The sequence below is a fragment of the Fundulus heteroclitus genome, chromosome 14 (assembly GCF_011125445.2).
Source record: "Fundulus heteroclitus isolate FHET01 chromosome 14, MU-UCD_Fhet_4.1, whole genome shotgun sequence".
In the NCBI taxonomy this organism is placed as follows: domain Eukaryota; kingdom Metazoa; phylum Chordata; class Actinopteri; order Cyprinodontiformes; family Fundulidae; genus Fundulus; species Fundulus heteroclitus.
The window spans coordinates 2,552,985-2,697,163 of record NC_046374.1 but is presented as its reverse complement, the minus strand read 5'-3'; the positions used below and the strand labels follow the sequence as shown (position 1 = coordinate 2,697,163).

The window sequence follows — 144,179 nt, the reverse complement described above, 5'->3', positions numbered from 1 at the left end:
AAGAACACAGCAGCAGCTGTATGTAGTTTAGCATTAAGTTTTTTGTAGTAGAGATTATGCAGAATGTTAAACCAGTCCTGCATATGAATATCCCAGCTCCTTTGCCTCGTAGAGTCCCACCTAACAATGCATATTATGACGTTGCATAACTGCTATGCATTCACGTATTCCAGCGATTAAATCTGTAAATCTTTTATTTAGTCTCGCAGGACATATTTTTGACATTATTTAGATATTTTGCAAAATCCATTAAAAAGCTCTATTGCAAAGTTCTTTAATTTAAAATTTTCCATACAGTAGACAAGTAGTTTATGTCATGTTGAAGAAAACTTGAATATTTATACATATCAGATTTGAAAATGTTCATATGCATAGTATTCCAGTTACACCTAAATGCTTGTTATGGGAAATAGTGATAACTGATCCCTCAGTTACTTATTAAATTAAAGGAAATGATGATTCCATCAAGTTCCAGCATTTTATTGAAGACCAGAGCAGAGATAAAGTAATCACACCCTTGGCTAACCCGCAGCCTGCCCCCTTCTGCTCCCGGCCCTGGTCTCCTCGCACATTGGATTACTTCTTTATATTTTGTTTTTCAATTATACACTGTTTAAAGTTATTTAATGTTTAATACATAACTCTCTGTCTGTTAGGTTTTGTCCGGGGGATATCAGCTCTTAAGCTGATATCAGGACAATTGTTGAAAGGGATAATTCGAGCACTATCCATCTTTTAACAGCAAATTCTGCACACACATAAAGAATAAAGGAGTGACAACTTCTCTTCAAGTTCAAGAATTTAATAACAGATATAAAATGAACATCCAGAGAACATAACTATTTAATGCTGTTTATCTGAATTAACACTATATTTCAATCACCAAATCTTCTCTACTAGGCTAGTGAAACTTAACTAAACTACTAAGCAAAATGTAAATAAAAATAAGCTAAGCTAAGGAACTATTTACATGCAAAAGCACACAAAAGACAAAACAAAGTCGTTGATCATAACCAGAATAATTTTGTGAATCCTGGTTCACTGCAGATCTGATTTAAAGAACATGGAATGGAGTTAAATTAGGGTAACTAATTTTTAACAACATTTGGCACGTGTTTCAACCCATTCACAATGCAAATCTCAAAACATTATTTGAGGAAGTAACATTTTAAAGAATGATTTGCTCAGTAAAATAATTTCCTTTAGGAGCGCTTGATTTTTATCATGCGATTATACTTCCGGGAGCTAGGGGTCGCTAGAGCGATCAGACGCTAAACTCAGTTACTTCTAAAGTTAAACAAAATGCCTTTAAATCAACATTAATATTCCATATTAATAACACTCATAGCGCTATCAAAAGATGCCAGAGCAAAACGAACAAGCCTTATGCTTTAAACGGGCTTTTGTTGAATAACCGGAATTGGAAGTTACCAGGCTAATAGCATTTTGGCTAGTGTTGCGCCGATACCATTTTTTGGCCCCGATACTGATACCCGATACCTGGCTGTGCAGTATCGGCCGATACCGATACCATACCGATGCCGATACCATCTGTTTAAAATTGATGTGTGTATGTGTATATATGAAGAACTGCATACTACATGGATGTAAAATAATTGCCATCATGGCTTTGTCAAACTACTGCTTACCTTTGTGAAGCAGGAAAAAAAGACTAATACACAACTAAATCCAGTAGAACTTTTTATTGCCTACCTGGAACGGGTGACAATAGTTTAATAAACTTTTGGCCAAAAAAGTGCAACATGAAATTTAAATAATAACATGTATAATAGTAGTGCAACAGTAACAAAGTTAAAATTATATTAATAATAGAATAAACTCTTAAAAGCCCTGAATTTTGGCTCCCAAATGCCAAAATAGTTGCAACTTTCATAAAATTGTAACATTTATAATACTAGTGCAACAGTAAGAACATATAATTATATTAAAATAAGAAATAATATACATATGAGGTATATTTGAGAGATAGCTGCATTAAGGAGCATCTGAGGTAAGAACAAATAGGATTAATCAGAACTGACATAAGAAATAAATAAAAGACCATTTTAAGTGCTAGTTTGCTCACAACAAGTTCCAATTGCAAAATCCACATTGAACAAACTAAAACAAGCAACGGAAAAAAAATATTTTCACATTAGTGACAGATCTGTCACACAACACCTTGCAGTGTTTACTCAGTCCTCTTGAGGATTCAAGTCCTTGGGGTTCAAGCTCAGGTACATTGGCAGATTTTTCTTGAGGAAGATCAGCGTTTCTACATGATCTCCTGACAGCCTATTCCTCTTCTCATCAAGTATGTCTGAGGCTGCGCTGAAAAGCCTCTCACTATCTACGCTGGTGGAGGGAGCGGAGAGAAACTTTGCAGCTGTAGTAGCCAGGGAGGGGAACCGTTCTTTATTCTTTCCCCAGTACTCGAATGGGCTCTCTGTGCGGTGGATTGTTTTCTCAGCCAGATATGTCTCTATCTGTACCTGTGTAGCTGTGCTGCTGGCCCCACCTTGTTCAGCAGCATGCTCTTGCAGGAATTCCTCATACAGCCCCTTAAAGCAGCTGCTTGCGTTGGGCTCTGCTGTCATCCGTGGGGTCTTACTGGCTGGGTCTGCTGCCTCAGTGGTGGTTGTCTGCAGTGATGACTCCTCATTTTTCTCCACCTCTTGGGTCAGTGCACTTCTTGCAAGCTTACTACTCTCTGCACTTGTGAAGTATCTGCAGTAACAAAGTAAACAGAATGGTATATTATAGCTGTTAGCTCATATATGCTGTTATTTAGCACTGCATTTAATTACACACTAACACAAGATGTTTAAACTAACATACCTGTCTTTGTAACGTGGGTCTAATATGGTTGCAACAGAGTACAAGGGCTCCGCCTCAACGGTCTGGAATCTGGTGCCCATAGCTGCTAGAAGTGTCGCCTTCATTGTCTTTATCCCGCTGTCCTCTGTGGTCTGTTTGGCCAACAGACGCTTCAGGACGACCACTGAGGGGATGACCTCTGAGGTGGTGGAGGTGGCGACGCTGATCTGTTTTGTGATCTCTTCAAATGGAGCCAGAATAGCGTTGATTTTCTCCAGCAAGGTCCAATAACTTGCTGTCAGTGTTGCTGGGAGCTGGTGGTCTGCAGCATAGAGTGAGATGGCACTCTTTTGCTCCAGCAGGCTCGCAGTCATATAAAAGGTGCTGTTCCAGCGGGTGGGAACATCTTGGATCAGACGTTTGACTGGGATTCCCAGTCCCGTCTGAACAGTTTCAAGTCTTGATGTGGCCAATGGGGAATGTTTAAAGTGCCCAATTATTTTTCTCCCACTGGCCAGCGCATCGCTCACATTTTTCTGGGACAGCAGTCCATCGTGCACCACGAGTTGAATCATGTGTGAGAAACATCCCAGGCTGGAGACTCCCAGGTCCCTCATTGCCTTCTTCATATTGCTTGCATTGTCCCGAAGCACGGCATGGACCTTTTAATAATAATAATAATAATAAGAAGAAGAATATTATTAATAATAATGTAATTATAGTAAAAATTAACCACAACATCCTGTCTTTGTATCAGCCTCCCTATCTCTGTGCACCAGCAGCAACATCACTCAACTCCATCGTCATAGCAACACACAAATACAAGTTGCGCATTAGTCTCTCCCTCTCTCTCTCTCTCTCTCTCACACACACACACACACACACACACACACACACACACACACACACACACACACACACACACACACACACACCTTTACTTCTACGGCTCAAATTATTGCCGCAAATTACTACAGCATTTCTTTCAAAGTCTAGACTAGAAAACATATGTTACCTTTGACTTTGGGATGCTCCAGTTGAGCAGCATGCTCTCTATTGCTCCTGCAATTGCTTCGCCCGTGTGTGATCCCTTGAATTCATTGGCATGAAGAATGACGCTTTCCGGTGTGAATGTTTCCACGTCTACCCAGTGGGCTGTCAAGCTAAGCAGGGAAAGTGGGGAGACTTGGCTGGTCCAGAGGTCGGTTGAAAAGCTTATGGCCCCTGCCTCCTCTAGCTTTCCTAAAACATACTCCGTCACTTTATTTTTTAGCGCAGGGATAGTCGTCCCTGTGACGTATTTGCGACTTGGGACTTTAAACTTAGGTACTGCGTGAGCCATAAAAAGCCGGCAGCCCACGCTTTCAACGAAGGAGAGGGGCAAGTTACAGAGAACAGTCATCTGGGTTATTTTCTCGGACATCTGTCTTGCTGCTTCACTCTTCTCGTCCCACTGCTCTTTCCCGCGAAGTGAACTGACCAGGGTTTGTTGCTGCGGTCCTTCCCGGGTTCTCTTGGCAGTCCCGAACTCTTTGTGTTCGTTCACATGTTTCGACTTCAAATGTTTGATCAGGTTCGATGTATTGAAACTGCCCTGTTTAACTCCACCTCTCGAAACTTTCAGTTCGCAGATCTTGCATTTCGCCAATGTACTTGACGGCGTTTCTATCACGAAGTACTTCCAGACCGCAGACATTTTCTTCTTTCTTTCTTCTTCTGGTTTGTTTTCCCACCGCATGAAAAAGCTGCCCCGGCATTGGTTAAGAGCCGCTATTGGCCCGCTCTCATTGGTCTGGAGCAGGCCAATAGCGATAGTTAATACTAGTGAGTATCGGGGCAGAGAAGGCTGCGTCGGGAGAGAGAAGGCTGCGTTCAAGTGACATACAAACATTAAAAAGCTTCAGCTTTTATTTTACCCATAATGAGATAGCCAGATAACATAAACATTAATATCCCATCAATGTATGAAACCCTTGTGGAGATAACCTTTGTTATAACCTTAAAAAGACACTCGAATTACATTGGCAATGACATGGTACTGAATGCTAGCAATGAGCTACATCCGTTAGCCCTTGGTTTTTAAGAAGCACCATGTGGACGCATTACACAAATTTCCAAATGGCCGTGTAACCTTTCCCTGCCTCAATCCTGCCAGACCTGTCGGTGTCTCTTGCAAGTTCGGTCCACTTTGTCCATCCAAGGAATGAGAACATTGTAAACAGGGAAACCGTTGGTCCTTTCAGCAGCAGACATGAAGCTCTGCAGCTACGAGCTAACCAACAATGTGGTTGGGGCAGCAGAGAGCTCCGACATCCTGCAGGCAGCCTCTAGGCTCTCAGCTTGTCTGGTGAGAGAAGGCGATCGATCCGCATTATCTCGAGTCTGCTTTCCTGCAACAGCTGACAAAAATAAACAAAGCTGTTTCGGCATTCTGTACTTCGTGGCTGGTTTGCGCAGAAATCAGAGTGAAACTTTACATCAATGTGGTCGATGAATCGCCGGATTCAGTCGGGTCCTCTGCTCCACAGAGGATGAGAATTTCCCCTTTTTCGCTCCATTGAAGCGAGGGCAGATGAGTTTCACAGAACGCCCGTTCTGTGCAGCTTGTGGGCTTTTGGTGGCCTTGAGGCCCACATGGTGCTAGTCTGGTTACCCCCCTCCACCCCCCCACCCTCAGTCCTACAGTTCAACTGAAAGGAAATTTTAATGCTATGGCATTTACATACATTTTGGACAATGTTGCTCCTGACTCCATAGCAACACTGGGATAAAGCACCATTAGGAAGAATTTGAGCATTTTGTAACCCAGGCTTTCTCGTCCAACATCAGCGTCAGATCTCACAGATTCTCTCCTGTCAGAAAGATCAACAATTCTCATAAACACACTTTTAAAGCTTGTTGAACACCTTCCCGAAAGAGTTCCGTCTGCTAAATGTGGGGTGGTGCTTTTTTCAAACTTTGTAATAAATATGGGTCTTCATTAGGTTTAGGTGTGTGTAAATGGAAGTGGCTCAGTTCTTTTGATATTATAGTTCATACCTGTATCATGCAGGTGCAACCTTAAAATTCTATTAAACACTTGCATATTGATCTTGTCTCTACAGGTCTTCAACTCTGTCCAAGAAGCTATGAAGTACAACAGATGCACTGAAAATAACCTGGAGAGTGGCCTAAATTGGAGTAGGTTTGGACAAAAGGAGAATTGTAAAAATTTAATTCAGTTTAATTTTCACTCATGGTTATTGTATTTCTAACTGCAAATGTGTGATAAAATAAAGCAAAGAAATCTGCTTAACTGCACCAAAGTTTCTAGAATTCAGTACTCTTTATTAATTTCTTCATTTATTTTTCTCCAGGCTCCATAACAAAGAGGATAGTTCTGCTTGGTAAAACCGGATCTGGGAAAAGCAACCTAGCTAACACCATTCTGGGGGAGGATGTCTTTACCGTATATCATTCTCCGAACTCAGGAACATATTCATGTCATTCAGAGACAAGAACAGTCAATAGGAGACGCCTAACTTTGATCGACACACCCGGTTTCTTCGACACCGAGAGGACTGAAGAGGATTTGAAGCCTGAAGTAATGCGTTGCCTCACAGAGTGTGCTCCTGGACCACACGTCTTTCTCATTGTGCTTAAAGTGGACAAATTCACAAAGCACGAGCAAAAAGTCGTCACCAAAATCCGCGAGCATTTCTCTGACGATGCTTTAAAATACGCTGTAATCGTCTTCACTCACGGTGGCCAGCTCCCAGAAGGGATGAAAATCGAAGAATTTGTCCATCAGAACAAGAATCTGAGCAATCTGGTGAAGATGTGTGGAAGTCGGTGCCATGTCTTTGATAATAAACACTGGAACGGAGAAGAGCAAGATGTTTACAGGAGCAACCAGTTCCAGTTGGAGGCATTCCTTCAAACAATAGACAAGATGATTGAGGAAAAACATGGATCCTACTACACCAACGATGTTCTGCAGCATGTCGAAGAAAAGATCCAGGAGCAAGAAAAGCAGATTAGAGAGGTCTCAGAATATTTACCCCCACAGGAGATCAGAAAACAGGCTAAAAGCTTTGTGTCAGATGAATTTATGATCCAGCTAGCAGGTACTGCCACCGGCATTGTGTTGGGGGCCTTTTTTGGAGTGGCAGCGTTAGTGGAAGATGTTTTGAAAGTTGTAAAGAATCCAACCGACATCATAAAACACGTGAAAACCCTAACATCAAAGGCACCCGGAGTGGCTGCAGCAGCTGCAGCAGGAACTGAGGTGGCAGCTGTGGCCGTTGGGGTGGCAGCAGGTGTTACCACACTAACTGCGGCTACTGTGGGAGGAATACGTGGCGGAATCATTGGACGTGAAGCATCGAAAGAAGCAAAAACACCAATGGAGGCAATGCAGAAAACCGTTGAAGCCATCAAGGGAGAAAGAAATACATTTAAGATGCTTCAACAATAGGTTTTTCCGTTGGGAGTTAAACATTTTTTTCGAGTTTTGATGAATATTCTTAACTTTTCAAAGTTATTTTAAATGTCTTTTTTTGCACTTGGTCTTTTGAGTAGAAGCATTCCAGCCCCTTTAATGGTGGATGTCACAGCGCCAACATGCTTCTGACAGATCTCCAGAAATGATGTTGGTTCGATGCAGAACGCAAAAGGAATGTTTTGTCTGTTCTTTATTTTATCCTGTGGAATCAATGCCTTTAGAGATAAAGCTATATATTTTAGAGCAAAGAAAAACACTACAATGATTGGTATGTTGCTGCTAATGTTTTTTTGTCAAAGTAGTTTACTTATTTCTTGAAAGGAACTGTTCTTAAACTCCACTTGAAAGCTATGAGCAGTAAGAGGATCCTCCCTTCTTTTTCACTTTTTTAAAATTTTGCTTTTGTAAAGGTACCTAATGGAACAATTGTAATGCACATAATTCCACAAATATACACTGATGAGGCATATCATTATGACCATGGTGTGCCATATGTGGCTGTGCAGCACCATTTGTGACAAAATTATTAACTCTAAATTCTGACAGCATCTCCTCTTAACAAGCCTGCACTTCTTCAGCAACCTGAGCAACAGTTGCTGGTCTTTTATACTGGACAATTCTTACCATTTTTCCCCATTGTGCATCAGTAAAACTGTTCATGACCCCTTCATCAGTTCACCACTGTCCTTCCTTTGGGCCACTTTTGATAACAATGACCACTGCAGACTGGGAACTGCTGGTCTGGAGATGATCTGACCCAGTCATCTAGACATCCCATTATTTTGGTCTTTGTCAAGCTCATTCAGTACTCAACACTTGGCCATTTTCTTGTGTTTCTAATAGGGCTGTCAGTTTTAACACGTTAACTTAGTTGGACCATAACAGCGACAATTTTTTTGTTGCGTGTCAATCGCGCAAAAAACACATACACCGTTCCCTAATGTACACCCCCCCCCCCCCCCCCCCATAGCGCTCTACGGACTGTTTTTTTTTTTATTTACCCTCGGTGCTTTCCTTAGTTCCAAGAATGCTAGAGATTGCATCAAAATAGACCTGCGCTTACTGTTGCCAAGTCCGCTTATCGTTTTTCTAAAGTCGCTTGTAAATTTCATGAGTTGCAGGTTGTGTCTCTTTTGGGCTTGTTTCTGATAGTGAAATCGCTTATTTGGGCTCTAAAATAAGTGACAATAAACAGGAGACCTGCTTGCACTACAGACACTTTAAGTATAACCAGCTGAAATATCCCTCCGCCATAGGAACCGAGGGAGTAAAGGCAGAGGGAGCAGCTCTGCCCGTATTTTCTGCATTTTACGGCTGCAATAACCGGTGATAACTGCTGAAAGTAGATTATACGGTGCAGATCACCATTTTGAGCAGACATTGGTTCTGAAGATGAGTTTTTACACGCTGATAACATTGCAGAAACCCAACCCATAAATCATACTTTAATGCTTATTAATTAGTTGTCTCTGTATTTGACAAACTAAGGTTGAGTCACATTGCCAAATGAAGTACCCTGGAGTTACAGTGAGTGACAGCACATAAAGCTGTGCTAAACATTTCTCTTTCAAGGGTATTAAGCTCCTGCCCCCGTTGCAAGCAAAGTGTAAGACTGGAATGACCTGGAAATTTAAAACCTTTTTCCAGGCTTTAAAAATAACTGTGTATAAACATGGCTATAAGCAGCATGCAAAAATATACAGATAATTTATTGTTGTTGGTGCGAAAGCTCAGGATTAGATGTATGAGAGAGAGTAAAGAAACTAATTAATTTATATTATTAATTTTATATGCGTAATACCATGTCTATCTTTGTTTAAGAGTAGGAAAAATATTTTGACGTAAAAACAGGTATTTATTTACACATATGTTTACACAATGTGTAAACATCAGGGCGTTATGATTAGTGATTTAGCCATTATAGGCCAGAGTTTAACATTTTATGGCACTAAGATGTTTTCATTCCGAAAAATATGCATGAAAAATAAAAAATCTTTTTTGTACAAGCATGTTTTTTATTAGTGTCATTTATTGCAATATTGCATATTAAGATGCCCAAATAGGTTTTTACACTTTCAGAAATAAAAGGATAAAATATGCCATTAATTTGCAATTACTCTTGAGTAAACTATAAACATTATGCAATTAATTGCGATTACATTTTTTTGTCGTTTGACAATCTTAGTTTCTAACATATCAACTTTGAGGCTACAACCCACACTCATCCACGGACAGGTTTGGCAAAGGTGGTGGTCATACTTTTATGCCCGATCAGTTTGTTCTCATGTTGGGATTAAACATGCACTGATGCTTGTCTAAGTTGTTGGTAACTGATACTTATTTAAGTGTTATATTAGTTATTGTTTTTTTTTTTTTTTTTTTTGGTTGTTTTTATTTCATGCTCTTTCAGTGATGTACTTGATTTAACAGATATGTTTACAGATTTTAAAGATCTTTATGTTTTAAGACTTATGGGCTCTATTATTTAAACTATTTCAACTTGATTTATTTGAGCTCACGTTGATTGACACAATCACATCATGGCTTTACAAATGAAACTTTATTCATCAAAATTAAAACTTTGTGTTATAACGATATTGGAAAAATGATAACTACTGAAATAAACACTGAATGTATGTGTCTTGAAAGGGAGCAGTTAATGTCTTGGTTTCATGTTAACTGTAATAACAAGCATTGCAGAGGACATCCTGTGCATAGTAATCATATTTTATGTGCTGTATATACTGTAGGAATCATCCGTATAATCAAAATTTGGTCTTAACTCTACACAATATATATACTGTCTTTGACTTGGTAAGCCCAAAATTATTCATATAGGATACAGATTTAGATTGTTATTTAGCAAAGGTTTTCTCCCTCCACAAACTTTAGAAAGTTGTCTTTTTGTTTGGGGGAAAGTGTATTTTTCTTAAAGGAACAATAAGTAATAAGGACACCTAGTGGCTAAAATAGGAACAAGAGATACACAATGCGTTTTACGGTTCTGTTGTTGCTGTGAAATTCCACTGACTTTTTTTTCTTGCACAGGATAGATATTTGATGTATTCTGTTCTGTTACTGGGCTTCTCTTACAGGCATCCATATTTGCAGACAGCAGCTCTCCAACATAAAATAACAAATGCTGCTCTCTGTTTAGGGAAATGGGAACTTTTATATGATTGGCTGAGGAACCAAGAAGTATGTACAGGCTACACACTGAGCCGAAGTAGTTCCACACCGTACCTCTAGGTTTGAAAGGAGAAAAACCTGACTAAGACATTGTTGATGGAGAGGACTGATGGGGAATGTTACTTCCATCCCAGGTGACAGATGAGAATGATTTAGATGATTTTACAGTAAATATCTTATTGCTCCTTTAAAAAGGAAAAACAGTAGATGAGATATTTGCTTCAGTGCAATGGCTCCTCTTCAAATGTAGTAAAGCTGTTGCACAGATAATGTCATGGCTGGAAACCAAGATACTGAAGGTGATACAAGTATGTCACCCTAAAAACACAATCATTATGTTGTAGCCTGGGAGTGGTAGCATATTGCTGGGGCTTTCTGTTGCAGGAAGAACTTTATTGAAATTCCTATTATGATTGATTGGGCTAAATACAGAAATGTTAGACATCTGAGGCTGGGTCATACCATCAGAGTGATCCTCGAAATGGCCCGGAACCCAAACCAGCAGGTAATTGGTGGCTCCATTCTTTTGTTGAAATTAGTACATCAAGCCAATAACTAATTATCCGTTAATCCTAAAATTATGTGGCACCCGTCCTCTTGGATACAATGTTTGTTTTTGTTTTTTTTACCTCTATATAGGAGACAAACTTGTCCTTATCATTGCTGGAAAATAAACCAATGGTAAGAGAACTAGTTCGACACCAGAGACTTTAATTTTCATCCTCGTTTAAGGTCTTCATCTTGGTGTGATCTCCAGAAATGTCTTACTCAGCCTGTTAAACACTGCTTCCAATCCAAGCAGTCATAGAGCAGCATTGGATGAATGCCTGAACTGGTTTGATGCTCATAAGTTGTACATTAGTATAAAAAAGACGATGGAGATGCTGGTGGACCCCAGGGCACTTGGAGTCCACAGCCCTGTGGTCATACATGGACAGAACATTCAACAGGTGAGCTCATTTAAACACCTGGGGCTTCATAACATTATTGGCTGGCACACACATGTCAGGTAAAATAATGGGAATGGCTCCTGCTTCTGTCTCCACAAGAACCTTTTGAGCAGTCCATCCTCAGACAGGCAGAAATTTTTATCTGAGTCCTCTCAGGTGCTACTGAACTCTGGAAGAATGTACAGGATCCCCTGATGCAAATAGCTTTGAATTGGAAGATTAAGGAGGCGTGCAAGAACATGTAGGTGTGTACACCATGGTCTCATGTAATCTGGGAGGGCAGTGGTGCACGGAATTATTTTATTATTATATGTTGAGTGGTGCTTGTTTTAATGTGACCTTTTTGTTCAGCTGAGATGTGGTATGATGCAGCTGATCCTTGTATCCAAGTTAAGTTTCTCCCAAAGGAGAATAATAAAGATACTCTGACTTTAAATGGAGGAAACATATTGTGTAAATTTGAAATCACAGAAAGAAATCCTCTAGGAGTTTTGTAATTGTATTCAGCGTGACAAATCCAAAAAGAAAGTTATATTCTATGACGAACACAACTGAAAGACCAGAAACACCCTGTTTGCAGAAAACATCATCTATGAGCTTGGCAAAGACTAACTTTCTCTCCCCAATGCTGTTTTCTCTTCTGAGTTGTGGTTCTGCCAATCCAGTTTTAGAAGACATAGCTGATACAGAGCTTCTTGAAAAAGTCAAAAAGGTAAGTTAAATTTAAGTTTTCACTGACTTAAAATTAAACTGGAATTAAAACTTGACAAAGTATAAACATTTTTTGCTTTGATCTGTAACAACCAGAGTCAGTGGCTGTTTTCTCCAAAAGAAGATCCTGCTACAATCTTATTTATAATTTATTAATATTTTTAGATAGAAAGTAATTTATATACTTATCTGTAATGTATATCCCCAAAAAGAGCATATAGGGGATCTTGGTGTGATACAAATACAGTTGAAACCTGATGTTTACATACACCAAATACAAAGACACATTTTTTTTAACTATCTGAGGTTAAATCTGACCGAACTTCTCTTTTACACTGCACTTAGAATTACCAAAACTATTTCTGTTTACTAAAGCCAGATCACTTCATGAAAATATTTTTGTATATATATTATTAGAAAATATTTTGAAGTTTAAATGTGGTCAGCATCAGGAATAATTGTCTCTTAAACTGTGTGACTTGGGTCAAACATTCTGGGTTGCCTTTCACAAGCTTCTCACAACAACAGACAGAATTGGTGGAACTCAGTCAGGTTCGCTGGGTGCCTCACTCACACTCCCCTTTTCAGATCTTTCCTAATCTTTTCCATAGGATTGAGATCAGGGTTTTGAAATGGCTTTACCAAAACAATGAATTTGTTGTTCTTAAGGGACTTTGGAATAACTCTGGCTGTTTGCTTAGGGTCATTGTCCATTTGGAAGACGAATTTACACTAAAACCTTTAACTTTCTGGCTGATGTCTTTAGATGTTCTTTTGTAAGAAGAGGAGGGGCCTTCCAAGCTCCAGAAGATGTTGCCCTTCGCAACAGGAGCATCTGTGGTGCCACCTACTGGCTTCTCTCCAACTCCTTCTGTCCAGTTCATTCAAAAAGATGATGATGACTTTTCTTCACCATTTCCAATGGCAAATACATGTGATAACTCATATTAACTTCTGGTACATCAGATAAAAACCTGAAAATTGTGTTTTACATCTAACATGTTACAACCATATTGTTCTACACCAGCTGTTTAGTGTAATGTTTGTCAAAACAACTGTTAAAATAATCAGGCCAATCTGATTTGTCTAATGCAAGACATGCAGTTTTTTTTATTTTGTTTCTTGGTCTTATTCATCAAAAAAAAATTCTGATGATGCATTCTTTAAAATAATGCTTTCAGCAAAATTTGATCATAAACCTCATTTATTTGTACTTTTATACAATGTCTTTTATAAAATGTTCTACAGGGAAAAAAACAACTCGCTGCATAAAGTGAACAAGGGAAGAGAAAATATCTATTCCATGGTTTTCATTGTTTTCAAGGGGATTCACATGTTGAACAATGTATCAATATCTGGAACAATAACATTGTTATTTGTTCTCAGGTAATGGCCTGTGTTGGTCAATGTCATAATGGTCATCGTTAAAAACGTCATAACAGGTTGGATTCCAATGTTACTTATGACACCTATATGCCAGAGCTGAAATGGTGTCTGACCACCTTGTGTAGAGGCCGTCATTGTTCCACTGATTAATACATTCTGAAATTGCATGTTCAATTCTTGGTAAATAAACATAATGCAGGCAAAAATGATGATGTTCATTTAATGAACCTAATATACATTGTTCCCTCATAAAATCAAAAATATTTATAAAGTGACTAGAAAAAACTCTACTGAGTTCAGCCCATGAAGCCCATCTCAATTCTGTAAATTTTCCATACCAGGGTCACATCTGACTCTCAAAGGTATTCCAAAGTTCTCAACTCCTTCCAAGAATAAAGACAGGACACTTGAAGTTCTATTATTTGTTAATCAGCGTACATATATCATAGTCCTACTGAAGCCACCCACGCAGCCATGAAGAACCATCCACCACCTAACCAGCTTGTGGTTTCCATCAAAATGCCTGTTGAAAGATTAAAATAATTTGAATAACACATGTACATTTATCATTTGGATACTAAATAAACAGACATACAGATATCAAAATTATTTACATTTATCATAATTGATTGGGGCCATGAACACTGTATATCCTCCTGATTATTGCATGACGTTGCCTCAATGATCTGCCAATGGGATCCAATTGATGCAGTCTCTGTCTGACTCGCCAACGTTGTACTCTTATGCCTCGTGATCTGAGGCTTCCAAGTACATATGTTTCACCGGCATTTGGAGTAGTCTGGAATATATTAGTGACAATTGGATCAAGGTCTTGATTCAACAGAAAGGTTTCTTCTGCAGAGTCTATTCTAAGACTTTGTCTGTCTGTATAGAGTTCTTCAGCTGATTCCAAAGCATGATGAAATCCTTTGCCAAGTCATCCCAATGGATACACAATGAGAGTCTGTCTAGCTCCTATGTTGTATCTGGGGCGTCATCAGTGGCCTGTGGAGGTTGTTGAAACTGTTGGTGGATTGACTTGATTGTAGTCTGGTATCATATTCACTTGGCAGATTTTGACACCATGTAAACAGTAACTGAAGTGTGTTGATGATGTCTCTATTATTAGGATCATATCTAGACATGGCAGCAATGAATGATGACAATGAACGTGTATGATCCTCAAGCTGTCTATATAGTCTTTCCTGGGAGAAAATGAAGGCGTTCTCTCCCTGAAAAGACTCAATGCAAAGCGGGACACTCCTAAAAAAAAATTGCGACATCTTCTTCATTGCTCGCAGTATTAAAAACGAACAGTTGAATCTGTAAAGCAACAAGGATCAGATGAAAGTGCATTCAAGTGTACTCAAGATAACATTAAGAACCATAAAACATCCTGTGATTCCATGCCTGGCCTCTGCTTGAACAGATCTACTGTTTTCAAATGAATCTGCAAAAAAACCCATCCCAAATGCAAGCCACTATTTAATGACAAGATAACTCTTTGGGTTTTAAAAAACATCTTAACACAAAAATTATTATATATTTCCATGACAATATGAAAGGTAAAGCTTTTCAGCCTGCGAATTGAGACGCAGCGACAGTGTGAGTTAACAACAGAGACAGAGCGAGCAGGAAAGAAAGAAATATAGAAAATGAAGCAGACTAGACTTTGGGGATTTTTTGGAAAGAAGTCAGTGGGTAAGTGAATAATAAATTTTTTATATCCTTAAAGTCTGAAGATCATCATCATCATTCACTGTAGGCCTATTTGTTTAACTAGCTAGTTATCAGAGGTGGGGACTCGAGTCACATGACTTAGACTCGAGTCAGACTCGAGTCGTTAAAATCACGACTTGAGACTTGACTTGAAAAAATGCTCAAAGACTCGGACTTGACTTGGACTTTCATGCCATTGACTTCGGACTTGACTCGACTTGAAGCTGTTTACTTGAAAAGACTTGATATTTTTTACTCAAAGTCTTAAAATTTAAAACACATTATTTATAAAGTGGCGTCATTAATTAATTTCACTCATTCCGTATCAATATTCACAGACCGTCACTATGTTTTTCCTCTCTCCTTATGTATGTATGTGTACGTAGCTGCAGCACAACCAATCAAATTAACAGGATTTGGACATTAAAAAAAACGCGGCGAAGCTACAGAGCTCAGGGAACGAAATAACCGCTCGAATATGCTTCCGCGAGTAATTTCTTTTGGCTACGTAGGTTATGAACTTTCAAATAAAAAACGAACTGCAACTTGTAAAACATGCAAGAAAAGAATATCGGATGGAGATGCCACGACGTCCAACTTTGTCCGGCATTTGAAGCTTCACAAAGAGCGGTAGGTGGCACTTTTCTTTTGCTGTAAGATAGTTGACTTTAGCTAACTTCGTGTTAGCATGTGTACTCCCGGTTAAATTGGTGATGATTTACCCTAAATCCGGTCCTTCAAATGCCTCCACAAATAATGTGCACCGTATTAGCTCAGTAAGCCGGTGGATAGTGAGCGGGGCTCCGGAACAGAAAGCCGGCTGCGCCACCGAGAGGCTGCGGCTGCGTACAGCTCTGTACCAACTCGCGGACTTTTTCACAAAAAATGCCGGCAAACTCGCTGGAAACCACTCATCTACCGAGTCGTATAGTGCATGACCGCCAACGTCTGCTGGAATTACGGTCATGCAGTGTTTTTTGGACTTGTAACCACTTCTACGCTCGACTGTTTACGCTGCTTTGGAGCGCTCCGCTCTCAAGACCCAGAGGCCGAGGAGGCCGCGGCCACTTCCGGCAACTCGCGCCGGAGTAGAGTGAAGAGGAAGCGGCTGAGCCGGCCAAGGAAGTGCGGCTGCCGTGGAGGGCTAGCAGCTAAGCTAAAGGCTAACCCATTTAGATCGCCGCTTCCATCCATCTTGCTCTCCAACGTCCGCTCACTGGACAACAAAACGGACCATCTACAACTCGAGCTCTCTGCAAAGAGGGAGTTTAGAGACTGCTGCGCTCTGACCCATCATGATGATGAGCCGGGTCTAGTATCATCTAAGGATGGTTAGTGTATTTGAAGACATCTACGTTGGGAAATTATATTGACAATATATTGTTTACTGCAGTCAGTGCATTAAGTCAACTGTTTTTGACTTAATGCACTGACCGGCGTGACTGTCACATGTCGTACAGACCCATTTCCAAGTGGTATAGCTTTGCTGGGGGAAAAAAAGACCAAATTGTCCCAAATAAATTTTGTGTTTAGAATATCTGTCCCATATTTACGGAGGACTGAAACTAACATACGTAGAAATAAAAGCAGAAAAATAAATGCACCAGACCTTCCTGAGTTTACTTGTGATAACTTCATTTATACTTATTTCATTTTTTTAAAACTATGTTGTAGTGTTGATGTTTATTTATGAAAAGAAGGAGTAAACTGAAGTCAAATGTAATTCATGAATGGCTGTAATTTATTTTCTGACATCTGTTTACTTCTGACAGATTTGAAGAATACCAGATGAATAAGAGGATCACAAATGAACCTCAACAGCCTTCCATATCACAATTTCTGGACACTCGTGCTGGGCAGTACAGTATGAATCATCCACAGCAGAAAGCCATTACAAATGCCTTACTACGTGACTTAATCAAGTGAGAATGCTATACAGCATTCTCACTTATTGTTTTCCTGTTTTTCTGTATTTTTATTATTATTATTATTCCGTACGTTTTTCGACTTCTAACTAGTTCCGCATTTTTCAACCGATTTCAACCATTCTGGTATCAAAACGTTCAGCTCCTTCAGGACATTACTGCTAAGACTTTTTGTAATTATAACTTTTATAATATTTAAAATATTTAACTTTTTGTGCGTTTTTGCTCTCATTGAAATTGAATGGAGAATCCTTCAAATTCTTCAAATATTTCAGCTTTTTGACAGCTTACTGCTTCAGCCTACTTTCAGCTAGAAACGTCATTCAACTTTTGAAATGTAGTGATATCTTTTGGCTATTATGGTATGTTTCAGCTTTTTCATATCTTGCACCATTTTCGTATAGTACGTCTTTAAAATAATTTTGGTTTTTCAAGAAATTCAGCAAATAACATGCGTTGCTATGGTCGTCAAGGAGACTCGTTTAGAGTGCGCACTCTAGAAATTCAACAAATTCTTCTTCTCCGAACAACTTCTTCTCACTCGCTCAATTTTCAACCTATCCACATACATTATACATCAAAACGTAGGAATTTTTGTCTGGATTCGGAAAATCTAACCATCATTGGTGTGGGATTTATAGATTTTTCGCAAATCACCTCAGAGCGACACTAACCCGAAACCTTCCCCATTCATTTCCTATGGAGCGGTTTTCAAAAATGACACCTGGAAATCCAAAACATCACATGTATTTACATCGTCACTACTCCTAAACCGTTTCATGTACAGGCACGAGACTTTCACACATTCATGTCCAGACCCTTCTGGCGCTCACAAAAGAGAAATTTTGTCGATAAATGTTACGGTTTTGCCGCAGGAACAATTTGTTCGGGAGTAGCGTTTTGGGAAAATGCTAAAACAGGATCAGACTTCAATCTCCCCAAATGAGGCACTTTTCTACATCGTCGCTACTCCTAAACCGTTTTATGTACAGGCATGAGACTTTCACACATGAATGTCCCGACCCTTCTGGCACTCATAAAAAAAGAATTTTGTTGATAGCTGTTACGGTTTTGCCACAGGAACAATTTGTTCGGGAGTAGCGAATGTGCAAAATTCTTAAAACGCTTTGGAGCTTCATTCTTCCACATCATCCACTTTTTACATCGTCGCTGTGCCTACACCGATTTTTGTACAAACCTAAAAATGAACTCCATAGTCCTCAAACGCCTGCTGATACTCAGAGTGAAAGAATTATTTTGATATCTCGTATACTTTTTCAGCTAGAGCGATTTGTTCGGGACCGTTTGTAGAGGATTTCTCAAATTTCATAAAAATCCTCTTTATATCATAATTTTTTACGCCTAAATTAAAATATTTCTAGCAAAAACCGATAGTTTTTCTTGTTCTCCTATCCGTTACGAACTAAACGCTGAAAAAATTATGTCTCTACCATTTACAGAACAGGAGATATGGAGCGTTGTTTGAGGCAAAGTTCTCCATTCTATTTCAATGAGGCAGAGTCTGACAAAGTCTCTGCACTTCGGGAGACTGGCCGCTGCAGCTGTGTCAGTGAGTTTCCATGACGACGGAACTCTGAGGGCCAGAGGGAGAATCTCCATTGAGATACAATGGCAACTTTCGACGCCCGCTGCAGCGGCTATGATTAATGTAGGAGCCTGAAATTCGCACAGTCACTTCCTCTTAACATTTTAAAATTTTCAAGTGACTTTCAGCCATGTGTCAGTTTTCTGTCCCATTTTGGATGTCACATGCTTTCCTATTGGGCCTTTGCTTCCAACAGGACCTGGCATGATGCCCAGACACGACCCAATTGGCCAATACAGCACCAGCCACATGTGGGAAATGGCGCTACTGACCATTTTGGTCAAATGTTGAGTTCTTGGCCCAGATGTGGTGAGGCTGAGTTGCTAAAGGAGGCCAATCGGACCCATGAACTTTGGTCACGTTTGGTGACATTAAGTATTGGCACCCCTTTTTGAGGCACTTCCCAGTACAGGATTTGGACCAAACTGACAGAGTACAATCACCCGGTGATACTGAACACAACCATGCTAGCGGCTAACGGTTAGCATGTTGCTAACCAGAAGTAGCTTTAGAAAGGTCCTACCAACTACTGCTTAGCCGGGGTTGTTCTGCCTTTACAGACAAATAGAGGGCTACAGCTGTGAGGGAGTCTCCATGACAACCCTTTTAGCCAGAGGCTTCTAGGAGGTCCATTGACTTCACATGGCACCTTTCGAAGGGCACTGTGGGTGCTGTGAAGACCGTAGGAAGCTGAAATTCGCAGTGTTACTCCCCGTTAGTATTTTAGACGGTACCACGAGGCAGGCGCCTTGTTAAATTTCTTCTGAATTTTTTTAGTTGTTCTTAATCTTCAAATTCTTCAATTTTTTTAATTTTTCAAATTTTTCAAATTCCTTCAAATTTGTTCAAATTCTCCAAATTTCTTCAAAATTTTTAAATTCTTCAAGTTTGTCAAATTATTCAAATTATTCAAATTCTTCAAATTTTTTGAAAATGTTCAAATATTTCAAATTTCTTCAAATTCTTCAAATGTTTCAAATTCTTCAAATTTTTCAAATTCTTCAAATTTCTTCAAATTTTTTCAAACTTCAAAATCCTTCAAATTCTTCTATTTCTTTCAATTCTTCAAACTTTTTCAAATTCTTCAAATCCCTTCAAATTTTTAAATTTTTTCAAATTCTTCAAATCTGATTTCAATGTTTTCTGCATATTCTGCTCAATCATTCTGCAGATTAGCATTCTCACTGCTGTTTCGCAGGAACAGCCTTTTCTAGTTATTGGTTGTAATCTGCCCCTGTCTATTGTGGAAAACAAGAGTTTTCGACACTTTCTGACAGTAGTCGACAGCAAATACAGCCCAATATGTCGCAGAACAATGACATCAAAAATAGAAGATCTTGCTGCTGAGAAACATTTGATGTTAAAAACCCAGCTGAGCCAGACTGATCATGTTTCAGTGACAGTGGACATTTGGTCAGACCGAAAGATGAGGGGTTTCCTTGGCATCACTGTGCACTGGATACAAAAAGGAATTGAGAGGCTCGAGGTAAAATCAAAACTGTTGGCCTTTGAGCGCTTCAAAGGCTCGCACACAGGTGAAAGAATCTGTGAAAAGTTTGAAGCTGTATGCGATGAATACAACATCAAAGATAAGCTAGATTACATTATAAGTGACAATGCTGCCAATATGCGAAAAGCATTCACTGTATGCTTTCCCACTGACCAAGATGAGGAACCTGATGATAATCATCATCTTGACGACCCAGAGCTCTGGCATGACTTACCCTTGGAAGATCAGGAAACAGTCGGTGCTTCTTTGGGAAAGAAACATCGCCTGCAATGTTTTGCTCACACACTTCAGCTGGTGGTGAGAGATGGCCTGACAGAGACCAAAGTGGCATCTCCTGCCCTTTCAAAGCTATCTAAGCTCAGCTCACTACTGCACACAAGCACAACATTGAAAGATGTGTTTGAAGCTGAATTTGGTGAACGGAAAGGCATCCCTGCTTCTGTAATCACAAGATGGAATTCAACAGTGAGACAAGTGAAGGCGGTTCTTCAATGTGAACATCTAAAACTCTGTGCTATTCTTGAAAAGGCCGGGCACAAGAAGTTGTTATTCACAATATGAGAGTGGAACTTGTTGAAGGAGATTGTGGACATCTTGAAACCGTTTGAAGAAGCAACTGATTTGACACAAGGTGAGAAAATAGTCACGATCAGTGCTGTTGTTCCATCCGTGCTGTCCCTCAATCACCACCTTGAGAAACTGAAGCCGCAAGTCCGTTTCCTGAATGGTCTGGTCAGCAGTCTCCAGGCATCTTTGAACAAAAGATTTCTTGGAATTTTTATCAGTGTGCAAATGGCGAGAGCAGAAGAAGGGATCACTGCACCCTTTTCAGATCCAGTGTACCTCAAAGCAGCTGCTTTGGATCCAGCGTTTTCTCTGTTGTGGGTGGAACACCATGTGTTGGGCAGTCAGGACATGAAGACAGAAGTGACACAAAAAGTTAAAGGTAAAGACTGTATTTGGTGTTCTTTTTCTGTATTATTTATTTATTGTCTAAAATTCTAATACAGACTCTTTTGCCGCTGTTACTTGGATGTTTTCTCAGATCTGATCCTGGAAAATGCTGCAGATCCTGCAAAGTTGGAGCAACACGTGACTCCTGGTGATAAAGATCAAAAGGACTGTGAAGATGGAGGACTGTTTGCTGCTTATTGTAAGAGGCAGAAGAAGGATATGTCCAGACAAGTCCAGCACTACAGCTAAGTCATTACCTCCATATTGCTGATGGACAGAACGCCCTCTTGTTCTGGGCAATGAACATGCACACTCTTCCTTCACTGTTTAATGTGGCCACCAGAGTTTTGGCAGTGCCTGCTTGCAGTGCTCCAGTGGAGCGCGTCTTCAGCCATGGTGGCATCATTTTACGTCCTCATCGTGCACAAATGACAGACAGACTTTTGGCTAGTTTGGTCTTTTGCAAATGCAATGCAGAATAGTTAACTGAAATACAGTATCCTCAATTGCAGATTTGTTAATTGTTCAGTTGATATATTTGTTTTGTTTCTTATGTCACTCAAAACATGGACACATAAAAATACATGTTCACTCAGTGACCAGGTCAGAGAAAAGAGGAAAAAACTGCTGTTATGGTTCTTTGTATTGTGCTGTGGAAATGTCAGCATTTTTGTCTTTTTTTTATTGAATATCAAGTTTAACAGAACTGCGCAGTAAAGTGGTCCAATTTAAAAATGTTTTTTATACTTTGTGTTCAGCTACACATGTTCTATCATCTGAGATAAATACATATTATAAAGAACAAATGGTCTATTATTTGAATTTTATGTATAATTGCGAATTATATATAAAAAAATAAAATAAGAACGACTCGAAATGACTTGAAATTAAAGGTTCCTGACTTGAGACTTGACTCGACTTTACCTGTCTTTACTTGAGACTTGACTCGACTTTACCTGTCTTTACTTGAGACTTGACTCGGACTTGAGGACAGAGACTTGAGACTTACTTGAGACTTGCAACACAGTGACTTGGTCACACCTCTGCTAGTTATTATTAGCATACAGGTTAACGCTATACGTTAGCAATTATACTGGCATCTTCTAGTACAGAATCTCCTCCGGATAAAAACACAGGAGAAGAAGGAGCTGAAACAAGTGATAGAAGATTGCTCACATTCAGTCAAATATAAAATAACATGATCATCATCAAACATTAAACAGTGTGTAAATCAAAAACCCGCTAAATATTATCAAACTGTCCCGCATTTTGTGAAGCTGTGAAGAATGACACGCAAGTCATAAGCAGTGTGCCGCATTTTAATTTTGTCTGCATCATTTTATTTAATCATCCTTTAAAAACAATTCTAAAAAAAATGTAATAAGAAAACACTGAACATGCGCAGCAGTTATAATTGTTTCTAGGCTAGCTAGAGCGGGAAAACAAAAAAAAAAAACCCTCTGTGGAGAGGGTCTCTGCTGCATGAGCATAGACTGTAAAAAAAATTAGTGCATGATGACAGAGACAAGGAACCGCGCAAATGTAGACCTCATAAAAAGTGAACTCCTGGTAAAAGTAAACTACTAAAACTGTACCTGCGAGGAGTTCTACTGACATAATAATGTAATGTCTCATAATTAATGAGAAGACCCTACTCAAAGCTGCAAGATCAGACCAAAAATATAAATTCAAGATGCAAAGAATCCAGTCAGAATGCATTTAATCGTTCTAGTCTTTCCTAATGAATTGAATTTATGTGCTTTTTAGCGATTGGGTTATTATTTTCACTTAACTGTTTAGATTGAATAGACACGTGACATGCTGTTAAAATTAGTTCTATATTATTATTGACGTGGTCAGTGGTGTCATTAACATTTTTATAAAGCCGTAGTCTTTGACATGCATGTGATTTTCTCAACTTTTTTGATTAAACTGTTGCCTTTCTTTATGAAACGTACCAATATTCAAGTATTGATAAAAAATAATGCATGAAGCTAATGAAATGTCTTCACAATTAAAGTACAGTTAAAGCAATATCCACATTTGAACATAATAGTATACTGCAAGTGCAAAAATAATACATAGGTTAAATAGTGAACTATAACAAGTATAAGTTTATGTTTACTTAAAGAAAACTTGCAAGTATACTTCTTTTTCATAAGGGTAACCAGGAACATTAGTTTTATCCCACTGCACTGAATTTCCTTGTTAATCAGGTGTTGTTTTCACTAAGGATAATCAATAAGCATTAACATAAAATTTATGTGTGACTTGTTTTGTGTTATTAGATTGTAGTAAATATACACTTTGATTTGATTAAATGGTTTTGTAGAGGGTAGCAACGATGAGGTGCAGACTGGGGAGGAGCCAGTCTGCACCGCAGCACCACAGCAGCAGCAGCAATTAGTCAGTCGTTTTACTTAGGAGAAAGTTAAAAGTGAAACATTGTTGATCCCAATGCTCCTAATGAAAAGTTTTTGACAGATGTACATTGAGAATTATGTATAGTTCGATGCCATGGTGTGTCAATGAGCATAGATTAAAGTCATTCATGTATTGCTTTAACTTAGGATCTCATACATCATTTTGACTATTTATGTCAAAAAATAAAAATAATTTAGATTAAAGGGCCCCTATTATGGCATTTAAAATGTTCCTAATATTGTTTTGGGAGTCCCCAACAACAGTTTTACAGACATGCAATGACAAAAAAAAAAACTTTTGTTGTCTCATAATATGCATTTATTTTTACCTGATTTGCTCAGCGACTCCTTTACTCCCTCTCTTACTTTTGAGAGACAATGACTTTTTATACGGTGAACTTTCATATTTAAAACTTTGCAGGATATTTTGGTTCACTTAGATCTATGTTACACACTACATGAAAGGTTATTTTCAAAATTCCATAAGGGCCCTTTTTTTTTTACCTCACTTTACTTAATATAACATGACTCTTTTGTGATAACTTTATTGTAATGTACATGAAAATTCAAGAATCATGATAGATCTTAGAGCAGTCCCACTGATCTGTTCTTTCTAATACATTTTCTTCAATGGTATTGGTCTACAATTTTAAATATGTAGCACTTATGAATTAGTTGTTTGAACATATTTGTAATAAGTTATGTTCTGTATCTGTTGTTTTGCATCACAGATGATTCAGGGAGGAGAGAGGATGAGTTAGTCGAGGTCGACAGTGCTGTAGTGGAAGATTTAGGAACTGTAGAAACAGGCCCAGCCAGAGCAAAACTCAAAGAATAGTATACTGCATCAAAAGGTGTATACTGCAAAGCCACTGGAATAGTATACTGGTGTATACTGCATAGCCACTGGAATAGTATACTGCATCAAAGGTGGTGAGACGTCTCACCACCTTTGATGCAGTATACTATTTGGACTACAGAGAAGGGCCTTCCAGCCAAAATGGTTTGAGACATTTGAGTGGTTAGAGTACTCTGCTAACCGAAATGCAGCCTTCTGCTTCTCATGCAGGCTCTTTGGGAAACAAGTGTCTAGAGTTAATAAAGATATGATAACCAACTCTGTTGGATTTTCAAACTGGAAACGAGCTTTGGACAGCTTTAGAGAGCATGATACTTATTCAGGACACAAAGCTTCAATGCTTGCTTGGAAGAATTACAAAGTCAGTTTATCACAAGGCAGTGTTGTTGAGAGAATGCATGTGGCCAATGTTGACCAGATAGTTGAAAGACGAGAATACCTCCGTCGTATCACTGCTGTCATTAGCTTTTTGGGAAAGCAAGGCCTCACATTCCGTGGCCATGATGAGAAAGAGTCCTCGGACAATCAGGGAAATTTCTTAGAGATGATGAAATTTCTGGAGAAATTCGACCCCTTTCTCCAAAGCTACACACCTCCTGCGCATTCCACATATCTCTCTGCAGGCTCTCAGAATGAAATGATACAATGTTGTGCGGAGGAAGTTACTGCATCCATTATTGAAGAGATGAAGCATTCAAAAATGTATGCAGTGATGGCTGATGAGGCTCGAGATGGTCGAGATGAAACAGCTTGCTGAGTGTGTTTGTTATGTGGGATATGAGAACACTGTCAAAGAAAGCTTTCTGGAACTTAAAAGTCTGAAGTCTTTCGATGCGGGTTCCATCACAGAGGCAATTAATAGAAGTTTTAAAATCCAAAGGCCTGCAAGACCTGCGATGCGTGGCTCAGGCTTACGAAGGGGCCTCTGTCACGAGCGGTGCTGTTCGGGGTGTTCAGGCTCAATTTCGCGTGAAGCATCCAGAAGCAGTGTATGTGCACTGCTGTGCACATGAACTGAATTTGGTGCTTTGTCACACTTGTAGGGCTTTGCCAGAAGCCGTAGATTTCTTCGAAACACTGGAGAGTGTGTACTGTTTCTTCAGTGTGTCTTTAGTAAATCATCAGTCTTTCTCTGATACGCAAAAAGCCTTGGGCTTAGAGAAGAGTGAGCTTGTACAGCTCTCGAAGACGCGATGGGCATGCCAGCTCTTATCAGTCACTGCTGTGATCGCAAATTTGCCAGCATTGTTGGAGTGCCTCAGAGAAATGACCACTACTATCACAGCAATTGGACTGCATTCCAAACTTTTAAGACTTTCAAATGTCTATATGCTTGTTATGTTTAAAGCCTTGCTGTCCACTACAGAGGGACTTCACAAGTACCTTCAAAAAGAGGATATGGACTTAGCGCAAGCTACATTGTATAAAGATGCGGTCCTTGAAAACTTAGGTCCATGCGGACAGAGGAAATGACAGAGAAGTTTCATAATCAGGCCAAAGAAATTCTTGAGGCCAACCATCTGTCAGAGACCCCTACTCCAGGAGGTTCTCACAAACGCAAGCAGAGGCGATTAGATGACTATGTGGTAGAGTCCACCACTGGCACAAGGGCTTATGTGAGCGCTGGGGATCAGATAAGAAATCACATATTTTACCCATGCCTCGACAGAATGGTGAGTGAGTTGGAAGGTAGATTTTGTGGTGTTGGTGCAGAGCTAATGAAAGGCATCAAAGCTTGCCATCCAGCAGCAAATGACTTCCTGTGTGAAGAATCTCTAGAGCTGATTGCTAAACACTATAACATGAAGGTCAGTAAAGAAGAAGTTGTAGTGGCTAGACACTTCCTGATCAAAAGAAGAGATGAGGGTGTTATTTCAGATATGGCAAGTGTATACAAGCTCCTTGACCCTGACATGTTCCCAAGCCTGAGATCAGTCTTTCAAGCAGCACTAACGATTCCTGTCAGCAGCTGCAGCTGCGAAAGATCATTCAGTGCTCTGCATCGCCTACACAGGTGGTTGAGAAGAACCATGGGTCAGCAGAGGCTCAATTACCTGGCAGTGATGTCCATTGAGAGGGGAATTGTGGGTGTCACAGACCATAATAGTATGATGAACCGATTTGTAATGCTCAAACCAAGAAAATTCCCTTTAATGATACCCAGCAAGTGATGAGAGAGAGACAACAGCAAGTGGTGAGACAGAGATAACAGCAAGTGATGAGAGAGAGACAACAGCAAGTGGTGAGACAGAGATAACAGCAAGTGATGAGAGAGAGACAACAGCAAGTGGTGAGAGAGAGACAGAGATAACAGCAAGTGATGAGAGAGAGACAACAGCAAGTGGTGAGAGAGAGACAACAGAAAGTGATGAGAGAGACAGCTAATATAACAAGAAGGACACACCAGATAGACAGCAAGAGGTGAATAGTGCATGTTGACTGTGTGTGTGTGTGTATGGAGAGAGAGAGTGAGAGAGAGTGTGTGTATATGTGTTTGTGCATAATGTTAAAGATGTATTTTGACTGAAAGTAAATTGTTACTTTAATAAGAATAATAAAAAAAACATTTCGAGTGATCCTGTATTTACATAAAATGGTCTGGGCTAAGCCCCGGATGTCCTTCAAAGCTGGAAACGCCCTGCCCAGGGCTGGACTGGCTGTTGGATTTATTATAGTTATTCTACTTTTAATCTATATTCTAGTTATATTATGTTTCACTTATAATAACTAAATGACTATGCAATCTTATATTTTACTAATAACTGTCATGGTTGAGTTTTGGTTTGGCTTTGTTTTTCTGTTATTTTCATTTTTTCATCTCTTTTTCATCTCTTTCATCTCTTGACTTTATTTATTGTTAGTTTTCAGTCATCAGTTATTTTCTGTCATTTTTCACTTCACCTCCTCAGCAGTCAGTCACACCTGTTATCATTTACCAGTCAATTAGCCAGACCCTGTTTCCACCTGTGAAGTGTTCTATTTAAACCTCCCTCTGCCTTCAGTTCAGCACTGGGCTGTCATCATTCCACACCTCTCCATGCCAGTCCCCGGTTTGCCTTGGAAGCTTTGTTTTGCTCCTGTTGTTAAGGTTAGTCCTGCCAGTCACTCTAAAGACTGTTTGTTCACTGTTTGTTCCTGGAGAGGTTCTGCTCTGTGTCCTGGTGTCTCCAGAGAACTGCTAACTGGACTAGCCATCTTGGAAAGGCTCTGCTCTGTGCCCTGGTGTCTCTCAAGTTCTGCTAACCTGACTAGCCGCCCTGGTGAAGCTCAGCTCTGTGCCCTGGTGTCTCCAATGAACTGCTAACCTGAGTGCTATGAGGCCTGCTAGCCGATCAGCACCTAGCAAGTGTGGACTCTCTGTCTCCGGGCCGTCATCTCCTGCCATCATCTATATCCCTGACTTTCTGCAGTCCTGAACCTCCAGTCTTCATCACTCATCACCCAGCATACTTCTTTCAATAAAGACTCGAACTTTTAGTTCCGTGTGTGCGTCCTGAGTTCATCGGTAAACAAAACCCTGACAATAACATTCTTGACCATTTACAATATTATATTATACTTATTACTGAAGTGTTATTTCTCCTTGTATCAGAACACAAGCATGCGAGCAGTTGCAGGTTGCACCCAATTGTATCTTGCAGCTGCCTGTGGAAGATAAAGAAGTTACTCCCATAACAATGAATGCTGTTGTTGTGTATTGGTTCCCTGCGTAATGGATTTCAACTGGTTTGTTCCCCTTCCCTCAGCAGTTGAAATCCTGTGTAACTAGGGCGTTCCAATTTTCAATAAAAAGCCTGGCTAGCGGAGACTGCTTCAGAGTGGTTTGGAGGCTTGTAACTGAGCAGTCTCCGAGCACTCTCCTTGCAAGACAAATTTAACTGATTCTCTGTGTCTTCTTTGTGCAGGTTGCTGAATAAGATGTTTGGTGTTTAAACCTAACACTGGCCCTGGGTCTTTTTTAGGCAGGCCCAAATAATTTTAGAATTGCATCAAATTGTTGTGCACTTACATGCTTTAAGTTATTTATGTATCATATTACTGACCTGAACTGACTTGTTTTAACCAGAAGTGCGCCAAAGACACCTTCGTTGGGGTTAAAGTGAAACTTCCTGTTTGATCAAAAACTTTGTTTTAATGTTACTTTTGATCTACTGAGCCACTGGGACATCAAGTGAATATATAGTAACAATTATGCATTACCTACTGCAAGTGTTAGTTTGGAAAGTTTTATTTAGAAACAAATAAAAGGGGCTTAGTTATGTATTGTAATGATGAATGAAAAATAAATGTATTCATCTTTAAATAAAACAACACACAGTGTTCATGCTTATAGTGTTTATTAAGTAATTTCTTGGGCTTCAAAAGAAGTTGGTGGGGGGTGCGATCAGCAGGCAAACATTATTGTGCCATCTGCCGACAGTACCGCGGAACTATCAGAAAGCAAGATGGCAACAAATGACAGAGGTACTGTAAGGTAGACAGTCCTGCAGTGCCTCGCAGTAAAGTGACAGCTCTTCTCCAGTACGCTACTGCGCTTTATTTTTATTTAAGAAACACAATGTGTCCATATAAGCTCTGGTATGTTGTGTGTCTTTGCACATCATAACTAATCAAGGAGGGCCACCATGAGCAAAGAATTCCAGGGCTATTATTTGGTCTCAGTCCTGATCAGACACAAACAGCCAGATGGATTCCTTACTCAGGAAAAGGTGCTGCAAATGAACCTGTTCAATGCATTCTCACCACAGAGAGGCAGACAATCCTAAGTAATAAGGGTTGAAAAGTGAAGCAGACAGAACCCACCCCCCCCTAGGCACAACATCAATTTATTTCATTAACAGATTGTGCAGCATATGGACAGAAGCGTGGCTACAAAAGCACAAATATATCCTGTTTTACTATAGTTTTATAAATAAATTTAGGGATGGGTGCCCTTTTTGTCTTGAGCACCTGCGCCCAAGAATGTGTTCATATTCTGACCAGATCCTGGACCCGCTTAATCCCTCATGGGTCCCGGGGGTTGTTGGTGCCTATCTCGAGCATTCTCTGGGCGAGAGGCGGGGTTCACCCTGAACAGGTTGCAAGTCTGTCACAGAGCAACACAGAGACAGACAGGACAAACAACCATTCATTCATGCACACACTCACACTCTGAAACTATATATATATATATATATATATATATATATATATATATATATATATATATATATATATATATATGGTCTCTCTAGGACTGTATGGGATTAAGGATGACTTTTCTTTTGTCAGTGTCTGCTGTTAACGTTGTGCTGCCACCTGTACCAAAATCCAGAGGACAGTTTCTGCTTTGTAAGTAAAGTAATCGACGCTCTACCTCTTAATCATACAGTAAACTATAAATTAAAACCGGATGAATGATAACAATAAAAACCTATATTCATGTTTGTTGTTTCACAGATTCTCGTAGCCTAACACTTGATGTCAAGACTGTCGACAGTTACTTGTCCATCTCAGAAGACCAAAGGCGGTTGACACATAGCGGTTACAATTATTCTGGTTACTCAGACAGATTTCAGAGTGTGAAGCGGGTGTTGTGCAGAGAGGCTCTGTCAGAGCGATGCTACTGGGAGGTCATGTGGAAAGGTTCCTTTTGCGCAGTAGCTGTGGCGTACGAAAACAGCAAACCATTAAATGATTTAGCATTTGGAAACGATGACAAATCATGGAGCTTGGAGTGCTCCAAGAATGGCTATATTTTCCGACACCAATACAGAGAACAAAAGCTGTCAGGTCCTCAGTCTTTCCGTATCGGCGTGTACCTGGATTACAAGGCAGGCTCTCTGGCTTTTTACAGCATCTCTAAAACCATGACCCTGCTCCATAAAGAAAAGGCTACATTCTCTCAGCCACTTTATCCTGCCATGGGGTTAAAGGGGGATAATTCCACAAACAGTTATGTAGAGATAATGAAGTTGTTGTGCAATTACACACTGGTTTAAAGTTATTTAATGTTTAATAAATAACTCTTTGTGTGTTAGGTATTGTCCGGTGAATATCAGCCCAAGAGCTGATATCAGGACAATAGTTGAAAGGGATGAACTCGAGCACTGGCGATCTTTTAACAGCAAACCCTGCACACACATGGAATAAAGGAGTGACAACTTCTCTTTAAGTTCAAGAATTTATTAACAGAAATAAAGTAAACTCCCAGAGAACATCACTATAGAATGCTGTTTAGCTGAATTATTACTATATTTCAATCAACAAATCCTATCTACTAGTGAAATTTAACTAAACTACTAAGCAAAATGAAGATAAAAAGAAGCTACTATGTACTATGTACACACAAAAGAAACAAAAGACAAAATAAGTGGTTGATCATCATCAGCAGCATCATCAGAATCATTCAGTGAATCCTGATTCACTGCAGATCTCAGTTAAAGAACCAAAGCTCATCTAAAAGAATGTGAATTGAGGTTAAATTAGTTTAACTAATTCAGAACATTTGGTATGTGTTTCAACCCATTCACAATGCAAATCCTGAGTTAAAACATTATTTGATGAGATAACATTTTAAAGAATGATTTTCTCAGTAAACATCAGTAAACTTCTAGAACGCTCGATTTTATTATGCAATTATACCTCTGGGAGGCTAGGGGTCGCTGTAGCGATCGGTCACTAAAATCGGCTAATCCTCAAGTTACACAAAAACACCATTAAATCAACATTACTATTCAATATTAATGCGGTAATAACGTTCATAGCACATCGAACGATAGTGGAGCGAAACAAAACAAACGTTACGTTTGAAACGAACCGTAGTCGTATATCCGAGAAGGGCGAATGTTATCGGAAGCTAAAAGCATTAGCTTACGGACATTCGGCGGTAATTTTAAAAAGCTTCGGCTTCATTCTGGTCGTAACGAGCGGACCGGATAACACAAACATCAATATCCCATCAATGTATAAATCCCTTGTGGAGGTAACGTTTGTCTTAATTGTAAAAATACACTCGAATTACATCAGCAATGGCATGGTTCAAAGAATGCTAATGGAAGCTACCCTGTAAGCTCCACGTGAATCAAAAACACAGTGAAAACGCAATAAGTAACCTTCTGAATAACCCATTTAACTTTCCCTGTTTATTTCTCTGCCATACCTGTCGGTGCCTCTGTGTCACTTCATTCACTTTGGGCATCTAGTTGGAAGCAGTACTCCCAGGAAAAGCAGCGGGCATACGGCTCTGCAGCTAGCCAAAACGCGGCAGTTGGAGCAGGCCCCGGGTCTCCTCCAAAGTTCCCAGGCAAGAAGTGCCTCATAGTAGGGCACCCTGCTGTGAGAGACTGTCTCTGCATGGATGTTTGAAATTCCTTTGCTTACATGTTGTTCCCATTTCATGGCACAACAAAGTAGTGGTGATGAAGCATTGCCCAGCCTTCTCCAATCTCTCCCTTCTCCGCAGGTGACTGTAGTTTGGCAGGTAGGCCAGGCTTAAAAAATCATCATGTTTTAGCTGTTATTTTTATCATTCAATAGCTTACTAATAACTAGTTCATGTAAGTATTTTCCCTTACTCCTACAGGGCAGTCAAAAGTAGCCGGTCAACGGCGGCAAATCGCCGTCTATAGCAGCTCTTGCCGCTGCCTACTTTTCCCCGATTATATATCCCAAAAATCACCTTAGCATCTGTCTCCACTGAGAACAACATTAACGAGTGATTGGGTTCCTTGTTCCAACCGAGATGCTACTTTTCCGATCAAAACAGACAGCTGTTATGCAGAAAAGTGCAATAAAACAGTGAGAGCCGAAGTGAGTTTTGAAACTGCAAATCTTTGTTTTAAGCGGAAGATCAAACGTGCTTTTACACAGCACAGCGTTCATAGACCAGTGTGATGCATTCACGAGTGTCAGAAAGCTATGGTGCATTCAGGAGGATGGGACATTTCAAACTTACAAGAAAAGAGGCATAAAACGGAATAGAACTTAACTCATACAGTAATGTATTTATCCAGAAACAGTGTGGGCTTTCTTACAATACTGAATGCTCTATAATTGTATTTCTGATATTTTTTGATTATGCACATCTGTTAGCTTTTTATTCTGAAAAATCTATAATATTACATATAATATCACAGCAGCAAATTATCAGTTTTTCAGGGGATGCATTTTGTGTTCGTCTCTAGAATCCTCGCCGATGATATGATATTGTGTGTGTGTGATGAGTGCAAGTGAAATTAAACTGAGATAAGAGATTTTGAAAGAGCAATATGACTGAAATAAATTCAACATGTAAATTCAATTTCAAATTCCAACCCTGTATTTTTATCATAAAAATTTGACTTTGTTCGTGAAGAAATGTTACGATCGTTTTTTAGAACAGAATTCTGAATAATAATAATAAGATGAATAGACTTCACCTAATCTGATCTGTTTTATGTGGTGCTAGTAATTCAAATTAAACTAATTTTATGCAAATGGAGATTACCTTACCTTGTTAAAACATGATGATGACAGCATGTGAAAAAATAATGTTTTAAGAATAATAATGAAAAAAAACAAAGGTTGTTTTTGAAGAGTTGATCATTCACTTCTTTTTTTGCCTTTTATTCAATTTAATACATGCACTCTGACTCTACTTTTTAAATAATCACCTGTCTTGAAAGTTTCCAAAATACATCAGGGAGACTCTATTTTTCAAAATTCTCCCCTCCGGGGCTCGGGCACCGGCATAAGTGCACCCTCCTACCTGATAGTGTGTGGCCTGCTACTGTAAAAAAGTTTGACTGCCCTGCTCCTATATATTTTTGAATAAAGTTCGTAAGAAATTATTAAAAGCCAACCAGCCTACTTCTTCTTCTTTTTTTTATACATGGTAGAAAATCCACAGAATTAATCTTTGAGGTCCTTTTTTACTCTGACAATGTTTTTGCCATTCTTTCAAGATTTTCAGCAGTGTGGTGTTCACTGAAATTAAGTATTTTAACATTTCTTTTTCCTAACAAAGTCGATGTAAATACCTGAAAATAGGGTAGACATTCTAAGACTTTGACTTAATGGGGGATGTCAAACTGACTGAAACTCTAGGTTGACTGCAGATTGAACTTCAAATATGTAGTATACTTTACAATGCAGCTTTTTTAATCCTACATAGTGTAAATACTTTCCTGTCCACTGGAGGCTCAAAGTCAAACTATTGCCTCAAAAATTGTGTCATAATCATCTAATCAACTATATACACCAGCAGAGGTTTCCAGGACTGCTAAATGATCCCAAAGTCTGGGTCAGTTGGCTAAACTACCATGAGGAAGACTGGTAGCTAGTCGTTCAGAGTGCCTTATACAAACTTATTCATAGGAAGTTGAGTGGAAGGGAAAAGTATGGTAGGAAAAGGTGCACCGACAGCAGGAAAATCTCCAGCCTGGAGAAGATTCACGCAAAATCCATTCAGGAATTTAGGGGAGCGTCACAAAGAGTGGACTGACGCTGGAGTCAATTAATCAGGAGACACCACACACAGATGAAAAAGTTCTTCATGAGTGGAACGAAGGGCTAGAAAGATGCAGTAGAACAGAACAGATTCATGACGGAAGGAACATGTTTAAATGTTTAATCATAAAATGTTTGAAAAACAGCATGATTAGGTTCAATAGATTTGCAGGGCAAAATCTGAGGCTACTGAGATTTTTAAATCCAACAGTCAAATCTAAAATGCACAGACAAGTAGTGCAGGGCAAGTTGGGTGTAATAGTGCTCAGCTTTGTACAGCATAGTCCATAAATATTCGCAGGTATTTTCCTGAGATAAATAAATAAATCAACCGCATGCTGCCACTCCTGAAAAAGCAGAGTAAGCTTGGCACAACGTTCAACATATCATGCACACACACATTTGGCATTTCGTGTTCTCTCTGTGAGAGCAAATGCCTTTTTATTCTCACACACCTGCGTAAAAGTGGGTAGGCAATCTGGTCATGTGACATACAATAGGAAACAAAACAAATGAGAACAAACCGAAGTGTCAAGATTTTTTTCTTTTTTTCAGACGTCCCTTTAGTTTTCCATGATTTCAGGGTTAAGTTTTTTAGCAATTTATTTTAAAACACTGATTCGACTTTCACTTAGATAAGTGATTTTACTGGACCATTTGATGGACAGTATCTCATATATTTTTGATAGAGCTGGGATGAAATATTTCTGAGCTGGTATTCTTACGGGGAATTTTGGAATAAAGGCTGACACAGCAGATCGGAATATTTCAAATGATTTTATGAATAAATTGTGGCAGCTGTGACTCCTCCCTGGCACCAGCTCTTACTTCAGTGAGTCGTTCCCCTGGTTGACACTAGAGGGCGCAGCTCCGGAGTATTAATATTGGAATCGCTGCTTCTCACAAGGGACTGTAAGTCCTGACATGTCTGAGGTTTGGAGCTGAAACGACAACCATGGGGGAAAATTACCAGTACCCTGTTTTCTTCGAGTGCAACAAGCTTCTTGAGGGTCAGAAGAAGAAGAAAGTAGAGGCATATTTTTGTGTTCGCCGGCGGTCCGGTGGAGGAGACTGCGGATCGTTGAGCAAAGTTGCTGATAATGTCTACAGCATAGCCTTCAGAAATCAGAAAGGTACAGTAAGATGGGGGTAAATGATCAGCTACACTTTTATTTTGTTTTTCATGTTTGTGTTGTGAAATGGACGCGTTGTTTGAAGGAACCTAATGGGACAGAAGCGAACCTAGATTTTTAAAATGCCTTTTTAAATATGCATGACTATAAAACAAAGAAAATACGTTTCAATAGGTTTGTGTTATTACTGCTAATATTACTGACTTGCAGCCTGTTTCGTTATGCAGACTGGATTTTTTTAGGAGTAGAAACGGGAATATTCTGGGAAAAGTGAAATTTAACTATGGCTGCGTGACGTCATAAAGAACAGTTGACAGCAACTCGCTGCTAAAGTCCTCAAAAAGACACATTTCTGTATTGAATGTGCACTTTATGAGGTTTAGTAAAAACAAGTTATTGGTCGCATAACAAAAATGACTGCATAACCTGCCAGGGGCACACAAATGCTCTGGGGCAAATAATAACAACTATTTGTGTTTTGTTCAGTGTCCAGAACAGAGGTTCTGTAAAACTATAATATAGACCAGGGGTGTCAAACTGCAGATTTTCGATTAAAGGAACTACATGTTTTTTTTTCAATAATTGTTTTATCATTCTCTTCCTTTTATCTCCTCTTTCTTTCACCTTTTCTTTTTTCTTCTTGTTCTTCCTTTCCTCTCCTACTTTCCCATTGTAGTGTCTATATCATTTGAGATATTTCCCGCATGAATCATAATAAAACTATTCACATTCATAAATCAAGCGGAGCACTATGGCAAAAGCCATACTGCTCCACTTGTAAAAGTCAAATCTGATGAGCTCTTTTGGGCATTAAGACAACAATTCCTATTACCACATTGCCAGACAGGACACTGGCAAAAAATAAATAAAAAAATAAATAAAAAAAATAATGATAATGCATTTTGCCACAGGGCCGGATTAAATTGTTCGGCGGGCTGAAACCGGCCCGCGGACCGTATGGTTGACACCCCTGATATAGACATTTAGCATGAGGTAAGCATAGTTTGGTTTATATACAACTATAACCAATGGTTTTATGTAAAAGTACTGTACATAGCCTATGCATCAGCAACCTTTACAATCCAAAGAGCCAAATTTGCCCTTATTCTTGATCAATAAAATTTTTCCAGAGACATAAAACCTATATGTGACCTCTTTTTGTTTTATAAATCCCTACTATGAAAATTGTAAACTCTATAGTGTTTGAAATTTTTTTTTTTAAACTTTTAGACAATTTTCCTGAATGAAGAGTTCCAATTTGATGGAAAATGAATATAGAACGTGTAGTTTGTGTCTAATGACAAAAAGCAAAATAAAAAAAGTGAACCTAACAAATACTGTGGATCATTGGTGTCATTCTGTTGTGGAAATTCAAAATTCTATGCAGATATGGCCTACTGTGAAAAATTCCAAAATTAGCCTCTTTTTATTTATTTATTTATCTTTTTACCTTTCATATTTAAACATAATTCTCACGTCTTAAACATTGTTAGCCAAAGTTGTAAGGAGCCGTTGTGGTTTGGGGGCTGCAGGTTGCAGACCCTTGGCCTAGAGTCTACTGTACTATAATACTTTACAGTTTAAAACACTGTACAGCATTACCTGATTGTGGCCAGTTCATTTTCTATGCACAGTAAAATGCTGTGGTATGTATAACTCAAAGATATAAAAAGAAAAGGTTTGTTGACAAACTGGTTTACTATTAGCAGGGGAATCATGGTGGTAAAACTAAATAGTTTCACTTTCCAGTTGTCAGCCATAAAGGTTTGTTTGAGATTGTTTTGGGTGGAGCTGTGTAGATTAGTTGTTCCTAGAGAGTAGGTCCTAAAATATATCAGAGTTCAACCGTGAAACAACTCCAATCTTATAGAAATTCAAATGTAACTCAACACCGTTTCCCTGTTTGCATTAGATGCTTAGTTACATAAAAAGAAAAAATCTAAACCAAAGTTTACTGGTGACCTTAAATACAGATGTGGTAAAATGGACTGTTTCTATAACAGGTTTCTCATTAACAAGCCAAATGCTATTTCATCCAATATTTTACATATGTTATGACGATTTACAGTAATTAGAACCTCAGCTTTTACTCTTTTCCCTTTTCACATTTAGAATTCAAAAGTCAAAATTAAGACTCCGCCTTTTTAGTTATGCTCTCTGCCACAAAACATCCCAACTAATGAAAGAGCAGTTTCATGTTACAGATCTACAGAAAGCCAATAATACTGAGAATCTGCCTTACAAGATCTTACTGAAGCTCAATCCTAGTCTTCAGAGGTTCATGTTGATGGGTATTCATGCATTTAAAACTAGTAGTTGGGTATAGTGACCATCACCATGGCAACTCAAAACTAAGGCTGTGTTCCCGAGACAACTGCTCTAAACAAATAACCTGACAATGCAAAACCAACAAATACACCTGAAGAGGGAGTGTCGGCCTAGCAGGACATTTCTTTAAGGCTGATTAGTAGAACAAAATATAAATATTTAATTACCCTAAATGAAGAACATGTTGCATATACTAAGCTTTTTTATAAATCATATTTCTAAAGAGTCACAAAATGTTTCACATCTTTTGTGTTTTCTGAAAACGTTTTTTTTTTTTACCTTATTTCCATTTCTTTTTAATCTGGTCCTGCTGTAGATCAACAGGAAGTACTGAAGAGGGCTCAGCATAAAGTTGATCTCATCGATGGCCGCCTGGTCTTCAGCGTCAAAGGCAGCCTGTCACCTCCCAGCACTTCTCATGACACTACCCCTACAGCACCAGCAAAGGTCGGCACATTATTGGAGTATTTTGTCAAGGTTTTCTAATTAGACCCACCTATTCATTCTCAAAACCTTTTGAGTCGCTACTCAGGTTTTCCAATGATAATTAAAAGTCATAGTTTTTTCCCATTTAGATTGGTGTCGTTGATTTAGCTTGATAAGCAATAGGTCTGGTTTATGCTTGACGCATGTACCTTCTGCACAGAAATGAGATGTGCAGACACGACGTCCGCAGCATTTATGCTCCATGCAGCTTTTCTTCAGAAGTAGCCCTGTTCTTTTAGACTCTAGGGGGCAGCATTGTGCTCTTAAACCAAGCGTAATACACCCACTACGCGTAGAAGTGGAAAACACAGTCATTGCCAACAAGTAAAAGTAGAGTTGGTGTTTTTTCCTGAAGTTTCCCCAAGTCCTTTTTTAATTACTGTGCATGCGCATCCGCTCCTCAGGGGCATCGCGTGAAAAAAAAATCCCCGATCCGCTACTGCACCATCTACTGAGGCCTTCCTCTTCTCATAAACCTGTATGCAGTTCGCTTCTTGCAACCCTCAGCCATGTTGAAAGTATACAGTGAGAGCTAAAATGAATGGTTAACACCAAAGCTAATCGCTAAGCTAACCAGTTACATGAACACTAGAAGTGCCCATGTACAGCCAGCGAGTGGAAACTAACAAGGAACGAGCACGCACATTGGCATTACATGAGTGCATCAGAATGATGGGCATGTGGGACAACCATTAGATAAGGCGATACCACCGGAACTTGAGGAACAGAGGGGGTGACGGTAGAACCAAAACTCTGACCAATCCCTGCCATTTGGTGCGAATATTGACTACTTTCAGGATGGAAGGACCTGCGATAGACTGGCGACCTGTCCAGGGTGTACCCCGCCTCTCGCCCATTGACAGCTGGAAATATACACCAGCACCCCTCGCGACCCCAGCAGGGATAAGCGTAATAGAAAATGGATGGAGGATGGAAGGACCATTTTATCCAGTATAACAAAATGTGCTTCCGAACAGAATTACCAACTATAGCTTTAAGCCTCTCACTTTCTTCCAAGAGTGACAACAATTTCTCTCCTCGGCAGTCGAAGGAATGCACCTAATGGCTGCGTTCTTTGGCACGCAAGGCCTCATTCAACCGTTCCCCCTCAACAGCTGTACTGAAACTGTATTTTTAATTGCCATGAAAATTGTAGTTGAGAATAAAGATACTTTGATTGATTGATTGATAAATATCCACCAGAAGGACTGCGTTCTTGTCCATGTTTTTTCATACGGGAATGTCCACGTAGTTAGAAATTTTCCTAGGTGTGCGGAGCAGAAACTTTTGGCCGAGTGAAGGGGCGTGGTAGCTAGACTGACGTTATATAGCTGTGTGGATCCCACGGAGGCGTCAAGCCTAAACCAGGCTTTAGACATGTAGCATTTTGGATTAGTAAAGTGATACCCAGAGACTTAAATTTAAACATGATATGATAAAGATAACATAATAAAGATTATCGATTAACATTTACAGAAGAGCTGCACTAAACTGTCGATTTACCAATCGATTGGAGGATGGTGTAAAAAAACCTGACTGTCAGGTTTTGTACGGATTTTGCTGTATTTTACTGTCTGATGCAGAATGTCAACAGAGAAGTAAAGTGCTGTGAAAATGTCAAAGCAGGTAATGATAAACGAAAAGCTCAGACTTTTACGAAGCCTAGAGAAGTATATGTCGAAAACACTTGTGTAGAAAATCTGTCTGCTTAAAGGCAAAATCTGAAAGAATGATAAAGAATATGGGATTTATACACAGGGTAATATATATTTTCACTTTGTAAAGCCTGTTATTGATGTGCTTTTAACAGAGCCAACAATCCATTCCTGTCTCCTCTGCCCCGCTAAGTGGTAATGAAGTTGAAGAGCAACTGGAAGAACAGGAGATTTCTTCTCCTGTTGCAGAGGAATTGCTCACCTCTGGCTATTATTCTGCTGAGCATTACCAACAGAAGGAAAAGACTTTAGAGAAGAGATTATCTCAAGCTGAGGCTGCAGGTGAGGTTGGGTATGTTGTGCTATTATGCACTGTTTTAAGTGTTTTAATATGTATTAAATAACTCTCCGTCTGTTAGGTATTGTCCAAACAGCTGGTATTAGGACAATAGTTGAAAGGGTGATTCGAGCACTGCCGTTCTTTTAACAAACTTTGCACACATAAAGAGTAAAGGAGTGACAGCTTCTCTTCAAGTTCAAGAAATGTATTAACAGAAACAACTGAATATCCAGGAAACATCACTATAGAATGTTGTTCATATGGATCAACACTATAATTCAATCAACACGTTCTCTCTACTAGGCTAGTGAAGCTTAACTAAACTACTAAGCAAAAAGTAAAAAAAACTAAGGAACTATGTAAACACAAAAGAACAAATAAAATAGTTGAAAACCATCATCAGAATGATTCAGTGAATCCTGGTTCACTGCAGATCTAAGTTAGAGAACCAAAGTACATCTTAAAGAATGTGAAATGAGATTTTAACTAATTTAGAACATTTGATATGTGCTTCAACCCTTTCATAATGCAAATCCTGAGTTAAACAAAACATTATTCGAGAAAATAACATTTTATAGAATGATTTGCTTTGTAAAATCAGTACCTATAGGACACTTGATTTTTTTTTTATGCAATTATTCCTCTGGATAGCTAGGGGTGCTGTAGCGATTGGTCGCTTCATTGGTTAACCCCAAAGATATGCAAAACACTATTAAATTGACATTAATCTTCCTTATTGATTATGTACCAACGCTCATAGCTCTATCGATCGATGGCAGAGTGAAACGAAAACAAGCATCATGTTTAACACGAACTGTAGTTGTAAAACCTTGTGGAAATAAAGTTTGTTGAAGCTGTAAATCACACTCAAACACATCAGCAAAGCTCAATTTCCAGCATGCTAGCAGAAGCTAGCCTGTAACTGGATCAAGCATTAAAAACACAATGACAACATACTAAGTAAACCATTCTAAATGTTCCTTATTTATTACTTTGCCAAACCTCTGCCGTTGTCTTTGGTTGTGGCGACGGACGTCCAGTTGCAGTAAATTACTGTAAGATAAAGCTGGTTATCTCAGCAGCGAGCAGGCGGCTAGCTCAAAGGGAACTCCTCGTGAACCCTGGCCTGGGATGCGTTTACACGGGTTCCAATGGTCTGCACTTGGTTTGTGAAGGGGGTCGCAGCATTGGCTCTGTTTCTAGCATCGGGGACCTCCGCACAGCCTTCTTTTGAAGCATGGGTTCCATGGAGAGCGCGTAGAGCATTCCAGACCATGCACAGCCCTCCTGGGGACACACCCCTTCCTCACGGGCAGCAGCAGGTTGCTGCTCCACCGCACCCGGCGGAGCCAACTCGATTCCATTTGGGCACGATTTTATCAAGCAGATTGAGCTCCTCGTCGCACTGAAAAATAAATTTTCTCAGATGGGAGACAACATGGTCCAGTAAAGGTGATTTAAACCCCGACAGAATCTTTTTAATGGAGGAAACCACCTTTCCCCACCACCACCATGGCATTCAAGACGCCAACCTTCCACGAAGCAACATCGTACAGCCACAAACCCCACAAAAAACGGCAAAAACTAGAGAAAAAAGGCATAAACGACAATTATATACACAATATTTCCAGGGAAAAAAATAGAAAAAAGTTGGAAAAACCACTCAACAAAAAAATTCTCATGCCCGCTTTCTTCTGCTCCTTCACTCAGCACGTCAAAGGGCTGCATACCCTACAGAAATTGAAGAGCCGCTGGGAGTGGAGCCTCAGTTTAATTGGCTACATTTTCAGCAGCATAGAGGAGCTGCTGGTGGACCTCAGAAGGGCCTTGTCCATATGGAGATTGTTTCAGGGACCATTGAGAGCCAGCAGGTAAGAAATGCTGAACAGATTTCTTTACTAGACTTCAAACCGGTTTGAATAATGCAGTGTGACAGCACTGTTAGTACTCGCAAATATAATAGTTTATATTAGTAATAAGTTGGTTATCTGTGGCTTTAAACTTATCTTAGGCAGACGCAGTGGTATCTCCCATGGTCTTCCACGATCCTCTGTCCACCCGAGTTGGAACTATTATCTGTGAAGTAATAGATCCTCAGCTGACTGAGAGGGTCGTACAGGAATCAAGAGAGGAAACGATACCTGGTGATTTCGTACTCGTGAAAGACTTGATTGGAGTTCCTTTTGGTGCTGTGTTCTTCCTCAACCTTGTGCCGTGGGATGAAGAAGAGAATGGAACTGCAGTTCAGGTGAGATAATTGGGCATTTGTTATACATTAGTACATTTTAGTACATTTGATCAATCTTGTTAAACTGATGTTTTGCAGGTACTCCGCCTGGGCCTCAACAAAATCCTGACTTCCTGTGAGAGAGAAGGTTTTGAATCTGTAGCCCTACCTGCACTCGGTGCTGGTATTGCCCTTCGTTTTCCAATTGCTCTGGTAGCAAGGGTTTTACAGGAGGAGCTCTGTAAATTTGAACAGGAGAGAAGCACGAGCGCACCAGTCCAGGTTCGCATTGTTCTGCACCCCAAAGATGAGGATGCTTGTCAGGTAAAGTTTTTTTCATATTTTTTTTGTCTTTAGTGATGAGTTTAAAACAGAAATTCCAGTACAAATGGAACTATTAAGTTAATGTTGTGAGAGTAATGTTTTGGCAATTTTAAGGTGCTAGCTAGTCAGATTCTGTGAGATTCAACCATTAAGTTAAAGTACACACAAAATCCAGAGGTGTCAAGTAACTGAATATAAATACTTCATTGCCCTACTTAAGTAGAAATTTTGGTTATCTAACCTTTACTGGAGTAATTATTTTTAGCAACTGTATTATTATGATTTCTATATGTTACATTTTAAAATTAGCCTCATTGTTTCTAATTAATTCCTGCTTGTTTTTTTGTTCTGACTTGTCATTGTTTAAAAAAAAAAAAACAGCAACTATCCAGACAAATTGAGCCATCTGGAAAGATTGAATTTAATTGTGGTTGGAGGAGGTACTACACTATGTTGTTGTTTTGCCAACTGTGCCAACTGTAAAAAAACTAAAAGGTAGAAGAAGAAAATGTAGAAGAAGAACACAGCAGCAGCTGTATGTAGTTTAGCATAATTTTTTTTGTAGTAGAGATTATGCAGAATGTTAAACCAGTCCTGCATATGAATATCCCAGCTCCGTTGCACTCGTAGAGTCCCACCTAACAATGCATGTTATGAAGTTGCATAACTGCTATACATTCCACAGCTATACTCTGTGAATCTTTTTTTAGACTTGCTGCACAAATTTATGGGAGGATTTAGATATTTTGAAAAATCTTTTAAAAAACCCTATTGCAAAGTTTTTTCATTCCCATTTTTCCATAAAGTAGACAAGTAGAGTTTGTGTCATATTGAAGAAAACTTTAATATTTATTTCAGATTTGAAAATGTTCATATGCATAATATTCCAGTTACACCTAAATGCTTGTTATGGGAAATAGTGATAACTGATCCCTCAGTTACTTATTAAATTAAAGGAAACGTTGATTCCATCAAGTTCCAGCATTTTATTGAGGACCAGAGCAGAGATAAAGTAATCACACCCTTGGCTAACCCGCAGCCTGCCCCCTTCTGTTCCCGGCCCTGGTCTATGAATCTCAGCACACCCTCTCCTCACACATTGGATTATGTCTTTATATGTCTCGCTGCAGCCGGTATAGCAAACATTTACAATTCCACACAGAAAATACACAAGCACTGAGCATCGAGAGTGAAGCTGTCTCCTCCCTGAGTGCAGCTGCTCACATGTTTTGGAGGAGAGGTGAACTTAGAACCCAAGCTTTAATGTTTTCATTTACAATGCCACAATATGATTTATTAATGCGCAACACAATATATTGGGTGTGGAAGCTGCTGTTTATGGAGGACTTTGCCCAGAGCTTTCTTTAAAAGGTAATAAACAACTTCTAAGGTTGTATATAATGGTGAACTTGGTTAGCAAATTAATGAGAACATCTTAGGTATGGGATGAACAAAAATAAACAGAATGAGAATTACATGTTTCCTCCTGCTTATTAAATGTGTCAGCTACCTTCAATTTGACTTCTAAAGGAAACATTTTTGCTCACAGCCTTATGTCAGAATCGATATGAAATCACAAAAATAAACAAAGAATTGTTTATTTTTAATAAAACAATGCATATTAGATGAAAAAGACACTAGAATGATCACTAAATAAAAAAAAAACCATATACTGCAAAGGTATCTCTCAAAATCATTGAATTCAGCTATTCCAACCACAGTCTTGGCCATAGCTGTATAAAATCCAGCACCTTGACACCCAAACATTAGTGAAAGAATGGTTGACTGTGGTACAATGGCAGAAGGCCACAGTCAACTGTTTGCACAATTATAATAGCATTGAAATGACTGGCAACCACAGCAACTCACCAATAAAGTTTTGGGCCATTTTAAATTACTGGGCGAACCAAGCAGAATGTGCAAAAGTTGCCAACTTTCTAAAGAAGCAACAGCTTTGGACCTCCAAACAGCTTCATTAAAATGTTAAGTCACTAAGTGGAAGCAGAGCATGTGGGCTGTTTATTTAGGATTTGGGCTCAGCCCTATAGTTCAACTGAAAGGAAATTTTAATACTATTGCATATACATACATTTTGGACAATGTTGCTCCTAGCTCTATAGTAACACTTAGCATTTTGTAACCCAGGCTTTCTCATCCAACATCAGCGTCAGATCTCACAGATTCTCTCCTGTCAGAAAGATCAACAATTCTCATAAACACAATTTTAAAGCTTGTAGACAACCTTCCCGAAAGAGTTCGGCCTGCTAAAGGTGGAGTGGTACTTTTTGCAAACATTGTAATAAATATGTGTCTTCATTGGGTTTAGGTGTGTGTAAATGGAAGTGGCTCAAAACTTTTGACAATATAGTTCATACCTGTATCATGCAGGTGCAACCTGGAACTTGTATCAAACACTTGTATATTGATCTTGTCTCTACAGATCTTCAAGTCTGTCCAAGAAGATATGAAATACAACAGATGCACTGAAAATGACCTGGAGAGTGGCCTTAATTTGGGTGGGTTTGGACAAAAGGAGAATTGTAATTCAGTTTAGTTTTCAGTCATGGTTATTGTATTGTTTTATGTCTGTTTTATGTAATGTTGTGTAATGGTGGATTTCTAACTGCAAATGTGTGATATAATAAAGCAAAAATTCTGTTTAACTGCACGAAAGTTTCTAGAATTCAGTACTCTATTAATTTCTTCATTTATTTTTTCTCCAGGCTCCAGTACAAAGAGGATTGTTCTGCTCGGGAAAACCGGATATGGAAAAAGCAACGTAGCTAACACCATTCTGGGGGAGGACGCTTTTACTGTATATCATTCTCCGAACTCAGGAACACATTCATGTCATTCAGAGACAAGAACAGTCAATGGGAGACGCCTAACTTTGATCGACACACCCGGTTTCTTCGACACCGACAGGACTGATGAGGATTTGAAGCCTGAAGTAATGCGTTGCCTCACAGAGTGTGCTCCTGGACCACACGTCTTTCTTATTGTGCTTAAAGTGGACAAATTCACAAAGCACGAGCAACAAGTCGTCACTCAAATCCGCGAGCATTTCTCCGACGATGCTTTAAAATATGCTGTAATCGTCTTCACTCATGGTGGCCAGCTCCCAGAAGGGATGAAAATCGAAGAATTTGTCCATCAGAACAAGAATCTGAGCAATCTGGTGAAGATGTGTGGAAGTCGGTGCCATGTCTTTGATAGTAAACACTGGAATGGAGAAAAGCAAGATGTTTACAGGAGCAACCAGTTCCAGTTGGAGGCATTCCTTCAAACAATAGACAAGATGATTGAGGAAAAACATGGATCCTACTACACCAACGATGTTCTGCAGCATGTCGAAGAAAAGATCCAAGAGCAAGAAAAGCAGATTCAAGAGGTCTCAGAATATTTACCCCCACAGGAGATCAGAAAACAGGCTAAAAGCTTTGTGTCAGAGGAATTTAGGATCCAGCTAGCAGGTATTACCACTGGTGCTATGTTGGGGGCCTTTTTTGGAGTGGCAACGTTAGTGGAAGTTGTTTTGAAAGTTGTGAAGAATCCAGCCGACATCACAAAACACGTGAGAACTCTAACATCAAAGGCACCCGCAGTGGCTGCAGCAGCTGCAGCAGGAACTGAGGTGGCAGCTGTGGCTGTTGGGGTGGCAGCAGGTGTTACCACACTAACTGTGGCTACTGCGGGAGGAATACGTGGCGGAATCATTGGATGTGAAGCATCGAAAGAAGCAAAAACACCAATGGAGGCAATGCAGAAAACCGTTGAAGCCATCAAGGAAAAAAGAAATACGTTTAAAATGTTTCCACAATAATTAGTTTTTTAAACTATTTTTTTCGAGTTTTGATGAATATACTTAACTTTTCAAAGTTATTGTGAATGTCTTTTTTTGCACTTGGCCTTTTGAGCAGAAGCATTCCGGCCCCCTTTAATGGTGGATGTCACAGCGCCAACATGCTTCTGACAGATCTCCAGAAATGATGCTAGTTCGATGCAGAACGCAAAGGAATGTTTCGTCTGTTCTTTATTTTATCCTATGGAATCAATGCCTTTAGAGATAAAGCTATATATTTTAGAGCAAAGAAAAACACTACAAAAATAGCTGGTATGTTGCTGCTAATGTTTTTTTTTTCATTCTTTTTCCACTTTTTCCAAATTTTGCTTTTGTAAAGGTATCTAATGGCATAATTGTAATGCACATTAGTTCACAAATTTACTCTGATTTTGATGTGTTTCTAACATATCAACTTTGAGGCTACAACCCACCCTCATCCACAGACAGGTTTGGCAAAGGTGGTGGTCATACTTTTATGCCCGATCAGTTTGTTTCATGTTGGGATTAAACATACACTGATGCTTGTCTAAGTTGTTGGTAACTGATCCTTAAATAAGTGTTTTATTAGTTTTTTTTTGTTGTTTGTTTCATGCTCTTTCAGTGATGTACTTGATTTAACAGATAAGTGTACAGATTTTAAAGATCTTTATGTTTTAAGACCTATGGGCTTTTTTATTTAAACTATTTAAACTTGATTTTTTTAGCTCACGTATAATGACACAATTAAACAATGGCTTTACAAAAGAAACTTTATACATCCAAATTAAAACTTTGTGTCTTGAAACGTCTGTGTCTTGAAATGGAGCAGCTATACACTGAGCTTTGGTAATGTCTTGGTTAAATGTTAACTGTAATAACAAGCATTGTAGCTGTCAATCGTAGCTGTCTACTTGTTCGTCTTTTTTCTTTTTCTTATTTTGTAGCTTGACCTGCAAGAATGGGTCATATAAAGCGGATTTCACGTGTGATCAAATGAATACTGCATAAAGGAGCTGCCAAAATGATCAGATCTAAGGAGATTTTAATTCAACCAAGAACAATATTAAGATATTAACCATATTAAGAAAACGAGATATGTCGCTTTTAAAAAATAGAACAATATATGAGGAGTTTCAAAAAATCTATTTAATTTTGTTAGAATGTGATGTTTAAAAATATTTAGACTTCACAATACTGGAGGTTAAACGTTTTTATTGATTTCAAGCACTCTCCCAGTGCAGGGGATACAAATTCTGGTGGGGATAACTCGTTTGGCACAACACCAATCCAGTCAACTGAGTCTCATTTTTATCCAACCAGACATGGAAGTATACATGTATTACTTTTGTTAAAAAGAGAAAGAGAAGTGTTAACACGTTATTCTTCAGTTAGTGGGTTAAAACAGAAAAAACACACACAATTGTTCAAATAATACTGAATAAAATAAAGTAGTTTTAAGTTAATGACTGTATTATTACACTGTTACACATTAATCTATGGGTTTGCTTATCAGTGTAGATCTATAACCTCATTGGTGAATAAGGCTGCGTTTCATCAAGCCTATATGGTCCAACATTTTCCACTTAAAGCACATGGGTTCATGCTGCGTCTTTATGCATGATCCAGGCGCCAATGTTTTCCCTCTTTTCAGCTCCACGCACCCCTAGCCTGTTACAGTTTATAATCATCATCATCACCTTTTACAGTGGCAGGTTTCTCATCTCAGTTTCCATGCTGACCAGACAAATCTCCTGCATGGTGCAGGGCGCTCTGGTGCGTAATTACGCAAGCCGAAGGCTGAGTTTGAAACTCTGAGCGCGTTTTGTTTGTGGCCAAAGCGGATGAAATAATGACCTTCTGCTTCGCTTTTAGCCCACTAATAGTCCTAAATTGGGAATCCTATAGGAAATATAGCACTTTCTATGTGCTGCAATCCCAGAATTGATGAGTATAGGCGCAGCTTTTTAATGGTCTGTGTCTTACTGGTTAAGTGACAGTAGAAAAAAAATTTTTTTGGTAACGTCTGGCATTAGCATAATTTATACGTAATGATATCAGTTTGAGGCTTTAAGGTAGGCAGATTTTACCCCCATTGGTGCACTGCACGCAAGGGATAAACAGTGTGAAAAAATGCATGAATGAAGACTGTAAGGGCTCCTTTAGAAGGAAGAGGAGGAATGATGGGTCTGAGTTGAAGCCCCAGATTTTAAGTTCCTTAAAATGACCCTTAAAAGTTTGCTCCTAAATTACATGTAACATAATTGTGTGCACCTGAATTAAAGCGCAAGGCAGTGGTACACCCACCGAAGCAACACTGGTTCTGTGTTGTTAAAAACAAAATAGCATGAAACACAGCTACTAACTCTCCTATTGACTTTAACTGGCACATTTTTCTACGGGTGTGAGGACATTAGACGTAGTGATTCACGTTTTGAATGGTGACCGCTGATAAAAGCACCTGGGTCCGAGGCAGGGGAGAGGAGCAGTAAGACTGCTGAGGCACAGAAACACGGCGTATATGGTTAAAAAATGCAGAATTATTAAAAACGAAACTTATAAACCGATTAAATGGTGTTTTAGACTGCATCTGGTTAGCGGATCTCTTTTTGATCCAGAATGCAGCCATAACTGGTTCTGAATGAAGGCTTTATCTGGCAGACGCTCTCCCCCCTTGCCTCCTGTGTACGCAGTACTGGACCATACCGGCTTACTTTTTACCACTGGTCAAGACCAAAATTATTTAAAACTCTGATCACTCTTCTGGCTGCTCTGTTAACCTGAACTGCAGCAGGAATAATTACTGATGGCCATGAGCTGTGAAAGAAGCTGAAACAGCTCCGTAGAAGGCGGATTTTGACTAAGCTCTGGATGGACAGAGCTGTGAACGGATCATCCGCAGCCCAAATGAGCTTTGTTGTTTTTATGCGTGAGAGATGCCATGCCATGTTAGTGTGTGAAGTCAGTAATATGCATGTGTCACAAGGTCAATGCTGTGAAATTACACTGATTTTTACTTGCACAGGATAGGTATATGATGTATTCTATTGTGTTACTGGTATTCTCTTACAGGCTTCAATGTTTGCAGACAGCAGCTCTTTTGCCAACATAACATACCAAATGCTGCTCTCTGTTTAGGGAACCCTGGGAACGTTCATATGGCTCAGGAACCAGGAAGTATATACAGGCTACACACTGAGCCGAAATAGTTCCACACCGTACCTCTAGATTTAAAAGGAGAAAAACTTGACTAAAACATTGTTGATGGAGAGGACTGATTCTTTATGGGGAATGTCACTTCTATCCCAGGTGACAGATGAGAATGATTTTACAGTAAATATCTTATTGCTCTTTTAAAAAGGAAAAACGGTAGATGAGATATTTGCTTCAGCGCAATGGCTCCTCTTCAAATGTAGTAAAACTTGCACAGATAATGTCATGGCTGGAAAGCAAGATACCAAAGGTGATTCAAGTAAGCCACCCTAAAAACACAATCCTTATGTTGTAGCATGGGAGTGGTATCATGCTGGGGCTTTGTTTGTTGCAGGAAGAACTTTATTGAAATTCCTGTTATGATTGATTGGGCTAAATACAGAAATGTTTTACAGCTGAGGCTGGGTCATACCATCAGAGTGATCCTCGAAATGGCCCGGATAAACCCCAGATCTCCCGTGTGCATCGGTACAAGGAATCAGTGAGAGATTAGTTGAATACCATGAAAACACATCCAGATTAGCAGAGTTGCTTTACTTCAATTAAGTTTTCTCATCAATTCACACATGTTGAAAGTCCAAGTTGACACATAAAATAGTTTTTGTGCAAAACAACAGAAGATTCATTGAGTAAATCAGATTTGCAGACTTTTGAATCTGCAAATGTTTTCCAACTGGAACCCAAACCAGCAGGTAACTGGTGGCTCCTTTCTTTTCTGTTGAAATTAGTATATCAAGCCAAAAACAAATTATCCGTTAATCCTAAAATTATCTGGCACCTGTTGTAACACCAGTTCGAGACATGACAGACTGCATTTCCCATGATGCAATGTGGTCAAAATGCCCACCAACTCCCGTCATGCAACACGACTCAAAATGGCCGCCGCCCCTAATGACGGATGACAAAACACATTGCTATGATGATAAAGTATATAACGCAGCCGCACGCTGCATTCTGCCTTCTCACTTGGCGCCCGCCAGACTGGGAAGACACCACAGTTGTTTCCATGGGTTCCACCCCCTCCCCCCTTCCACGTGCCACATGCTCTATCTTCTTACTCGACCGAGGATTTTCGGAGCAAAACCATCCCTGTGTTGAACAGGAGGTCGACTTTAAAAACTACTTTTGAATTCCCTTTGGTCAAAGACTGAAAGCCGTTTATCTCCCGGTGATCGTAAAGGGACCATGTTTTTGTTTTGGCCAAACAAAGCGTCCAAAAGCCCAGAGAGACTAAGGGACTTCTCCTCCCGTTCCCCCGCTGTCTGACGCATGGCTCGCTGAGCTGAACCAGATCCACGGACTCTGAGCGCCCCCGGACCCAGGCCGGGACAACGTCAGAGTAAAGAAAGATTAACCCTTTTTTTATTTCTCTTTCACCCTTAAGGTGATCTAAGTGTGCCTGGGCAGATTTAGGATTTTAGTTTAATGCTTTTATACACCAAGATGGAGTTGTTTTAACTGCTGAATATTTTCTGTTGTATGTGCATGCATTTTGTAAGTGATTTTGGCTGTGTTGATTTGTGGTTCTTATAGTGTTTTAAAGCAGTGACGTGCGGTAGGGTTCATAGCTGGTGAGGCACTGACGTCATCAGAGTCAGATTTACAAATATATACACTCTACAGAGTAGACTCATTGCAAAGTGCTGAAGGAGACTGATTGAGCCAAATCAATTCACCAAGAGACATGGAAAAAATATTGATTCTTTGTTAAAGAATAATAATAAAACTAAATTATTTGTCGTTTGATTGGTAACAGTTTATGAGTTATGATGGATTTCTGCATTTGTAACACATTAAAAAACTATAACCTGTCATGGTTGAGTTTTGGTTTGGCTTTGTTTTTCTGTTACTTTCATTTTTTTCATCTCTTTTGGGTTAGGTTTGACTTTATTTATGGTTAGTTTTCAGTCATAAATTGAGGAATTTATGACTAATGTTATTGGTTTGCATTGTTTTATTATAGATACTGATATTGCAGAGCGCCAAAAACTAGTAGAAATAGACAATATTACGGGATCATCACAGGACGGTCCCCAAATTATTCATTATATGTAATCACATTTTCATAGTCCCACAAAATGCAGATGCCCTTGTTACACAGTAATTTAGAGCCCGAGGAATCTTTTTTCTTTGTTCATTTGGTAATGTGCAAATTCTGGTGAATAAACTTTTCAACATCAGTTGCTGGTGATTGTTTGTGGCCGGCAGAATTTGACTTCAACATTTACTAAACACAGGCGCATAACTGATTTTAGAGCTGTTTTAAAATGTACCTTTGGTGTTTTTTTTTTTTTTTTCCTTGATAGATGGAGTTACACAGCATTTTCTTTATACACTTTGGCAGAAGGTTCCTGAGTTTGACTGGGACTCTTGATATCTTCTGAAAAAAATCAGTAGGATGGATCTAACACACAGGTGTGGATCCTAAATAAATCAGTCCAATTTAGGGGAATTATTTAGAGTAGTAGTGTTTAAACAAACAAAAAAAAACGTGCCCTCTTCAATATCTCAGCTGATGAATTTCAATCTTGATACGCTCTCTCAGACAATATTTGATACACCATTTGCCTGTGACTCAATGGAAGGGTGATACACAATGCTTGAGTTTGTTAATTACTAAAAGTTGGTAAAATTACAGTTATTGGAAGACAATATAGGAAGGAGTGAGAGTAAGCAGCTGATTCCATCGAGAACTGTCTCTATTTTAATTTAAGGTGGGGGAGCTTCCTCCCCCCTGTTTTTCTTTTTCTATCTTAATTTTGTTACAGGTCTGTTCGTTCTGGAGTATGGACACGTCTGACATGAGACGCAGATCAGTGCCGATTTGGGGTTGGAAGGATGAAACTGAGCATTTACAGCCGATATGTGTGTCGTGGGGCACCCATCACATCTGGGACAGTTGCTTACGCTGGACACTGGGCCAAGGACTGTTTCACATCACCAAATCCTGGCAAGAAGTCCCAATACCACCTCACCTTCAAGAAGGTCAGTGCCCCAGAAAGGGGATAACGCTCCCATGAACAATGTTTCCTCACCCTGGAACAATGGCCAACGCCTATGAACAGCACAGATCCTAAGCTGTCAAGGAAAAATTACTGTCTGCATACACTGGAGTTGAATGTCTCATCCAGTTTCTGAGTCGTGGACCAGAACTTTGTCACTGAGGTGCATCGACAGCGAATCACTGCAACACGTGGGGGACGAAATGTGGAGTTCCATACATGGAAGCTGTGAGTGCGAAGTCTAAACTCAAATCTCTTTTCTGCCTGATCTGCTGTACATGTCAGTCCAGTCCATCTCAGGGACCACAGACTGATAACAGACTTTTTGTTAAGGTAATTCAGACTTCTATTTCTACCAATATTCTTTTAACCAAATTTAATGGAATGTGATTTCTAATATTTTTTCTGTGTCTCCAACTCTTGAGCTTCCAGGTAAATGGATTGGTGCAGGTATAACTTCTTAAGGCAGCCGATTTGGCAGATACGAACACTACAGACTGGAAGTTCTTATCAGCTTCTATGACGCAGGGGTCCTCTCACTAGCAGGCAAAGGGGTGATTTGGGTGAGACGTCTTGTTTCCTATTCATTGCAGAGATACACTTTTTAGGTTAAACGGATCTGTTAGGCTATTTCTTGATAACTCATAAGTATTGAGATTTTTCTATTGTACAATATAACTATTGCATGCTAAAACTTATCAGATTTCCACCAGACTTTGCTGTTACCAGGTGTTTTATTCAGGTAAAACCCAATATTTTATCAGTATGTAAGTACCTTGGAACGTTCAGCATTTTCATACCATCAAATTGCTGTGAGCACATTAGTTTAGAATAATCATTATTTCAATGGGTACACTGTTCTTTTTGGAGGACTTTTTGTAGATTTGTGGGATTATGAAATTGCATTAAGTTTTGATCTGAATTCAGGATATAGGGCAGTGTTTTTCATACTTCAATTCAGATAATTATTTGCAGTTAATTGATTCCCTGTGGTGACTAATACTATTCTTTGTTAATGTTTTGTAACAAAATTAATTTTGTTCCAAGCAGAGGGATATGACATAAACATTTATATGATAACACTATATCGTAAAGTTATATAGATCTTAAACTTTAAATCAACCCTTGGCACAAGTAGTTTGAATGAAGGATTCTTGTGCAGGACCCCACGGAGGTATGTAACTGTGTTGTAAATCAGATAACGGTTGTTTAAACAAAAAGAAACCCCCCACAAAAGACCTTACCCATGGCTCTCTGGAATGTTTGTTAAGTGACTCCCAAAACAGAACTGTAAATTACATTTAATTAGCGGAGTGTCAGACACCACGTATCGGCTACAGATAGATTATATGAGGGGGTTCTTGGATAAAGGCTTAAAACAGTTTAAGCAGGACAAAAAAGTGAATGTTAAATTAAACAGAAAATCTACATAACTACAAAAAACTGGATAAAACAGAGATAAACAGAGGGTAACTTATTGCATATTTAGTTTACTTTAAAACCATTGGTGTGTCAGGTAGTTTGTTAAGGATTCAAAGCCACGTATATCTGTTGCAGTAAACTGGATCAGGATTTGTAACAACTGGATAAAATGATAGGAAAAAAATAGGAACTTTTTTACAGCATAGACATCTGAGGAAATGGTACAGAAGTGAGGTGTGGTGACTGCTGAAAGGTTTTGTGTGGAGTGGAGTGCTGAATGGTAATCTTTAATCTTTAATCCAGAGAACATTCTGACATTCTTACAGGAAAATGTACTTTGATTTCAAACTAAATTAACTAATTTTGGATTCCACAGACATGGCGATTCCCACCGGAGGTATAAAGTTTTTGTGCATGCATTCTCTTGCAGGACAATCAGAGGCCCAGCGTCAGGAAAGAGGAATTGCAATAAAATGTCTCATTAACTATTGCATTTCTAAAATAGGTTTCTCATAGGATGGAGAAGAAACAACAAGAAGGTTGGTTCAGATTAATGGGGAGAATTCTAAACACAATTGGTTAAAGTTCTGTGCACAGACTACATTGAAATTGGGGTGGAAAAGATGTGAAGTGTTTTCTTTTGGGAGTGTTCAGTTAATTTCATTACAGGATATGATTCCATATGACTGAAAGGAGCTTTTCGGGACCGAAGTCAACCTCCGGAATTACAGGTAGCACACGACATTTGATATTTAAACGATTGTCGTGTAAGTTTCAGGTTGTATTGGAGACATTACATTAGGAGAGTTCAGGAATGGGAGGGGGAGTCCACTCACCCCCGACTTCGGAGTGCACGCTAAGGTTATCGACAAGCAGATGTGGTGGGCCAGAGGTCAGGGGCCCATCAGACTCCAGGAGCCGTGTGTACCAGCCAAACAGAGGTTCCAGGGAGACATCACCGGAACAACTTATCTCGCAGAGCCACCCACGGAGGGGCAGCTGGAATTTTATTTTGTTTTCGTTTTTTATTTTTAATAAAGATTAACATACAGTTGTGTGGAGACCGCGGTTGGAACACTGACTCTTTACACCATCTTCTTTAAAGGCGAGAAGAAGACATCTTCGAGACGCAAGACATCATTACAACAATTGAATGCATTGTGTAAAAAAGAAAAAAGAAAATGAGAGTTTTTGTAATCACTGCATATGTCTTATAAGTTCCATATTCACAAGGTGTTCAATATTAGTATCGTTAGAATCTTGGTTTTGCATTGCATGAAAATCTGTTTTTTATTCTGTGGTTTGATCTGAGTGTAGTGCTTTCATGGGTTATCTTTATTTCTAAGAAGACATTTTGTTAATCTAGGTTAGGACTCTTAAAGTCATATTTAGATCATATAATAGTTTCTGGTAGTTGCACATTTATCTTAGCCTTGCACCTCTCGGATAAAGGTGCTTACTTTTCTTAATTCTAGTAGGTTAGAGATTCAGATAGGTTTAGTAGCTTTTTAGCTTATACTTGGGTTAGTTTACATTTAAGGGGAACATTTGAACTTCATTTGATTTCATAAGTCGCCAACAGAGGGGACAGTGGGTTACAATATTACATCTTACTATTTACATTTTGTTTAAGGGTTTCAAGACATAGACTTAGTTTAGCCTAGTTATTGGTTTGATCTTTGAGGGATCAAAACAGAGGGGTTGTTGAGAATTAAAAATATATCTTGGTTAGGGTTGCTGAGGAGAGCAGAGCTGGGTCTGTCCTTTCCTGCTCCAGCGTAAGATAAACATGGAGTTTTATTGCCCCGAGGGGGTGGTCAGCAGGAGAGGGGGTCAGTCATCCTCCCTCTGAGCCATGCAGGAGGAGTTTAAAGTTAATAAAAGGAATGTCTTGGTAAAACTTACTTCAGACAGACAGACTTATCCACCGCGGTGAGAACAACATCTTGTAATGGTATGTACTCTGTCTCCATATTTAATTTCTATGAATTAAATATGTATTCGAACCGTTCTACCTCTGATCAATGATTCCTTATTTTATTGTCAAATCTTAAACCGGGGTAAAAATGGGCCTTTAGTAGCGAAGCAGGATTAGGCCAATAATAAATAAATCACACTAGCCGCCCTGGTGAAGCTCAGCTCTGTGACCTGGTGTCTCCAATGAACTGCTAACCTGAGTGCTATGAGGCTTGCTAGCCAAGCAGCACCTAGCAAGTGTGGACTCTCTGTCTCCGGGCCGTCAGCTCCTGCCATCATCTACATCCCTGACTTTCTGCAGTCCTGAACCTCCGGTCTTCATCACCCAGCACACTTCTTTCAATAAAGTCTCAAACTTTTAGTTCCGTGTGTTTGTCCTGAGTTCATCGGTAAACAAAACCATGACATAACCCACATTACGCACATTTTATTACAAAAACGAAACATGAATAATTATTGCTGTCTTACCTCTACTTATAAAAGAAGTCCATGTGGTGCTCTTTCTAAACAAAAATATAATTTTCCGGTAAAAGTTCTCTTTATCTTCTTCAGTTTTAAAAGTCTCTCAGTCTCAATGGAGCTCACTGCCAGGGAGGAAAGCCTTCCCTGATCAGTCCTGTTCCGGTTGTATGTTTAGAATCTTTTTAGTGCTTTACTTGTTTAGCAAAACTCGCTAATAATACATCCATAACTTGCTTTGACTCTACTATTTGGGGATCACGAGCGGTTCTCCTTGAGCGCCCCCTGCCTAGAGGCCAAGGAACTGCCAGCCTCACCTACAACCCCACAGACATCATATACGTAGACGCGTCATAGGGCGCAGGTTCGCACGTCAACGTCACCGCCATATTGTATCTGGCAGAAAAAAGTTCAGTTCTGTTATTGTACACACACACATATATATATATATATATATATATATATATATATATATACATATATATATTTGTGTGTGTATGTGTTATGAGGATCAATTTGTTAAATCTAAACATTGTCTTCATTATTTTGTAAAACCGTGTCACTTGTGAACCTTTAGGAACAGACTTTTTGGGGGAGTATTAAAGAGGTAAAATTAATATGAGGAAAAAAAGTCCTAGGTCAATAAAGTAAAAATAAACAAACAAACACAAAAGTGATAATGTTATGATAAAAACGTCATATTATGAGAATTAAGGGGGAACATTTCCAGAATAAACTTAGTTTGCAGAATGATTTCACTCCTAGAGTAATAGGGCCAGGTTAGATTATTTTAAATATTTTTATTCTTTAGGAGAACAAAGTCATGAGAATGAAGCTAAAGGGATGCGAAAATAAACTTGTAATATTAAAAAAAAAATACTACGAATACAAAGTATATTCAGAGATTAAAGTCCCTCTGATACTGTTTAAGTGACTGAGTAACTGCAGATTTGCCACATTTAAGATGGCGGACGCTCTGACGCATCGCAGCAGAGGCAGAACCCGCACAACGACGTGTCTACTCTTATATTATGTCTATGTACAACCCGTTCTTTGGCTTTTATGATCGCCCAGCAGCACACGAAAACACACAGTTTAATGACCAAAATACAATTCGTAATCCACATATATTAAATTATAGAAAATCAGGTCATAAGTGTTTGAACAATCTAATGTATGATTACAAATGACTGAATGAATCACAATATATATTATGTTATCATTATTATATATTTTCTTTCTTTCCATGATGACAAGTGAGGCCTGGCCTCACTTGCCTCCTCTGACTGCACGTCACTGTTTTAAAGCGATGCTTAGTTTTAAATTTAGATTTTACCCTTCTATGATGACCGCGTTGATGTTGCTCTAAATCCAGACTGACCGGCTTCCCAGTCCTATGCCAAGGGTAGGAGCTGATTCTGAGAATCTGTTGAACATCACACCTGTTCTTGCTACTTTGCGTGTGTGAAGTGCTTACTGTTTGTTTGCTATATTCTGTGGGGAATAATGAAGTGCATAATAATTCTAGCAGAAACAGTGTTTGTGTTTTTATTTGTGTGTGGCCGATCTCTTCCGAACCTGAATAAAGATTTCATAAAACAGATGGTGATAAGGAGTAAGGGTTTAAACTCTAATTGCAGTTATAATTTGAGTTATCAATGCTGCTGGATAAATCTCAGCGGCCAGAAGTCGATCAGGCCTCCTGTTCCAGCATAAATGAGTCCATAACAGCTAATTAATAAATGCATTAGTGTTATAAATTATTACAAGCTGATAGCTGCTATCACCACTATTTGAGCCACATTTTATTATAGCTGCTATTTGAGTTTGAATGACCTATTATTAAAATTATAATACCAAATTATAATTAATAATAATAATCATATTCAAACAGCTTCTGGCATAACACTGTCCTCTTGGATACAATGTTTGTTTTTTTGTTTGTTTGTTTGTTTTACCTCCATATAGGAGACAAACTTATCCTTATCATTGTTGGGAAACAAACTGATGGTAAGACAACCGGTTTCACACCAGGGAGTTTCGTTTAAGGTCTTCATGTTGGTGTGATCTCCAGAAATGTCTTCTATACCATTTATATTGAGTTGAGTTGAAAAACGGAGGATGAAAAATTTGTCCGTATTTCCCTTTAGGATTTAGAGACCAAAACAGTAATCTATAAGATGCTCTAAAACAGTTTATCAGCATGTACATTTCAGTATTAAGTCAACTTGTTGCTCGTAGAAGTTGACCAAAAGTGTATCTCTATCCTTATCAAAGTACAGTAGGTTTTACAGCCTCTACCTGGCACAAAGGCCTTTTTTGCTGTATTTGTCCCTCCCTGAGATATCAGCCCAGAGGTCTTTTACAATCAGTGAAACCTCAGACCGATTAATCTGTTAATGCCTCTGTCAGCTCAGCACAATTTATCAGCACTTACAGTGAATGATTATTGCACAGGGTGGACTCTGACATTTCTGAGCAGGGGTTGTGCTAGCCATTTAAGTGGCCCAAGAAAAATTATTTATTGTGCAAACAACCTCTCAATCTAAATGTTTTGAAACAGTTGCAATAACCAAAGGGAGGAATGAAAAACTTGATAAAACACTAAACAAATTTTGCATCAACAAAGATAACATCTGTTTTACCAATCATGGAAGGAAATTAACAAAGGCCACAGACTTTAAGTGGGATTAAACAATCTTGATGTATATGATAGATTTAATTTTAGTTCTGCTTTTAATTCCATTTAGCCACATATTCTTCCAAAAAAAAAATTCAGCTGTATGTAAATCCTTTTTAATTAAATGGTATCATTCTTTTCTGTATAACAGGCCACCGCAGGTGAAACTGATCTCAGCGTTTTCAGACACAGCTCTAAGCAGCACTGGTGCCCCTCACAGCTGTATCAGTTCACCGTTTTATTTACACTGTTCACTAATGTGTAAATCAATATGTGGTGAAATTCTCAGATGATACCATAATATTCAGCCTGTTACACACTGATTCCAACCCAAGCATTCATAGAGCAGCATTGGATGAATGCCTGAACTGGTGCGATGCTCATAAGTTGTACATTAATATAAAAAATACGATGGAGATGCTGGTGGATCCCAGGGCACTTGGAGACCACATCCCTGTGGTCAAACATGGACAGAACATTCAACAGGTGAGCTCATATAAACACCTGGGGCCTCATAACTCTCTTGACTGGCACACACATGTCAGGTAAAATAATGGGAATGGCTCCTCCTCTGTCTCCGCAAGAACCTTTTGAGCAGTCCATCCTCAGACAGGCAGATCATTTTATCTGACTCCTCTCAGGTGCTACTGAACTCTGGAAGAATGTACGGGATACAAACATTTGTATAATTTTTGTATCCTGGCAAACATTACACTAAGGCGGAGTTGACTGGATTCATTCTTCCAGCTGAATGCGCTCTGACGCAGGGGATACAAATTCTGGCGGGGATAAGTTGTTTGGCACGACACTTGTGCAGCAGGTCTTGGTGATATCACAGTAAATTGGGCAAAAGTCCAGCTATTTCTGCCCTGCGATCGACTGGCGACCTGTCCAGGTTGTACCCCGCGTCTCGCCCATTGACAGCTGGAGATCGGCACCGGCACCCCTCAAGAACCCAGCAGGGATAAGCGTATTAGAAAATGGATGGATGGATGGATGGATGGACTGGGCTATTTATTTTTCCTTGCCATCAAGATCTCTGCCAACTGGCACCAGAAAATGCTATTATTGGGCTTTCTTCGTCTGAAAACAAATGTTTACCACTCTTTACAGGCGCAGCCATGATGAACTGGTTGAACTCGCACAGCTGACAATACTGCGATCTGATTGGCTGAGCAGCAAAACTCAAATTACGTGACCTCTTGGACCTGAGCGCTACAGTTTAAAAAATTTTAATCGGCTTAAACTTATTAATGTGCAAGCGAAATTGTGGGAACATTGGTGTTTTGAGATCACTTCTATGTGTAGGAACTTATCCGTGTGCAAGAAAGTTACCCCCTGACAATTCATACGAAACTTCTTATTGAGACGTCCTACAGATTCTGGCCCACAGACTTATATGGATGATTTATTTAGACATTTAAACTGGTAAGCATTTTAACATTTTTAAGTGATTTAACACCATAACTACCACAGTGCACAGCCTTGATCAATGTAAATACCAAAAAAAGTAAAAAATAAGAAATCTGGTTGTTACATTAATACTGTAAAACATAAAAAAAGAAAGGCAAATTGCAAACTCAAGTGTTGCGATCTAAGCTTGTGAACTCAACTTGTAAGCCTTGTGCTGTGAAACCTTACCTTGTCTAAACTGTGGATTAAAAGAAGTGCTCTAGTTCTCAAGTTCGGCCATCTACTCGCCCAGATTCAACCATAATTTGTTACATTACAATATTTCTGTCTTTGAATTGTAAGGCATTACACTACGTTTACATTACTTTCACCAAAATAACAGGAAATATGGATTTCTTCATGTGTTCAATGCAGCTCATTACACGGCAGGAGGTGATGTGGTATGGCATAATGACTGAGCTAGGCTTAAGGCTAACAAAAGAACAATATAATGGTTGCAGTTATGGCTCATGGGACAATGTAGGCCCCAACGGCCAAAGGTCACTCACAACTTAATCTAGTAAAATATAGCCATAGTGAAATTGTATGTTGACTTTAAATAGTTCTCATCATTGCTAGTTGCCTTTTCTTCCACTTACAGTTGTGTAGACTTAATGCAAATAGTTTGAAAATAATGGCTAAGATCTTTGTCCGTAAAAGCAACATTTTAGTTATTCTCACTGTTTGAAATGAGAAGTATAGCCTAAGCATGTTAGATATGTTGCATGAATAGCAGAGATAACTCAAATTCCCTTTCTACAGTCATCTAAACAGGGCAATCAAATTCCAGGACCAGCATAGATGACCTTTTTAATTATTGGATAATCTTCTCTGGTGCCAATTAAGCATTTCTCAATTTTGGATTTAAAAGCAAAGTAACTTCAGTTACTAAGAATTGTACCGAGTAAAATATTACTGAAATTGTATCGGTAATGCCATTACTGCATTACTGCAAAAAGCCATACATTACTGTAGCCTAATTAAATTAATTTTTTACTGCATTACTCCCAACACTGGTATTGTGTAGGCTACATACAGTCAACAGTAGAACATTATTTAGGTACATTTCTAAGAAAAGTAAATGAAAACGGCCAACACTATTATGAGCTAAAACTAGCCTACTACAAGTGGCGGAGAAGGTCACCTGTGGTGCTGCAGCAGCACACATATTGACAATGAGATACAACAGTCCTATGTAGGCTATAGGCTAATTACATGTAACAAAAGGAAACCGTGTAACATAACTTTAAAAACGTGATTCTTTGAATGTTCACTGGTGAAATAAACAGTGAAACTAACACAGAGAGTTAGTTAGCAGCTAACATTCAAAAGTTAAATAGCCTAGCCTTACGAACACTCAACGTTACATTAAACAGGAACATGCAATAAAAAGAGTGATTCATGTTTGAGAATAAATGAGTTACTGAAATAAACTAGGTAAATTTGGTTGTTCACCTTGCTTTGAAACAACTTCCTTGACTGGTCCTGACAGAGCACCAAATAGAAGATACCTGACTCAATTTAATATGCAGCACCGTGTGTTTTTTGTTGATCGAGCAATGTGTCCATAGCAAGTGTGAAACAGTGCCAAAATTCCCTTGTGGCTGAGAGTGCTATCACAGGGACTTAACTGCAAAGGTGCCACAGACACTATTTCATGCTTTATAGATCGTTATATGTCATCACAGACTGTGTCTCACAGAAAGTATTTTACAGTATTTTGAAAATACAAAAATACACAACACTGAAGTATTTTGATACAAAATACAAAGGCATTTTTATCATCTCAAAAAATACAAATTACAAAATAGTATTTTGTATTTGAAATACGCATTTCAAATACTTGTATTAGAAATACTGCCCATCCCTGCGCAGGAGCAACTACTCAACTTCTATGCTGCTATCATTCAGTCTGTCTTGTGCTCATCCATTGCTCTGTGGTTCAGTTCCTCCATGACACTAGACAGGTCCAAACTGCAGCAAACAATTAGATCTGCAAAGAGGATCACTAGAACTGACCTTCCACCCACTTATGACCTTTGCAGATCCAAGGCCAGTGAAAGGGCTGCTAAAATAGCTGTCGACTCAACACTTCTTGGTCACAGCTTATTCAGACTTCTACCTTTAGGCCGGCGCTACAGAGCGCTGATGGCTAAAATGAGCCGAAATAGCTAGTATGCACCCCCAGGCTGTGTCTCTGATGAACACTTTACAGTCAGGGTAGCCAGCTACGGGGGAGAAAAGAAATATATGTAAACATAATTACAGATATGATGTATAGGGAAATTCCACTTTTTTTTCCTTTTCCTTGATTTTTTTTCTTTGTAATAGATTGTAGTTTGCCAACCTGGTTGCTGTTTCCTTGTTTTCCTGTTTTTTTATACAATATCAGTGTTAGAATCCGAAGTCAAATTCCTTGGTTGAACCCAAAAAACTGCAGAATAAAGTGGATTTTGATTTTTCTCAATAATCAAGGACAGACAACTCTTACGCTTGGGTTACAAACAAAAGAGAAAAACAACTGGACTGTTGGTGGTCCAATTTTTTTAAAGTAAAGTTTGCATTTCATTTGGAAAACAAGGTCCCAGACTTAGGACAGAATGGAAAGGCACAGAATCCACTCTGCTAGATGTCCAATATGAACTTTCCACAGTATGTGATTATTTGGGAAGCCATGCTGGTTCAGGTCCACTGGGATTTTAGGAGATTTTGGAGCACTTCATGCTTATTTCTGCTGGCAAGTTGTATGGAGATACTGCTCATTTACCATCAGGATTTGTTATCTACCCACAATGCTGTAGGTATCAAAATATGGATAAATGACAATGGTGTTACTGTGCTTGATCAGCCATCAAACTGGTGTTATGCCATAAGCTGGTTGAATATGCTTATTATTATTATTAATTATAATTTGGTATTATAATTTAAATAATAAATCATTCAACTCAAAATTCCGCTATAACAAATATAGTTCAAATGGTGGTGATGTTAGCTATAAGCTTATAAGTATTTATACCACTAATGCATTAGTTAACTTGCTGTTATGAACTCGTTAATGCTGGAATAAATGATCAGGTCGGACTGTTAGCCGACAAGGTTTATCCAGCAGGCTGTGAGAACCCCAATGTAACTGCAATTAGAGTTTAAATCCTTATTCCTTATCACCATCCAATGATATTGTCTCTGTATTAATATCAGATGTTAACTCCAAAGGAGGTTAGCTCTGAATTCTGAATACCCAGGCAACTGTAAATTGGACTGAACACAAAACAATGTCTATTCCGCAGTCGTTGGTTTTATTGAACCAAAAGCAATTCCCTGTTACAGTAATTCTCTGATTCAACAACTTTGGAATTCTTATTCATTACTAAACTAAAACATGCAAAATATATATGTGGAAATAAAGAACAAAACAAAAATAAACAATAGATTAAAATGAGCGGTTAGCAGATCTTAACTTAACTCAAAGTTGTTTAACACCGCCCTCGAAACACCGGCATTTCACGTATCAGCATTGATAGACAGAACAGCTTCGGGAATCTCACTGGACGCTTTGATGTCTTACACAAAAGCTAGTTCAGCTAAGCTCCCTACAGTCCAGATATACGTCACCCTCCCAAGATGGCTGCTACGATGACGTATGAGGGGAGGTCCTAATGACGTAACCACGCTTACGCTGATGGGATAATGCTTCGCTTCGAGAGGGCGCAGCTAACTGGGAGTTTAAAGCAAAGCCCGCGACTTGAGCTCGGACAAAAAGATTAAATTGATAAGAAGAAGCGAAAAGAGAGAGGGGGGAAAGCAGGGAAGGAGATGGAAAGAAATGAAGCAGTAACCCACGGCGGGGTTCTTGATGGATCACAAATCAACACAGCAAAATCAATTGTAAAATGCATGCACATACAAAAAAAATGTTCAGCAAAATAATTCCAACTTCGTCGTGGAATAAAAGCATTAACCAACACCTACAAAGTTCTAACGCCTGCCCAGGCACTTCTAAACACCCTGTTGGTGAGACAGAAATAAAAGGGGAGACCCCGTTACTTTGAGGTGCCTCGGGGCTGGTCCGGAGCGCTCCGAGTAGTGGCTTTCTGGACGCGCCTTGACGAGCGCAGTTGTCCGCAGGCTGCAGCGGGACGGGGAAGAAGCTCCTTCGTTTCTTCCTCCGGGTTCACAGTCGCTTTGTTGGCCAGACAAAGCGGGGTCCTCTTCGATCACTGGGAGATACGGCGTCTCTCAGTCTTTTGATCAGAGGGAATTTAAAAGTACTTATTTTAGTCGACCTCCTGTTATGTAAAGCAGGGAATAACCGTTGCGTCGAAAACTCTCGGTCCAGCAAGGAACTCGAACACGTGGCGTGGGATTACCCCAACGGAAACAGCTGTGTGTGTGTCTTCTCGGGTTGGCTAAAGCCAGGGAAGAAGGAAGATTGTCGTGTGTGATCGGCTTTTATAGCCATCACCATAGCAACCTTATCTTGATCGGCGGCCATTTTGCCGTGTTGCGTAATGGGAGTTGGTGGCCATTTTGACCACATGAGTTGGTGGCCATTTTGACCACATTGCATCATGGGTAACGCAATCCGTTACGTCCCGAATTGATGCCGTTTTCTGTCACGTCTGAACTGGCACAACACTGGTTTAAACTAGAACCCATGGGAATCTATGGACTTTTATCAAGAAGAAAATGATATATACCAGACGCAACAAGCAGATAATCTGAAGTCCACTATCAAAGCAACCTGGGCTTTCTGAACACCTCTGCAGAACCACAGGCTGATCGCCTTTATGCCACGCCGCATTGATGCAGAAGAGAAAACAAGGCCAAAGAGTGTGTCAAACGATTCTGTTTAGGTGTTGTTGTTTTTTAATGAGTGGCAACAATATACAACTTTTCCATGATGTTATTTTTTAGCTTTAGTTTTTAAGATGTTCCTATAGATTTTCAGGGTTTCAAGCTTAGCCACTTTTTCTTTTACATCGATTCTTTTACATTTTTCGTTTGTTATGCTGCTATTTGATTTTTAAATGTAATTTCAGAACCAGACTGCAGTATTTTGAAACTTTCAACAAGGATGTTGTTCTACTTCCAAATCCATCTTGGGGACTGATGTGCAAGCCAGGGTCAAAACTGAGATTACACAAGCACGGACGTATCCTCAGTGCTATTGAATTTCAGAAAGCCTGGGACTATAAAACTGTTGTAGAACGGATCAGAGGTGGTTTTGGTGAATGCATTTCAGAAGATGTCATGTAAAGGGCTTGTTTCTGTTTTCACATTTTCTCTTCACTTGTATAATTGTGTTACATATTTGCTTTGTAAATTGAATGACACGTCTGCATTTTAACACCAGCGAGCAACTATTTGCAGAAATGGGACGTCAAATTTTTTGTTTGACAATCACATCTTTGCAGTTTCTCATGGGTTGTGGCAGCAAACTTGTTGCCCCCAAACTCCAGGAGGGTCAAGAACTTAATGGGATGCAGATATACAAGGTTTTCAAAACCATGTATATCTTGTATATGAGGGCATGAATTACTCTTCTGGTTTGTTGGTTTATTTTTTTCATTGAACGTTTCATATTGGTAAGAGCAGAAATCATCAAAATATTGTTTTCCTCCTTTAGTCTGACTCTGATGAAGGAAATTAACCTTTGAACATATGCACCACCACTGGCAAAGATGACTAACTTTCTTTCCCCAATTCTCTTCTGGCTTATGGTTCTGCCAATCCAGTTTTAGAAGCTGATACAGAGCTTCTCAAAAAAGTCAAAAAGGTGAGTTCAATTTAAATTTTCACTGACATAAAATTAAATTGGAATTAAAACTTGACAAATTATACAATTTTCTAATGGTCTTACAGACCAGGACATAATTATTGTTTTTATCTGTAACTGTCATGGTGCAGTTTTGCCTGCTGCACCATGAACATTTCATGGCACTTTCCATCTCCCATACACTCCAGTTCTCTACTCCACCTTCTGATCATTTACGCCTGTCAGCCTTAATCAAGCCCGGACACACCTCAGTCAGCTCTTCTCTGCCGGATCGTCTGCTTACTATTGCTCACATCTGACCACGCGCATTGTTTCCATGTTGTCCTCCCTGAGCCTTCTACGTCTGCAAGCCATCATCCAAGCCTGCCTGCTCCAGCCCCGTCTTGCTTGCCAGTTCCTCCTGCTCCAGCCCGGTACAGACCCTTGGTTTCTTCCTCCACAATCCATCAACTTTTAATAAAAACTCTCAAACAAAGCTCTGTGTATGATTGTGTTCGGTTTCATTCACAAAGCATGACAGTAACAACCAGAGTCAGTGGCTGTTTTATCCAACAGAGGACCCTGCTATTTATAATTTATTAATATTTTTAGATAAAAAGTAATTTATATACTTATATGTAATGCACATTCCCAAAAAGAGCCTTTAGAGGATCTTGGTGTGATACAAATACAGTTGAAACCTGATGTTCACATACACCAAATACACATTTTTTTTAACTGTCTGAAGTTAAATCTGATCCAACTTCTGTTTTACACTTCACTTAGAATTACCAAAACTGTTTTTGAATCCCAGATCACTTCATGAAAATATTTTTGTATTTGTATATTTAGAAATTTTTTACAATTTTTTAAGTTTAAATGTGGTCAGCATCAGGAATAATTGTCTTTTAAACTGTGTGACTTGGTCAAACATTCTGGGTTGCTTTTCACAAGCTTCTCACAATATTTTCCTGTAATTCTAACCTTGCTGACAGAATTGGCGTAACTCAGTCAGGTTTGCTGGGTGCCTCACTCACACTCCCCTTTTCAGATCTTTCCTAATCTTTTCCATTGGATTGAGATCAGGGTTTTGAAATGGCTTTACCAAAACAATTAATTTGTTGTTCTTAGGGGACTTTGTAATAACTCTGGCTGTTTTCTTATTGTCCATTTGGAAAACACATTTACACCAAAACCTTTAACTTCCTGGCCGATGTCTTTAGCTGTTCTTTTGTAAGAAGAGAAAGTGCCTTCCAAACTCCAGAAGATATTGGCCTTCACAACAGGAGCATCTGTGGTACCACCTACTGGCTTCTCTCTAACTCCTGTCAAGTTAATTTTTTATAGTGTCCTGTCTGGCATGCCAAAAAGAGTATTAAGTGAAAGTAAAAACAGATTTTACTTTCACAAGTGGAGTAGTACTGCTTTCACCATAGTGCTCCACTTGATTTATACATGTAAGAAGTTTTATTATAATTCATGCAGAGAGTAGTTTATGTTATATGGACACTACAATGAGAAAGTAGAAGAGGAAAAACAAGAAAAAAGGAGAAAAGGTGAAGGAAAGAGGAGATAAAGGGAGAGAATGATAAAACGTCTTCAGTCTGCTTCATCACCTGCAAAGAGAGATGTAAAAAGAACAGCACAACCAACGGATATAGTATTAAAAATATAATAAATTAACACCTTGATACGATGGGCTCCACACTTAGTGGAGATTTAAGGTGTCCTTGGGAGAGGAAGCAGTTCAGACCCAAACCTGACAAGTAAACAGAGAAAAAAAAGTCTTATTCACTCCTTCCCACCCGAGTGCCCCCACGCACAGCACACAGACCCCCCCCCCCCCCAAAAAAAAGAAGATGACGTACACACATTCACATATACCACTCACAACCCATATTCCCGGCACCCCAAAGGGGTACCAGGCCCCCGGACCTGGTAGGTGAACCCTGAAATCAAGATGGGGGGTGGCGACACCACCACAACCCAGCCTACTCAGTTCCTGCTTCGGTCCCGACCCCCCATCCTGTACTTGGACCAGGCGACCCACGGCAAAAGCCCCCCGGGGATGTGGCCAACATAACCCGAATGGGCCGCTCAACCAGAACACTCCTCCCCCAAATAACTAACAGCCCCACTCCCTCCCCCTCCATATCTTAGCCACCCCAACCCCCACCCATTCCAGGGCAGAGCAGAAGTGTCAGCCCCAGTCCCGGCAAATCACCCGGGCCCCACAACAACTGCCCCCCAAGACTCCGGACCAGGTCGCCCGCTCCTCCTCCAGGCCCCAGACTCCTGGTGGCAATCAAAGAACAGAGGGGTGAGAAAGACCCCGATCCTGCCTCCGCCTACTCAAATGTTGTATTGTTGCATGTTGTTCTCGGGTGTGCCTGGCACAGTCCCCCCCCCCCCCCCCTGGAAGGTAGCAGCGCACCCCCTCCAAGCAACCTACCTAGAACACTCAATGTCTAAATGCGAGTGGGGGTAAAGGGAGCCATCAGGGGTGAGATCTACACAACAAGTCCCCCCAGATGTCTTTACATCACCAGAAAGTGGGACCCTCCAGTAACTCCACCCTCCCCAAGGTCCTACGTGTGTGGCAGCTTGATGGAGCAGGGAGGAGTCTGGGATGGGGAGAAAAGGACTGAGGAGTCTCATGCTCTCCCAGGGAGCCAGCTCCCCTGCTGACTCCGATAGGCACCAGCAGGGGAGCTGCCCTGAGCTCGCCCTCTCTCCCCTCCCCCCACTGGCTGTCCCGGAGGTAAGAAAAAAAAGAAAACCCTACGGTTAGCCAGCCTGCCCGGACCATGCAGACCCCCTTTCCCCGGATGAAGCCCACGCTGTCCGGGAGACAGCATGGACCAGGAATGAGATAGGGGGCTGGACACGGAGCCCTCCAAACAGCCACATCCCACCCACCCCGCTACCTGAAGATGTAATCCCACCCCAATGATAACATTCAAAACATCAACACACATACAACAATAGACACCCAGGCTGGTGTCTATTGTCACCAACAGACACCAGCGATCAAAGGAGCCCAGAGAGATCGATCTGATGCGGATGCAGATGCTGTCTCAAGACTAATATGATCCAACAAAAGATCTCTATACTGATTGAGATCTTTTTTTCCAAAGTGCTCTCATCAAAGTTACCCAGCATGCAAACGGATGGGGAAGGTGAAATTTTACAGCTCAGGCACTTTGACAAGTCCTTACATGTCTGAACCCAGAACCTCTGAACAGGTGTACATAACCATAACGCGTGAATATAATTATCAGGATTAGTGTCGCTTCATGCTTGCTCAGTATGAGGGATTGCTGCAAAGCCATGGACAATGCAGACGACTCTCCCTGTAGCTGTACGCTTTCCCAGGAGTGAATGCTGCTTGTTGGGACTTTGATCCCATTAACTGGTTCCCTTATATAGGAAATTTTTGACCAATCTGTATAATCTGACCCAATCTGTATAATATGATTGAATTTGACTTTGTAAAGTGGACAGATATTAGATTGTGCAAAACCCATCTTGAATAATCTTCGACCTATATAGTGTACTCTGTAAAGGATTTTGTATTGTATTACAGTAGTTGTAAATTTGGGTTTCTAGTCATTTCGAAAGTTCTTAGACATATCTGAGCCCAGATGTTTTGTTCAAAGCTGCCTGATAAGTCCTCTTCCCATTTTATAATAGGAATAGATATTGAACCATCTAGTTTAGTCAGTGTCCTGTATAATTTAGATAGTAGTTTTGGGGGATTAAGATCTAGGAACTCTAATAAATTTGTTGGAATTTGTAAACCACCTTTAATATGCTTAAATTTATTTCTAATTATAGATTTAATTTGTTAATATTCTAAGAATTTTTATTAATACCATATTGTATATTTAATCTATCAAATATGATAAACTCAGTTCTGTCAAATAAATGTTCCAGGTATTCAGTACCTTTATTCTTCCAGTATGGAAAGTTTATCATATTATTTTTTTGTAATATGTCAGGATTATACCAGATGGGTGTACGACTGCATGGGATAAGTGATGATTCTGTCATTTTAAGAAACTCCCACCATGCTGTCAGAGAAGAGCTGATAATCTTTTTAAAACATGTATGCAGTTTTATATTTGAGCTAATAAACGGCAAATCTGACATCATGACATTATTGCATATTTTATGTTCTGTGTCTAGCCAAGGCTCATCTGAGGGATTCTGTTTTATCCATTTAGAGATGTATTGCAGCCTATTTGCTAAATAGTAGTTATGGAAGTTAGGCAGATCTAGTCCTCCTCTATCCTTAGTTTTCTGTAGCGTCTTTAAGCTGATACGAGGGGGTTTATCTTTCCAAAGAAATTTAGAGATGGAAGAGTGCCCCTCTGTGCCCCCCTGGAGACACAAGCTGGAAGATGTTTGGTTATTTGTCCTGACATATGCTGTTGGGAAGCTGTTGGGAATGTATGTAGAGTAGCGAATAAAAATGTTCTATTTACTCTATCAAATGCTTTTTCTGCATCTAAAGACAATATATTGAATTATTTTTTTTACTGTAGGAATAATCTATTAAGTTAAGTAGTTTGTGTGTATTTGTGGATGACTGCCTTCCTTTAATAAACCCAGTTTGATCTGGATGTATTATGAGAGGAGTGACTTTTTCTAATCGTTTTGCAAGAGCTTTACAGATTATTTTAATATCCACGTTAATTAGGGATATGGGACGATAGCTGGTAGGAAACATAGGATCTTTGCCTGGTTTAAGCAGGGGACCAATGGTAGCAGAATTCATATTAGCTGGAAATATGCCATTTTCCTGAGTTTCCTGCAACATTCTGTGGAATCTTGGTGCCAGAATATTCCAGAACTCCTTATAACACTCAGTACAGAAACCATCTGGACCTGGAGCCTTTTTTTTGGGCATGCTTTTTAGAGCTTCCTGAACTTCAACTGTTGTCAGCGGTGAGTCCAGTGTCGTTCTTTGGCTATCTGATAATATAGGAAGTGTTATTTTATCCAGCAATTGCTTGATGTCATTATCTGATGGATTTATCTGTGATGTGTTTAAAGATTTGTAGAAATCTCGTAAGGTGTTGTTTATACTTTCCGGATCACGAAATGTATCACCAGTTGACTCTGTGACTGCAAATATAGTTGTTTTTTCTTTGTTTTTGTTTAGCTTATTAGCTAAGAAGCTTTCTGACTTATTGCCATGTTCAAAATTTTCTATTCGATGTCTTTGTATTAAAAATTAATTTTGCTTTTCAATATATTCGTTTAATTCTAATTTTACTTTACGTATTTTACCCAACTTTTCTTCTTCTTGGGAGGTTTCTAGTAACTTACTTTTCCCCTCTAATTCCTGAATCTTTTGTTTTCTAACTTATTTTTATGAGATGAGAATGAAATTATCTTACCTCTCATCACTGCTTTCCCTGCTTCACATAGTATAAATGCTGATGTGCCTGGTAGATCATTGTACTCCAAGTATGAAGCCCACTCTTCTTTGAAATATTTAATAAATTCTTCATCTTTAAGCAGTGATGTATTAAGTCTCCAGCTTTTGTTTTGTGGGGTTATTTGATTTATTTATTAGGATTAAAGTAACAGGAGCGTGATCACTGACCGCAATAGGATGAATTACAGCATCTGAAATGTCAGACTGCAGCGAGCTGCTGATTAAGAAATAGTCTAAACGAGAGTAGGAATGATGGACATTTGAGAAGAAAGTATATTCTTTACTGTTAGGATGAAGAGATCGCCATGCATCACAAAGACCAAAATCACTCATGTATTGTTTGACTATATTTAATAATTGCCAATAATTGTCCCTGTTGTATTCAGCATGTCTATTTACTCATTTAGACCAAAGTTGAGGTCACCGCCAATAATTAGAGAACAATCCCAGTGTTTTGAAAGTGCATAGAAAAGTTTATGGAAGAATGAGGGGTCATCAACTTTTGGGCCAGATATAATGACAATACATGACTTTTAGTTATGAATAGATATTTTTATTATTACAAATCTACCTTCAGGAACTATAATTTTGTCTAATATTTTAAAACTAATGTTTTTGTGTATTAAAATTGCTACTCCTCTTTGTCTAGAGTTATAGCATGCAGCAAACACATTAGTAAACCCAGGTCAGTTAGGATCACTTACAGTTGGTAGCTGATTTATGAATTTCTTGCAATAAGACAACACCTGCCTTTAATCTTTTAAGCTGGTTAAAAATCTTCAACTTTTTCTCTCTGGTGCCAGCTGCATGCACATTCCATGCCACAAACCTTACATTCACCATAGGTGTGAGTGAGAAGCTGAAAAGTGCATGTCCCTGAAGAAATAGTTTTACATAGACCCAGGTAACATCTTATAAAGTATTTGTGATTGTCTGATCCACAGGAAAAGCAGACGAATAATATAAAGAAAGACAGATAATTAAGAGAGTGCAAAGAGTGAGATAAAGGGGAACGAAAAAGAATTACAACCCATGCCTCACGTACCCAACCATGGCTGACAACCATACTGTGCCAACGTGCTCTTGAGCTGTGCATACAATTAATTTATCACCGTGGTCAGTTCTATTGATTTTTAACAAGTGTCACATGCTTTAAATCCACCTGTTGTGCAGCTAATAAAGCCACGGAGTTATCTTCTGATCCCTGAACAGCTGACCATTTATATAAAGCTTGTCTACTGCCACTGTAGCTCTGACGCCCTCTGCAATGTATTTCTTCCTAATTGGGAATAAAGCTCAGCTACGATCTAGGATTTCATTTGGAAACTGGTCATTGATGCTAAAATCTGTTCCTCTCAGCTCTCTGCCCCGACTTCTGACCTGCTCTTTTTGTGTATAATGCTCAAATTTAGCTACAACCGGTCGAGGATGTATTTTATCGGGCTTCTTACCTCCGAATCAGTGAACGCGATGAAAGGTGATGTTTTTTACCTGATCCGCCGGGATTTTTCAGCTTCTGCTGGATGAAATCATGGATTGTTGCCTCGGGATCCTCTTCCTGCTGCTCCAGGATGCCGGCAAAGATGATGTTATCTTTTATACTTCGCGACTGAATGTCCAGAATGGATTCCTTCATCTTCCTGTTTTCGCTGGACAGCTGGATCATCCCCTTGGTGAGCTTTGTAACTTCCCCCTTCAGTGCTTCATTTTCGGCTGTGACTGAGGCAAGCTGCACCTGGATGTATTCCAGCGACTCTCTTAATGGTTGAAACTCCTTGTGCAGGACTTCTACCAAGGCGAGACGGGCATCCAGGCTAGTTAGCTTTTTGTCGATGGATTCCAGGATGTCGCTGTAGCTCCTCTCTGGAGATAAAGTAAAAGCCGTGCTGGTTGAGCTTGAATGGGAGCATTTTGTTGATAGTGTGGTTAGAGAACTTTTCGGCTTCCCCATTACGATACTGTTGAAACACTCGTCCAGGTAGCTCTCAAGACTCGTCAAGGTCTCCTTGTCCAGTTTGTTTCCTCGTAAAGTAAGGGACAATTGTTAATATTTAAAGCTTACTTTGTTTAATTTTCAGTTATTGGATTGTACTTATCTGGGTAGATCTAATCTAAACTACATGTATGCTGCCATTTTACTAACGCACAGCTCGCGCGAGATCTCAGCCACTCATCTCCCTCTCTACGAAAATGTCCGTAAAAAAAAATCCAATGTCCAGTTCATTCATAAAATTGATGACTTTTCTTCACCATTTCCAATGGCAAACACATGTATTAACTCAATCAAATTGCCACTGCACACATATCAGGTGTTCAAAGAAAAATTTGACTTTGCATTACGACACACTTATGGTTCCGGTCGGGCATAAACATGCAAACTTTTGCAGTGAAAACACTTTCAAACTCTCCTTAAGGGCTCAAGCAGCTGAGCACAGTAACACATAGTAGCCTTGCATTAATGTCTGAAGGATTAAAATGACTGCAGTATGTTTGTTGGGTTTTTTTATGTAATGAGGAGGGTTAATACACATATACACATCTTTCGAACCAGCAACTGGCTCCACTAAGATTTTAACTTCTGGTACATTTTTTTCATAGATAAAACCCTGAAATTTGTATTTTACATCTAACATGTTACAACCATATTATTTTACACCAGCTGTTTAGTGTAATGTTAGTAAAAAAAAAAACAGTTCAAATAATCAGGCCAATCTGATTTGTCTAAAGCAAGACATGCAGTTTTTTTTTTTTTATTTTGTTTCTTGGTCTTATTCATCAATAAGTCTTCTGGTGATGCATTCTTTAAAATAATGCTTTCAGCAAAATTTGGTCATAAACCTCATTTATTTGTACTTTTATACAATGTCTTTCATAAAATGTTCCACAGGGGGAAAACAACTCACTCCATAAAGTGAACAAGGGAAGAGAAAATATCTATTCCATGTAGGGCTGGGCAAGTTAACGCGTTAATTTCGCGTTAACTCATTAGACTATTAACGGCGATATTTTCTTTAACGCGCATTAACGCATGTTGCTCACATGCTTTTATTTTGTGAAGGTCTGTTGCTGCGGTGTAGGGGTTTGAATCAGAACAGTAGGTGGCGATAATGCGCCAATAACCTCGCTATCAGCCAAGCCTCGGATTCAAAGAAGAAGAAAGGTGCTGGCCGGAAAAAAACAAAGCCGACATGCGGAAGGCGGTGTTTCCCGCTTAGGCGAGGCGGTGAGTTGACGGCCGGAACAAGTTTTGTGCGGAGCGGAGCGGGGGGGTCTGCTTAGACGCCGTTGGTGAAGTCGCTTCTCGTTTCAAAGTATCCATGTGTTTTTGCCTGTTTTTCCCTGCCATTCACTATATGCACAACAACAAAAAACCGCGTATCAACGTCAAATAAACGCAAGCAACGCAAGCATATCGAGTTAGCAAGCATTTCAGTTCAAAGTTCTTCCAGCATGGAATATGACAGAAACAAGTTAGTTGTAACCACTGCCAAGTTAAACTTTGGTATTAAACATAAAATGGTAATGCTGCTCCCTGCTGTTACCTCAGAAATTGCCTGTTTTTGGTAGATTTTTTCCCCATAAATAATTCCCTGTCAGTGGCAATAAGCTTTAATTTATTATTATTGCTGTTTTTTGTTTTACATGTTTAAGTTGAGCTTTAAACTAAATATGTGTTACTGATAAGTGCTACAAATGTTACAACACTTTTGTTCATATGGCAGCAGAACATTAAAATAAAAGTGCTCTTTACACTACTTTTGAATTCATTCTTGGAGTTTGTAAATACAATGCGATTAATCGCGATTAATCGCGATTAATCAGGGCGATTAATCGCGATTAAATATTTTAATCGTTGCCCAGCCCTAATTCCATGGTTTTCATTGTTTTCAAGGGGTTTCAAATGTTGAACAATGTTCATCCTGATTTCATTAATGGTTGCATCAATATCTGGAACAATAACACTGTAAATGGTTTGAATCTCAGGTAATGGCCTGTGTTGGTCAATACCATAATGGTCATTGTTAAAAACGTAATTTATAACAGGTTGGATTCTGTTAATTTAGTCATACTGGCCTAATCCTGCTTAGCTCTGAAGGCCCATTTTTACCCCGGTTTAAGATTTGACAGTAAATGAAAAAAGCATTGATCAGAGGTAAACATTATAATATGCATATTTAATTCATTAGAAATTCCGAATGGAGACAAAAGTTTGCATTACCAGTGTACCTACGTCCTTCTCCTAGGTATTGGAGCTTTGCAAAGACATCCTTTTAATACACTGTCTGCCCTCCTCCGCTGAGTTTGGGAGGGAGGGATCTGTGGGCTATCTGTTTCTCAAAAAAAGAGGCTGTTCTTCCCGGTAAGGGGTCAAGCCAAATGACCTAACAGCCATAAAACCCAGATGTATGTTATTTTTCCCCTGAAAGGGAGACACAGACAAAACTCATGCATTTCCCAGCACTCCCATATGTATACAACTAAAATATTTATTTTCCTCAACAATTCCAATGTTGCTTATGACACCTGTATGCCAGAGCTGAAATGGTGTCTGACCACCTTGTGTAGAGAGGCCATGATTGTTCCACTGATTAATAAATTATGCAATCACATGTTCAATTCTTGGTAAATAAACATAATGCAGGCAAAAAAGAGGATGTTCATTTAATAAGTCTAATATACCTTGTTCCTCCATAAAATTGAAAATGTTTATCAAGTGCCTAGAAAGAACTCTACTGAGTTTAGCCCATAGTCTCTCAATTCTGTGATTGTGCAATGAAACACCTGTAATTACACTGTTTAATCCCCTTCTTTCCAGCATAAAACAAGCAACATATACATTTTCCATACCAGGGTCACATCTGACTCTCAAAGGTATTCCAAAGTTCTCAACACCTTCCAAGAAAAAAGACGGGACACTTGAAGCTCTATTATTTTTTTAAGCAGCATAAATATATTATAGTCCTACTGAAGCCACCCACGCGGCCATGAAGAACCATCCACCACCTAACCAGCTTGTGGTTTCCATCAAAATGCCTGTTGAAAGGTTTAAATCATTTTAATAACCCATGCACTTGCATCATTTGGATACTAAATAAACAGACATACAGATATCAAATTTGTTTACATTAACCGTAATTGATTGGGGCCATGAACACCGTATATCCTCCTGATTATTGCATGTCGTTGCCTCAATGATCTGCCAATGGGATCCAATTGATGCAGGCTCTGTCTGACTCACCAACGTTATACTCTTATGCGACGTGATCTGAGGCTTCCAAGGACATATGTTTCACCGGCATTTGGAGTAGTCTGGAATATATTAGTGACGATTTGATCAAGGTTTTGATTCAACGGAAAGGTATCTTCTGCAGAGTCTACTCCAAGACTTTGTCTGTGTCTGTATAGAGTTCTGACTCTAAAGCACGATGAAATTCTTTCCCAAGTCATCCCAATGGATACACAATCAGAAATCTGTCTAGCTCCTATGTTATATCTGGGGCGTCCTTGGTGGCCTGTGGAGATTGTTGGTGGTGTGAAACTGTTGGTGGATTGACTTGATTTTAGTCTGGTATCATATTCACTTAGCAAATTTTGAAAACATGTAAACAGTAACTGAAGTGTGTTGATGATGTCTGTATTATTAGGATCATATCTGGACATAGCAATGAATGATGACAATGATCGTGTATGATCCTCAAATTGTGAAAACATATACACTACTGAAAGCTTTTCAGTAGTGTGTATGAAAGCTTTTCAGTAGTGTATATGAAAGGTAAAGCTTTTCACCAGTTCATATGAACAGTTCTCACTGCTTTTTATGAAAGCATTTGAGTAGGTTATATAGGAGGTACATTTTTTCACTAGTTTATGTGAGAGCTTTCACTAGTGTTTCAGCAAGGCTTTTCAGTATAGTATGTGGAAGAGTTTAATTTCATATGTGTATGTGGAAGTTAATTCTGATTTATGTCTCTGGTGGAACCCCATTGTATGAAGGTTCTTTTGTTCCAAAACGATTTGTGCATTTTTTATATTTTTTTCCTTAGCACAAATACAAATCAGCAAGTACAACTGCACGAATCTGCTGCTGTGAGTCACAAATTGAACTTTACAAGTTACGCCTTCATTTTGACTTTTGACACAAACGTCTCAATGGTAAAAAATTATCTGTGACTTGTGGGTAGTACCCTTGATCAGACAGCAGGGGGCGCTGCCTGCTCGGTCAGTCTGTACCAACCGGAAATACGGCCTACTGCCATATTGCCTTCCAAGGACCCAGCACGCATATGCTTTTGAAGAACGCAGCTCTCACTGTCATACAGTGTATACATTTAAATTTGTTTAAATATTTGATTTTCTTTGTACTTAACTGTGCACTCCCACAGTTTTGATCACATAATGGATTTGTTTGTAATCTTTTGTGACCTGCAGTTTATCATTCAAAAGGGGATATTTACCAAACATGTGGATTTTTATTCCAGAAAAAATAATAAAATAATAAAAAGGATGTGTCCACCTTTTCTAATCAGAGGTAAAAAAAATTACAATGTATATTTAAGATAAATGAACTAGCCAGAAAAAAATTATTTATTATATATTTATTTATTCCATAAGTTTAATATTTTTTCAATTTAATATTTAAAAAACAATAGTAAAAAATGTTGTCCCTTGGCAAGCAGTGTTTTTTAAATTTCAAGTTCAATCCAAGTCTATGGAGGACCAAGTCTTCCATATTTAAAAATAAATACAGAAATAAATAAATGCTCAATAAACGAATAAGCATAGAATTAATTGCCACCAAAAATACAATAAACAAATAAATGTAGGTAGGAATAAATTATACAGTGAGACATAAATGTATATATCTCTTTTAATTAGCTTCTTTATTTATTCGCCTTTGTAATAATTACCTTATTATATTTATTGAAAATGTTAAAATAAAATATGCATTTCTGTTGTTATAATAATTATTATTATAATTAGTAGTAGTAGTAGTAGTATATTATTAATAATAATTATTATCAATATTACTATTAATAATAATAATAATAATAATAATAATAATAATAATAATAATAATAATAATAATAATTATTATTATTATTATTATTATTATTATTATTAATATTAATGGTTTTTTAAAGATTTTAATACACATGTTTGAATTTGTTTTGCACCATTTGTTTTAGATCAACTGTAGCAGAACTGAATGACAGACATTTAGGATGTGCAACTCCCAGAACACAATTTGTGTACTTGTACTCAAGAGGTATAACTTTATTTTGTACTTGTGACAGATTAAAAAAATCTACAATTACAAAACACCAAGGTTACAATGCATAAATAGTTTTGTAACAATAGTTCTGGACCATTTGGAGCAAAACTGAGAATGTAAGAGGTTTTTGATGTGCAACTCACAGAACACAATTTGTGTACTTGTACTTAAAATTTGAACAGTTGTAAAAAAAATTGTACTTGTGATTTTTTTTTTATTCTACAAATACAAAACTTAGAATTTAACTCCCTCTACAACTTCAAATTCATGCTTACAATGCACAAATCGTTTTGGAACAAAAGAACCTTCATAGAATTGACCCCCATATAAATCAGAGCCAGGCGGCACTATATAGGAGGTGTGGCTATCAGCTCCTTCAAGGAGGGGGAGGGGAACTAAAGTGCTTAATTATCCCTCTATCTCTACTCATTTAAGTAATGATATAGACAATATCTTTAACTCTCTATAAGCTCCAATTGGTCCAGAGCTCAGCTGCTGGAATCATTACAGGTACCATCTTCATTTCATCACATCATCCCTTTTTTACAGCAACTTCATTCGCTCCCAGTCATATTCAGAATTCAGATCTATATGTTTTATTGTTATTGTTTTATCTTCATTTGTAAAGTGACCTTGAGTGTTTTGAAAGGTGCTCCTAAATAAAATGTAATAATATTGTCAATATTTTGATAAAGGAAAAATATTCATTGTACCAAATTTTGTTTTAACCATATACACTTTACAGTAAATTATTGACTCAGACAAAAAAGGTTTACAGTCATTTTACTTAGGTTACATTGTTTTTTCAAAGTAGTTGAGTAAGCAACTGATTAGATAGAGGTGTCTCTCTGCTGTAGCCCGCCGATTCAGGTATCTGGGCCCTCCAAAAACAGATTTCAGCCACTTAAATGGCAGCTATGCATTATATTGACCCAAGACAACCAGCAGAGGGTGCTATAGGCTTTTACATTTGACTTTTGGAGATGGTAGAGGAGATGCCTTGTTACTGTACAGATTATTAAGAAGATTCCATTCATCTGAGAAACACAGTGCAGCTGTATTAGACCCAGGGCTGGACTGGCGACCGAGCGTGGTGTAAAAAATATTATTCTGAAGTCACTATGGCCTCACACCACCCGGACATAGGAGGCCTGCAGACATGATGGCTGTGTATAAGATCCACTGTTTGCTGATTGCAAGGCCAAATGTTGCATAAATGCTGTGTACAATTCATTATTGTGTAGGATAGACTGTCTTTGTTTTGTCTCATGCCAAGGCCACTGTGCCGTATTAGGGATAACCGTAAAGCGAGACAGGGCAGACACAGGGCAGACATAGACTGCAGCGGGACCGTGGGGTGCGATTACTTTCCATCTATGTGATCTCCGCTCTGTTTCTCAATAAAAGTGCATGAACTTCATCACCGCCGTCTCTTCATTTGCTAAAGATGGAAACTCATTTATTATTGTTTAGAATTCCATCCACACGTGGCGGGCACTGTCTTTTAGTGTTTTTTTTTCAGTGTTTTTTAGGCAGGCCCAAATAATTTTAGAATTTCATCAAATTGTTGTGCACTTACATGCTTTAAATTATTTATTATTGATCATGTTACTGACCTGAACTGACTTGTTTTAACCAGAGGTGCACCAAAGACACAACTTTGTTGGGGTTAAATTGAGACTTCCTGTTTGACCAAACACTTTGTTTTAATGTTACTTTCCATCTACTGAGCCACTGGGACATCAAGTAAAAAATATAGTAACAATTATGCATTATCTACTGTAAGTGCTAGTTTGGAAAGTTTTATTTAAAAGCAAATGAAAAAGGGGGCTTAGTTATGTATTTTGATGATAAAAGAATGAAAAATAAATATGTTCATCTTCAAATAAAACACTATACACTAAGTGTTTGTGCTGATAGTGTTTACTAAGTAATTTCTTGGGCTTGAAAAGAAATTTGTGGGGTGTGCGATCAGCAGGCAAACATTGTTGTGCCATCTGCCGACAGTACCGCGGAACTATCAGAAAGCAAGATGGCGACAAATGACACAGCTACTGTAAGAGCCAGTAGACAGTCCTGCAGTGCCTCGCGGTAAAGTGACGGCTCTCCTCCAGTAGGCTACTGCTGATCTCCTGAATGACATCTGGCCCATTTTTTCTGCCAAAGGTACATGAGATGTATAAGAATCTTAGTTTATATATAGATAGATGGTCTCTTTAGGACTGTGTGTTTTTTTCACAGATTCTCGTAGCCTAACACTTGATGTCAAGACTGTCGACAGTTACTTGTCCATCTCAGAAGACCAAAGGCGGTTGACACATAGCGGTTACAATTATTCTGGTTACTCAGAAAGCTTTCAGAGTGTGAAGCGGGTGTTGTGCAGAGAGGCTCTGTCAGTCTGTTTTGCGCAGTAGCTGTGGCGTACAAAGACGTCAGCAGATCATGAAATAAGTCAGCATTTGGAAACAATGACAAATCATGAAGCTTGGAGTGCTTCAAGAATGGCTATATTACCCCGGATAAGCGGAAGAGGATGGATGGATTTTATCATTCTATGGCTTTGTTAAATTACTAGTTCAACTTAATATCCAGTATTTTTCCCCACTCATATATTTTTGAATAAAGTTCATAAGAAATTATCAGCCTACTTCTTTTTTTTTCTTTTTCTTTTACATGGTAGAAAATCCAAAGAATTAATCTTTGAGGTCGTTTTTTACTCTGATGATGTTTTTGGCATTCTTTCAACATTTTTAGCAGTTTAGTGTTCACTGAAATTAAGTATTTGACATTTATTTTTCCAACCAAAGTTGATGTAAATACCTGAAAATGGGGTAGACATTGTAAGACTTTGACTTAATGGGGGATGTCAAATTGACTGAAACTCTAGGTTGACTGCAGATTGAACTTCAAATATGTAGTATACTTTTCAAGGCAGCTTAGTTAATCCTACATAGTGTAATGTGATAAACACTTTCCTGTCCACTGGAGGCTCAAAGTCAAACTATTGCCTCAGAAATTGTGTCATAATCATCTAATCAACTAAATACACCAGCAGGGATCTCAAAGTCTGGGTCAGTCGACTAAACTATCATGAGGAAGACAGTCATTGACCCTTCATGAGGAGGGTAGACCACAAAAGGTCACTGCTAATGTAGCTGGTCGTTCAGAGTGCCTTTTACAAACTTATTCATAGGAAGTTGAGTGGAAGGGAAAAGTATGGTAGGAAAAGGTGCACCAACAGCAGGAATAACTGCAACCTGGAGAAGATTCACGCAAAATCCAATCAGGAATTTGGGGGAGCGTCACAAAGAGTGGACTGAGGCTGGAGTCAATTAATCAGGAGACACCACACACAGATAAAAAAATTCTTCATGAGTGGAACGAAGGGCTAGAAAGATGCAGTAGAACAGAACAGGTTCATGACGGAAGGACCATGTTTAATCATAAAATGTTTGAAAAACAGCATGATTAGAATAAATGTGTTTTTAAGATCTGACAATTTGACTAAGATTTATAAAAAAAATACTACTTCAATAGATTTGCAGGGCAAAGTCTGAGGCTACTGAGATTTTTAAATCCAACAATCCAATCTAAAATGCACAGACCAGCAGTGCAGGGCAAGTTGGATGCATTAGTGCTCAGCTTAGTACAGCAGAGTCGATAAACATTTGCAGGTATTTTCCTGAGATAAATAAATAAATCAACCGCGTGCTGCCACCCCTGAAAAAGCAGAGTAAGCTTGGCACAGCGTTGAACATATTATGCACACACACATTTGGCTTTTCATGATGTTCTCCTCTCTGTGAGAGCATACGCCCTTTTATTTTCACACACCTGCGTAAAACTAGGTAGGCAATCTGGTCATGTGACATACAATAGGAGACAATATCAAATAAGAGCAAAACGTCAAGATTTTTTCTTTTTTTCTTTTCAGATGTTCCTATAGTTTTCCATGGTTTTTTCAGGGTTAAGTTTTTAAGCCATTTATTTTAAAACACTGATTCGACTTTCACTTAGATAAGTGATTTTACTGGACCATTTGATGGACAGTATCTCATATATTTTTGATAGAGCTGGGATGAAATATGTCTGAGCTGGTATTCTTACGGGGAATTTTGGATTAAAGGCTGACACAGCAGATCGGAATGTCTGGAATGATTTTATGAATAAAGGCGGATTGTGGCAGCTGTGACTCTTTCCTGGCACCAGGTCTTACTTCAGTGAGTCGTTCCCCTGGTTGACACTAGGGGGCGCAGCTCCGGAGTATTAATATTGGAATCGTTGCTTCTCACAAGGGACTGTAAGTCCTGACATGTCTGAGGTTTGGAGCTGAAACGACAACCATGGGGGAAAATTACCAGTACCCTGTTTTCTTCGAGTGCGACAAGCTTCTTGAGGGTCAGAAGAAGAAGAAAGTAGAGGCATATTTTTGTGTTCGCCGGCGGTCCGGTGGAGGAGACTGCGGATTGTTGAGCAAAGTTGCTGATAATGTCTACAGCATAGCCTTCAAAAATCAGAAAGGTACAGTAAGATGGGGGTAAATGATCAGCTACACTTTTATTTTGTTTTTCATGTTTGTGTTGTGAAATGGACGCGTTGTTTGAAGGAACCTAATGGGACAGAAGCGAACCTGGATTTTTTTAAATGCCTTTCTAAATATGCATGACTATAAAACAAGGAAAATACTTTTTAAATAGATTTGTGTTATCACTGCTAATATTACTGACTTGCAGCCTATTTCGTTATGCAGACCGCAAACGGGGATATTCTGGGGAAAGTGAAATTTAACTCTGGCTGCGTGACGTCATAAAGAACAGCTGACAGCAACTCGCTGCAAAAGTCCTAAAAAAAAAACACATTTCTGTTCTGATCGTGCACTTTATGAGGTTTAGTAAAAACAAGTTATTGGCCGCACAACAAGCATTACTGCATAACCTGCCAGGATGGCTCACTTAGAATCAGGAAATGAAGCTGGTAGTGTAATCAGGGTTGTTTGTTTCAGGTCTGTGGGAGTAAATAGTGTTCTGGGATGATAATAATAATAATTTAACTATTTGTCTATTAAGCACAAGTAGCTACAATTTGAAAATGTTCAGTGTAATCCAACGGAGGTTCTGTAAAGCTATAATATAGACATTTAGCACGAGGTAAGCATAGTTTGGTTTATATACAACTATAACCAATGGTTTCAAGTAAAAGTAAAAGAAGCCAATTTTGCCCCTATTCTTGATCAATAAAATTTGTCCAGAGACATAAAACCTATATGTGACTTCTTTTTGTTTTATAAACCCCTACTATGAAAATTGTAAACTCTATAGTGTTTTAAAAAAAAAAAAAAAGTTTACTTTTACAGAAAGGAAATAAGACAATTTTCCTGAATGGAGAGTTCCAGTTTTATGGGAAATTAATATAGAACATATAGTTTGTGTCTAATGACAAAAAAACAAAACAAAAAAAGTAAACCTAACAAATACTGTGGATCATTGGTGTCATTCTGTTGTGGAAATTCAAAATATTATGCAAATTTGACAAACTGTAAAAATTCCAAAATTAGACTCTTTTTATTTATTTATTTATTTATTTATCTATCTTTTTACCTTTCATATTTAAATATATTTCTCACGTCTCCAAATTGTCCTTAGGTGTGAGTGTGTGCGTGAATGGTTGTTTGTCCTGTTTGTCTCTCTGTGTTGCCCTGCGACAGACTGGCGACCTGTCCAGGGTGAACCCCGCCTCTCGCCCAGTGAACGCTGGAGATAGGCACCAGCACCCCTCGTGACCCCATGAGGGATAAAGCGGTTCGGAAAATGGATGGATGGATGGACGTCTTAAACATTGTTAGCCAAAGTTGTAAGGAGCCGTTGTGGTTTGGGGGCTGCAGGTTGCAGACCCTTGGCCTAGAGTCTACTGTACTATAATACTTTGCAGTTTAAAACACTGTACAGCATTACCTGATTGTGGCCAGTTCATTTTCTATGCACAGTAAAATGCTGTGGTATGTATAACTCAAAGATATAAAAAGGGAAAGGTTTGTTGACAAACTGGTTTGCTTTAATGAAGCGGGGGAATCATGGTGGCAAAACTAAATAGTTTCACTTTCCAGTTGTCAGTCTTAAAGGTTTGTTTGAGATTGTTTTGGGTGGAGCTGTGTAGGTTAGTTGTTTCTAGAGAGTAGGTCCTAAAATATATCAGATTTCAACCATGAAACAACTCCAGTCTTGTAGAAGTTCAAATATAACTCAACACTGTTTCCCTGTTTGCATTAGATGCTTAGTTACATAAAAAGAAAAAATCTAAACCAAAGTTTGAAATAGTCCAAGGGCCACAATAATGGACAAAGTACTGTATGCATATTATTAACATACATTCATTAAATATGGATTGAAAAGAAGACCGGGTAAGCTTAGATGTGTTACAAAAGTTGTTTAGCTATTTTACTATTTACTGTTTGTACTCGTGTTTGCAGTGTTATGACCTGGCTCAAAAGCCACAGAAAAGGGAACTTCATACTGGTGACCTTAAATACAGATGTGGTAAAATAAACTGTTTCTAAAACAGGTTTTTCATTAACAAGCCAAATGCTATTTCATCCAATATTTTGACATATCTTATGATGATTTACAGTAATTAGAACCGCAGCTTTTACTCTTTTCCCTTTTCACATTTAGAATTCAAAAGTCAAAATTAAGACTCCGCCTTTTTAGTTATGCTCTCTGCCACAAAACATCCCAACTAATGAAAGAGCAGTTTCATGTTACAGATCTACAGAACGCCAATAATACTGAGAGAATATGCCTTACAAGATCCTACTGAAGCTCAATCCTAGTCTTCAGAGGTTCATGTTGATTGGTATTCATGCATTTAAGAACTAGTAGTTATGTAAAGTGGCCATCACTATGGCAACCCTGCCAAAACTAAGGTTGTGTTTCTGAGACAACTGCTCTAAACAAATAACCTGACAATGCAAAACCAACAAATACACCTGAAGAGGGAGTGTCGGCCTAGCAGGACATTTCTTTAAGCCTGATTAGTAGAACAAAATATAAATAATTAATAACCCTAAATAAAAAAACATGTTGCAAATACTAAGCTTTGTTTATAAATCGTGCATCTAAAGAGTCACAAAAATGTTTCACATCTTACACATAATTATATTTAATTGTGTGTTTTCTGAAAACTTTATTTTACCTTATTTCCATTTATTTTTAATCTGGTCTCCATTTGCACCATGTTACTTTTATAAAATATGCCGGATTAGGACCAAAACACCAAAATAACTCTAAGGGGACCTCCTACTGGTGGAAAATACGGCTTTAAGACTTGAATAACTAATATTTTACAGTACATTTAGAGTATTATCTAGAAAATTACTGTAAATATAGTATAAAAGTGTAGTGTATATATATATATATATATATATATATATATATATATATATATATATATATATATATATATATGTATGTATATATATGTATGTATATATATATATATATATATATATATATATATATATATATATATATATATATGTATATATATATGTATATATATATATATATATATATATATATATATATATATATATATGTATATATATATATGTATGTATATGTTCTGCCTGATAGAAGTGAATTGGCACGTAACTGGTAAAAAAAAATTGTCCCGCTGCAGAAGGCTGGTATGTTGTTCCAGCAGGGAAAGTCGGGTAAGAAATGAAAACTGCAATGGAAAGCAGGTAAAATCATTATTGAACATATTGCCAAATTTTTTAAGTGAATATATTTCTGAAGGTTCAATTAACACAAAATGATCATCTGATGGCGGTGACAATGAGTCCAGTCCTCACAATCAAAGACATTCCTAGATGTTCAAAAATAAGGTTGTCTTATAAGGAAAAGAATGAAACAAGGGGAAAGGTATGGAACACACGAAGAAAGGGAGGTGGAAAGGGACTTGAAAAGGCGTGACACCAATTGAAATCCTTCTGTGAATAGAAAACATTCGTGCCACTTTATGCAAAATATATTTGGCCGGTTCAGTTCCAACAGATGGCCTTTAGAAGGTTGTCTCATTAGTAGGGAGCAATGAACCAGTTTTACTGGTTTCTGTTTCTTTATAAAGACAAGTCTTGTTATGTTAGGTGGAGCCCTGGGAAAGGTTATTACAAGTAAAGACTTTATGTAAAAAAAAAAAAAAAGATTTGTATGACTTGATGTAAAATTTACAAGGCTGAAGTTGTATGACTTTGGATATCTGCTTTTCTTCTTGACCGTAGTTGTAAGCCTCAAATATGTCATTTAAGCAACAATTAGATGCTAAGAAAATTATCTGCTGTAGGTAGGACACTAAATTGATTCATGCCATTTGGATATCATGCTTTCTAGTCACAGACAAAAAAAATGCAAAGCTATGTCCAGAGGGAAGGATGCCGTAATTGCAGTTAAAGGTGGGTTCACAACGTGTTGACATTGGGAAAGCTAACCACAAACGCACAGATAATTGTTCAGATTTTGACATGCAAAACTTTGTGGAAAACGGATGTCTTTTCTCTTCCACTACTTTCTGACGGTCTATGGGTTGTTGGTGAGCTTTGTGTGTTGCCTCTAAAGCTCCAAATAATCTCTGTGATGCATTCTGCTGTAGATCAACAGGAAGTACTGAAGAGGGCTCAGCATGAAGTTGATCTCACTGATAGCAGCCTGGTCTTCAGTGTCAAAGGCAGCCTGTCACCTCCCAGCACTTCTCATGACACTACCCCTACAGCACCAGCAGAGGTCGGCACATTATTTTACTAGTTTTGTCAAGGTTTTCTAATTAGATACCAATTTATTCTCAAAGCTGTTTGAGTCACCACAAATACCTATCTAAGACATGATAAAGATAACATAATAAAGATGGTTAGAAGATTATTGATTGACATTTACAGGTAAGCTGCACTAAACTGTTGTATTTACCAATCGTTTGGATGGGTGGTGTAAAAACCTGACTATTGGGTTTTGTTCAGATTTTACTGTATTTTACTGTCTGCTGCAGAATGTCAATAGAGAAGTAAAGTGCTGTAAAAATGACAAAGCAGGGAATGATCGAAGACAAGCTCAGACTTTTAGGAAGCCTAGAGATATATAAGTCCAAAGCACTCCTAAAAGTAAAATCTTAAAGAATGATAAAGCATATAGGATTTATAGACAGGGTAATATATATTTTCACTTTGTAAAGTCTGTTATTGATGTGCTTTTAACAGAGCCAACAATCCATTTCTGTCTCCTCTGCCCCGCTGAGTGGTAATGAAGTTGAAGAGCAACTGGAAGAACAGGAGATTTCTTCCCTGAAGGACTCTCCTGTTGCAGAGGAATTGCTCACCTCTGGCTATTATTCTGCTGAGCATTACCAACAGAAGGAAGAGACTTTAGAGAACAGATTATCTCAAGCTGAGGCTGCAGGTGAATATCAGCTGACATTAGAATGATAGTTGAAAGTGTTGTTCAAGCACTGGTATTTTTTAACAGTATGGTCTGCACACATATAGAACGAAGGTGATAGGGTTATAATAAATAACCCATGGAGTTTGCATGTTCTCCCTGTGCATGCGTGGGTTCTCTCCGGGTACTCCGGCTTCCTCCCACAGTCCAAAAACATGACTGTTAGGTTAATTGGCTTCTCTAAATTGTCCTTAGGTGTGTGTGAATGGGTGTCTTTCTCTGTGTCTCCTGTGACAGCTTCGCCCATTGAAATGCTGCAGATAGGCACCAGCACCCCCCATGATCATGAGGGATAAGTAACTAAGAAAATTGATGGATGGATGAAATTCATAGCACTATTGAATGATGGCAGAGCAAAACAAAAAAACAGCATTATGTTTAAAACGAACCATAGTTGCGTTGACTTGGTGGTAGCTACCTGGGAAGTTATTAGCTATTAGCTTCCCAATGGTCTGCACCTGGGAAGCTTCCCAGTCAGCTAATACCTTCCCAGTCGGCGCTAATTTAAAAGACATTTCAGTTCTGCTTGGTTGTAATGAGTGGGCAAAACAAGACAACATTAATATCCCATCAGTGTATAAACCCATTAATGAAATAAAGTTTGTTGAAACCGTAAAAGACACTCGAACACATCAGCAGGTTTCCAGAATGCTAGTGGAAGCTAGCATATAACTCAGCCAAGCTTTGAAAACACACTAAGTAAACCTTTCTAAACTTTGCCTGTTTATTTCTCTGCCATACCTCTTCCGTTGTCTCTGTTGTGGCGACGGGACATTCGGTTACAGCGAATTACTCCAAGGTAAAGCTTGTTATCTCAGCAGCGAGCAGGTGGCTAGCTGGAAGGAAACTCCTCGTGAACTCTGGCCTGGGATGCGTTTACATGGGCTCCAATGGTCTGCACTCGGTTTATGACGGGGGTCGCAGCGTGGGCTCTCTGCAGGGCTTTTCCAGCATCAGGGAGCTTCGCACAGCCTTCCTGGTGTGGCTGTGTTGCTTCTCTGGAGGCTGAAGTGTACTCAGCTTTCCTGCAACAGCTGAGAAAAATCACAAGGCTGGTTTCGGTATTGACGGACTCTTTACTCCAGCATCTGATTATGCAGAAGATAGGGTGCAGACTTAGCTTCAATCCATCCTGCATATGTGTCTCCAGTCAGATCCTCCGCAGAGGGAGATGACAGTGTTCTCTCTAATGCTGCTAGGCAGCGGTCCAAAGAGAGTGTTTGTCTGTGGCCAAGTGTCTTTATACAGTGGCCCCCTGCTGTGAGAACAGTCCCTTGATGCCTGTAAAAGTCTCATGATTCATGTTGTTTCCAACTTAGTCTGATTTTATTCCCCATGGCTTGATTGCACAACAGGTACCTAAAAGAGGAAGATCAACAGTGTGATGATACTCTGGACCACTATGATAAAAATCTACTTGAGGGTGTAGCAAATCATTGCAGAGATCAGGACAGCAGAACGTAGACAACAGTTGCGGAATGTTATCTGATGAACATAGAGATGCTAGGTGTAGAGGATGAGTCACGTTTAAATCAAGGTCTTTGAGTTTGGCTGAAAAAAGCACAGCAGTATGCAGCTACAACCTTACTGAAGATCTTTAGTTGGTGCTGTATCAGGGCGACATCACCACGTTCGAGGCTGACGCCCTGGTGAACTCTTCCAATAAGAATCTGGATTACTGCAAAGGCATCACTGCTGCTCTGAGTCAGGCGGGGGGTCCGTAGAGTTGGCGAGTGTTGCATTAAAGGCATACTATGCAACATTTTTTAGGTAATTAATGTGTTCCATACCGTTTTGGATGATTAAATTAGTCATTTCAGGTCGAACAAAGGTTTTCTCAGCCGCCCTGGTGGTCTGTAGGGGAAATACCGTACTTGCAATTGCAGGAGCCCTCGGCCCGCACCCACAGGCTCAGAAGTCTCGTGTGCATCGCGAGAGTCGGTCTTGCTTTACGGCGAGAACTGCTACACGCCCCCAGTGAAAGCCATGCTCGTTTCTAGCGCAGTGGCGATATTTGTGCAGTTATCATGGCGGAACCAGCGAGAAGACAGCGAAAGCCCATGTCAGAGCAGGCAAGAAAGAGGAAAAGGGCTCTGGACAGAGAGAGGAGTCGTACACGGGTGAACATCGGGCAAGCTTTTTCAGAAAGGCGAGAGCTAAAAGAAAAAGAAGGCTGCAAGGCTGACGCGGACCTCGCGTTTCTGCTGATGCGATTGTAAGTAACATTGGAATGGTTTCTTTCTCTCTCTGTGTGCATGTTCATACATTCACTGTGTTAGTCATTGTTTGTACTGCCGTTTTTTCGACTTTTCGTTGCGTTCGCCTGTCTGCTAAGCTCAAAACAACCGCGCCTGGCTTGATGGAGAAACCAGAACAGCTGAGCATCTTTACGACATCTGGGGTGAGCCTCGCTGGAAAATCAACCCCGGTTGCATAGTATACCTTTAAAGAAACATAAAGGAAAACTTCCCACAGGTGAAGAGGTAGTGACCACAGGGGGTAGATTGTGCTGCAGAAGACTGCTGCATGTTGTTTGTCCAGAGAGTTGAAAGTCATATGGGAAAGAGTGGATGTTACTGGAAAGAGCTGTTCAGCAAGTTCTAAATTTGGTAGAATTGATTACATTTAAATCCATGCCCTGTATTGGCTCGGAAGTGGTCGGCATTCCTGTCACAGTTTGCTCGGAGGTAATTTTGTCTGCTGTCAAGCAATTTGGTGGAAAGGGTGGACATGGTCTTAAAACAATGGCACTGGTAGATGACAGAGGAGAAGTGGTGACTATATTAACAACACTTTGTTTACAAAAGAGTCAAATTATTGAAATACTATTTAGTTAAAAAGCAAGTGTCATTTATTTAAAAATACTTAAGTAAGAAGCTTGTTATATTGCAGTTCTTCATCATCTGACATATTACATAAAATCCTGTTAAAACCCCACAACTGCATGAAATCCTCCCTGTTCTGTGTGACGCTGTGGAAGTGAAACTCCAGCCTAATCCTGGCTTTAACGTTGCCCTTCCACAGAACCACAGCATCAAGGTGAGGTCCCCCCTGCAGTCTGTCTCTGCAGGACAACTAAATGGCCTTCTTGGCTTCGCTGAGTAAAAAGTTTAAAAGTCGGGCCTTTTGCTTGTTTCGTTTATTTTCACAAACTCCTCCAAAAAATGAAGAGTTTGCTCTTCCTGCAAGTTTGTCAGTCCAAACGCATACTGCTCTGTTCTGGCGGTGTCTTTTTTTTTTTTTACTTTTGCACAACTTTGATGAATGTTTTTTTGGTCCATATTTAATAAAAACATTTCTTTGGGTCCTGGCTGGAGAGTAGAGGTCCATTTTGCTCCCGGAAGTCAGGATCCAGGATCAGGCCAGGACATGAGTCCGTTGGATCTGGTTGGCTCTGTCCCTCACAGTAAGCACGAAAGGATGCTCCTCTCCTTGGCTGATAGATATCCCATTAGGAGGTCCAGGAAGTGCTGCACCAGCCTGGCAGACCGTACCCCCATCATGGAACCCATGGCCTTGATGTTAGAGAGGGATGGTCCTGTGGTCTCCACCAACATTTTAACATTGGTCATCTTTGATCAGCGCAGCGCCTCCGACAGCCCTGGTTCCGCGCCGTCACACACATCCAGCCTCGACCCACAGATTAAGGGCTCCTTTAAAAGCCAGTGCAGAGAGTTAGACGTTTGGGATATTCTGTAATGTTCTGGGTTCTGTTCTGGTTATGTTAGTTATTTTACTCCCCTGTCTTAGGTTTTCTGGCTGTTTGAGTATGGGTGAGTCTCCTCCTGCAAGTTTCTGTTTATTGGTTGCTTTTGGATTTTTGACCCCTTGACCCCCAGAGATCTGAGCCACCCTGTTTCTGTCTGTTCCTGCCTTGCCTGTCCAACTGGACTGTTTGTTTCTCTGCCCTTTTTGGTTTTTGGATTTTGTTAATAAATATTCTTTTACCGAACCTCTGCTGGTCTAGTTGAATTCTGGGTCCTCTGCTCTGATTCATGACATATTCTTATTTTAAACAGGGTAGGTGATTTAAAAACTGTGTTTGGGCACTATTTTATCAAATGTCCCTCCTGACCACAACCGAAGTACTTCATGCTGAATTACATGGCAAACAGGATGTAATAAAAATCCTCCACACCTACACAGAATCGCAGGTTGACCTCCGATGGGAGACAACATGATTCAGTAAAGGTAACTTAAACTCCGACAGGATCTTTTTAATGGGGTAAACCCCCTTTACGAACTTGGTACTGATAAACTGAAGGACATGCAGCCTGCCTATAGGCAGGCTGCATGAGCGGCGACACCTGAAGGAACAAGCCGTTCACCGAGATGCCCGACTCAATCAACAGGTGCGCCTGCTCCACCTCCACAAACAGGACCACGGCTCTGTTCATACGGGCTGCAGACTTGATGGCACTGTACCCAATCACCTCATCCACCACCAAACACACGTCCTCCACGCTGCACAGAGATCCAACACACACCTTGATGCCGTTTTGTCAGTGTCAACGTGGAGAAGGTGCCCGAACTCCCCACCACCACCATGGCATTCAAGACGCTGACCTGCCGCTGGGCAACATCGCCACAAACGCCACAGAAAACGGCAAAAACTAAAGAAAAAAAAAAACAGAACTATATACACAATATTTACACACACTCAGTGAAAAAAGTTGGAAAAACCACTCAAAAAAAAAATTCTCATGCCCGCTCTCTTCTGCTCCTTCACTCAGCATGTCAAAAGGCTGCATACCCTACAGAAATTGAAGAGCCGCTCGGAGTGGAGCCTCAGTTTAATTGGCTACATTTTCAACAGCATAGAGGAGCTGCTGGTGGACCTCAGAAGGGCCTTGTCCATATGGAGATTGTTTCAGGGACCATTGAGAGCCAGCAGGTAAGAAATGCTGAACAGATTTCTTTACTAGACTTCAAACCGGTTTGAATAATGCAGTGTGACAGCACTGTTAGTACTCGCAAATATAATAGTTTAAATTAGTAATAAGTTGGTTATCTGTGGCTTTAAACTTATCTTAGACAGACGCAGTGGTATCTCCCATGGTCTTCCAAGATCCTCTGTCCACCCGAGTTGGAACTATTATCTGTGAAGTAATAGATCCTCAGCTGACTGAGAGGGTCGTACAGGAATCAAGAGAGGAAACGATACCTGGTGATTTCGTACTCGTGAAAGACTTGATTGGAGTTCCTTTTGGTGCTGTGTTCTTCCTCAGCCTTGTGCGGTGGGATGAAGAAGAGAATGGAACTGCAGTTCAGGTGAGATAATTGGGCATTTGTTATACATTAGTACATTTTAGTATATTTGATTAATCTTGTTATGTTGATCTTTTGCAGGTTCTCCGCCTGGGCCTCAACAAAATCCTGACTTCCTGTGAGAGAGAAGGTTTTGAATCTGTAGCCCTACCTGCACTCGGTGCTGGCATTGCCCTTTGTTTTCCAGTTACTGTGGTAGCGAGGGTTTTACAGGAGGAGGTCTGTAAATTTGAACAGGAGAGAAGCACGAGCGCACCAGTCCAGGTTCGCATTGTTCTACACCCCAAAGATGAGGATGCTAGTCAGGTAAAGTGCTTTTCATAATATTTTTTTGTCTTTAGTGATGAGTTTACAACAGAAGGATTTTTGCAACCAGGGGCCCGTTCTTCGTACGTTGCTAACTCAGTTAGCTGGATTTGAATGTTGACGATTTGGCATGATCTTGGATCGTTTGGTACTTCGACAGTCATCCTGGACTTGCTGTCATAGCAACATGTGCACAAGCTTGCTCGAGAGCAGGCTTATTTCATGTAAACAGGATTAGATCGTGGCTTTATAAACGGAGGAGATAGGGAAGTCTGTCGTAGCCATGTCTTGTCCGTTTTTACGACAGCAACCTGTTGCGAAAGGTGCAAGAATAATTTGCAGAGCTTTTCGAATTAATCACGTATTGCGAAATAGACAGGATCCTTTTGCGCAGCGCGACAGTGTAATTGTAGAGAGCAGTGGCGGCTGGCCCATAGGGGGCGCTCGGGTGCCACCCTCCCTAGATGTGGAGGGGAAAAGTCAAAATATATATATGGATTTTAAAAGTATTATTAATGTCAGTTTTTACTTAATAGTACATGTAATAAGAATTATTAAAACACTTCTACTAATTGACTCTACCAATTGACTCTCATTTAACAGTGCATTTCCACCAAGAGAACGTATCATTTCTCTTCTTCTACACTTTTGGGGCTGTCACTCAAGGAGCCCCACAAGTGTAGCGAAATAACCAATCGTATACTGTTGCTAGGGAAAATGTATAAATATTTGGCCAATCAGCATCGCCAAAATGAATGGCTTTGGGGCTCCTGAAATCTTTGCCCCTGCTACAAAGTGATAGGTGTATTGACCAGTTCACGCGTGACGTCACAAGCTACATCCGCGCTACATCCGTGTCACGGTAGTTAAGCAAAAAACAGTACTGTTTTCGCTTACCACCGTGACAAAACGGGTGAATTAGAGCGTACTTTTAGTTTATTTTTGGAATCTAAACAATGCCTACGACTTGTTGTGCTCCCGGTTGCACAGAGAGGCATTCCAAATCGTCGGATGTATGTTTCTTTCGTTTACCGAAGGACGAAGAAAGACGAAAGAAATGAATAATTTCAATGAAAAGGATGCAGGCAGAAAATCCCAATCGACTGTGGGAGCCTTCATACCACGACAGAATTTGCAGTTTACACTTCATCTCCGGTAAATACAACTTAATTTTGCACTAGTCATTGTTCTACTTAAATCATTATATAAATAAAAAAATTTGGATATATATTTAAGTCAAGACGTAAACGTTCGTTTCGTAATAATATATGTACATGTACAATGTATGCAAACCCTCTGGCATGAGTCTGTGGAAAGGATTAATAAGACAAAACACCAAAATAATCCCTTGTGAACAATGTTTTTTATTAATTAAATGGTTATTGTGGAATCATAGTAATTTTCCGACTTTTAATTTAAATGCATGTACTGGGTTAGGCAGGGAAATCTATTGGCCAGTCCCACCAAGATTTTTTTTCACCAGCCGCCACTGGTAGAGAGATTTTTCTTGGTGGCTGTTTAAACACACAAACATCATTTAACAGTGGCTTTTAAAAAGAGGAAAAAGTGCCTTTTTAAAATACAGTATAATAATTAAAGGCTACCATTTTGTAGAATATTCTTGTACTTCACTTTTACTTGTCCCCATGTTCTAGTGGATCCACTGGAGGCTCTGACATAAAGGACCACAGAAAATATGAAATTATTAAAATGCAAAAATACATATTATAGAAAGTGATAGAAACATCTACCATGAATAGTACTTATGCATTTAATCTGTCTGCTACTTTTTGCCAGCCCTTTCTCCTGGCTTTAGCAGACTTTGAGCTGTTCCCTGTCATTTTTTTTATACTTTATTTTTGTCATTTTAGTAGTTTTAGAAATACACATACATACATACATTGAACAATTGGACCCCCCTCCAATGAAACTTACAGAGCAACTAGTTTGACAGGAGCAGATGAATAATAAAAAAAGTAAAAAGTAAGTACATTACTTATACAGTTGGTGTCAAGTTCTGATGAATCTTTTATCACTCCTAACCAGTAGGGTGCGATCTTAGTACATTCCCAGAAGACATGAAAATGTCCTGCAGACACATTCCCACAGTTCCTCCAACATTTGGCCTTCTCAGTGTCGTTACAACGTTTACTTTTAATGTTAGGTGTAACAAAAAAGCACCATGCATGTCCAGGGAAATTCCCTCCATTGGTCAGAACTTGACGTGTGGATCACAGAATTACAAATATTTAGCAGGGTAAGAGCACAGTTTTGCTCAAAATATTGCAATGCACACAGCATTATGGGCGACGTACCAGAGATCAAAATAGGACAAATTGTTGGTGCACGTCTTGCTGGCGCATCTGTGACCATCTGTGATCTGTGACAGCAAGTCTTTGTGATGTATCAAGAGCCACGGTATCCAGGGTAATGTCAGCATACCACCAAGAAGGACGAACCACATCCAACAGGATTAACTATGGACGCAAGAGGAAGCTGTCTGAAAGGGATGTTCGGATGCTAACCCGGATTGTATCCAAAAAACATAAAACCACCGCTCCCCAAATCACAGCAGAATTAAATGTGCACCTCAACTCTCCTGTTTCCACCAAAACTGTCCGTCGGGAGCTCCACGGGGTCAATATCCACGGCCGGGCTGCTATAGCCAAACCTTTGGTCACTCGTGCCAATGCCAAACGTCGATTTCAATGGTGCAAGGAACGCAAATCTTGGGCTGTGGACAATTTGAAACATGTATTGTTCTCTGATGAGTCCACCTTTACTGTTTTCCCCACATCCGGGAGAGTTACGGTGTGGAGAAGCCCCAAAGAAGCGTACCACCCAGACTGTTGCATGCCAGAGTGAAGCATTGGGGTGGATCAGTGATGGTTTGGGCTGCCATATCATGGCATTCCCTTGGCCCCATACTTGTGCTAGATGGGCGCGTCACTGCCAAGGACTACTGAACCATTCTGGAGGACCATGTGCATCCAATGGTTCAAACATTGTATCCTGAAGGAGGTGCCGTGTATCAGGATGACAATGCACCAATACACACAGCCAGACTGGTGAAAGATTGGTGTGATGAACATGAAAGTGAAGTTGAACATCTCCCATGGCCTGCACAGTCACCAGATCTAAATATTATTGAGCCACTTTGGGGTGTTTTGGAGGAGCGAGTCAGGAAATACTTTCCTCCACCAGCATCACGTCAAGACCTGGCCACTATCCTGCAATAAGAATGGCTTAAAATCCCTCTGACCACTGTGCAGGACTTGTATATGTCATTCCCAAGACGAATTGAGGCTGTATTGGCCGCAAAAGGAGGCCCTACACCATACTAATAAATGATTGTGGTCTAAAACCAGGTGTTTTAGTTTCATTGTCCAACCCTTGTAGTTCATACCTGTATCAAGCAGGTGCAACCTAGAAATTCTATTAAACACTTGCATGTTGATCTAGTCTCTACAGGTCTTCAAGTCTGTCCAAGAAGATATGAAGTACAACAGATGCACTGAAAATGACCCGGAGAGTGGCTTAAATTGGGGTGAGTTTGGACAAAAGGAGAATTGTAAAAATTTAATTCAATTTAGTTTTCACTCATGGTTATTGTATTTCTAACTGTAAATGTGTGATAAAATAAAGCAAAAAAATCTGCTTAACTGCACCAAAGTTTCTAGAATTCAGTACTCTTTATTAATTTCTTCATTTATTTTTCTCCAGGCTCCATAACAAAGAGGATTGTTCTGCTTGGTAAAACCGGATCTGGGAAAAGCAGCCTAGCTAACACCATTCTGGGGGAGGATGTTTTTACCGTATATCATTCTCCGAACTCAGGAACACATTCATGTCATTCAGAGACAAGAACAGTGAATGGGAGACGCCTAACTTTGATCGACACACCCGGTTTCTTCGACACCGATAGGACAGAAGAGGATTTGAAGCCTGAAATAATGCGTTGCCTCACAGAGTATGCTCCTGGACCACACGTCTTTCTCATTGTGCTTAAAGTGGACAAATTCACAAAGCACGAGCAAAAAGTCGTCACCAAAATCCGCGAGCATTTCTCTGACGATGCTTTAAAATATGCTGTAATCGTCTTCACTCATGGTGGCCAGCTCCCAGAAGGGATGAAAATCGAAGAATTTGTCCATCAGAACAAGAATCTGAGCAATCTGGTGAAGATGTGTGGAAGTCGGTGCCATGTCTTTGATAGTAAACACTGGAACGGAGAAGAGCAAGATGTTTACAGGAGCAACCAGTTCCAGTTGGAGGCGTTCCTTCAAACAATAGACAAGATGATTGACGAAAAACATGGATCCTACTACACCAACGATGTTCTGCAGCACATCGAAGAAAAGATCCAGGAGCAAGAAAAGCAGATTAGAGAGGTCACAGAATATTTGCCGCCACAGGAGATCAGAAAACAGGCTAAAAGCTTTGTGTCGAATGAATTTTGGATCAAGCTAGCAGGTACCACCACCGGCGTTGTGTTGGGGGCCTTTTTTGGAGTGCCATCGTTAGTGCAAGCTGTTTTGAAAGCTGTGAAGAATCCAGTTGAAGTGATGAAGCACATGAAAAACCTAACAACGATGACACCTGGAGCCACTGCTGTAGCAGAGACAGTCGTTGCGGCTGCATTTGGAGGAATACGTGGTGGAATCATTGGACATAAAGTGTCGACAGAAGCAAAAACACCAATGGAGGCAATGGGGAAGACTTTTAAAGCCATCAAGGAAGACAAAAATCCACTTAAGATGCTTCAACAATAGGTTTTACCATTGGGAGTTAAACATTTTTTTCTTGAGTTTTGATGAATATTTTTAACTTTTGAAAGTTCTTGTCAATGTCTTTTTTTGCACTTACCCTGTTGACCAAAAGCATTCCGGCCCCTTTAATGGTGGATGTCACAGCACCAATATGCTGCTGACAGATCTCCAGAAATGATGTTGTGAGTCCGATGCAGATTGTAGAAGGAATTTTTCACCTGTTCTTGATTTTATTCTGTGGAATCAATGCCTCTAGAGATAAAGCTATATTTTTGGGCAAAGAAAAACACTACAATGGCTGGTATGTTGCTACTAATATTTTTTTGTCAAACTAGTGTACCTACTTCTTGAAATGAACTGTTCTTAAACTCCACTTAGAATTTTTTTTTTATCATTTGACAGCCCTAACATATCAACTTTGAGGCTACAACCCACACTTATCCACGGACAGGTTTGGCATAGGTGGTGGTCATACTTTTATGCCAGATCAGTTTGTTCTCATGTTGGGATTAAACATGCACTGATGCTTGTCTAAGTTGTTGGTAACTGATACTTATATAAGTGTTTTATAAGTTATTGTTGGTTTTTTTGTGTTTGCTTGTTTCATGCTCTTTCAGTGATGCACTTGATTTAACAGAAAAGTTTCGATTTTAAAGATCTTTATGTTTTAAGACCTATGGACTTTATTATTTAAACTATTTAAACTTGATCTATTTGAGCTCACGTTAATTGAAACAATCACATTGTGACATTACAAATTAAACTTTATTTGTCAAAGTTAAAACTGTGTTATAATGATTTTGGAAAAATTATAACTACTGAAATAAACACTGAATATCTGTGTCTTCAAAGGAAGCAGCTATACACTGGTAATGTCTTGGTTTCATGTTAACTGTAATAACAAGCATTGCTGAGTAATCATATTTTCTGTGCTCTATATACTGTATTAATCATTAACATAATCAAAATTTGGTCTTAACTTTGCACAATGTAAATACTGTCTTTGAGTTGGTAAGCCCAAAATATTTATGCCGGGGACAGATTTAGATTTTGATTCAGCCAAGGTTTTTCTCCCTCAATAAACTTCACTAAACTGTTTTTTGGGAAAGTGTAATTCTCTTACAGGAATATTAAGTAATAATGACACCTGGTGGTCAAAATAGGAACAACACATACACAATGCCTTTCACGGTTCTGTTGTTGCTGTGAAATCCCACTGAATTTTTACTTACACATGATGATAGGTATTTGATGTTGCATTCTGTTTATGGTCTTCTTCTCTTACAGGCTTCCATGTTTGCAGGCTGCTGCTCTTTTACCAAAATAAAATAACAAATGCTGCTCTCTGTTTAGGGAACCCTGGAAATGCTCATATGATAAGCTCAGGAACCAGGAAGTAAATACGGGCAAATGTCAAGGAATTTGTGTCATGTTGGAGAAATTCTGGAAATGAATATTTATTTACTACTCAGATGTGGAGATAACTAAATGCCACAATATGATTTATTAATATGCCACGCAGTTTATTGGGTGTGAAAGCTGCATTGTATGGGGGAATTTACCCACAGCTTTCTTTAAAATGCAAAACAAAACAAACAAAAAAACAACCTCTATGATTGTATATAATGGTGGACTTGGTGGCCGGATTAATGAGAACATCATAGGAATGGGAAGAACAAAATAAGCAAAATAAGATTGATGTTTTACCTCTTGCATATTAAATGTGTCAGTTACATTTATTTTGACTTCTACAGGAAACATTTTTGCTCACATCAAATCAACATCAAATCACAAAGTGTACACCTGACTTTGAAGGTGTTTATTATTGTTTATTTTTAATAAAACCATGTATATTATCATTGAATTCAGATATTCCAATCACTTTCTTGGCCACATGTGTATAAAATCCAGCAACTTGGCACGCAGCGTGCTCGGCAAACATTAGTGAAAGAATAGTTGACTCCCAGGAGCTCAGTAAATTGAAGTGTGGTACAGTGGTTGAAGTCCATGGTCAACTGTTTAGAAGTGTTGGACCATGTAAAATTACAGAGCAGGTTTGACATATTTGGAGGCACAGTGCAAAACCTGCAAATGGAGAACACCGCACAAAGGAGGGCATCCAATCCAGTATGTCTCAACACATCCAGACCCACAGTGCAGAGTTAAATGAGCACCCAGCTCCCCAACTCCCCATGTGCAAAACACATCCTGAACATCTTTTGACCTGTATAGTCTACTCTTTGAAGGATGTTGTGATGTATTTGTTGTAAATTTAGGTTTCTAGTAATTCTGAAAGTCCTTACATATCTGTGATCATAGGTTTTGCTCCAAGCTGACTGATAAATCCTCCTCCTGTTTCATAATTGGAAGGGGTATCAATTCATCAAGCTTAGACAATATCCTGAACAATTTAGACATAAATTTAGGGTGTTTCAGATCAAGAAACTCTAATGCATTTGATGGCATTTTAAACCGACTTTAATGAGCCTAAACTGATGATCGACAATGCAGACAACTGTCCACTGTGGCTTTACGACAAACAGCAGTTTGTTAAGACTTTATGAAATGTACTGGGTTTCTGTAGATAGGGAACTTTTTGACCAGTCTGTCTGTATATAATTTGATTTTAATTTGACTTTGTAAAGTGCCCTGAGACGACATGCTGTGAATTGGTGAAATTTAAATAAAAATGAATTGAATTAAACACAAATTTATTTTTCACTAAAGATTCAGTTTGTGGATATTCTAAGAATAATTTTTTTTCAATACCATATTGCATATTTCATTTGTTAAATGAAATAAAGTTGGTTCCTTCAAATCTATGTTCCAGGTATTCAATACATTTACTCCTCCAGTCTGGGAGTTTATCAAATTATATTTATATAGCATGTCAGAGGTTGCCGTCTTTCTAAAGATCTGTAGCTCTCCTGAAACAAAGGTCAACAATTCTCATAAACACACTTTTAAAGCTTGTAGACCACCATCCTGAAAGAGGATTGTTCTGCTTGGTAAAACCGGATCTGGGAAAAGCAACCTAGCTAACACCATTCTGAGGGATGATGTTTTTACTGTATATCATTCTCCGACTTCAGGAACACATTTATGTCAGCCAGAGACAAGAACAGTCAATGGGAAACGCCTCACTTTGGTCGACACACCCGGTTTCTTCGACAGGACAGAAGAGGATTAGAAGCCTGAAATAATGCGTTGCGCCATCGTTCGACAGTGCTATGAGCATTATTTTAACAAATAATGTTTTGTTTAACTCATGATTTGCATTGTGAATGGGTTGAAACACATACCAAATGTTGTTCTAAATTAGTCAAGCTAATTTGATCTCATTCCACTTTCTTTAAGATTAACTTAGGTTCTTTAACTTAGATCTGCAATGAACCAGAATTCACTGAATCATTCTGATGATGATGATGATGATGATCAACCATTTTATTTTGTCTTTTGTTTATTTTGTGTGTACATAGTTCCTTAGCTTCGTTTTTTCTTAGTTTTGCTTAGTCGTTTTAGTTAAGTTTCACTAGCCTAGTAGAGAGGATTTGTTGATTGAAATATAGTGTTAATTCACATAAACAGCATTCTATAGTGATGTTCTCTGGATGTTCATTTTATTTCTGTTAATAAATTCTTGTACTTGAAGAGAAGTTGTCACTCATTTATTCCACATGTGCGCAGAGTTTGCTGTTCGCCAGTGCTGGAATCATTCCATTCAGCTATTGACCTAATATCAGCTGTTTGGGCTGATATTCACCAGATAATACTGAACAGACTTAGAGTTATTTATTAAACATTAAATAACTTAAACAGAGTGTAATAGCACAGGATCAGGTTAGTACCAATCAGAGAACTACGGATGTGACGCAAAAAACTCCAAGCGATGGGTTCTGTTTTTTCAAATTGTAGTCCATGAAACATGTCATGCCATCAAGCAAACTCTCCAGTGAACAATTTTTTGCTGCTTTTGTCTAAAAGAAATCAGAGGATACATGGTGTACTCACATGTCCTTTCTTAATCTTCCAAGGCACCAAGCAACAGAAGTCTGCATATGTATCGTGACTGTTACAGTAGCAGAAAAGTGCTGCTGTATTATGTGTAATTCTGCCGCTAAGACTGATACATCTTAAAATCTCTCTTCCGGCTCAGTGATTGGTCCAGTCTGTTTTTGGGAATGGAGCCATACCCTCCGTGTAAGTCAGTCTGGCTGGCCCGGCTAACGGGTGACAGTTTTGGATTGGAAATTATCTTTATTCAACAAAAAAGTTTGTTTTCTTCCTCCATAAACTTCACAAAGCTGTATTTTGGGAGAAAACTGTCTTTACCTCGAAAAGGAAAAACTGAAGGCGAGAAATTTTCTGTAGTGTAATGGTTCCTCTTTAAATGTGGTAAAACTTCTGTTGCACATATTGCATGAAAAATAAACACCATGACTGTAAAGCAAGATACCAAAGGCTTTGTTTGTTGCAGGAAGAACTTGGATGAAACTCCTGTTATGATTGATTGGGCTAAATACAGAATGGTTGACAGCTCAGGTGGGGTCGTACTGTCAAGAGTGATCCTCAAAATGGCCGGGATAAACCTCGGATGTCCTGTGTGCATCGGTACAAGGAATCGGTGAGAGATTAGCTGAATACTATCAGCTAACCAGCATGTAATAGGTGGCTCCTTTCATTCCAGTTGAAATTAGTATATCAAGCCAAAGACTAATTATCTAATTATCCTTTAATCCTAAAATGATTTGGCATCCCTCCTCTTGGATACAATGTTTCTTTGTTTTTACCTTCACATAGGAGACAAACTTTTCCTAATCAATGTTGGGAAATAAACTGATGGAAAGAGAACCAGTCCAGAAATTTATTTTATACCATTTATATTGAGTTTAGTTGAAAAAAATTAGGATGAAAAATGAGCCCATGTTTCCCTTTAGGATTTAAAGACCAAAACAATAATCTAGTACAAAAATGAGCAATAAGTGAAATCTCACCACCAGGTGGTAGGGCAATCGAATTTGCAATATAATTGCAATGTTAAAAAAACGAATTTCCAAATCACAAAGGTCTGCAAATGTTGACTATATAGCAAATAAGACACTTTGTAACAATTAAGACATGTCCTTTAGGTGTCGGTAATAAGTTTAAAGAGGGATGAGCGTTACAGCAGTGAGATAATGTCATTTTATTATTTGTTTTAGAGTTTATATAATCATACTGTTTTACTAAAAACTTTCAGGAATCTTACCATAGCATTATGTACTGGTCAAACTGTTTAATACATAGACTTGTTTGTTGGTTTCACTTTATGTTCAACAAAGATTGGCAAGCTAACTCAACAAGCTATTCTCGTGAATAAAAATATTCTGATTGATAAAAACAGTTAAATTTCTTGTTTTAAATAGTCCTTGTTTACAAACATCTTTATCTACCGGCCATTTTTGTTGCTTCTTGTTAATGGGGAGAAAAGTCTCATTTTAATCGCAATGGCAAATATGGTTGAAATATATCACAATTTTGATTTTTGGCAAAAGCATACAGCCCTACCAGGGTACTGTTGAGCACTGACTCTGAACCAAAACAAGATTTGTGGCAAGCCAAGCCTCCCTCTACCTCCAAAATCTAAGCACCAGACCAGTTATCCTTTTCAATTTTACCTTTTTCTGTCAAAAACAGAATGCCCTGAATGTACACGAGGGTCACAGTGGGGAGCTCACAAGCCAGTTGGGCTGCATTAAACAATGCTAACTGTGTTAGCTGGGCTACCGGCTACTCAGTTCACATAACAGTAACGCCTGGCCCATTGCTGGTCATACTCCAACAATTAACCCACGTTCCACAATTGTAGCAACCTTGCACACCTTATCAAATTACAGTAGGTTTTACTGCCTTAACTCGACATGAAGGCTTTTTATCCCGTATTTGTCGCTCTTTTATCAGTGCGTGCAGTAAATGGTTATTGCACAGAGTGGACTCTGAAACTTCTCTACTGAGTACTAGGCGTTTATTTAAATCATCCAGCACTTTGAAATGTAAAGCTATTTGATCCTTCTCTGTGGGGGCTGCCAGCTTCTACCTAAATGGCTAACAAGGAGCAAAATCCACCGGAAAGTAAATACGGAGTCAATCTGGACCGTGAGCAGTTCTGCTGTTCAGTTTGTCTGGATCTGCTGAAGGACCCCGTCACCATCCACTGTGGACACAGTTACTGTAGAAGCTGCATTGAGAGTTGCTGGGATGAGGAAGACGAGAAAGCAGAATACAGCTGCCCTCAGTGCAGGGAGACCTTTCGTCCAAGGCCTGCTCTGAAGAGGAACCACATGCTGGCCGAGGTGAGGGGAGTGCAAATCTGTCTGAACATGTATCAGCCTACAAAGTTCTCAAGGAGCTGTTGTTCTTATTTTTCCTGTTTAAACGTAACTGATATAAACACACTGGCAGAACAGAAAGCAATTAGTTTACTTACATTACCCATATCCCAGCAAACCTAGTGCAAGTAATTGAGTCCTAATTGACTTGCCTTCCTACTTCTTTAGGTTGTAAAGAAGCTGAAAATGAGGTATCCCCAACCCCTACCTCCTGCTCTGAACCTTGCTGCCATGCCAGACCTCACCTGTGACTTCTGCGTGCTGAGACAAAACCAGGCCACAAAGTCTTGCTTGACGTGCTTGGCATCTTACTGCGATGAACACGTTGAGCCTCACTACATTATCCCCGTGTTGCAGAAGCATGAACTGATCTCGGCTACAATCCCAATAGGGAAGAAGGTGTGTGCCCAGCATGGAAAGTTGATGGATCTCTACTGTCGGACAGACGAGGAGCTCATCTGTACTGAGTGCACAGTGGAAAAACATGAAAGTCACAGATTTGTGTCCATACTGGAGCTAGAGGAGACAACAAAGGTAGAACAGATGGTGTGTATAATGTCTGCTTAACAGCGCACTTCAGTTTAAGATTAATTCAGCGAGAACTTTGTGGTGCTTTCCAGAAACGCCTGGAGACAGTTCGAAGGCGAGTGCAGGAGAAGGTCCAGCAAAGAGTAGAAGAGCTGGAGATGCTCAAAGAAGCTGAGAAGAATGTTAAGGTATGGGCAAACAAATTAAAAGCAATACTTAAATTAGACTCTTTTTTGTGGGGGTCTTCTATCCTGGTCCTCAGGACTCCCTGTCTAGCATATTGTAGATGTGCCTCTACTCCACAACACCTGAATCAAACAATTTCATGACCTCCTCAGAGGACATCAAGGGCTGCAGAGGCCTGTTAATCATCCATGAATGTAAGTCAAGTGTATGGAGGCAGGAAAACCCATAAAACACGCAGATCAGTAGTTCTGAGTAGATGGTAAAACTGAACATGTTTGTAATAACAAACTGATCTAGAAAATAAAATGACATCATTGAAGATCTAAGCAGGAACAGCATGTCTCCACAGGCATGATTTACTAATTCATTGCTGGAAACTGTCAGCAGCTGGAAGAAAACCTGGTGGTGGTGGGTTTGATATGATGCCAGAGCTTTGTTTGGGCGTTAACTGTGACGGCTTCTCCCTTTGACCACTTGGTGGCAGCAAACACAAATTAGCAATCCATCCCTTATCTATACCTCTTTAGCTCCTCCTTTTTGCTTATGTGAGTTTAAGAAATTGCAACATTATGCACTGCAAACTTAAAAAAAAAGTCCTTTCAGCTACTACAACAAAACAGAAACAATAGCATTTACTGAAAAAGGAAAGGAAACCTAAAAAGTATTTTTTTTATCCTGTTTGAAAATAAAAATTCATTTAAACTCAGCCAGGATTTTATCATGAACAGCGATGCAATGCAGTTCTGACTGAATCTCTGAAGGGAATCCAGTTTTTCCTCTAAAAACTGTGGTAGCCTACATCTGCTCTGCAAGATGTAATCATATCTTAAGACCTGCTTTTGTTCCAACAGAGCAGTGCACAGATCGCAAAGACTGACTGCGCCAAGATCTTCTCCGAGTTGATCTCCTCCATGCAAAACAGAGGCAGGAAACTGGAGCAGATGATCGAAACCCAGGAGAAAAGAGCCGTTGCTCAGGCCAAAGAGCTGATTCAGCTGTTGGAGAAGGACCTCGCCGAGCTGAGAGGGAGGGACGTAGAGCTGCTGCAACTTTCCATTGCTGAAGACGTTGCTTACCTGATGCAGGTACAGACACTGTCCAAACTTGTGAGCACTTGTTAAGAGATACTTTTCCTTTTAACTTCAACAAAACAGGCTTACCATACAGTTCGGTTGACTTACTTTACATGTCAAAACATTTGGAAGAATGTTTTACTTTCTACTGTCATTTTGGTATTATTTTCCATTTGGGCTGGTTAAAGGTGTTCAGAGTGACAAATCTTAAAACAAAGTTATTTTCTATGACAAAGGCAACTGAAAGACCAGACACTCCCAGTTAACAGAAAACATCATCTCTTAACTTTGCTTTGGGGTGGCCCAGCCAGAGCACTGACCTGAACTTGATAGAGAATCTGGAGGGAGCCAAAGATTAGGGTGATGGCACAGATTACCCTAATCTCAAACATTTACAATTCAAGAACAACGACAAATCATCCAAATACCAGTGAAAAAACAAACAAGTTGGTCAATAATTAGAAGAAGGGTTTTGTTGCTGTAATACCAATAAAGAGTTTCTCGGTTATCTTAAAGGCTATGTAACATGTTTTTTTACATCCTATTTTGTATCAAAATGTAATTAAAATGATACCTTTTATTATGATACTAGCTCACACTGAGAGGACTTCTTTGTGAAATCCTATAATTCACTTAATTGCTTTCTCCCCATATTTTTCAGTCCAACTCCATTTCCGATGCGTTTCAAGACTTTGAACCAGGCCCTGGTCCTCCACGTTGTTTCACAGACGTCACTGCATGTGTGACAGAGATGAAAGATAAAGCAGAAATTTTGCTGAAGGAAACATGGCCCAAGATCTCAACTACTGGTAATAAGTATTTCAGTGCAACTTACAAGATTTGCTACACTCCAGTGGCGTTTAAAAACTATTGTTGTGTCTTCTCACAGTCTCTTACGTTGATTTCTCCCTACCGCCACCACCTACCAAGAGAGAGGACTTTTTACATTGTAAGAAATTCATTCGTTGATATCTTTCTTTAATATTAACAGTTAGTGTTAGGACGCAGGCTTGTGACAATGAAATTTTTGTTTTCCTGGTAGATTGGCGTCTCCTTAACCTGGATGACACATCAAACTACCCTAACCTCAACCTGATGGACAACAACTGTAAGATGAGGCCCTCACCTATTCCCTATCCTCCTCATCCAAACAGATTTACCAAGTTCCCACAGGTGCTCTGCAAAGAGGCGTTAACAGAACGATGTTACTGGGAGGTGGAGTGGCATGCTCGCACCCTGTCTGCGGCTGTGGTTTACGAAGACGCCAACCGAACATCGGACAAATCGGAGTTTGGGAAAAATGACAAGTCTTGGACGTTAGAATGCTCAGGAAACACATTGAAGTTTCGTCACAATAACGTTGAGATAAAAGTACCAGGTTCTTGCTCCAAAAGGATTGGTGTGTTCCTGGATTACAAAGCAGGAATTTTGAGTTTTTATCAAGTCTCTGACCCGATGATTCTAATCTTTGAATTCCGGACCACGTTCACTCGGCCTCTTCATCCTGGCATTGGGCTAACCTACGAATGGTATGATACGGGAGTGTTTGCACAGCTGGCTAAATTGATATAGGAGTAGTAGGCGTGGGTGGCAAAAATGATTGTAACAGCTTTTCTGTCAGGAATTTGGAAAGTCTCCAAAAGTGATAGTTGAAAGGGAAGGAATAAATTAGCTCTGTGGAGCAAGACTCTACAGGCAAACTAAAAATAAACCTACTTTCACTTGGTTTAATGTCTTTTGAATCTACCAATATTTCCTCAAGATTAACACCTTAATTGTTTTTCTTTAATGTTTTTGATGCAAAATCAATTACACTTCTGATCAACTTATAAGAGAAGGATCAGCAACTCTACTGCCTTTCAAGTCACTGAAAAGTACTTGTTAAATCTCTTTTATTTTGTATGTGGTCAATGGTGCCACCAACTTAGTCACCATCACCTTCTCTGCTTTTGTAGGACTAAACTGAAATTGACAAAGTCAAGTTCCTCAGCATGTTTAATGAGTTAAATTTGGTTTTGGGAAGTAAACATCTGTCCAACCAATTAAATGTTAACATACCAGATTTAGTGCAATGCATGTTTGAATGTAGATTCTGTCATAAGTGTTTCACCTAAAGATAAAACACACTACATTTGTCTCTGTGCACAGTATTCATAAAGAAACCATTCTTCCTCTTTCTCTAATGGTTTTGACCCCAAAACATTTTGAGATGAAATAGATGCTTTTTCTATCAATCGAACTGATCCTATGACACAATGGTATGATGATAAAAAACAATATTGACAGAAATATGCTATTAAAAATTATTTTACAATGTAGTATATCTGAAGAGCCCAGTGGGGTCCCAACCCAAATGTTCCAAACACTAAACCAACCCAAGCAAAAAATAATAAATTAAATAAAAACTTCGTATGAGTATTTTCTGTGTCCAGAATCTTTTTGCCTTCTGCTTATTAGGTTTGATCTGATGAGTTATTTTAATGTCTGACAAGAGTGGAATTTATTGTGAGGATCATTTAAATGCCATATTAGTTCTCTTTCCTGGTACATTTTAGCTACAGGGAGAAGCAAGAAATGTTTATTTGCTGTAAATGTTAACATTATTAGCATTACATTGGGCAGAGTTGACATTTTTTTCTGGAGAAGGCCAACCTTGGCAGTAACATCATTCCCAAATCAGACTTCCAAGCCAGACGAACACAATTTGAGTTTTTTGTTAGTTAAGTCATCCTAGATCTAACCAGTTTTCAAGATAGAGTGAAAAGAAATAAACAAAAGTACTTTATGGAACTTGTTATTCAGGACAAAAGCTGCCTAACCTGTATAACAAAACCTTCTCTTCACAGTACAAATGCAGGATTTATGTACTAAAATAACAAAGCTTTGCTTGAAGCGTTTTGTTTCCACAGCTACTTTTGATACCATAGAAGAGTAATCATACGTTAAAACTCCATGTATTCCTGTTTAATCCAGTTTACATCTGAAAAGTACGGTTTACGAAAGTTAAATGATTTAGAATGAATTTAAAGGCTTTGGTTAAACAAAGATAAATCAAGCAAACCAAAAAGACTAAAAGCAAATTATTTTTCTCCCATTATCATGGTAATCCTAAAAAAAGAAGTAATTTGAGGCTCCATCCGAATATCTCTAATAATAGTTCCTCACTCCTTCTCCTAGCTCCTGTTCCTTGACCTTTCACGGCGTCAAAAGTAATAACTCCATCGTGGGGAGGAAAGGAGCTTCAGACTGATGTGCCGATCTCGGACAGCCTTTGACACCGACGTCATTACGTGACAGAAACGCACATGGGTGATGCGAGTCAAATGCGCGCTCTCTTCTCTCCGGAAATTTCTGTTAATTTCCCTGAGGTGTGCTGTGCTTATATGTCATGTCGTGCAAAGGACTGTGAGATTCCTTATAGCTCCTTAGTGCTGGTTAGGGACATTGCAACGTTTCTATGCTAAATTAGCCATGAGAGGAAGCATACAGGCTCCTATTCCTACCTCCTTACTTACTGACTGCCGTATTCAGACAGCACTTCGAATGGAGACAATATCTGGCCCCCCTGGTGACTAACAAATGCCTGACCTCAAGAGTTTTCAGCGGTTTTTGATAAATTAAATATTGAAATCCTGGTCCATATGTTCGGTAGGGTGTTATTGATACTACATTTAGCAATATCAGGCGAAACCTTATCCTCAAAGAGTAAAATATTTATTGTATCCCTTGTTTTTTTCATCTAACTCAGGAAGGAACATGTTTAAGGACTCCAAAACAGTTAACTGGAGGTATTCCATTTAACTGCTTAATCACCGCTATGGACAGTTGACTGGTGAAACATTTTCCCTCACGTCTAAAACTTATCGGGCCGTCAGGACAGACAGAGGTAGTGCAGGTTAATAGAGACACACCCATTCTCTGTGAAAACGTGTTGCAGCAGGCAGGACAAACCTATGGCGTAAGACACAGTGAGAGAGGGAAAGAAGACGTGGTGGGGAGGAAAGCGTGGGCAAAAGCAGAGGTAAAAAGGAGAGGAGGACAATATACCATCTGAAACGGACTCCGTCGGGTTTTTTCTTTAGTCATGAATTCTTCAACGGTGAGTTCAAGTCTCTTTTTCTAAGTCTTTTATGAATCAACATATAGTAGGAATTTGAAACATGATCAAATCTTTTAAGCTCACATTCATTTCTATTTTCTTCTATGAAATAGAAGTTTCCTTTTTTTCTGCAACAATGCTGCTTCCGATCCTTTTAAAAAAATAGTTCTTTAAAAGCTGATATAACTCCAAACGAATCCGGTCCAACTAATTCTGTGCATTTAAGTACTCCACATGTGGTGCAGTTTCTCTTAAGTGGGCATTTTTTCTTTATAGGTGCAGCAGGTGTAATTCCGAAGGCATGCTTTTGTCACAGTGTACACAAACACACCTTCTGAGTCATTCAGGTCACAGTTCTTGGTGGGATTTGTGTGTACGAATGTCGACAGGGAAATGAAAAGCACCAGATGTGCTCAAAGCAACAGGAATAGACAGATAAGAGATAATAATCTGACAGATCCAGAGCCCAGCTGGTGGTGATGCAAATAATGTAGAAAATGAAAACCTGGCAGCCAGACTCCAACACTTCAGGAGCTGCAGGAGCTTCTGACATGTGCTGGTTATGTTTTGCATATAGCAATGACCTAAGGAGTGGGTTTGCAACACAGACTCCTTTTATCCCAAAGAAAACATGCAGTCCAGGCTGAATTCTCTCAAAACCTTGAGAGGCTGACACCAATCCTAAACGTTTAGCATATGATTCCGGAAGAATTGTCCATAATGCTTTGGAGTTACTTTTTTTCCGATGGATTTGAGATATTTATCCAGGAGGATGGGGTTATGAATGGTACGAAAGTTAAACTTTTGGGTGCTTTTTGAAAAGAATGGGTTTAGAAAGAAGGTCCCTGTGAGACCAAATATTCATCCAAATCGGCAAACGAATGATTGTAAGACATGAACATGTAAGTTCAGGAATTACCTAGCCAGTGTCCAAAACTGAATTTGACAGAAAAATCTCTGGTCTCACCCAAAGAGGGCTGTGGACCTGAGAGCTCTGGAGAACTTCTGCAAGTCAGAGTGGGAAACATTAACAAGTGGAGATGTGGGTTGCTGACAGACTCCCGCCAAAGACTGAATGCTGCAAATCAATCAAAAATCTTATTTTAACTGATTTGCTGACTTATACAAATATATAAAAGCCATATTACATTTTTCATTCTTGTGTTGTAAATTTGGCCTTACTGTACAGTTTTTTATTCTTACCTTCTATTTATTTATAAATCTGCATGCTTCCATTTTGTCAGTCACTTTCCTACTGGTACACCTAAATTTACCCACTGAGGGAGCCAAAAGGATATTTTGGTTCTGTTCTGTTCTACTTATTAAATTTTTCCAACACTCAGTCAAAAAGATTGCACGCTTATACACAAAGTACATAAACCAGTTTAGGAATACCTTCAAAAGACAATTATACTGTGCGTCAATGAAACAAATATGCCACATTGCTTTTCTGCTGCATTTTCGCTGCCCATGTCTTTGTGCCTCCCATGGTTGGTTGTGCAAATCTCTGCTCTCAGGACTTTTTTTTTTTTTACAGCAAATTCACATTGAGTTAACAAATTCACATTGAGCTGAGTTAACATATAATGGCTCGTTGAAAACAATAAATATGGAAATGATGTAACTGGCAGCATTAGGGGAAAAGTTTAGGCTTCTGATGTTCCATTCTGCTCCTGCAAGTTATCCTTCTTTTATAAGAAGCTGTGCTTAAACCAAAAATGATTAGGAAATCGATTGTTAACGCATGCTTTCTGTTCAGACCCCAACCCAGACTGAGCGAAACTTTAACCTGTCCCATTCAATGACTGCTCATTTTCGAGCCACAGCTTTTATCTGCTCAGATGAAAGCTGTCGTCGCTCTGGGAGTTTTTTCTATCAGCTTTTGGTGATTAATTATCTATTTCAAATCACTTGAGCAAAATGAATATTTGCTGAAATACAAACTGATCCTGTTGTACAGATATAAAACGTTATTGTGATTATTTTAAAGTTTCACCTTACCAATAATACAAAAATGTAGCTATTAATTTTGACTAGCATATAGCAGTAGCTATGTCCTGCTTTACACCTCAAACTCATTAAAGGGAGAAAATCTGTGTCCAAAATCTTTAGATGGAAAAGGAACAAGTTGCAGAAGTGCAGCATAGGAGCTCAAATATCTGCCAAAGTGCAGCTTTCTATATTTGCAGGATGGTGTGCTGCTATTTTTTCCAACGTTGTTTACATTTTTCTTCAATCAAAGCAAAGCTTTTTTTTATGTTGGTGCAGAATGTTTTGCGCTATCATGCCTGCAAATAAGAAACTTGCTGTAAATCATTGCTGAGATCCCAGAAGCAGATGGTACTGCCGTGCTCCGCCCATGTCTGGGCTTGTTATTCAGGAATTAAGAGTCCCAGTTTAAACCTGCGCGGCTCTCCCAAGCGTTAATGCAGGAAAATCAGAATGGTCAGACTCCCACCCACACCAGGTTGAGCATGGCACTGTCTACAAGTTGTTCATTTTAGAAAACTCCTAAAGAAAAATAAATATTTTACTCTTGTGGTTCCTAAACAGCTGGTATTTTTTTTTAGGAAGAAAAATAAATGCAACCACCCTTCACCAATACTTCCTTTTTTGCCAGGTAACGACGATGCTCCCTAGTACCTGCACTTCCAAGAATGAGACTATTGTAAGTCATCCAGCAGCCACAAGCATGGGCGCGCTCATCCTCAGCGCTGTGTTTCTGGTGGGATTCCCCGGAAATCTCTTTGTCATTTGGAGCATCCTGGCACGAGCCCGAAAGCAATCTGTCACCACCCTCCTCATCCTCAACCTAGCTATCGCCGATGGCTTCCTGATGGTTCTTACCCCGTTCTTCATCACCTACCTGGTCAAGATGGACTGGACTATGGGGAACGTGATGTGTAAAATCCTCTTCTATCTCTGTTTGGCCAACATGTATGCCTCCATCTACCTGATCATGCTGATGAGCCTTTACAGGCTGGTGTCGGTGGTGTGGCCCAACCGCATCAGCGTTATCACCGGCAAGAGGACTGTCATGCGAGTGCTGGGAGTAGTGTGGCTGCTCGTGATTATTGCTTCTATTCCTGCGCTGATCTTTCGAGAAGTGAAGCCTAAAGGAAAGGGTGCAGGCTCAGTCTGCGATTCATTCCATGACGAGGATAGAGAAGTAATTTTTTTTTTTTTTTATTCATTCCTATCCTTTGAGATAATATATATAAACTAACCAACTTTTTTTACCCCCCCCCCCCCCCCATCACCACCATTCACACAAACAGATTATTATACAGTACACACTGGAGGTTGTTTTTGGCTTCCTGATACCTTACGGAGTCATTGTAGTCAGCTACATTTGCATCCTGCGACGGATCCGGCAGACGAAGTTCCGCCGTCACATCCGCAGTGAACACCTCATCCTCGCCATCGTGCTGACCTTCTGCCTGTTTTGGTTGCCGTACCACATTATCAACATGGTGCAAGTATGTCACATTCTTCTAAGCGTAGTGCATAGGCTTTCATTCCCAATAGATTGATGTCAATGCAAATGATCGTGTCCTTTTGCTTTTCACGCAGGTTTCATCGACGTTGTTTAAAAAATGTACAACGAAACGAACATTGTAAGTGATTCATCCACAGCATAAGCATTCATTTGATTCTCTAAAACTCAAACCAGCAATGTGTTATCATCCCTTAGCGTTAACCTTTACAGTACAAGCTCAAGGTGCAATTGTTTTAGCACAAAATTAAACGATTTGGCTCATCAGCAATGTTACTTTGTTCATCACTTTTTGATACTAATGAACGGACTGCGGACATATCTAGCAGCTGATTGGTTGGCCGGTTTTTTTATTCCACATATCCAATTCTCCAAAAAATATATTTGCTCAACAAATGACCAACAGTAATTTCAACACATGGATGTTAGGATCTTAAACAAGCTTGGCAGACTGAAAATGAAAATGAAAATTCATAAAAACATAATTTACCCTCTGTAAAAAATGAAATGGCATAGTCAGTTTTTTTTTTAAAAAAAAAGTTTGTTATTTTACTGTTAATCATGATTTAACTGAATAACATTTGACCTTACAACAAACTGAGTAATTATTGCAGGGTAAGTCTCCAATAGGCACCATTGCTGATCCATTCATCCGTGACGCTTGTCCCTTGTGGGGTCGCAAGGGGTGCTGGTGCCTATCTCCAGAGTTCACTGGGTGAGAGGCGGAGACCACCCTGGACAGATCGCCAGTCCATTGCAGGGCAACACAGAGACAAACAGGACAAACAACTATTCACGCACACACTAACACCTAAGGACAATTTAGAGAAGCCAATTAACCTAACAGTCATGTTTTTGGACTGTGGAAGAAGCCGGAGTACCCTGAGAGAACCCACGCATGCACAGGGAGAACATGCAAACTCCATGCAGAAAGAGCCAGGGCAAGGGTAGGACTTGAACCTAGGACCTTCTTGCTGAAAGGCAACAGCGCTACCCACTGTGCAGCCCCACCATTGCTGAATTTAGCTAATTTGCTCATAAGATTATTTGTGTTTTTATCCGTTTTTCATTTCCGTTTGTTCTGCATTGGGGTTTCCATTTATTCTCAATGTCTGCAGAGAGACAACCCATAAACATTATGTTGAGATCCCTGCTGAGTTTCTGCATAATTTGGCAGCAATAAAAAACAACAACAAAAAAACCAATTGAACCGTATAACAACTAGGATTAAGTGAAACAGATATCAAGATGGTGCCTAAAGGTAAATTCTGTCTGACTGGAACCTGCAAAAATAAGCACTTCATCACATCACGACTGCCAAGAAAGACTGGCAAGCAGTCAGACTGTCAACAAGCTCGGTGGAAACCAGTTAGCTTCAACATGACTGCACATGATCCAAACTGCGCTTCGATTATGACAAAAAGGCCAACGTGCATCGTAGTGCCTGAATGAGCAGATGTTAAAATTAAACCCCCCGCGTCATCTGTGTGACTGCTTTGCTGGCATGTTGCATAATCTAAGAGTCACAAGCAGATTATACCATTTGCGATGGAAAACCTTCAACACGGAATATAAAGCAATTCGTTTAGGTTCTGAAGATGGTCATTGTCCTCTTCAGTGTCACCTTTTGCTTCCTCTTCCTGTCCAGCATCCATCATAGTTCGAGAGGGTCAAATCTCTTATAAACCACTCAACTATATACAACTGGAATGCCTCTGCTGTCAAAGCTGTAATGCTCAGGGGGAGGGGGTGGGGGTGGGGTGGGGTGGGGGGGGGGGGGGGGGTTGGGTAACAGTTTGACTGGATGAAGATGATTCAGAATTTCAACCATAATCTGGTCCAAAATCACTCGTCCGGCCTAGTGTTTACTACAGCTAACTATTTGACAAGAGCAGGCGCATCTTTTGTGTCTGGTCCCCTTGGTTACAATTCTTCTTACCATTACGGTCTATGGCTGCTTTTCTCTCCAACCTTGGTGACTCTCTTCAGGTGTTACAATGTCCCAATTGTTCTTAGCTGATCTCTTTAACCAAGCACACTCCTAGACCTCTGCATTTTACCATCAAGTCTCTTTGTGATATGTTTATATTTACGTAGCAATCAAAAATACAGCGTTTTATTTATTCTGACATGGCCTTACTTCCCGTGAGATATTTACTCTTGCCAGATACGATGGGTACGTTTCACTTGCAGCACGGTTCACCCAGCACAACCTTTGCTACAGATTGCAAACCAAAACATTATTTTGTGTAAATTTAAGGAGTGGAACAATACATCGATCCACATCGATGGAATGATTAATGATCCAATTACATCGATGCAAAATGAAAATATCGATATTGAAATTTAGGCATGAGACTATAGGGAACAGGTTATGTATTTTTTTTTATTAAAAGAATGTTGTTTTATATATAAATGTCTGATGCCTGTGGGTTTTGTCACTTGATATGAATGTATATAATAGTGTTAGATGGGCAGATGATATTGCATCATATTGATCGCAAACTTGTAAATTGAATTTAATCTATATTGTCTCGTAACTGACTATGTGACGTCAGCAAATATATCGTCATCCAAACAAGTCGATACAAGTTCGTATCGTGGTAAGGCTGCTAATTTACACCCCTTGTAAATGTATACTGTGAACTTTTTTGCAAAGAACTGCTTCACACAAAGATTACGGCAATGTGAAAGACATCAAATCACCAAATCAAAGACAACAGGCACCGCAATACAGAAATGTTTTTAAAAAATAATCTAAATGTCCTAAGTGGTGGGTTTTAAAGTTGAAAGGTGTTGGAGTTAATAGATTAGGCTGTTATCTTGTTGGTGATGGTAAACAGATGATGGATTTACATCATTAGGGCAACTGATGTTGTGCATCATATTAGCAATCCAGAGTGTAACAATGCATCGATTCACATCATTATATTGATTAAATTATTAAACAATCCAATTACATCAAAGCAAAATAAAAAAATATTCATGCGTATTGGCATTTTCAAGATACGCCTTTAAATTCACAAGACATGAGACTAGGGAACAGGTGATCTATTATCATTATTTTAAAATTAGAAGAATGCTGTTTTTGATTTAAATGCCCGATACCTGTAAGAGCTTAGAAACAAAATGGTCAAATCATGTTTGGGTATTTCTTTTAGTTGATAATATAAATAATAATGTTAGATGGGCAGATCATATCACATCATATTGACCATAGACTTGTGATGTGAATTGTATTTAATTGAACTTGTATAGTAACAGACTTTGTGATTTCGGCAAATATATCGTCATCCAAACAAATCGATATAAAATTGTATTGTGATAAAGCCGGAGATTTACACCCCTATTAGCAATGCACAAACAATTCTAAATTGACTGCAGATCTAAATCTCAATGTCACAAGAACAGAAGTGCCATTTCAAAGCAACAGAGTCCAGACTAGCTTTTATCTATACATTTTTGGACACACTTTGAGTAATTAATCATAATGATTTTTCATAGCAAAATCTCACCCTCTATTTACATTTTCTCTTGCTAGGTTGGATACAATATGGCAACGGAGTCGTGCCGTTACCTCCACCATCGCCTTCATCAGCAGCTGTGCCAACCCGGTGCTCTACTTCTTCGCAGGAAAGTCCTACATCCGACGGGAGGGGCTTGCGTTCATGGCTCGCTTGTTCGAGGGCACAGGTTTTGACTCAACCAGAAAAAGCCAGATGAACAGCCAGAACAGCCGAGACAAAGACAAAGACGCAGAAGTTGTGCTGAAAGACAAAGATGCCGACTCCTCCACAAACTCGACGTCTAATGTTAAATCAGCAAAAAATGGAAAATAGAGGAGGAACCCCACTGGTCTTTGAGACTCCCCTCCGTCCAGTCGAGAAGATAGTTATTTCACAAAGACTTAATATTCAATAACATTTGACTGAGATTCACAGCTGAAAAGCTCAAAATCACATCCGCTTGATACTCTTGGATACACTTGCAGACAAAGGCATGACCTTGGAATATAAAACAAACTGTGGAATATAATCCAGGATGCTTAGACTTCCTCTAAGAAGAAGTTAGTCCAATTCATTCAGCATCCACGTGTCAAACTTTACCCTTGCTAAGTAATAAAATTGTTTGAGGGCAAATCCCAAGTAATTACAATTGTGACTTGTGGAATTGTCACAAATATTGTCATTACTATAAATAGAGAGATGATCAGGTATTGCCTTGCATGCTTTTATGTATAATACATGCTGTTTTATTGCTCACTGGTGTCTTTTCCCTGGGATTTCCTTTTTGTCTTTTTCTCCTCTTTGTATGGTTACATTTGTATGCTTTATTGAAACAGACATTTATTTTTAAAGCACAAAATGCTGTATTTTTTTTTAAGAATTGTGTATAGAACAAAGTCATTGTGTGTTTTATAGAGTCCGAACAATAATCCATATTAAAAGAGAATATACGTCACATCATCCTTCACATGTTTACTGTATGTTGCTGTTACAGCCACTCCCCCCCCACCCCCCAAAAAAAAAGTATTTCAGAATTTTCCAATGGATGACGCACATTTCATCCCTTCCAGGCCTAAAATGTGTAGTTTACAATTCACGCCACTAGATGTCTCGGTTTTCCACCAGCTGAACCTTTATTTTCAGCTGGTCCAATATTTTTGTGCCAATTTCGGGCAACAAGACTGCTTTTCCCCAAAAGATAAACCACCACAGTAAATAGCCCCCGCACAAATTATTTCCAAGCATGGTAAGTATTTTTTCTTTTTGGAAATCACGAGAATAAAGTCATAAAATTGTGAGAATATAGTAGTAAATTTATGAGAAAGCTTACAAAAAAAAAAAAACATAATCTTCCCCATGTGTTTGTTCACATCAGAATCAAAATCAGACATACTTTAATAATCCCGGAGGAAAATTATTTTTGTTACACGCTCCAGATATACAAACATTTTTATATATATATTTACAACATTCCACACAAAGTAATATAAATATATACATATATAAGTCTATATATATATATATATATATATATATATATATATATATATATATATATATGTATGTATACAAATATAAAGAACATAATGTTCTTTATATTTGTACACCTAATATGACTTTGTATTAGTAATATCCCCCATCCCAAAAAATTATTACAGCCCTTTATGATAAAAAAAAATAAAATGCTGGCCACAGAGGCGTAAATTTCCACACAAAAAGAAAAGAAAATTTGCGGTTATAATTTTACCTATTTGCAAGAAATAACTTTGATGTCTTCTGCTCCTGATTAGTTGAACATTTTTGATAAGAAAAATAAATAATTTACCACAATTAAAGGCAGACATTTGCTATATAAAACAAGTACTGTATATCTCTGATATTGTAAAGTCAGGAAGTTGGATCATCCTTTGGATCATGTCGCAAGCCCCCGGGGGGATTCCGACCCCCTGCTCTGGAACATAAAGCATGTTTCTTTTTGTCTGTTTTCCGTGTTGCAACGCGCTCACCCTTCATGTTTCCAAACTACTTGCTGGTTGCATCACAGCCTGATTTATATTGTGAAATTCCCCTTTTGGCAGTTATTCTTCTTCTGTTTCCTTATATCTGTGTAAACTGGATGGATGACAAGATTTTGTTTTTTTTTTGTCATTCATGTATTGTTTTTATTGGAGCTTCACTAAACAAAGTCCCAGTACAAAACTGAGAGGAAGGGGCCTAATGAGGTATAACTTTCAGCATTCCTTGGCATAGATCTTATTTCCTTTAGCTGGTTTCTTATTTTTCATTCCCAAACACAGATACAGGTTCCTGCCCTTTATATATTTTTTAACTTAACATTTCTTTTCTTTTTTCCCAGAAAACCTGCTGTAAGTTTTCTGTCCTGACAAGCAGACAATATGCCTTCCAGTTCAAACTGTAGATTTCCCCTTAACAGCTTACACATTTCGTTGGTACTTGCCAACTCCTTTCCTGCGGAGATGTCCTGTCAATCAGCCAAGTGCAAAAAAATTAAGGTGGGCAAAATCCTTTTTTTACACTATGTGTTAACTCAGTGTTTAGGTTAAAATTCTTCAGGTCTGCTTTCAGAAGTTGTCATATTTTGAACAGTGGCTTCATGTTTTTTCACTCAATTTAGTAATAATCAGTATTTATAATTCCAATAAAATCTGTCCTCTGCATTTAATCCATACTTTCTTTATTTAGGGAGCAGCGGGTCGCCACTGTGCTGCACCTGGGGAGCATTCGGGGCTAAGGGTCTTGCTCAGGGACCCAGAGTGGCAGTCTGTGGGATTAGGAAAGCTCTTCCCAGGATGCCAGTGCTCTGCTCTGACCACCACCACTCCACCAAATTTGATATATGTACTTATTCTAACCTACGAAATTAACATTTTTAATCAATTCCTCAATATAGTTAATTGACTAACTTTTAAGATGAGAGTAAAATGTTTTAGATTTTTTTTTCTATGTATGTTGTAGGCCATTAATCATTTAACGGTACAGTCCAAAGCCCTTTGAAGTTTTAATAGTTAATGCTGGCAAACCCGATATTTAGCCGGATGCAGAGTTTTTAAAAAGTGTACTGTGATGGGATGAGATAAGATTTGGCAGCTGAGGCAGGCAAGCAGAATCAGACTTGATGGGATGAGTAATGGCTGATGGGGCAGACAGGCAGGGATGAGCAGGGGACCAGAGGGTGCAGCTAGTGAACACACCAGAACGGGAAGAGCGAGTGACTGCTACTCACAGGGAAACAGCAACACATAGACTCAGGCAACTTCTGACAGAAGAGTCCAGCTGGCAGAGCACGTCACACTAGAAGAGTCAACAAGAGGAGAGAGGTGATGTCAGGGATGAGTTGGCTGAGGCATGAGCATATGGGCAGGTCAACAGGTGAGCAGAGTAGACAGTAATTACTGGCAGCAGGTGGAGCTGATCTGGGCTAATTGACTGACGGCTGAGAGGTGACAGGCTGATAAGAAAAGCCCAGAAAAGTCCAACGGCAAAACAAACAAAAACCCAAATCACGACAGACGTGGGATTCTGTTAAGATGTCATGAGGGGTAAATATCTTACCTGCACTGGATAACTTCCTTCTACCCTTCTCATACTATTAAATATTAGCCCCTCATGGTAAATAATTACTATTTGAACACTCTGGGGCACTTGGAGCACCGAGATTTCACTACAGAGTGTTAGATGATTCTCTAATTTCCCATCAGAGGAAAAAAATGAAATAAAATGAGACGTAAGACATAAAAGTGACATTTGCGGTCATGTATATTCAAAACTGCTTATCTAGGCATACGCAAAGTTTTCAGGTCTGTAACCCGTTAAAAAGTGGCACACATGCTTCAAACACAAGAAAGGACTAAATGTTCTAGGTAAAAAGAAAAAATCCTTCAAATTTAGGTCAGTTGTTTTTTCTTTTGAATGAAAGCATACATGGTAAGTGAGAAAAGAGTGTGAAATAAGTTTTAGTGTCTTTATGCTGATGAAACAGAGGGTTGTTTTCTAATAGCTACTTCAGAGCGGGGCCAGAAAAAAAAGTCATATTTCTACTGTCCAGGCAGCTTCATTAGTAAAGATCATAGTGATTTTTGTTGAAACTATTTTCTAAAGATTTATACCACTGTCACTTTTGAATTAGGTAGAAGTTTATTTAGATATTTGAAAAGACTAAGGTAGGGTGAATGACAACCCTACCATTTAAAACAGCAAAACAAAATATAGTACAGGTATTTGTTCAGAGTGGTGGTCTGTTAATGAGAAAATGTTAAAGTAATTTTATTTCATTGATTTTTATACAGTTATTTTTTAAATGATGGGGAAGAAACACAGCAAGTGGTCTAGGGCAGGAGGCTTACTGCATCAAGGAGCCTCTGTGAAAGCAGCTTCACCATTGAGCGCATGAACAAGCTGCACAACGCTAGTAGGTATCGCTGTTAGAAGAAGGTCCTGAGTACTGAATAAAATCACAGCCTGCTGTGTTTCTGCATGACGCTTGCATGTTCTCCCTGTGCATGGGTTCTCTCCGGGTACACCAGCTTCCTCGCACAGTCCAAAACCTGTCTGACTGTTAGGGTAATTGGTCTCTCCAAATTGCCCTTAGGTGTGAGTGTGTATGCATGGCTGTTTGTCCTGTGTTTCTCTGTGTTGCCCTCATGGACTGACTGTCTATGGTGGCAACCTGACCAGGCTGTTCTCCACCCTGAACCGATGACCACCAGAGATTGGGACCAGCCCCCATGCCACCCCGCACAGATACTAGATTTTTTTTTGTCAATGACAATCTAAAACAAAAGTGATGGATATGTAGACATACTAAAACAGTGTTTTTATAAATCGTAGCACCATTTTTGGACTGAGGTTGTTTCAACACAACAGAGATCCCCTTTGCTCTTGGCCCAGCTTCGACAAGGCATTACTTCTAAAAAGAAAACTCAAAATGGCAGGATAAGTATCGACAGCAGGTAAGATATTGACTGCCCATGGCCTCTCAAGAGAAAACCAATGAAAAAAAGTTTTACATCATGCATGATATTTTTCTAATATTCAAGAGGATCTGTAAATATCAGATCGCCAGGGTTGCAAATTTAAAGGAGTAATGCCATTAAGCTGCACCGAGATGATCTGTGCTTGAGTTAAATATGTGAATTCTTACAGCGGTAGGAAGAATCATTGTGTAGGAAAGTGTGAGTTAGGTATTACCAGCACATAAACGTTTGATTTGCGGTCGAAAAAATAGTTACTAGTCTGGCTTTGAAAGTCCCAACTGAGCAGTTTCTAGCACAAAAGTAGATCAAAATCTGATAAACCGGCACATCACACCAAATACATCCTGTCCCTGTGTTTGACACAGATGTTGAAAGAAGAACTTGCTGTAAAAGGTATGTTGCAACAGCAAAGACGGTGTGCAAGACTGGGCTATGATCTGAACCTGTGTTTGAACAAGATTCCATCAGTTTACTGGAATATTCATCTCCTTCACATTTTCAGGAGATGAAATCTCCCACTGTCCGTTCCCGGTCTTCCATAAAAACAGAGCACCATTAGCTTTTAAAGATTTCATTTATTTTACTGAGGGAGGTGAAAAAAAATTGTAAGTCCTGGACTGGATTTGTTCTTCGAGTTTGAGCTGTTCATCTCATATTTTCTTCGCTCCATGCTGCGTTTTCTAGAGTCAATGAGCAAACACTGCACAGTCTGGTGTGCCTGTCAGCGTGATCCAATGATAAACACGCTGTTCAGCAAAAACATAATACCACAACGAGAAGAAATGAGTGGGAGGAACAAGGACTACCTTTGCAATCCAGTTAGTTCATGCTGGCTTCCTGTGGTCAATGGATTTCCCCTCACATGACTATTCTTTCTCAATGCGCTTAGTTCGCTCACCCAGAGAGAGCAATAGATCCAAGCAGTTCATGCAAGGCGATGAGTACGAGGAAGTTCTTAAGACTGGATTAATGGTTGCAAATTAAATAGAAGACTTACTTCAAGGTGAGTTTCACAGTATTTATAGTAAATGACTTTCCTATACAGATGATGTTTTAAAGAAAACTAGAAGTGTAGCCTTCTTTCCACCTTATGTGTTTCAGTCTTGAATATTTAAGAAAGGGGACTGGAGTTATTGGATTGTGAAAGTGTGTTGCCCTTTTATACCTTTTGAAATCGTTCAACAAGTCAGAGCTTTACAGAATGTTTGTTTGGGCAACCTGTGCTGTGGTGGTGGTTGTGGTTTAATATATTCCTATGATGTGTTTAAATTTAATTTCACCAATTTTAATGCTCTAAAATGTTCAAATATCTTTCCTGCATAGATTTAAAAAAAAAAAACAAAACACATTGCACAACTATTACAGCATTAACTGGCATTCTTGCTTAAACAGCCTGAATAAATTTCATGTTTCCTCTCTTCCGTCCTTTCCTATTAGGTTTGGGGGGGTTTGTGTTTGTTGAAGACAAACTCACGTTGTTGAAAGGAATTAGGAATTTGGATCCACTATGAACAACACCACCGCTATAACCACAACTGGCTCCACGTCCATGCCCATCAGCACCTCAGCTCGCGTTGGCATTGGCATCCTGACCCTAGCGTTCGTGCTGGGCTTCCCTGGGAACATGTTTGTCGTTTGGTCAGTGCTCTGCCGGGTGAAGAAGCGATCAGTGACGTGTTTGTTGGTGCTGAATCTGGCTGTGGCCGATGCCTTCGTGCTGCTCAGCGCCCCCCTCTTCCTTCGTTACCTGGCAGGAGGACGGGGCTGGGAGTTTGGCTCGGCAGCGTGCAAGCTGGTGCATTACCTGTCTAGTGTGAACATGTATGTGTCCATTTACCTCATCTGTCTGATGAGCATGGACCGCTGGCTGGCTGTCACAAAGCCCTTTGTGTCTCAGAGAATGAGAACCAAGCGCTCCCTGCTGGTACTACTGCTTGGGGTCTGGGTGTTGGCTTTCATCCTCTCTCTGCCAATGCCTTTCTACCGCAGGTAAGACTAACATGTACAAAGGTTTCAATAGCACAAGCATTAGACAAGTCTATTGATTGATTTTCATAATGCATGTTTGTTAAGTGGATCTAAGTAAGTAATTTCAGCATAACTACATACACAAGGTTTAATTTGACCAAACATTTTCAAGTAATTCAATGCATTTCAATGAGGTATGGTGTACAGTTAGGACCAAAATTATCATACCCCTAGCAGATTTACGATTAATGTAATGTTATAATTTTACCAGCATCTTCCATACTACTTAAAGCAATATTTACGTTTTGGAGTTGAATTTGTTAGAAATCTAAGTAAGACAAGAAACCTGCAAAGGAACTTACAAAAATATAAAAAAAATCTCTCTCTCTCTCTCTCTCTCTCTCTCTCTCTCTCTATATATATATATATATATATATATATATATATATATATATATATATATATATATATTATATATATATATATATATATATATATATATATAAAAACACTAAGTAACATTATAAACACTAAGTAACATTAAGTAATACATAACACAAGAGTTAGGTGCAATCACTCCATCTATAGAGCGTCTTAAAGTAATGGGGGTAACTGATTTGACCGCACTGGGATAAAAGCTGTTTTTCAGTCTGTTGGATTTGGTGTTTGTTGTCATGCACCTTTCACTACATGGGTGTGGAGAAAAAAAAATGTGTCCTGGATGAGTGGAGTCAGTTGAATAGCACTGGCGTGTGCAGGTGTAAATGTTTGCAGTGAGGCCTGCTGTGATCCAGTAACACGTTCCACTGACCTCACCACCCAAGGCATGTTCTTCGTGCTCTTCGGAGAGCAGCTGGAGAACCACAAAGTGCATCAATACAGCAGGGGGCTCTGCATCACTGACCTGTAAAAGTTGGTGAGCAGCTGGTGAGAAAGGTTGAATGCGTGTTTGAAGTTCTTGAAGAATTAAAATCTTTGTGGGGCTTTCCCTACCTGGTGTCAGAAGAGTGTGTTCCAGGGAAGGTCAGCAAAAATGTGGACACCTAGGGACTTGTAGTTATCCATAGAACAAGAGTTTAATTGCTGTAATGCAAATAAAGATTTTTCCATTGGTCATCGAGAGAGTTTAACGTTCCAGTTATTTTTAATTTTTTTTTTTTTTTAAATGATACTCCTTTTACATTGTTTTATTATCTTCTGATTATTTACTATCATCCAACTATTATTTACAGTGATCTCGTTTTGGAATAGAGCCAAACTTAAATCAGTCTGCTTGGGGTATTAGTGGTTTTGGGGTTGACTTTTAAACAAAAGTTAACGACAGTCAACTACAGTCAATGAATATATCTTAAAAAATTGTTAATTAGTAGAATTATTTGGGATTTTTATATTGATATTTAAATTTTAAAAAAGCATTTTTGTTCATCATAAAACAGAAAATACTTATTTTTATATTGCTTTAAATCAGTAAAATTGCTTTTAGAAATAGTAGCTTTTGGTTTGAACAGACTCAAAATGCTGCAATATAACCATTTGTCCAGGGTTGTGATGAGGAGTGGGGATTAATTTCTGTCATTAATCTTGTTATGTTCAGTTTTGCGATGGAGGACAGTGTAAGTTAATGACCAGATGTGTGTGCAGCAACAGTTGTGGTGCTGAACGGATGAGACTTAGATGTCCTTTTATCAATGGGAAAGAGTGGTGGCTGATAACCAATGGGTGCTTCGACATGAGAAAATTATATTATTTTTGTCTGTCCCATTTTGGAGCTGCTTTATCTGATAAAGGGTACTTTTATTTGCTACTTTTATTTTTTTCTGTTTAAAGTAGCACCTCAGATTAAGGCTGTTGTCACCACACTACTGGGTAGCAGATGCAATTTACTGTACTTTAAAAGGACCCCAGGCAACTCCAACACAAGTAACACATCAGGGAAGATTGTGGGTTCCTGGTAATTAAGTTCTGTGGGACAAAGATACAGGGTATCATTGAAGAAACGTACCTCTACTTGGCATTTAGACATTTGTTTAGTCCTTTCTTCCATAAGAACACAAACATGCAAAGAGTTAAGACTCTCTGGTGTGGTGTAGGAGTTGCTCACTAGATGTTTTTTTGTTCTTCAAATACAATCAACAATTGTAAATGTGTGTAATCAACAATTTAAAGCTGCAGCCAATGTTTAATTGTTTGGCATACACATACATTCAATCACTGATGGAAATTAGGTGACTGCACCCAATTGACGAACAAACTAACATCATTTTTTTATTTCTAGCAAACATGTTTTTTAACCAAAGACCAATTTCAGTGGATATGTTTGATGGTGATGAAGATGTTTTATACTTGTAATCTAACAGTATTAGTATATGTTAACAACAATATTAATTCCAATACAAGCCTGATTTAAACTTGTGGATGATACATTTATTGTGGCTCATTTTATTTTCTGTGTGTGTTTTTGTTACTGCCCACTCTCCAACAGTGTTATAAATGTTATGAGAAACAACTACCGTCTGAGCCTTTGCCTGCCACACCACTGGAAGAGTGTGGGTCACCAGGTCTTCCAGTACCTGTTTGAGACCATCATGGGCTGCTTGATTCCCTTCTCCCTCATCAGCACCTGTTACTCCACCGTCATATGCAGACTGCAAAAGGCCAAGTTCCAGCGCAGAGGACAAGGCAGTCGTCTGATCCTGCTGATCATCATTGCATTTGTCATATTCTGGCTGCCCTATCACATTGTCAACATCATTGAGGTGATTTTGTCTACTTCCATGAGCCATAACCTTTTACTGATAGAACTAACTGTGCTGGTAATGCAGTGGGTCGGTTGGTAACGAAGTATTAAGGGGTTTATCTCCTCTTGGGTTCAATATAGAGTTTATGATCTGATAGTGTTCTGCCTGGAGGTGTTATCTGACCTTATATGAGTTGTATATCAGGAAAAAAAAGCTCTATCGCCCAATTCGTTGTACCCTTATTTTGTAGCTATGCCTTTTCTGTTTCATGCCCTCCTGTTTCATTTTTTTAAGCATGAATTTAAATAACCTAACTCTTGAGGTTAATGTTTTTAGTATCTAAATATGTTAGATGTTTTTAGTATCTAAATACTTCGTATCACACCCTATTTCCATTAATTTTGATTCTGATCGCATTTGGGTCATTTGACTGAGTTGACTCCTATGCACCATGACAGATTATGATTTCCAATGTTGTGGACAATGGTGTTCAAAACACATTCGTGTTAGATAACATGCAAATTCAACAGAAACATGTCCACCCCCTTAGTAATGGGAAGTCGTTAAAGCCATTGTAAGGCAGCAAATTGAACCGAAACTGGTCCACTCCTCTGAATTTGCATGTTATCTAAGCCATTACAAGGCCTTTGTTGGGCAGTAGTATAAAGCCTGATACTCCACATTACTCCAGATATTTTGAATTGAGAAAGCTTCCTGGATAGGAAGCGAAACGTCTTCAACTACGGAAAACAAGTCCAGTTGTTTTGTTTTTTAACTTTTTGGAATGACCATGACCTGGATGATTGAGAATCTTCAACAGCATATGAACAATCAAATATTTTAAGCATGAAACATCAAGCAAATGCAACTTTTGATGTCATTTTGTGGCATGCTGTTTGCGGTGAACATATTTGCATTGTGTTTTTATAGGCAAGCTTTGTGTATTACATAGAGAAAGAGCTGCTGCATTCCTCTCAAGGTTCATGTTAGGCGTCTGCTTAGTGTCTGTAACCCAGCAGAGATGTAGTTTAGCTTTGTGAGGTCCTATATTGGTAACTTAGAGCTCCAGATCTCCCCTGCATTAAAGGTATAGTGGACGATTTTTTGGGAAATGTAGGTAAGACATTTTTTTCTTACCAGTAAGTCATTTATTGAATAACAGCGCTTGCGCAAGACCATCTTACCTTTTGCTTCTCAGGGGGTTCTCATGAAAGAATTTCCCAAATAGACCTTGGTCTTATTTTTTTTCTTCGTCTGAGGCCGTCCTCTTCTTCTCAAAAACAGTTTGCTTCTTGCAATACTCAGCCATTTTCAAAGTATACAGTGTGAGCAGCGGAGTTACAATGAACGGATGAGACCGAAGCTAGCTGGATACATAAACACTAGAAGTGAGCAGGCGCAGAGGAAACTAGGAAGGAATGAGCATACACATTGATCCCCCTGGGACTCGAATCCAAAAAAAAGACTGTACCAGCTGTACCATTAATCTTGAGTATGCTGACTTTGACTTTGCTATCTACAGAAGGATTTAAACTGAAGGCTAAACTTCCAGCCCAAAAATGTATTGTTACACTTAGGGGTTTTTCTCGTGTTTTTTATTTTTACTTTATTTCAGAGAAATTATGGTAAATAAACAAGACCAAGTTCAAGTTGGAGGTGTGAAACGTTTAACCTGGCTGAGCTGAGTTAAGAACTAGTTCTTGTCAAGGTTCAAGGTGCACGACTCTGATGACCTTACCCGACTCTCACCAGATGGATTTTGTTCCGTAGACTCCACACGGCCACACACATCCATCTAGAATCGCTGTCATTGGGAAGGATTTCTATACCTCTTAAAATAGACGAGCCAATCAGGATCGGCGGGGGGGGGGCGGCGGTGGGGGGGGGGGGGGGGGGGATTTTCGTGGATGTGAAAAATCTGAGTAGCAACTGTTTGGATTCAGACAACGATGGCAGCTCTCAGCAAGGAAGCTCTCCTGTTTTGGATGACCTTCCCCTGGCAAAAGCTGTCCCCGATTTCAGTGTATCATGATGAAGTACAAAGGTCTTAACGTACTTAAGGTATTTACCCGGTCCTGCCGCTGTCCCGACGTAGTAGAAGAGCTGAGCCAGCAGCGCCTTCCCCACGCCGTCGATGTTGCAGATCGGGAAAAACAAACCAATCTCTCGACAGAGACTCTGTGCCCGCCCCCCACCCAGCGAATATCAGAGACATCCCCGGTTTTCATTAGAGAAATCTGTGGTAATATTGAGGGGCATTTCATCAGTGTCGTCCAAACTGTCAAATATTAATTCTTTAAAAGAATACCAAAGAATGGCTTTGAAGGCTTTTGTTAGTAGAAACGATGGTTTCGGTTTTCGATGTTTGTTTTGATGTGAGTGGTTGAAGTAGCATGTCAGTAAAGATGACAGACAAGTGGTTTATCCAATCATATGCAAGGATTTTTGATAAGGCGACTCCTTCTGAAATACATCTCCAATGGAGCGGTCCCAGATGGATGTGTGGAGCTCCGCAGAACAAAATCCATCTGGCGAGAGTCAGGTTACTGATGACCACTAATCAAAGCAAAATAACTCTTAGCAATGTTTACATGGAGAAAAAATCGGAATAAATGGAATAAAAAAGCTTCATGCAAACAAACCAATCAGAATATGATGATTGGATTAAGCTCAATCGGAATGAGAGGGGCAGTTAATGCCAATTGTTAATCCGATCAACATGCATATAAACACTTATCAGGCTGAAATTATTCCGGATGTGGCAAACTGACCCGAGTGCGCATGTGCACCCAACATAAATGTCACGTATTTCTGCATTGGCAAGTGGCTGAAATACATCAGGAAGCAAAACTGTCGGGGCTCCTGATACAACCTTTCTGTTCAACAAAATTAAAGAGCTCAAAATTTTTATTTACTCAGAAGCATTTCAACTGTAATTAGAACATTGTGCAAGTCCAGGCTGAATGCTCAGAAGACAATACTGCTTTGTTTACTATTTTTGTTGTTTAGCAAAGACGGAAGTACTTCATCGTCAGTGTTTCTTTTCAGGGCAAAATGATAACTGGCATGTCAGAGTGGTTACATGCTGAATAAACCCAGGTGTATATACACGCATATTATAACTGGATTATCTGATTGTGTGTCCATCTTAATGGTACAATTCGATTATTTAATCTGAATACATTTTAATCCCATCGTGAAATTTTGTACATGTAAACATAACTAGTGACGTCTCTCTGGTAGATATTATTTATTGGTGTCATATGACCCATTATACTTTACAGTAGAGTATGAGTGAAATATTGAACATTCCTTTAAATTAGAGGTTGTTAAAGCAGGTAAAAACCCTTCTACACTAGGTTACAAATTGATAACCGGTGGAAACGTTCTGCCAAATTACAGCAAGAATTGGTAAATTGGTGAAATGGCCAAACGCTTGTATGTCAGACTGTGTAGTGAATGTCATGTCCCCAGATGTTTGATTATTATTAGTTTCAGGTTCTTGAGGATCGTTCAGTTTTCACCTTTTAGTGTTGTTCATTTATCTGTTGACTCTGTTTATTTCTTGTTATTTATTTCTTCTATTTCCTCCTACTTCCTTGTCGTTGTTTAGGTTCATGTTCATCGTGGGATGTTTCTGTTAGGTCTTTGTTCCTGTGTTTGCCTGCCGCTAGCCTTCAGTTATATTCTTTGTGACTTCCACTTTGTTGGTTCCTCCGTTACGCTTCCCTTGTTCCTAGTATCCCTTGTTCCTGTAGGTCTTATTCAGTTCCTTTCAATACATTAACATTATTCACTTCATCATGCAGCTCCCAAGCTCTTGTTTGCAATTAGGTCTGCTACAATCACACTAGACATGACTGAAATGGCGGGGAGATGTGGCAAAAATAAGGTGTTTTCCAATTCTTCCAGCAGCAGTGGAGAATGCAGGATTTCAGTTTGGCCTCCTCAAGCTGCTGCTGGATCCATAGTAAGTCTCAATTGCTTTTGGGGAAGATGTGTCTGCTTGGTCCTGAGTTTGGCAAGTTCCTTCTGTCATGTTTGCAAGCCACATGATGAAGTGAATAATGATAATTTATTAAAATGAAATAAACAAGACTTACAAGTGATGACTAGGAACAAGAAAGGCATAACGGAGGAACTAACAAAGAGGAAGAGGAACCAGTAGTTCAAATAGGTAGATAAGGACAGTAAAGAAAGGAGGAGAGCATGTGATTGAAAAGATGAAGGGATGAAGAGTAGAAAGAGCAAAAGATAAGGTGGGAACATAATCTAACGTGACAAAGAAAAAAACCAACTCTCTAACTAAATCAACCCACTACAATCTTACTGAAGACAGGAAGCAAGGAGACACTGAAACACAGATCTAACAGAAGCACAAACTAACTAAATCCATGATGAACATAAATCTAAACAATGACAAGGAAGTAAGAAGAAATAAACAGAGTCTACAGATAAATAGACAACACTAAAAGAAGAAAACTGAATGATCCTCAGGGACATAAAACTAATAATAATCAAACATCTGGGGACATGCCATTCACTACACAGTCTGACATACAAGTGTTGAGCCATTTTGCACTGTTTTAAGTTATTTAAGGTTTAATAAATAACTCTCTGTCTGTTAGTTATTGTCCGGTGAATATCAGCCCAAATAGCTGATATTCGGACAATAGTTGAAAGGGTAATTCGAGCACTGGCATTTTTTTAATAGCAAACTGCACACATGTGGAATAAATGAGTGACAACTTCTCTTCAAGTTCAAGATTTTATTAACAGAAATAAAATAAAAATCCAGTATGCCTAATCCTGTTTATCTGAATTAACACTATATTTCAATCAACAAATCCTCTCTGCGAGGTTAGTGAAACTTAATTTAACTACTAAACAAAAGTAAGATAAAAAGAAACTAATAAACTATGTACACACAAAATAAACAAGAGACAAATAAAAATTTTGCAAACCATCATCAGAATGATTCAGTGAATCCTGAATCACTGCAGATCTAAGTTAGAGAACCAAAGTTCATCTTAAAGAACATGGAATGAGATCAAATTAGCTTAACAAATTTGTTTATTTTTTATGATTTATTTCTTATTTTAACACAATAATGAACACAATATATGGACATCCATATTATAACATGAAACAGTAAGTTGAATAATAACCCTGAACCAATATAAGACAAAACAAAAGCCACAGATAAAACAAAGGACACAAAAACCCAGCAAATATTTCCATAAGTATGTGGATAAGAAGTAGATAACTAAATAATAAACAGAGAAAAACAAACAGAGGTTACAAAAAATAAACAAAATATGGATTAATTAAGCAGAAAGCAAAAAAAAAAAAAAAAAGACACTGGGCATCCAAAAGACTTAATGTATTCTGTGCTACTATATTTGTTATAAGTTAGATAAATGGTTAGCGCCATTATAACTAGGGAATGAGGGGGATCACCACTCATGGGGTCACATCAAGTGTCAAGGATACAGCATGATCCAAAAGCAGTGACCAGATTCTTGAAAATGTGACTTCAGAGCCTTTGAGAGATTTTTTTCAATTTCATGAAAGAAAGGGCATATTTTATCCAGTGAGAATATGTGGGTGGGAAATGAATCTTTAAATGCATCAATATCAGTACGTCAAGCCAGTAGTGTGAGGAAGGCCACAAAGTCAGCACAATGGGGTGACCGTGTTTGGTTTTTGGGGAGGACCCCACATAAAGCAGTGAGTGGAAAATGCTGCACTGTGGTTGAGGGGATTACAGAAAGTGAGTCAAAAACAGATTTCCAAAATTGGGATAGAAAGGGACAGGTCCAAACATGTGACTGAGAGTAGCTGGGCTCAAACCACACTTCACACAGCTTGAATCCATGTCCGGAAAGAGTGGAGCTAGTTTACTTTTGGACCAGTGTACTCTATGGACTACTTTACTTTGGATAATTCTGTGCCAGGCACAGTCTGATGAAGAGTGAATGCATTTTAGAATAGTTTACCACATTTCATCATCAATATCAATATTAAGATCATCAGACCAAGTAATGTGAAGATGGCTAGACCCAGAAGTTGAATTGGACATAGCTTGTATATTTTTGATATTGTACCCTTTGGAGTGGGACTGATTTCTATCAGTCTATCAGCCATAGTGGAAGCAGGGATTATCGGAAAACAAGGGAAACATTAATGAATAAAGTCCCTAACTTGGAGGAATCTAAAAAAGTGAACACAGGTTAGAATTTGAGGATAATTGAGCAAATGAGGCAAAAGTTCCATCTAAGTATAGGTCTTTCACAGAAAAGAGGACATGGCTTTTCCACACTGAGAATGTCTTATCAATGAGTGAAGGTGGAAATGGAGGATTAGAGTGTATTGGCGATAAAAGAGGTGTTCTTTGAATTCAAAAATGTTGCGTAATCTGAGCCCATATTCTAAGGCAGTTCTTAACAATTATATTGTTAGTGTAAAATGCAGGAGCTGTTCCTGGGGGAAGGCATAAAAGAGAGTACAAAGAGAAAGAGGCAGAGCTACATGAAGCCTCCTCTATTGGTAACCATTTGGGAAACTCATAGTTGGCATTGCACCAAAATAACATTGTACAAATATTAATGGAATATTAACAGCCCAATAGGACCGTTATGGTCTGATATCACTTTGTTCACAGGGAGGGGAACAGATTTATGCACTAAAATGGCAACCCCCTGTGCCATTCATCATTGAATGATGAATGATGTGCCTGACCAACCCACCCACTACGGAGCCTGAGCTGGTCTGACTATTTCAAATGACTTTCCTGTAAAAAAGCAACTCTCGTGTTTAAGTGCTTTAGATGAATAAATACTTTGTTACACTTTATAGGAGAGTTTTACCCTTTAACGTTCCAACTAACAAGTCTTAACGCACCCCCTGGAGCCAACAGTGCGTCAGTACTTGGCATAATACCCAAGGTGTGGAGTACATGAAAATGACAATGAGCAGTGAAGTGTAGCGCATATTTAATATGTAGCACGTATACATAAATAAAGTAGGGACCCGTAGCACACAGACACAAAAAGAGGAAAGAAAAAATAATAACAAACATAAAAGAATAAAGAAAAAAAACACAAAAAACAAGGTGTCGCAAAGGGCAACCACCTGGACTCTGATAAACTTATCAGCATAGTCTAATACTTCCTTATTCCTAAATCCCAACTTCTTGCAACCGCATTATGAAGAAACAGTTAAAACTGTGTTCCGTATACCACTACATAATAAGGCCGTGTATATGTCTATGTAATGCTATGTAAATAACTAACAAATAGGCCAACCAGGCCGCATTGAATTAAGGAAACACTTCAACGTTATTTAAAAAGAGGAGGGAGAAGGGGAAAAAAGTTGATGTTAGATTTCTAAGACGACAAAAAAATATTACCCGGATTTTTTACTGATCCTGACCCAAGTCCTGGACGAATTTAGCTGCATCTGCGGCCAATGAGAGCCTCTTGTTATCCCTGTTCAGGAGTGTGATGCGCAATTTCGCAGGAAAGAGCAACGCTGGCTTGTATCCATGCTTGTACAGTTCAGACATGGCACTACGGTATTCACCGTGCTTCACAACTTCTGGACTGTAATCTTCATATAGGCAAATCCTATGACCCTGATAAGCCGGCGCACCTCTCCTGCGGGCTTCAAGGATAATCAGGTCATTCTCTTGGAATCGATGGAAACGTAGCAAGACAGGACGAGGACGGTATCCCAGGGAGGGCTTGAAGGCGAAGGTCCGATGTGCCCGGTCTATCTCAGGATAGGAGGGAAGTGTATCTTGACCGCAGACTTCAGACAAAAGCTGAGAAAAAAACAAGGTTGGACAGGGACCTTCTATGCCTTCTGGCAAGCCGATAATGCAAATGCTGTGGCGCCTGCTGCGCCGCTCTAGGTCTGTCACTTTAGCTCCTAAAGACTCATTATCCTTTTGAAGACTAGCACACACTTTCTCACCTGCAGCAAATGTGTGTCCGAGGTGGTTGCATTATCTTCCAACGAGCAAATACGCTGCCCGTGATCTGCCAAAGTAAAGTTGATACTATCCAACTTGGAGTTCAGAGACTCAAAAGACAACTTGAACTCTGCAGACAGGGCCTCCATATGACTGTTCAGGAGCAAGCTAATTTCTGCCATTGTTATGGTAGCAGTCAGGGTTGTGTCCTTTTCTCTTTCAGGGGATTTTCCTTTGGCCTTAGAGATGATAAAGTGAGTTTACAAAAAAATTACCTCCAAAAAAAGAAATGTCTTAAGCCTTTCTAGGGAAGTGTGGTTTCAAGAAAGTATGGAAAGCGCAATTGCAGCAGCGGTCCAAGTGTGCGTCTACTCCTCATCCACTTCACCCGGAAGTTCTCAGCTTAACTAATTTAGAATGTGTTTCAACCCATTCACACTGCAAATCCTGACTTAAAGAAAACATTATTTGAAAAACTAAAATTTTAAAGAATGATTGGCTCAGTAAAAATCAGTAACCTCTACGACACCTGATTTTATTAATGCAATTATTCTCCCGGGAAGCCAAGGGGCGTTGTAGCGATCGGTCACTTAATATGTTAATCCTTAAATTATACAAAACACCATTAAATCGACAGTAATCTTCCCTATTTATGATGTACCGATGCCCATGGCACCATCGAACGATGGCAGAGCCAAACCTTATGTTTAAAACGAACCGTAGTACTTATAAGCTCTATTTGGTCGGAATGAGCGGACCAAACAACACAAACTTTAGATCCCAGCGGTGTATAAAACCCTTATGGAAATAACGTTTGTTATAACCATAAAAGCACACTCAAACCACATCAGCATAACATTGTTTCAAAGAAGCTACCTGGAGCTATGCCTGTTAGCTTTATTCCTCATGGCTTGATTGCCCAACACAAGTGTTTGGTCATTTCACCAATTTACCAATTCTTATTGCGATTTTGGTCTTTTTTTTTACCTAACTGCCATTCATGCCAGAAGGTTTCCTATCTACTGGTTATCAATTTGTAACCTAGTGAAAAAGCTTTTTTACCCACTTTGATAACCTCTGATTTAAAGGAATGTTCTGTATTTATTAATAAACATCATCAAAAAGTGAAAAACTGAATGGTGTGCAATATAAACCCCAGGAATCTAAAACTAATAATAATCAAACAGCTAGGGATCGTGACAGTGAAGCTGATGCCTACTAAAAGTATGACTAATTCTAACATGTGTTATTTCTATGTTCAACGACTAAAATCTCCAAAATTTGTCCATGAACCCATGCTTTAACTATCCACTATTATTTGAATTGAAAGACTGTTTTTCCATTGTCTGTTACTATGAAGTTCCATGTAAAAAAATTGCAGTATCCTCTTGTTATCTGTTCCAGTTTGTCATAACTCTATTTCCAATACACTTTAAATTTAACATGGAGAGATAAATGACTGAGCGTAATTGTGAAAACATGTGCTAGGAATCTATTCCAACCAAGCCTAGCCTGTTCTAGCTATGATCAGGATCTTCTTCCTTGGAATTGTGATGTAGTTAATATTGACTTTAGTGCTATCTGCTGGTGTGGTATAGATATTACAACCTCCTTTGACTGGAATCATGCATGAATATTTTTCCAAGGCCAAATATACAAACTGCTCATGACTTACTTACAAAACCTCACTTTAAATTTTTCTTTTTCTCTTTTGACGTCTCTTCTCACTCCCTCAGGTGGCTTGTTTATTAAAGAACAGTGACACAGACGGCAACTGTGTCCCCAGTGCCCGGCCCAATGTCACAGCCTTTGCCTACTTCAGCAGTGCGGTCAACCCCATTCTCTACGTGTTTGCTGGCAGCTCCCACATCCGTCAGGCTGGGCTCAGCTTCATGGGCAAGCTCTTCGAGGCTACCTACTCTGAGAGCAGGAGCACGTCCACCTTTACCCGCTCTGGCCGCAGCGGCTCTTCACCGGACGAGAGCTCTGTCCTGTACACTCTGTCGAATAAAATCGGTTTCAAGGTAAAAGGCAAAGAAAGGAGCAGCAGTGTGGCAGGCAAAGAAGCCAACGAGCCAGAACTCAAAACTCTTGCCACTGTCGAACAGTTAGAATAGCACTCAACCTCTTTTATATGTACAACAAAGAGGAAAGTATATTGTATTTTATTAAACCATTACTATTACTGAGTGTCATTGTTTGAGGTTAAAACTGGGAAATGATGTCTATTCCTGGCTCGAAACAGTTTTTGATAACCAAATCTATTGAAATCCTGCTAGAAACAGTAATGCCGTAATGGTCCTTTATGTGTGTGTGCTTTAGAAACAGAACTTAATGCGAAAATCAAAGAGTTGTAAAACTTAAACTTTATTTACTTTATTTAAAAAATATTTTAAGGTTGTACATAAAAGTAATGCGACTTTTTTGTTATTTAAAAGGAACATTTTTTAATATTAAACTATTGTCCCAAAACATTTTATGAATGTATTGATAACTGTTGTAATTTGAAAATTAAATATTTTCGTTTGTATATTGAGTTCATTTTGTACTGTGATTCTAATATATATGTACATACACATTTTCTGACCCGCTTATATATATATATATATATATATATATATATATATATATATATATATATATATATATATATATATATATGTATGTGTGTATGTGTGTATGTGTGTGTGTGTGTGTGTGTGTATGTGTGTATGTGTGTGTGTGTGTGTGTATGTATGTATGTATAACCCTAAGAACATATAAAAAGCTACATGCAGTGTTAATTTCAAAACACCTTTTAACAATGATAATAAACTGCAAGCAACCCATTCCTTATACACGATGTCCTATTGTTACTGATGCGATGTTCTTGCACTAAAAGAACATTGCACAAGGAGCATTTCATCAAGAGTCGTTCCTGTAACAGTGTCATGCATCACTCTTCCCTCCGTTTCTCAACATATTTCTGAAATGTTCACATTGCAGATACTGTGTGGTTAAACTCCGTTGTGGTTTAGAACTGCTGTCAAATTGTGGTAACTTGACATAAACACAGAAATGGAGCAACTTTACAGGAAATATGAGTCATATTTATAGAGCAATTAAAAAAAAAAAACTTACACCTGGAAGTCTTGATGAAGTAGTCACTTAGAAACACAGCTGTCATTCAAAAAAGAAAAAAAAGATTTATAATATCCCCTCATTAGTCATGTTTGATGATGACTAAGATGGCAAGAAAATTTTGCTTCATGGGCTATCTGTTCAGACGTATGCCTAAGCAGCTGATGACTGAAATCTATTTTCAAGAAGACACAAATTTGTAATGCATCAGCTCTTTTTTTACAGTTGCATGAGCCACATTTGTCCACTGTTAAATTTTCCGTGATAAACATTTCCGTTTTCCTTAGTTCTTGTTGCCATTTTTCAATGGTCTGCACAGCTAGCATTCCAAAAATCCTGTCGATAGATTCTCCTGACTGTGGATCTCAGCAGCTCATCTAGTGTGACATTGACCTCTTCCCCTTCTGTTGGAATAATGCTCCTCTGCCTAGCCAGTCAGTTTAGGAGGATGGGCATGTTTTGGTAGTTTTGCATCTATGCCACACTCTTCAAATACACATGCCCATTATTACTTTTAAAATGACTTACGTTGTAAAGAAATATCACAGATAACCACCAAGGAGTGACAACAATCTATGATGTAAAGTCTAAATTTGTCTCCTATGCTTGTTGGAAGTAGAGAGTGTTAGAATTTGCCTTTTGTGGTTAGCTGTGTTTAAAGCTAAATTAGTCATTTACTTGTTATTAACTGTGTCTGAATCAAAATTAGATATATGCTGGTTAGCCTGTGTGATAGCATTCATTTGATTTGTTTTACAATATTTCTTGTATTCCATTGTATTCAACATTGCATTCTTTTGTATTGAGACACTCTTCATAAGGTTGAGGAGTAGAGTAGGAATGTTCAAGGTCTTTTCTTTTAACTACACATAGAGTCCAGCGTTGTACAACTTTTTTTAAAACAAAAGAACAGAAAACAAAGACGGAGTTGTGGATGAAGGCGGTCTAAACAAACAGAAGCCAGTTTCCAGATACCCAGATATCCCACAATGCAATGCGCATTGGCCCAGTTCAAGCCCCATTAACTAGGCTAATGCATTAGGGTTCATGATTCAGGTGGCTACAAAGGAGCTACAAGAAGTGATCGTACCGCCCTGGCAAAAGCTAATTCCCTCAAAATTAAATGTCTAATTAACAGCTTCATTGCAGGGACCAGATAAGTCCATCCACAGAACCAGTTTCACCAAGAGCTAATATTAAACTCACTGTGGATGTTTTACTTTGGAACAGCCCTTTTTACAGATACTATCAGTATTGATATATACCACAATTAATATAACCCAACATATTAGCTAAAAAAATAACATTTTTTTTAATATAAATTATGGCCCTAATAACTCAAATAGTATAGCAAATTCACTTACAAACTTGTATTTCTGCTAGGTAAATTTGGTATGATACATATTTCTAAATAGTAGCGTATTAGCTGAGAGGTAATGTTTAACTATATATCCTTTCTATTATTACCAAATAATGACTTTGTAAATTACTACCAAGTTAAGTCACTGAAGTATGGATCATTTGTTTTCTTTCAAGTTTTATTGCGTGAGTTGGCACTGATTCTTCTGATTCCCAATGTATCAATTTACTCATAGAAAGCGACTAGATTAAGACATCATATGTACATTTAATTATGTCATAGCTTTTCCTATAGACAAACGCATTACAGGCATTGGTCTCAACGTAATATATGAGGGAAACCCATATATTACGTTGAATAAAATTTTGTAATATTTTATATATTTTTTAATCATCAACCAGTGACCTGTTGAGTGTGAGGTTATCACATGAATTCCCAGAGGGGTCATTAGAGGTTCATGGTGAGCAACAACAATCCTTTGTGTCTAGTAATGGTTTATATCATAAATAGTGATGAGTTGTATACCATTTATGTATTAAAACAGAAGTACACTCTATTGCTTCTATAAGACTTAGGAGGGACAGTTGCAGCCAACTGCTGCTAACAAATTACAATATATTCTCCAGAAGACAAGGCCTCTCAAATGATCTAACAAATAGCAAAGAAAACACTGTTGCTACATGGTTGTTTTATAAAACATCAAAGGGTGTTGGGGTATATTTGATACCCATCTTCCAATGTTGGTTGTCCTTTAGACTCCAGCATTTCATTTATACGGTATTTGCATCTGCCGGGCTGGCCCCACCAAATGGTGACAACTGCCGATGAGTTTAAGATGTAAAATTCCTGTTGAGCATCTAAGTTGACAGTGGCTTGCAAAAGTATTAATACTTGGCCATTCAACGTATTTTACTAATTTACCACTAAATCAAATCTAGAGCACATAATTCTGAAAAGTCTCCTAATTGGTAAATAGAGTCCACATCTGTGTTACTGTGTTTTATTCCAGCAAACATGAAGACCAAGGCACACTGCCGACAGTTCAGGGATAACATTGAGGAGACAGGGTTAGAAAATATAACACTATGTCAAGCTTTGAATTCTTCACATAGCCCATTACACAATGTCATCCAAAACTGGGAAGACTATAGCAAAACTACAAGCTAAACAATACATTCACCCAAACTGCTTTCTATCTAATCTGCCAGATGGGACAAAGGTAACTGGCCCATGGTAACTTTGGAGGAACAACAAAAATATCCACAAATATGCCCTTTAAAGAAGTCTGCAAGAAGAAATCCATTACTATAAGGCAACTATAAGAGGTCTCGTTTGCAGCATGCTACAAGCCATGGAGAGGAAAGGTGAAGGAAGTTGATCTGCTGAAAGGAGACCAAAATGTATTTGGCCTGGATACAAAAGGCTGCGTGTGCACATCTCCCTGAACAAGCCATCGACGTGGTGAAACTTGATGGTGGCAGCGGTGTCCTGAGAGAAGGAAAGCTGTTCAGAGGAAATTGGCTGCTGCTAAATGCAGGGGATCCCCAAACAAAACCCGTTAGATGGTTCAAAACTTATTCACCTTCCAGCAGGACAACAACCATAAAGCGTATTCATAAAACAAATTGGCCACACATTGCTCTCTGTCCTGTCTGAGCCATGCTCAAAAGAAGAACAGAGAAAACACTTTATGAGCAAAGTTGAATGAGTCATGCTCAAAAATATATCAAACTGCAATTGTAGTGAAAGGTAGCTGTATTGCCTCAGAGGGGCTGAATAAAACGCATGCCACAATTTTAAGATTTTTATTTGTTAACCACTTTCGAAAATATGCATCATTTCCCATTACTTCACAAGTCATGAAAGCCACCTAAAGTCAGTCGTCATGAACGCTATTGCAAAAGTAGTTCCTTGTTCTCTTTTGTAGTATTACCAAATTAGCTGAACTGGAATCACTTCAGTTCAAATCAGTTATGTATGTACTGTATGTTTCTTAATGCAAATCCGTCATCAGTTTTTACTAACAATTATTTGACCAATATGAACATGCTTACCAAGTTATTTCATAAATAAGTAATTTGACTCGGGATATTTGGGGAAAAAAAATCTTTTTCCAACGTAATGTCAGCAATGCCTGACAAAAAGTACACTCTAGGTAATTATTATGTCTTTATCAAGCTCTAAAAATCATTTCAATCTAAGCTTATGTACAAAAGCAAATATCTCTGATTCAACCATGTTGTAAGACAAGAAAAAAATACATGAAAAATGAGTACATCCACAAAACATTAGATATGTAGATTAGATAATTCTGCAAGAGGTGTAAAGAGAATACAGAACTGTAGTTTTTGACTGATATATATATTTTTTTATATTCACACATACACACACTTACTTATCTCGTAAAAGTCAGGTCTGTTAGGCTGCGGGTGTGAGTTTGCATGAATCAGACGCCACAGATGAAGCTACCTGCATTTTGTTCTGATTCTGCTCATTCTTCAGCTAATCTTTCGTTTTATGACAGTATAATTGTAATAAATAATGACATTAAGTCAATTAAAACTTGTAACCCAGTATTTAAAACACTTTTATTTAAATTAATGAAGAATGTACTTTTTGACCCATAAAGATTAAAAAAAATTAAAATAAAAAACCTCAAGTGCTAATGAGTATCAGTTTGAAATAATGTTACTGAAAGAAACAAGAAAGCAAAAAGAGAAACAGCTAGTGAGTAAGCAAAAACTTATCTGTAAAGAATCTATAGCATTTTTAAAAGATCAAAGCTTTCAGTCTCGGAAGCGTCTCTCACTGACAACAGCACGTTGTTTATGATTAAGAACCCTAAAATAAATAGGACATGGGTTTGCCTGTCCTCATTTAGAATAATTCACAGGACGTGGTTGAATAAACTTTCAGAGAGAATGAGATTATAAAGTGATTGTGATCTTGAAATCTTCTTACGTTTTTACTCAGATGTATTTTTATAACATGCTGCTTGACTCCTGTTCCCATGTTTGAAACTTTTCAAATTTAACTTCATTTTTAACTTAACTTTTACACCAATGTCAAGCAAAAAGCACTTGCTCCAACCACAATATTTTTATGCCATTTTATTGCACGCGTAATACAATGCAAATCCAAAAATTCCAGTACTGTTCATAGCTTAAACTTTTAACATTTTCCAAAGTGTAAAATACTTGAAATAACTTGAGAAGTTTTGCTTTGTTTTTATTTCACAGACTTCTATTGGACTTTACTGGATCTTTACACTACATTGCTTTATTAAGAAGCATTTGGAAATTTTGATTAAACAACTCCCACTCAAATAGGAAATTCTTATTAAACTAGAAAATCTTTCCAAAGTTTATTTCAACACTTCTATTTCAGAAGATATATTCTAAGGGTATAGATCTCTTAATTTAGATAATTATGGCTTACGTCTTATAAAAACCCACAGTTCAGGTTCTCAAATAGTTAGATATATGGGTGTAGGGTCCTTTAAAAGGTATAGCACACATTAAAAGCCTGATTTTTTTTTTTTTTTTTTTGTCTTCCGTGTTGTCTGCAATTGTGTTGAAGTGACCTGAAACATGTTTTAATGTTTCTGCATTGAAACATTAAAAATGTTCCAGGGGAATGTTAATAATCCCCTGGAAAATCAAAAGTCAGACCCATTTCATGAGAGAACAGATATGATAATTACTTTTTATTTCATTATGTTTACTGTGTCTACACTTTTTTCCTTCAATATGTATGGGAGCGGTGCCCGAGCGCCCTCTATTGACAAGCTTTTTTTCCATCAAAGCTAGGTGTGTTATACCCAGAAAAGCGTTTTCACAAAAGTCACCTTGTGATAGATGACTGTTAGAGGATCTCCAAAACATCAGCTCTTCAGGGGCTTTCTGGTCTAAAGTGGTCATTATCTATAAAAAGGGCCTGAGAGAGGAAATA

At 39.0% G+C, this 144,179-nt stretch overlaps 6 protein-coding genes and 1 pseudogene across 7 annotated transcripts in view; 6 read left to right on the top strand and 1 right to left on the bottom strand.

The window, feature by feature from the left end:
* Window positions 1-7,291, top strand: part of LOC105917687 — a 9,675-nt gene extending 2,384 nt beyond the window's left edge. The window contains exons 4-5 of the mRNA XM_036146026.1: window positions 5,922-5,997; window positions 6,174-7,291. Coding sequence (XP_036001919.1) covers window positions 5,922-5,997; window positions 6,174-7,273 — 1,176 coding nt within the window. The 3' untranslated portion in view covers window positions 7,274-7,291. The remainder of the gene's footprint in view (window positions 1-5,921; window positions 5,998-6,173) is intronic.
* A 32,553-nt stretch (window positions 7,292-39,844) lies between these two features.
* LOC105917673 lies at window positions 39,845-46,295 on the top strand (the record flags this gene model as incomplete). Its single annotated transcript, XM_012852548.3, has 6 exons — window positions 39,845-39,944; window positions 41,653-41,813; window positions 41,954-42,190; window positions 42,269-42,493; window positions 44,934-45,009; window positions 45,217-46,295. Coding segments are annotated over exons 2-6 (1,653 nt in total), but the record flags the coding sequence as incomplete, so codon positions are not given.
* Window positions 46,296-83,256: 36,961 nt separating this feature from the next.
* On the top strand, window positions 83,257-102,072 carry LOC105917683. Of its 2 annotated transcripts, none has more exons than XM_012852557.3 (8): window positions 83,257-83,513; window positions 87,639-87,769; window positions 88,237-88,435; window positions 93,208-93,368; window positions 93,509-93,745; window positions 93,824-94,048; window positions 97,520-97,595; window positions 97,772-102,072. In XM_012852557.3, the coding sequence occupies exons 1-8, from the start codon at window positions 83,336-83,338 to the stop codon at window positions 98,818-98,820; spliced, it is 2,256 nt and encodes a 751-aa protein (XP_012708011.2). In that variant the 5' UTR covers window positions 83,257-83,335; the 3' UTR covers window positions 98,821-102,072. The 2 variants fall into 2 exon arrangements, with proteins under 2 accessions (XP_012708011.2, XP_021166302.2); XM_021310627.2 differs by having other exon boundaries at window positions 97,511-97,595.
* Window positions 102,073-104,897: 2,825 nt separating this feature from the next.
* Window positions 104,898-109,154, top strand: LOC105917677 (E3 ubiquitin/ISG15 ligase TRIM25). The gene is made up of 7 exons (XM_021310631.2): window positions 104,898-105,149; window positions 105,354-105,719; window positions 105,806-105,901; window positions 106,751-106,984; window positions 107,634-107,781; window positions 107,862-107,921; window positions 108,015-109,154. Exons 1-7 carry the CDS (start codon window positions 104,898-104,900, stop codon window positions 108,542-108,544), a joined length of 1,686 nt encoding a protein of 561 aa, XP_021166306.2. The 3' UTR covers window positions 108,545-109,154.
* Window positions 109,155-110,936: 1,782 nt separating this feature from the next.
* On the top strand, window positions 110,937-119,035 carry ltb4r2a (leukotriene B4 receptor 2a). Its single transcript, XM_012852565.3, has 5 exons — window positions 110,937-111,071; window positions 113,692-114,240; window positions 114,350-114,550; window positions 114,645-114,688; window positions 118,109-119,035. Exons 1-5 carry the CDS (start codon window positions 111,057-111,059, stop codon window positions 118,404-118,406), a joined length of 1,107 nt encoding a protein of 368 aa, XP_012708019.2. The 5' UTR covers window positions 110,937-111,056; the 3' UTR covers window positions 118,407-119,035.
* A 4,813-nt stretch (window positions 119,036-123,848) lies between these two features.
* Window positions 123,849-138,008, top strand: ltb4r (leukotriene B4 receptor). The gene is made up of 5 exons (XM_036146041.1): window positions 123,849-124,070; window positions 124,505-125,056; window positions 125,151-125,153; window positions 127,518-127,791; window positions 137,485-138,008. Exons 2-5 carry the CDS (start codon window positions 124,575-124,577, stop codon window positions 137,863-137,865), a joined length of 1,140 nt encoding a protein of 379 aa, XP_036001934.1. The 5' UTR covers window positions 123,849-124,070; window positions 124,505-124,574; the 3' UTR covers window positions 137,866-138,008.
* Window positions 138,009-143,443: 5,435 nt separating this feature from the next.
* The window catches only part of LOC105917674, an 11,842-nt pseudogene continuing 11,106 nt past the window's right edge, over window positions 143,444-144,179 (bottom strand).

Coding starts and splice junctions, on each gene's coding strand:
- LOC105917683 (XM_021310627.2), top strand. CDS start 83,336: ATGGGGGAAAATTACCAGTACCCTGTTTTCTTCGAGTGCGACAAGCTT. Junction 83,514..87,638: donor AGCCTTCAAAAATCAGAAAG/GTACAGTAAGAT, acceptor ATTCTGCTGTAG/ATCAACAGGAAGTACTGAAG. Junction 87,770..88,236: donor CCCCTACAGCACCAGCAGAG/GTCGGCACATTA, acceptor TGCTTTTAACAG/AGCCAACAATCCATTTCTGT.
- LOC105917677 (XM_021310631.2), top strand. CDS start 104,898: ATGGCTAACAAGGAGCAAAATCCACCGGAAAGTAAATACGGAGTCAAT. Junction 105,902..106,750: donor AAGCTGAGAAGAATGTTAAG/GTATGGGCAAAC, acceptor TTGTTCCAACAG/AGCAGTGCACAGATCGCAAA. Junction 107,922..108,014: donor GAGAGAGGACTTTTTACATT/GTAAGAAATTCA, acceptor TTTTCCTGGTAG/ATTGGCGTCTCCTTAACCTG.
- ltb4r2a (XM_012852565.3), top strand. Junction 114,551..114,644: donor ACATTATCAACATGGTGCAA/GTATGTCACATT, acceptor CTTTTCACGCAG/GTTTCATCGACGTTGTTTAA. Junction 114,689..118,108: donor TGTACAACGAAACGAACATT/GTAAGTGATTCA, acceptor TTCTCTTGCTAG/GTTGGATACAATATGGCAAC.
- ltb4r (XM_036146041.1), top strand. CDS start 124,575: ATGAACAACACCACCGCTATAACCACAACTGGCTCCACGTCCATGCCC. Junction 127,792..137,484: donor ACATTGTCAACATCATTGAG/GTGATTTTGTCT, acceptor TCACTCCCTCAG/GTGGCTTGTTTATTAAAGAA.